The sequence below is a fragment of the Lineus longissimus genome, chromosome 17 (genome assembly GCF_910592395.1).
Source record: "Lineus longissimus chromosome 17, tnLinLong1.2, whole genome shotgun sequence".
NCBI classification, from domain to species: domain Eukaryota; kingdom Metazoa; phylum Nemertea; class Pilidiophora; order Heteronemertea; family Lineidae; genus Lineus; species Lineus longissimus.
In genome coordinates this window covers 2,733,052-2,877,230 of record NC_088324.1, presented here as the reverse complement: position 1 = coordinate 2,877,230, position 144,179 = coordinate 2,733,052, and the positions used below count along the sequence as shown (strand labels likewise).

Genomic DNA, 144,179 nt, shown 5'->3' with positions numbered 1-144,179 from the left:
ATAGATGTATAGATATAGAAAAGAATGAAACTGTGTGAAATCAACTTTCAACATGAACCTAATCAGTCCATATTTATATCGTTCCAGTTCAATCCAAGCAAAAAAATGAACATTCAGTTTGTTCTTGCTACTATTCTCTTGGTTGGCATTTTTGGCCTCTCCGAGGGCCTCTCTTATCTTACCACCTCGCGCCGCACCACTCCCCCTACACCCAGGATTCCGACCACGCCCTGGCGCCGCACCACTCCCCCTCCACCCAGTATTCAGACCACGCACTGGGACCCCGCCACTCCCCCTCCACGCAGGACCGACTGGCCTCACGATCACACCTCTACAGGTAGGAAAGAACAATCGCAACAATATCTTTTCCCGAGAAATCATAACTAAAACATCTCCTTTACACCCCCACCCCCTTCCATTTGCCTTGACGCACTTTCGAGGCGGTGTATAAGAAGAAAATGACCCCTTGAAAAAAGTGTCCAGTCCTAATTTATCATGATGACTGATTACGGTAAATGGTTCTATCGGGGCAATGACTGTCAATAGCTCAGAAATTGAGGCGAATAATATAAAGATTTGTCCCCCGGTCATCCTATTCTGGGATATTTGTTAACTGGAATTTCTGCATGATAAAGGAAGAGTCTACATTTTAAAAAATCGTTACAAGTCATTCGAGACACCATCAAACGGTACCTCTAACGCCTTCTCCATTCTTCCTTCATAGCACTGCTGTTCGAAAAGTCGAAATATGGTGTTGTTGGCGATGGTGGGGATGAGGAAGGGGGTATCAGTAAACTCCTATTATTTGTGTTGGCTGACGGCATTAAATCCTTTTTTCAGAACCTTATTTCTGAGAGTGTACGACCGTATTAAGGTCGTAAACGCCTACGCCGTTCGTTAAAAGTTTTGAATACTAGTATGTAATTGAATGTGAATACTTTCAATTGCGTAAATACAAACTGAAGATAATTTTCAGCATTGCCTTTGTGTAGACAGATATACAAATACTATAAATACCAATTTTCAACAAATTCGTATTCATGATAACTCCACTACGGCATGGAGTACAAGTGGATTTCTATTTAACTGGACCACAAGTAATTACGAACGGTGTACCCCTTTAATGATTGTCGTATTTCATTCTCTTCCAGGACGAAAGTGTACAATGGAGGTATGTTATGAACCAAGAGGCGGCCCGTGTAAACACGTGATTGATGGTATGTAGTTCTAAAGCACCTTGGTTACAATGGTTCATCTTTATAATGGATGGTGTATTATCCCTCGTTTTTACCACAAATGTCTTTGTGCGTCAAATTTTGTTGGTATCAAATGTGCAGAAGGCACACACTCGGTTCATTATTCCTTAAATCTATGAAGTAAGGGGCGTTTTAGAAAAAGAAATTGATACTCCTTGTGCTTTCTGTTGATAAGTCAGAGGTTTTGGAAGAGGGAGTAATTGCTTTGGGAGGGCTCAACAAGATGGTCAACAAATTGGCAAATGAAAATTTCAGTCAAAGAATTCATCGGCGAATGGGTAAATGAACGCCAAGTTACGTGGTATAAATGTACGTTGTTTTGCATCACACTTCGCGGTTGAAAGTGCGTGTTTGATTTCTGTCACACCAGGCGACACTAAATCTGTATTATTTCATTTCAGCCTACATTAAGAGATCAAACAAATTTACCGTCGAATGTGGATGTAGAGGCAAGTGTAACTATATTGAATATCCGAATATACTGCCTCCAGGCTGTTCTTAAGTTAAAGGAAAATGTGCTTGAAACATGTTATAAAATCGGGAGTGCAAAATCCTTTAATTTGGATTGCTTTTGAAAAACCTTATAAGTTCTTGTTTTCCAGTAAGATAAAAAAAACTCATCGTTTTTGAGATTCTAAAAAACCACAAAGGGTTTTTTTATTCTGCTGAAGTATCTCTACGGGATGCATATTTGTGTTGGGCGGAGAATCCTTAAAGTATCTTTAAAATCTACAAAACTTTATTTCTGAGAGTGTATGTCACTATTTTAGTAATCACTTCATACCCAAAGTCGCGGATTCGACTGGGCCACTAGAAAGTTCGATTTTTACAAGACTTATCGTAAGCGTGGCTTGATTGGTTTCCCAACCTCGGTGGCAGCCTCTCTAATCAATGACATGTTTCTTCTCATTTCAGATCATTGTAAGACCCATGTCGAGGTTGACTACGTCGAGGAGTGGAAGCTGTACAAGACTAACGATCGGTGGGGCCAAGAGTGTCGATGCAACTCGGACGGGTCGGTTACCTGCCACTAAACCTCGGCCAAGTCGCCGGCTGCCTGACATCTATGTCCAAATGAGGAAACCATGTATATGTTTGAAAATACGGACTGTTCCCATGACAGCCAAATTACAATGTAGAGGCCCGAATGAGAAATACATATGTTGGCTTGAGAAGTAGAGTAACTATTGTTTCCTCGTTATCTTCATTGTATCCTAATAACAATCGCATTGTGCTGATAGATGTCACTTGAGCTCGAGGGACATCAGTGTGACGTCATTGTGAAGTCCTCGATTACCCCGATACTATGAGACACTGTTGAATTGAGGTTGAAATTGAAATTTTTCTTTCTGAATAACCACATAAAGTCAACTGATGCCACACTTCGTTTATAGAAATAAGCATTTAGTACGTGTATGGAAACAATACATTAGTTCTATTTCGAATGGCAGCTGTCTAAAATCATCTTTAAATGCTATTCAAGCAGACCACGCCAGCTTTCAATGAAGATGACGTAATCGACGTGTGTTCTCATTTTAACTTCACAACCCGTACACATTTTGGCCCAGTTCCCAGGGCTGCACTAACCCACTGGCCCTTGAGGCCTGTAGAAGCAAATTTATATTATTCTGATCAGATATGTCTTTCTGATATATCATGATCACTTCTTCTGTTTGAATTTGATTACTAATGAAAATTACAGAGCATCATGGAGTAGGAATGGCCTGTCGTATAATGTGTATTCAAGCAAGAAAACACAGGAAACATTCAGGAAAACTGTAAGAGCTGTTCATGTTATTTGCTCGAATTATCTTCAGCATTTCATATAACTATCACTTTAATACCATTTCATTTTTATTATCTGGTCAAGAGTCATACTTAAGTTAGACTGAAGTGGAGTATATATCAGCTATTTTACATAATACACTTGACCACATGGCTCTCACTTGAGATTGTAAACTTAAATAGCTATGATTCATCAAGTGCACTGTCTCAAGTTAGAGCCATGTGGTCCAGTGTAATAAGTCTTAAACGGCGGTCATGTTGAGGCAAGACCCTGGAGGAGTAAATAGTATAAGAATTGTATCACTAGCAATTACCAAAGCTCGGCACGGAGTTTGCGACATAGACTATTCGGTAAGGCTGTCTAATATTTGTGGGGGAGGGGCGTGTCGGATTTGGTGGAAGGATCAGAAGAACCAACCGAGAGAAACATTTGTATTTCATATTGATTATAATTTGGCCTTTATTTGCCCCTTCAAAAGAACAAAATAATACCAGCGCATTCCCCATCAAAAATGGTCGACATTCGACTGTTGCAACCATGTCCAAATACTGTAAAAACGAGACTGTTATAATTTGGACACTCTCGTGCCCAATAAGACTTTTTGCATAGGGCCGAGTTTGCTACGTATAATTGATGCTCTCCGCACAACTGGTAGTCCGCATGCGTATTGCTAAATGGCTGTTAGGGGTTTTGCTGTGGCTTTTGAAAGAAGCCAATATGTATGGCACGCCAAAGCGGAATTATTTCAACCCTGAAAAAATATTAGCAACTACAAATTTCTTGGCAACAGAGAAGAAATACTATTTAAACTTTCAAAAATATACCCGACAATCTTTTAAAAAAGATAAAATTTTGTAGACTCAAGTCAACATTTTGAAAAAACAAGCCAACAATTTTTTTTTCGTGATACTTCGAAAAATTCGTTTACATTTTTTTCTTCTCTTAAAAATATTTCTCCACGCAATTAAAAAAAAATCTTGACAAAATTTTACTGCAACATTTATTTTCGTTCAAGATTTTTTCTTGGCAACATTTTTTTCGTTCAACATTTTTCCGTTCAACAACGAGCGCCACCTATGAACTGCTAATAGAACTCGCGCGCAGGGACGAGGTTAAGCTGGGTTACTTCATACTCATAGCAGGTCGGGAATTCTGATCGTTCGTTCGTTCGTATGTTGTTGTTGCCATCTCAAAACAAGCGCCTTTTATCATACTTCTCACATAGGATCAGATGAATAAGTTCGCGTGTTGGTTGGTGGTGATTGGTGTGCAGCTAGGATTATGGTGACAACCACGTGCGTAAGATATTCGTGTAAAGAAACATGCCAGAAGTACCCCGTAGCTAAACCTCGTCTCGAGGGGATATAGTTCAATTAGTTGTTCACAGGTGGCGCTCGTTGTTGGACGAAAAAATTGTTGACGAAAAAAAATGTTGCAAGAAAAAAATGTTGAACGAAAATAAAAGTTGCCGTAAAATTTTGTCAACATTTAAAAAAAAAATGTTGCGGGAAAATATTTTCAAGAGAAGAAAAAAATTAAATATTTTTTTCACGAAATAATGAATTTGTAAAGTTTTTTTTTGAAGAAAAAAAGTTTAACCCCAAAATATTTTTTTCTAACGAATTTTTCTAAATGTCAAAAAAAATGTTGGCTTGTTTTCTCAAAATGTTGGATCTTTTTTTTAAATAATGCTTATATTTTGTACAGGGTTGAAATAATTCCGCTAATGTTGGCTTGTTTTCTGAAAATGTTGGATCGTTTTTAAAATGTTGCTAATATTTTGTACAGGGTTGAAATAATTCCGCTTTGGCGTGCCAAAAATATGCACTATTTTGATTTAACGCTGTCCGTTGTTGAGAAAGGTTTTTTTCTGGTGATTGTACGTGTCTCATTTCAATTACCACAAGTTACAAACTGGCCACATGTCGGGAGCTTATACTTAGTGACAACGTATTATTACAGCGGTAGGTTGGTCAACAAGGATTTTTTTATTGAATTAAATCTGCTGGTCCATGCTAACAATCCAAATTGTGTGATTTATGACTGAAACAGATAACTCATATGGAAAACAAACTGGTTAGCAATTTTTTTGCGTCGTCAAAACACGAAAACTTATTCCTAGCCGAACATTACGATAATGCCCACGTAACGCCACAACGTGGGGCCTAATGCTATACTAGGCAACGCCACCCACTAAGGCTATGCGCTGATTGGTTCGTTTGACCGGTTTTTCTAAAATATGAGACGAAATTCCGCCGGAATAGCGAACGTGTACCGACGAGCAGCTTCCATTTCGTCGCCTGCCGCGAATCATGTATCCTAGCGCAAATAGTGCAGTCAAAAATTATTTGAAAAAGGCATTGGAATTATTATCAGTTTTAAAGCATTTCGACATTTTCAAATGTCATGTTTGGCTGGATAAAGTTTTGCAATATTCTTATTGTAATTAAACAAAATGTGGGCCAGGACAATCGTCATGTTTGATCAGGATGCTACACATCAGATGACATAAACTTTCATTACTAAAAGATTCTATACAGAAAACGCGTGCTTTGGATAGAAATGACTTGCTCAAAAAACAGGCCACTGCTCAAAACAATGATATCATACACGTGGTTACCACTTTCAACCCTACTCTACCCGATCTCAAGACACTAGTAAACAACAACTGGGACAATTTAGAAAGCTCAGAGAAAATGAGACAATCACTTGGTTCCGCTAAACCACTCATTAGCTATAGGAGGTGCAAAAACCTCAAGGATATCCTCACAAGAGCTAAAGTTACGCATAAGGACAATGGACATGATACTAGAAATCGTCAATCCAATCAAATGACACTAACATTCGCACCCCAACCGCAAAGGGGTACAGTTAAGTGCAATTACAATAGATGCAAGAACTGTAAATTCATGAAGATATCTGATCACGTGACAAGCAACATCACCAAACAGAAACATAATATTAAGCAAAGGATAAGTTGCAACTCTGAAGGGGTCATTTACCTCATTGAATGCACCAAATGTGGTATACAATATGTAGGCCAAACATCCAGGAAATTGAAAGCTAGACTCAATGAACACCGATCAGATATCTCCAGGAATAAACAAACTTCGGTTGCTAATCACTTTAACTCCAAAGGACACAATCATGTCGATCACATGAAAGTCTACGGACTAGAAAAACTCCCCATAGCGCAATGCAACGAAAATCGTCTGCTAGAACGCGAGTCTTACTGGATCTATACACTTCGGTCCGCCAGACCTCTTGGTCTAAACATAATGAACCAACTGGTCTCTGTAATTGAACACTGTGCATAATACTTACTTCCCGTAGTCGTCCCGATGGCGTTTAATGCACTATCTCTCCCGTATTCATGATTTTATTATCATTTTTATATGCACTTTCGCATCATTTACTTTGTACTTGATCCGCCATCTTGTCAATCACATCACGTGACTTCGGACTCGGAGATACTCCGGAAACTCCCGAAGCGTAAACTCAACAGTGCCTTCACCTTTGACTCCTGCCCTCCGGCCAATCAATGACTTTGTTTATTTTAGATATCAACAAATAGACACGTGGACAGGGAGTCCTGGTTTTTAATGACGTCCGTCATCATCCTCACGTCTTCTGTTGTACTTATATATAAACATATATTTCCTGTCTGTACATTAGACTTTGAAAAAGGATTCAAAATATCCGAAACGTCGTCTTTACAACGTTGTAGTGTTGTTTTTTTATCAACCAGGACAATCGTCATGACATTGGGTGTTTAAATAATGGCTCGTTAAGATCGTCGGCATGGCAGTCGCCCGTCAGAATCGGATTAACCGAGGTGCTGTGCGAGTTTGGTCTTGCGACGGCGGTATCGGAATTATTTTTTTCCGCGGTTTACATTGAAGCCTAGGAAAAAAAAACGAAAAAAACCACGCTGTTTTTTGTCGGAAGACATGAAAAAGATCTAGGGAACTGCATTGTTTGTTATTCTATGACATAGTCTAACTACTGTAAGTATTCTGGTGGGTATATACATGTATGTAAAATTGTCGATACGGAAAACCAGCCCTGTCCATTATGCTGTCCGTCGCCTTTGCTTTGATTGATGTACGGTACATACAAATACACAACCAGGCTACATTAGGTTAGCCTAGGGGCCTAGGCCTATAGGCTATAGTATAGGCCTACACATTTATGTACGCCCACCTATACGTGGTGCGATACATCATGTCACAATGTAGGCCTACCGTACAACATGCATTGTTGGGGAACGATATGGAAGACCTTCAAAATTCATCCATTTTACACACAAAAAAACACTTCAATCGATGAATGAATAATAAATAGGCCTAGGCCTACCCATCCCTTGCCTTGGCCTTGTTCTTGGGAGTTGCTATAGGAATGTAGGCGTATAAACTAAATCATTCCTACTGTCTATATATTGTTTCCACAAGGATTTACGTCATGGCGTCATCAAAGATGTCGCGATACAATAAAACACAGATGACTTCACGTCATCCAGTCCGCATCGGCATGTACACCAGATTGTGTGACGTCTGGGTGGAAGAGCGATGATGGGTTATTGCAACACGTTTTCCAGTTAAACGGTCTCACGGATTTGTTCAGTTTGACGTGCCCAAATGTGCTGAAAATTGTGGGTTCGAGAGATACAGGGAGACTCAATCGATCTGCTTGCAAGTTCCAGTGAATTTTGGTCTGCTAAAACTATGATGAATTGTGAGTTTTGAGCCATCTGGTGGGAACGATCTATAGTTCATTCATAAATGTTATGTCCGCAATGTTTCGGGCCCTGAAGCGCAAACTACTGGTCGGATTTCTTTGAAACCCAAACAGGATATTTTCATTTTAGTAACCATGGTAATGAAAATAAATGTTTTGTATGCATGTGTGTACATTGAATTCGGACATTTTCTGCTCAGTCAGTACAGTTTATTTCTTGACCAATCTGGCTGAAACATGCAGGTTATTATTCTTATATGTCCATCTGCCCATGTGCAAATAATGATTGAGAAATATCCAGAAACAAAAGATGGCTTATAATCAAGGACCCTCCAAATGATCGAAGCGAACATAACATTTACGAATGTACTGTATTGGTTGCGTTTTTCAACTAGGGCAATTTTGCAACATGTTTTTTTTGTCAGAGTTGCATTGAACAATCTGATAGAAAAACTGGGGCAAGAGTTAGGTCTGCTCTCTAAATTCCTTTTAAGAAAACCATTGCTTTGCATCATTAAATGATTCATGATTCCTCGTTCCTCATTCAACGAATCAAACTGCAATTTAAAAAAAAAATCGTAAATGTTCTTTAGACTTCTTCCTTGATGCAGTGGAAACTTCAGATTGGGTAAAAAGTAACTTTGAAAGCGACTCTTTTTATAAAGCGGGTGGATATATTAAGATAACGACAACAACAACACTACGGTACACATAATACACATATTACACAGAGGACAATTCCCCAGCCGCCGATATCCGAATGTCAAAACCTGTCCTCGCGGCCACCTTCATAACATTCTCCCCTCCTTGATATGACCCATATCAAAGCAGTCCAAAGTACTTTGTAACTTCTAAAATCTTACACTGAACACCAACGATAAAAATTGTTAACTCCCAAATCCCTACTAAAAGATTGACCCATAATAACCCAAAGAAAGGAATTTTACTACGTGCCCGGTGAATTGTAAATACTTGTTCTAAAATAAAGAGTATTTGCTAAATAAAGTCTTTGCTCGTTCAATCATGTATGGATCTCTGTACTGAGACCCTACTGGTAGTCCATTCTTGTCTTCCGTGCTGGTATTCTATACTGAAAAACAGAGTCAAGCCAAAATAGTCCAAAGACAATGTTCTAGTTTGTCTTGAATTCCAACAGATGGCAGCACTGACTGGAGGCACTAAACGTTTCTATAAAACTAACTCAAATGAAGAATCCTTGAATAATACTTTGATAAGAACTCACATTGCATAGAATACAGAACTGGAACTGGCAATTTTAACAGGTTGCTAAACTTTTCAATACTAAACACGCGCGCGGTTTCATGTGCACTTGAAACCTAAGAAACTTGGCAGCCTAAAAGCTGCTGCAAACCTGTCTGTAAATACCAGTACCTCATTTCAAACACAAGCATTTTTACCTGAATTATACTTCCACTGATTCCTTGGAAAGAATCTCTTGAATTATCCATTTGAATGACGAAACACTTCAATAACTACAATTCAATGCAGTTTTTAGGTTGGAACTTTCTGTGGAGTCAGCAAATGACAGAATTACCAAAATTCCAACAATTTTTTTCCTAGCCAGAAACTTCTGGAAGCAAAAACGTGAAATCAACCCCTTTTTTTTCCAAAGGCATACAGACTCACAGAATGTTTCAATTAAAAAAAAACCACACATTTAAATTCTACCATAACTTCCGAATTATAATGCACACATTAAATTAGATTATTACTCCGATATCCAAGCCAGTGTCTGCCCGTAATGATTTTAGGTCCTTTTTTTCGAATTTTTATACTGTTCAACTGCAAGTGTTTCTTGAAAAAAACTGATAGGACGATTTATAGTCTCTCTTTTCGATTTCTCCGCGTTTCTCCAGCAAGAAAAGCCGTACGACTGGTCTCTTCATGAGTTTTCCGCCAACCTTCACCGTGACGACCCGAACAGCCCCATCAGGACCTGGGTGAACTGCCTCTACCCTGCCCAATGGCCAGTGTCCTCTTGGTGTCTCTGTTGAGACGATTAGAACGACGTCTCCGATGTTTAGATTTTCGGTATCCTTTGTCCACTTCTTTCGTGTTTGCAAAGACGGCAGCCACTCGGATATCCACCGCTGCCAGAAGTGTCTGATCAACTCCTGCACACGACGCCATCTTTTGTTCGGGTTGAAACTTGAGTGATCGACTATCTCTGGCGCAAAACGACCACCGACTTGTCCATGTAGGAAGTGATTTGGTGTCAAAGGCACCAAATCTGCTCGATGACTCGACTGGTATGTGAGCGGCCTTGAGTTTAGTAGTCCCTCAGCCCAAACTATTGCACTTTGGAGCTCTTCGTCGTTGATATCGGCATTACCCATGATTGCATACATTGCTTTCTACGCCGCTTTAATCATCGATTCGTGTACCCCACTGAAGTGTGGCGCTCGTGGGGGCTGGAAGTGCCATTTTACACCGTATCCACCAGTTTCCTCCTGTATCTTTTATTGGTCCAGTGCTGCTAGCGCCGCCAATTCACCGTGTCCACCAACGAAGTTTAATCCGTTGTCTGTGATTATGTCATTGGGAATTCCGCACCTAGACGCCATCCGAAAAAAGGCGTTAATGAAACTGTCTGTATCGAGGTGAAAAATCATTTTCAGGTGGACAGCTCTTGTTCCAAGACACGTGAAAAGGCACAGATAGCGTTTCTGCCTGATCTTGCCACGGCCTTGCTTCTTGACAAATGGCCCTCCAAAATCGATCGACGACTTCGAAAATGCTCTCATGGATAGTTTCAGGCGAATCGATGGAAGTGGTGCCAGGACCGTGTTGATTGGAACCGTCTTCCTCTTCGTACATACCTTACAATCGTGTTCTATCTCACTGCCTTATCTTTTTCCTTTTGATTATTCCCCTGTGTGTGCTTAGGATGCTCAATTCATTTGATTGTCTCCGCCGCTGCTATCTGGTCCATTGATTCTTGGTTGATAAACCGTTTGTCAGGCGTCCACGACAATCTCCGTTTTCAAATGCTGACTCTCGCATCGAAAATCTGGTACTTGGGTCGGCTAAAGGTACCCAAACTTTCCATTAGATTTAAGGCTGCCCTATTAGTAAAAGACAGGATAAAAGCACCACCTGAGACGCTGCTTAATGCTTAAATAGGCGTCAATACCAAGTGTTTTGCTTGTTGCGGTAATATAGTTCCATTAGTGCTAATGGCATCGTGATAACGGTCACTTTACGAGCAGGGCATATCAATATGGTACCTTTATGTGTTTTGATTTTTGAGACATTGGTAATAATATCCAAAATACGCTATAAATTGATATAATCCCAAATAAATCAAGCAAAAACCCGGCAGGGCAGAGACATGTATTCATGCACGACCGGAAGTGTGGCAGATTTTAGGCTGCCCTATTAGTAAAAGACAGGATAAAAGCACTACCTGAAACGCTGCTTAATGCTACCATTAACCTAGATAATTTAAAGGTACCTTCTTGATATGCTCTGCTCTTAAAGTGACCGTCATCAAGATGCCATTAGCACTAATGGAACTATATTATGTTTTATGATATAGGCGCCTGAAATTTAAAAAAAGGTTGACAAAGTGTATTGATGTGTTCACGCCTAGAATATTGACCTCAAGAAAAACACGTTTTTTATGTTTTAGTACGCACTACTTTTGAAGCGTATGGAAAATGACAGACAGACAGATTTGTTCGTTCAGATAATGAATTTTTTTCTCCATCAGTTGTATCACTGACATCATCTATTTTTCATTGCAATTACTAGTTAGCACCTAACATTTCAATAGGCGTCAATACCAAGTTTTTTTGCTTGTTGCGGTAATATAGTTCCATTAGTGCTAATGACATCGTGATGACGGTCACTTTACGAGCAGGGACCTGTTTCATAAAGCCTAATAAAGTGCCTTTAGCCCTAATGCTAGGATAAAGTCACTCCTTAAAGGAAGAACACGTTTCATAAACGTGTCTTTAAAATATCTAGGTTAATGTTACCATTAAGAGTGTTTCATGTAGTGGTTTTATCCTGTCTTTATTTTATTTGGTTCATTTAAACCTGAAGGTAGTCTAGAGTTCCTTTAGCCGCGAAGAACATATGTTTCGATTTTTGTCGTCAGCTGTCGGAGGAGTTGGAGCATCCTACTCAGAGAAATGACGCCCTCCCAGTATCATTGCAAGTGTGTATAGCATTACGATATTTCGCAACCGGGCATGAACAATCTAGTATTGGTGATGGTTGCGACAACATCGAGGTGTATTGGCGCTGTGTCATCCGCGTTTGCAGCACGCATTGACCAACACGTTCACTTCGAGAGGGACCTCCGGAAGGTAAAAACCAATTTTTTTGATAACACGGGTTTTCCAAGAGTAATTGGATCGATCGATGGGACCCATTGTCGTATACGCAAGCCTCACATCAACGGAAACGTGTATATAAATCGGAAAGGATACCACAGCATTAATGTCATGCTAGTTTGTGATTGGGATATGATCATAAATAACTGTGTGGCACGTTTTCCAGGAGGGTCTCATGACGCCTTCGTTCTCCACAGTTCAGCTCTTGGCCAGGCATTTGAAAACAATCCACCGAATGGTTGGATGTTGGGAGACTCGGGGTATCCTTGCAAGAGGTGGCTTTTGACACCTCTTGCCAATGCCCAAACCAGACAGGAAGAGGCATTCCAGCGGATGCAAATAAGAGCCAGATGCATCATAGAACGTTGCAACGGTCTCCTAAAGCAACTGATCAGATGCCTCCGCAAGGAGATTCAATACACACCACAAAACGCAAGCATTATTATTCAGTCCTGCTGCCTGCTCCACAACATTGCTGTCCGGGATAGATTGCCCTTAGTGGAGGATTCAGATGACGATGACGATGATGACGATACCTCTGATGATGACGCAGGGGATGATGACTTTCCTCCTCGAGACACAGAGTTAATGCATGGAAAGGAAGTTTCGTATGTCGAAAGGGCATTCATATAGTGTATAGGAACCAAAGACACTGAAATTGACACATTTTGCCACGGCCCGATCATGTATTACGAATCTCAACACAATAAATCACTCTGCGTTCGAGTTTGTTTTTTTTTCACCAATGAGGTACACCATACAATCATTTATTAATGGCCAGCCTGTTAAATTTAATGTATTGGTAGAGTAAAAACGAGTTATGAAACGATTTTAATACGCAGCTTTGAATATACGTTATATCCTTCCTTTATGGTACCTTGAAGGAAGTCTGTTAAAAAGTTTTATGAAACAGGCCCCAGGGCATATCAAGATGGTACCTTTATGTGTTTTGATTTTTGAGACATTGGTAATAATATCCAAAAGACGCAATAAATGGATATAATTCCAAATAAATCAAGCAAAAACCCGGCAGGGCAGAGACATGTATTCATCCACGACCGGAATCAAAATGTCAAGTTGTGGTAAATACATGGCTGGAATGGACCAATGTGGAATTAATTCTCAATCGGTGGTTGATTCTTAATCTACAGAGTCAGGCCATCACAGAAATATGCTTTTTGATAATACATGTATATTTAAGAAAATGTGGTCTCACTGGTCAGTTTAGAACTTGTACTTTGACAGGGCCATGTCAATGCGCCAGTGACGTTTTGATGGATATGGTGTACGGAAATCCCTTTTTCTCAGGCAATCGGTATTGGAATGTTTTTAAACTTTATTATGCTATTGGCAAGGGGTTCTTCTTCACACATATAAAATTTTGTGCAGATTGATTGGTCCAATGTGTACTTTTTTACGAAAACTTATTCACAACAATGTACACGTAATGTACACAGGTTTTAATAGAGGGCTCTGGCCGGCAGGCGTTTCGAGAATTTTTTTTTTCAAATTTCAATAAACCTTTTGAACGAATTCCATATGGCCCGTGGTGGGACCCGAAGACACATTATGGAGGAATATATTCGCAAGCAGGTTTTTTATGCTCACAGATATGAAGAGGGTTCTATGCTCAAGTTTTTTGGTCATCAGTCTCTTGTTCCTCAAGAGTCAAGTGTTTTCCAGTCTGGTGGCCTGCAAAAACCCTTTTCAACCAATGTTTTATGCATTTACCATTCGGCAACATGTTGGTGGAGAAAAACCTGACCCCTGACCCCTTGAATTGATTGCCCAGGTTCAACAACATGCAATTGTCCCAAGGAAGTCACCAGTACCACCTCTTGACAGTCTTGCCAATATCATGCCAGTGAAAAGGAAGGGTAATGATGGTTGAAGGTTGGGATTAGGGTAACATCAAAGGGGTACCCCTACCTCGCATTGGGTTAAACATGTCACAGGACTGTACTACCATGAAGGTTTGGGGGTTCGACTCGAGCGCCCCCTGGTAAGCAGCTCGGAAGAACTTATTGAGAGGCCAATGTTTTTTTTTTGGGGGGGGGCTTCCCCCAATGCACTGGCTTAATCATGTCAGAAGGATGGGGGTGGGGGTGGGGGCTCCCAATGTCGACAGTTGCGTGAGTTCACTAGAGCTTGCACTTTACATATGAATCTGCCAGAGTGATAGTCCGGACACCTTTCAGGGGGGAGGGGGATATTTTCTATTTCTACACCGGCTATTATGATGATGCAGTTGAGTTACTGCTGAAGAGATTCACGGAGAAAACCGTCGATCAAAACAAAAAAAGTGGCTGAAGGAACTATAGCCGGTTCCCAACCAGGGGGTTTGGGGGGTCCCCCCCCCCAAAAACTTAAAGGCGCTGCGCGCTTACTAGGGCACTACACATTTCTTGCAGGGGGAATTTTCAAAGCATCCTGATACTGCTAACCTAATTTGCATTAATTTCTCCAATCCGGCGACTTAACAATGCTTAATTTACAGTTTATTCTGAACACCCAAACGACAATATTTCAAGACCAATTTCTGGACATGCGAGCAACAGAACTATTTCAATAAAGAAAAAATCATCTCATCATACGAGTTAATAATAGTGTATGAATTTGAAACATTATTACGTTACATGTAGAAACATTGGAAAACTTTATATCTTGTGAATATCGAGCATCAAGCGAAGCAGTTATTAAAAACGCGGGAAACCGTTTCACATAGCGTGAGAGAAGTGCTCTTTCAGTTTAGCCTTTTCTTTTCTCAGGGTGCGAACTAGATCATAAGCTGACCATGTACATACCCAAGGTCTAGTGAGCAATGGCGCGTATCTTTAAAAACAAAATTATCAACTTGTCTCAAAACCGGGAAGCACTATTAGAAACTTGTTTGCATAGGGCTCCCAGTACAAAATTCAATCTGCTCTACATTCCACACAAGTGTTCTAATTCAGTTCACATACATTTTTTTGTGATTCAAATGCTAGGATTTTTAACAGACTTTGCAGAGGTTTAGTTCTATATCTTTTCAATAGCATTTGTGAATTTGAAACATTCTAACGATTCTAAATTGTGTTCTGAATTTGAGACAATACGCGGCCGTGTTTACTGCCCGTGGGATCAGAGAATATCTTTCTGACTTGTAAAATCCCTAGAAAAGGAGTTCCTATTTCAAAATCGACTTGAATTATGTTAGTTGATACATGAATATATTATTCATAATCAATAAAGCCCCAATTGATGTTTGCAGACCAAATAACCAACAGTCCAGGCGGTATTCGGGCATCCGATGATAGCACTAAACAGTTAATAGTGCTCTAAGCCCTATATATGACGCAATAGGATAGCAAAAGGAACTAAAGCAAGATAAATAGGAGCAAGTTATGGGATATGTAGCATTGGTTAGGGTGAACTTCTATACTGCATATAATCCGCCTCGAGGAAAACAGACAATCTATTCGCGATAAATCTCAGGTCTGCGCCGGCCTATATATTGATATCATCGCTGCGGACTGGACACCAACTTCTAAGTGCTTTCTTGTGCAAAGCACGGTAATGCATTGCATGATGTACTATGAGATCCTATCCATGTGGTTCTCAAGCATGAAATGGCAAGATGATAGCATCTTGACTATTTATAGGAGGAAAGGAAAACATACACCTCCGCGCACGAACAGGCCACTTATGAACAGAGATGGGGACAAGTAAATAATAAATTAGATCCGACAAGCCGAGAAGCTCGACGCATGTAGCTGGCGGTCTCTCGTTTGCGTGGTTTGTTAGGCGTAGGCGTATGGGACTGCCCTCCTTTGTCCGAAATTACTTACAAGAGTGATCGGTTTTGTATTTTTCATTCAGGAACTTTTATAGAGTGTTTTCACAGTCAGCCATGTTGGAGGGCAGAACCATGATTTGTCATTCCTGACTTAATTGCATCAAATTCTGCCATGGTTTCTTTTGTCTGTCCCTCCAAATTGGCCGATGACGTCATATGCAACCACTCCATACCTACATTAGTGACAAGCCACTGTCTACCGCGCCGTGATTGATGGTAATGCTGAAAAAAAATCACTGAAATGTGTTGACGTCGCCATGACACTGGCAACGCAACAGCCATCGGTCATCGATTAGTCACATGTTTGAGCTCAGGCCGTGTTTCTCATTGATCTATACATTTTTATATCATTAGTGTATGCATTGTACGGCAAGTGTATGGTTTCTTTTAATCGTAATCTTTGACTTCGGCAATGACTACCATGAAGGCCTACCTAACAGGGCTGTTTTTTGGCATCGCGTGGTGGCTCTGAACTGCGAACCACCGGTCGGTATTTTTTTGGTTAACGTGAATTGTTAGGGGCATATTTATCTCACGAAGTATTCATTCTATGATATTCGAATACTATTAGATCAAGTTCTCTCTTCCATCACCGTTGGATATTTCATTTAGACTTAGATTTACGTGTTGAACCGGTGTAAAAATATTTTTTATGCTCTGACTGCAGCTCATTTTGAAGCTATATCACCCACCTGTAGATCAATCACTACGTACTCCGTTATAATCTCAAGTTTCTGAACTCCCGGGCCTGAGCATGTAGGCTGATATTAGGCAAGAGTGCTAACAATTTACGTTGCTTAGAAAGCACTCTATCTATGTGACCCAGTTTAATATCCGTGCCCAAGCAGATCTCAGGCAGGATAAATAATCGATCCTTACAAAAAAACCGTACACTATAGTCCATAGTTATATCGCCGCTGTGTGTAATCCATAGCCATATGAACGATTCCAGTGTCGTGAATGGACTAAGTTCACGAGGCAAATATATCTAGGCCCACACCCGTTTTTGTTTCCTTTTGCTGTTATTTTTTGTACCTTCTCCTGACCCTGGTCACATCTCGAGTTGGTCCTCTGTTACATCTGGATCGGTTGTGATTCTTCCGCCATTCTGCTGGGACCATGGCAGAGACTGAGAGGTGAGTCTTCTTTTAGCAACGAATTCTCCGTGCTCTTGTCATAACTCCTATGTAATAGAACCTTCCATGTTTTTCCTGGTTCCCATGGATACACAGAACGATACACAGGATTTTTATCATCTAATGTCCTTTTTTTCCCAATACGAATTAATGATGAGAACCTCAACTGAATTCCAAGGATTCGGAATACATTTATTTTGATTAACTGGTATGTTACATGTATATCTATCACATTTTTTAAGGGTGGTTAAAACACAAGGGATGCTACTTGATGACTTATCACTTTTCTGATCTTTACCAGCATCACACCCTGCATTTTTTTATCAATTGGAATTGTTCATATAGATTCTGAAATACCTGGATTTCGAACGAACCGCACTTTACAGTGTAACTCCAATCTGCATAAATAAAGTCTCGTTTTGAATTCGACGGTTACGGTTAGACAACCATAACCGCTTGGGTTGGTGCAAGATGTGGAGGCTGTCAAAAAGCATTTTCAAACCACATTTTTCGTGTTTTTTTTAATTTGAGATATCTTAGAATAGACATTGATACCTAAATGTCGGTATTAGTTATCTCACCAAAACCGCTCGGGTGGAGCTGAAATCCTGGCAAAAACCACGGCTCTGCCTTGGTGTTCGTCTGCATTTTAGCTCGACCCGAACGGTTTTGGTGAGATAACCAACAACTCCTGCCTGGATCGATGTCAATTCATTCAATAAAGTTAGTTCACTGTATATATATCGATAAACATTCACAAATTTCAGAAGAGCGACCGACGATGAACAATTCTATATGTCCATTGCGGCAATAGTAGCCAATAAATCGAAACTGACAGAAAAAGTAAGTAAAGATAGATGTAAAGGTAACCGAGATTAATTTGTTAATTTCCTGGACATGGCTAATATTTTGGAAATTGGCAACCACAATTTATTACCCAATGATATCCTCTTTCTCATGGAACCAATACATTCAATTTACTGTCACAGATGACTGAACATGGAACAGTTCAATCAACCAATGCAGAACTGGTCTTCCACCAGATAGACGTTTTGGTCATAAATCTTGTCTATCCAATGGAGGGCTTTTGTTGGGCCTCCAGATTATGCAATCTTTTGTTAAAAGGGTTGCTCATTTTCTCACACTAGCAAAATGCAACTTCCAACTGAGCAGCGTGTGTTTATGGTAAAAGAGTGGTTGAGGACTGGATGTCTCCAGCAAGTAGCATATGCATTTGGTGCGATCAACCGGGAGATTGAATGGCCACCACAACGTCCCGTGACCTCGCCCCTACTTTTTTGTTTGGACAACTTGATAACCAAGTTAATAAGTCGCCCCCACAATACATTTATGACCTACGTGCCAGAATCGTCGCAGCAGTTGAGACCTTAAGAGGACAGAGAGACGTCATCAGGAATGCATTGAGAGTAATGAGAACCAGAGCTGAAGTTTATGTTGAAAGGAATGAGGGGCATTTCGAAGGACACTGGAGTTAGGCTGAAACATGAATCAGCACCATGCCCAGATGTTTAATCATTGAATAAATGTTTTGGCAAAGGACAAACTGGTCTTTCTTTTTTGTCGGAGTTCCGCTGCGGTAAATCTGGTGCAAGACCAGTTCTGACATGGTTGATTGAACTGCTTCGTTCTCAGTCATCTGTGACAGTAAATTGGATTTCATGGTGTCATAAAAAGAGGACATCAATAGATAATAAATGGTGGTTGCCAATTTCCAAAATATTTAGCCATGTCCAGGAAAATAATCTCGGTTTCTTTTTTTTGAAACACCCTGTATAGACCTCAGTTCATAATGTATGCATATACTCCCACCGATTAACCGCCTCCCACCTCCCCCTCCCCGTATAGATTAACGCGTTTGGACTGCCTTATGTGTTCTGCCTTCACTTCTCGCAGCAGATGGTAGGCCAGCGTTCACACACTTTAGAGTGAAGCAGTCCATCATGGCACAATGAAACTGTGAATCGATACATATGGCCGGCTCCCTCCTTGCTAAAATTTAGAGAAAAGGGGGCGGAGAAACGCATAACTTTCACATAGCCTGAACCATATTTGATAGCCGTCTGCACAGTCAAATTTGCTGCCCGTACAACGTATCCCTCTCGGTTTTGCGTACGACGTCATCAGTTTGTGTAGTGTAGAAGACTCAGTGGTACCGCAGAAATATACGGAAAACACCAAAACTGTATTCCATGCGGGAAACAGTATGTATGACAATGAACAATTTAACTAGCATTTGCAGCTACAATGAGACTGACATCATCTCTCCATCGCTATATCATGGTTTGAGAAATATTGAAGATTATGTGATGATGCTTTCGTTTGTGAAGTTTTTGAGAAATTAGAGGCGTCATCACTGACGCGTATCTCTTCAGATGTTCACAGATGTTCTTCTGATGAATTATCGATGCTGAGCCTCATTTTTATGTTCGACCTACATTTCACTTACACGTATGCGTCATATGTTTATTCTTTACTTTCGGCTGTCTATGGTCCCTTCATTAAATACCAATTCATTACGTATGCACTGGCCAAGTTGAAGGCCTTTCAATACGACTGGCTGGTTCTCTGAAAGGTGGGGAATAGTGAAGTTGTTTAACCGATTGTCCGAATGGTACAACTGAGAGCAGTGATCCGAGTCACCGACTGTGATCATTTTGAAACTGATCGGTTTGATGAGCGATAGGCCTACAGACTGATTTCGTTGAAATGAAAGAGCGTTATACAGGGTAGTTCAAAAGATCATCCCAGATTTTTTACCACCAAGTAAAAGACTATTTATTCTATTTCTATTTCATCCCCCTGGATGTTTAAGAATTCGAGTCCTGGTTCGTCCTCCTCATCGTCCAGCTCTTGAATTGGTCCTGCGTCTACCGCTGCTGCTCTGAAAGCCGTTTCAAATCCGTTTTCTACCACTTGTACAGGTACAGATTCCCAGGCTTGACTGATGATGTTGACCACGTTACGTAACCCAATGCGTTCACAGCGTCCTGCATCGTCCGTGTTTTCTTGTTTCCAGGCCTTCCACTTCTTTTTCATGTTGCTTTTGAACGACTTCATAACAGTCAGATCGAGGGGTTGGGCCAAGGATGTGCAGCCGGCTGGAATAAAATCGAGTATCCCTCCCAGTTCCGTAATTCGCTGGCCGAATTCCTCTGTGCGGTGCACACGATATCTATCTACTATCAGAAGGAATCGCTCATCGTTCTCTGGGGTGACGTATGGCTCCAATACTTGGTCTGACCAATGACGGGCTGTCTCCCGTCTCATCCAACCGGTAGCAGAGGACGTCACAATGAGATTTGCTGGCAAGTCGTCATCCTCCTGCAGGTGATCGAGCTGTCGTACGAACCCTCTTCTTGGAAAGGTGACGTGTGCCGGTGCCTTCCATCCCGTCGCACTGATGGTCAGACTAACGGTGCAGGCCAGTTTTGTGTTTGATCTCGATGTACGTACATCCACTGACTTCGCTCCCTTGTCATTGACAGTATACATTGGTCGATACTCAAATAGTGCGAACGTCTGGTCCATGTTTAGCAGCAACCTCATGGCAATCTCCAAATGCTGGATAGTTTGCATCACATTGTCGCGAAATACCTGGACCTGATGGGCGGCATCAGCTGGGTGAGTGGTGGTGTTTGTATTCGCCTTTCGGAGGGCTATCTTCTTTCTTGTCATGAATCCCTCTACCCAGCCAGCGGATGCGTTGAATTGGTGGAGTGTCGGTCTGGCCTGGATAATGGCTTGTCTCAGCTCGTGTGGTAACGCATTCCACCAGTCTTCAAAAATGGTCAGGGCTCGTTCTTGAATGTCTTGGACTGCGACTGGTAGCCTCATCTCCCGTTGCTGCTGTAACCATTGATACAAGTCGTCCTCTACCTCGGGCCAAAGACCAACTTGTCGCTCTTTAGAGGTTCTGTCGTCGCCGCGACCTTCACCTGCCTTTCGCTCCAGGTCTTGAAGGTCCCACTTCTTCAGGGTCGACACTGGGATCTTGTAGTGATGCGCAAACTCGCTCATCCTGTCGACTGTGCCATTGAGGAGAGCTGCCTCTAGATCCCGCAGATAAGCAATTTTCTCACGAACCGAGTAGCTCCTTCGCCGTTTTCGTAGGGGTTCTTGCTGATCGATCTTTGACGGACAAACTGAGATGGAAATGGCCATCGACCTCATTTTTATAGGCCTAGGATGGCCACGAAGACTCGACCAGAGAGAAATTGACAACTTCATGACAAAGTGCCGTGTCGTCATTTTATATCGCATGCCACAAAAGTTGTGAATCACACTTCAGTGTGTTAATTTCACCAATCAGCTCAGACCAATATCCGCAGATAATGCACCGAATATTCATATACAGGGACGGCCGAAAAATTCCGTCCTACAAACCACATAAACTTCCAGGGCCGATTTCATCAAAGTAGACTTAGACGCGTGTGACTTCACTTTAAATGCACTTCCACCGTGCATTCTGCGTGAACTCTACCGGTTGCCAGTCGCGAGACGGATAGAATTTAAAATCCTCCTACTGACTTTCAAATGTTTGCATGGTCTTGCGCCAGGATACCTTGTGGAGCTCCTCACTAGGTGTGTGTCATCCAGATCTCTGCGTTCATCAGGGGAGTTGTTGCTGAGAGAAAGGGGCCTTTCAGTGTGCTGCACCACGAGTGTGGAACAACTTACCACAAAAACTTCGCGCCATCGATAGTGTCCCTGCCTTCAAGAGTACGAAAATGTTGTGAAATGTACCGTACCGAATTGGAGCTACGGTGTCTCTGATCACTGGCAGTGGATATAGGCACCCTAAATCTAAAATGATTGATTGATTGATATACGAAGTTAAACGCGTCTAAGTCTTAAACACCATTTGTGAAATCGGCCCACAGTGTTTTTGTCGAATGATAGCAAGATGCTTTTTTTCTGGTACACCCTGTATAATCCATGCCATTTTACGGCGGTAATTCTTGAATGGTCCACAATGAAATTGACAATGTGGGGCTGTGTGAACTCAGGCCTTCATCGTGAGTACCAGTGCAAACAGATTGCAACACAGCCTATTGGTCAATTTTATTGAATAGAATCTTTCTTTGTGTAGTTATTCCTGGAGGCAAGGCATAAATTCTACCATGAATATCCGGAAGGGACCATAGACAGCCGAAAGTAAAGTAATTCCATACGGATACGCGATACGTTTTGACAGTGGTGAAACTCACTATTGACAATATTCTGCATAAATGCTATCGTAATGGACATGCTGACTAATTAACCGGCGGTGTACGTCAATCCGAAAGTATCCTCATTTCACATATCGACGAGACTAACCGACGGACAATCCTATGTAGATAGTCCCACAACGGACGGTAGATCGGCACGGTCGTGGTAAGGGAAACTCAGTTATGAATTTCGTGTAAAAAAGCGATTAATTTATAGATGATCATTTTTATTGCAGGTTGGCGCAGTGTTGGTAAACGATAAAAGGAAAATCGTTGGCTACGGTTATAACGGATCGCCACTTAACAAGCCCACTCCTGGACCCATTGGTAAATATACCTATAGCAAACACGCACTGTGATTAAAAAAATTTACTGGTTTGGCAAGCTGTGAGGCATGAATTCAGCGATTCTTAAAAGTGTCAAGATTGATATCTAGAGATGATAAAATCATTGGTAATACACTGCACTCACCATGCTCACTGTCGGACTTCCTGTAGGCCGTGGGGCAAATTTTAAAAAAAAACTGATTCATTAGTTTTTTTCACGGGTGAGTCAGTAACAATGCATTTTTGAATGATACCCGGACCTTGCTGTGACGCGTGTTTTGTTCTTCGTAACTGTTGGAAAGTGAAATCACAAACAAAAAGACTGATGAAGATTACTCATCGATTCGAATGTTTCACAGTGTGAAATTATGGCAATGGTCCTTCCACATGACCCTCCTCCCAATCAATACACAGGTGGCATCGTCTGACCATAATCTTGTTGGTTTGTCACAGTTTTGAATTAAACTGCTGGCAATCATTTCATTGTTACTGCTCACCCGTGAAAATCAATACATGTTCAGGGTATAATTTAAAAGAGTAAATCCAGCGATTTCTAATGACATACTACACTTAAAATAAGATGTAGTAGTTTACATATAATCGATGATTCAAAGTGGGTATTATCGTTTTTGAGACACCTGTATATGTGATGTGTTCACCTAATTCGCCATGCGAAACGAAAGACAACTTTCCAACACAAATATGCACTCCGTGGAAGTTTTCAGGGAAGAGAAAACTTAAAGTTTTTTTCAGAACCTCAACCCGGCTGAAAAACCTCTCAGGGGTGCATATTTGTGCTGGCGAAAAACCTGTATCGACCTTTGGCGTTCGTTAAAAGAATAAAAGGGGGCTGACGGCTTAATGATCTATCTCTTGGATTCTGATTATAGTAAAAACTACCAGGGCTATATTTACTAAAACTCGCATGGATGACAACATGGCTCAAAACATAATTATGGACACAATGAATTGAAATTGACTTAACTAATTTCTTTTATCTTGCTTTAAACCCAAAAACGAAGGGTAAATTGTAGGAGCGTTGCATTTTAGACATTCCATAAGAATCGCCATGACAAACTCCTCAAGATAGTGAAGAAAATATTTAAAATTTCCATTGGGAAAGAGCCCAAAAATGTACTGAAAACATAATTGATTTGGCAGTTTTGCCTCAAAATTCTGTCTGGATTTATTCAGCCAAACCAATCATGACATAAGCCACTTGTCAGTTGTTAATCCCTTATTATGAATGATATCGACAAGATTACCAAGTTTATGGGCTCCACCACTTCTTCTTGAGGGGTGCAAGCAGTGAAGTTTATGAATGAACTGAAATGAAATTAAATGACTTGTTTCCCTCAATCTGTTTCATAATGACCACCTGTTCTCTTTGATTGTCCCGAAGTGGTACAGTCCAACAGAAGCTCTCAGGTACCTTTTCAGTGAAATTGAATCCTAAACCTTGCTAATCAGCAGATCAGTTGTAGCAGCAGAGTGATTTTACTCAATAATAAGGTCAGCATTTTTGGCCAAAAATTTAAGAATATAAAGTTTTAATAATTCTTTTTGAGACTGTTTCTTATTGAAATGTTAAATAATTTTTTCACTATCTTGAGTAGTTTATCATGGCAATTCTTGTGGAATGTCTAAAAATGCAAGGTTTCCACTATTTACCCTTCGTTTTTGGGTTTGAAGCAAGACAAAAAAATAATAATTTCAATTTATTGTTTAAACCATAATTAATGTTTTTGACCATGGTGTTATCCATGCGAGTTACAGAAAAATTGCCCAGATAGTTTTGTTACAATCACAATCCAAGGGATGGATCCTTAAGCACCTTGTCGCTGAAATTGAAAATTTCCCATTGTGCAAATAGGCACAAAATATAGCTTTCCTGCAGGACCACCAGTAACTACGAACGGTTTTTCAAAAGCTCAAAAACAACCTTTGTAATTTATAAAAGTGTGTAATTGTTAAGGTATAAACGGTGTCGAATTCAGATCTGGTATTCGAATTGATCTACATTATGATCTAATTTGAACCTCTTTCTCTCTCTTTAGTTCATAATGTACTCAAAAGTACACTTGGTGCACAATAAGACAAACAAAGCATGAACGGAAATAATGAGATATCCGTTGCAAAAAAGACTTCCACACCAAGATGTTATTACACATGTACATCTTTGATGCGACAGGTGAACGTAAAAAACGTACTGAATAATAAAATACACCATTACAATTGTCTATTACTGTCTTTCTTGCACGTGAAATTTGTTTCAATTTTTCTGTTTTGAAGTGGTGGACGCGCACACGAATGCCATTCTTTTCGCGACTGCGCCTCTTGAAGGTACCACTATGTACACGACACAGCTGCCGAACGCAGCGGCTGCTGCGCATATAGTACAAGCTGAGATCAAAGAAATTAAATATCTTCATCATCAAGACAGAGTGGATCAATCGTCTTCTCCAGATATCGGCGAAATACTTCGCGGTCAAGTACATGTTACGTAAGATGCTTTTCCCTTATTTTGATCCGCAGTAGATCTGAATAGATGGCACACCTTTTCGTCAGTGAGCAAATGATTTTTTAGGGCGCCTATTTCAAAAAAGCAAATTACAAATTCTAGCATTCAGATGCCCAGAAAACGTTAGTGGCACTTAAAATTTTAATTTCATTTTGCCGCTGCAGAGGGGCCTTCCTGATCCCCTTGTTTCCAAGATCACATCATCAGTGCTCTCAGATAGGGGCTTTGCCCCCCTTCCCGAATTTCCGCCACTGATTTTCGATTTCATTATTGTCATTGTTTGTAAAGATGGGCTTACAAAAATGTGCATTAGTTTTTAGCTCAGCTGACAAAGTCAGTGAAGCTGGTAATGTTACTAAGGTAATGGTGTCTGTCCTTCCTTCCATCCGTGTCACTTTTGGGCATTTTGTAACCGCAAGGCCTCGGCACTTTGTTGACGCTGCTAAATTAGGCGTAACCCTCAGAAACCAAAAATCAGCGCGATCCAACCTACAGTAAGCAAATGAGGTCATCGGGAAGTTTAAACTTCATTCCTTTATACCTCGGTCCACAGAGGAAATATTGTTTTCACATCTAGCCGAATATTTTTTGATAATTTTTAATTTTGACTTGTAATGGAATTAGTTTAGTTTTCACCGCCAGTTGGCGCTACAGGCACATTTAACTGAATTTTTGACGATTCAAAAGCCCGGGCTATGACGTATGGTTGCGCAGTTGTATTCTGCGCATGGAATTGGCCAAGGCACCAGGCTATATTTCAGCATACCCACTGTGACCAGTCTAAAGATAGAAGATTGATTTTGCAACACGGTAACCAATTTTCTGCTAAAAAGAAGTTAAGTAGGCGATATTATCACTAGTTTCTATCAGTGGGTAGTCATGAGGTATTTAGGGACTACTTTCAGCAATTAGTTCTTGAAAGTTTGGCCTCAATTCTGTGAAAACTATATTAGAAGTACACGCTCTGTTCGCGATGTATTTTGAAGTGGAAAATTCCCACAGTATGTGCAGTGAATCGGCATGATTCTGTTTGCATTTTAGTTTTTAGTACTACGATTCTTACATGAGAAAAAAGTAGACATTCCAAGCAACACAATGATGTTACTCTCATAAAAATTTATTCAAAATTGACGGAGCTACGGCATTCTGTTCGGCAATTGGCATCGCCCATAAAATACATTGCATGCTAATGCATGCCATGCCAAGTGGCACACTTTAAAAAGCGCTCATTGGACAACGTGGGGAATCTCCAAAACTGACGTCATCGCTGGATTAAAAAAAATAGATTGTTCCCGATCGACTGACTAGGGATACACAGTATAGCACAATGTCATGAAAAACGACCCTTTGTAAATTATAATCACCTGCAGGAGAGGTCAATTTCTCTCAATAAGTTAATTTTGTTGACTCCTGTAATCTCTTCCTTATTTTAAAATAAGACAGTGGTGTTAGTCCCAAACTTGTCATTTCTATTGATTAGTCTCCGGCTTTGAGCTGGAGACTTCTATATTAGTAGGGATTCTTCTCCCCAGAAAATTATCCGGCACACTCTCGTCCAAGGTGGACGTGGCGTATGCACGTACATAATGGAATGCACTGTAAATGGTAGCTAGATTCAACCTTGTCCGCGAACTGAACATACAGTCTGGGTTCCAGAATGATGTCCCGTATGAAAATACACAGAGGTATGCATGTGAAACGGCATAAAACAAACCTCATGGAACTCGCCGCTTACAGCAATACCAATAAAGGAAATTATTATGAAATTGTTCTTTCCCTTGCTTCCGATTGTCTCGTATTGTAATACACTGTTGGGCAAAATGGTTGTCACCCCTGCGATGGCAGATATGATTCCATATACATCTTTGATTTTGATTTGATTGTCCAAATTGATAGGAATTGCACAATTGGGTACGTTCTCACTGCTTGCATACCTAATATCGCGTATTGCCCCCACAGGCTGCAATGAGCGCTGCAATTCGTCGGGACATGCTTGTAACGAGGCTTTGTATCCTTCGTTGGGGGGATTTCGCCCCAAATACGGACAATTGCATCACCAAGGTCGGCAAGGTTCTGAGGTTGAGGGTCCAAATTTTCGAGTTCTCTGCGGATATGGTCCCACAGGTGCTCTATGGGGTTCATATCCGGGCTGTAAGGAGGCCAGTCCAGACGGTTGACGTCTTGTTCGTGCAAGAAATTGTTCACTATTGCTGCTCTGTGGGGTCTGGCGTTGTCGTCTGCTTGTGTCCAGTTGTTGCCGAAGTGGGCCCTTGCTTCTGGCAGCACGTGATCACGGAGGATCTCCAAGTAGAGGAGACCGTTTACATTTTGCTCTAGGACGCGGACTGCAGTTTTTCCATGACAATGAATGGCGCCCCAGATATGGACTGAACCACCTCCAAATGGAACACGCAGACATACATAGTCTTCCCGAAGCTGCTCGCCTGGTAATCGACGAACTCTGACCCTGCCATCAACACGGAACAGCAAGAAACGGGACTCGTCACCAAAGACGATGTGGCGCCACATTTCGTCCGGCACGTCAGCATGCGCTCTCGCCCACAGAAGCCATCGACGTTTTGCCGCATCTGTCAATTTTGGACAGACTACCTGCCTTCTTGCATGATACCCGGCAGCAATCAGCCTTCGGTTTACCGTTCGTCAGCATTATCCAGGTTGTGCCAGTCATTGCGCAGCTGTGTTGTCGTTTTCTTACGATCTGCACGGCAACGACGCAAGAGATGACGGTCGTCTCTTTCATTAGAGATGCGAGGACGACCAGTAGATCTCCCAACGTTAACATTACCGTCCTGTCGCCACTTCGAAATCCACCTTTGCACCGTCCTTTTCAAAAGTCCCATCACTTCGGCGATGACGCCAGGACCTTGCCCGCTGCGCCACCTTCCAATGGCCTCAAATCGCTGAATTTGGCTGTATGGGCGGGCATGACAAGTTCTGCATTGGCTGGTCAAGAAAATCGAATAGGATTGCGTTGGTTAACCAGGAGAATGCACGAACACCTAGTCGGCTGTGGAATAGGCATAGGACCGAAAGGACATGGTCAGCAGAAACACTCCTTTTATAGTGTCTTATTACATCACACGACTGCCATACCCTTTGACGAAATTGAATTAGGTCACTCACGTCAATTTCAATCTAAGAATGAAAAAAACCTGACCATGATTGTGGAGAAATATGGATATAAACCTAAAACTCAGAATTTTCTATAGCGGTGACAACCATTTTGCCCAACAGTGTGTTTCTGCGCCAAGGATTGAAATTCGATCATACCTTATTTTGATACCGCTATTTGATCAGTTGTTTCGCCACAAAACATAGCTGAAAATCATAGCCTGGTACCGCTGGCCACCGTCAGATGGCAGGGTCTTGATACCCCGGGAATTCCTTGATCAACATCGTCCCGGTGGAAGATGCTTATGGAAATACACTGAGCAATACATGTAAATAATTGAACGGCACGAGGATACCGCGTGTTTCATACATGGCATTCACGTCGTTCATGTAATTCTTCTTCGCTATCTTCCAAGTTTCATGCAAATTTCTCGCGTTCCTAATAATGGCACCGGAGAAGTCACATTCTCTCTGACACTTCTCGTCTGTAAAGCTTCCCATACAACATGCTGAACTTGGGATATTTTCCGTTGCCTCTCGTAACATTTACATACCATGGATGATTAGTTCAGCCATATTTCTTCCAGCTGGCAGCTCTGTATTGGAAATATTAGTGGTATGACGTGTTCTCTTGACCTTAAAACAGTAGTATAAAGCCGATATTTACTACTTTACACCCTCAGTCCTATGTTATTACGTCATCCACCTGAGCGCCAGGCCTTTGGGCCTCTTGTTTTTGGGTGTTTTTAATATACATTGTATTTCATTTGACAATTTGTATTCTTTCCAGTAAGCTTGGTCTACAGAATCAGCAGATTACCATTAATTTTGCTGACTTCGGGCGTGTCGAGCCGGATGAAGTGAGGGCACAACCGCAGGAATAGGATAGAAAGTAGGCTGCGGCAAAACAAAGAAATTAATGAAATAGATAAATGCGGCTATTAAAAACAGAATATATAAACATAAGTGGTGCGTGAATGTTACATGTAGGCAATAATTGATAAAGACTAGTCTTTAATTAATTCTTGATGTAGGTAAATTATTTAGCTGTGCAGATTTCATCTAGGATATAATAGTGGTCCATTTCACGAAAAAAATGGCACTCTGTGTTTTGGTTGTTTCGTACAGAAAATGAAATATCTGATAAAAATGTATAGTTTCATCTGAAAATCAGATATTAAGGCATTTTCTCTACGTTTATCTCATAATTACAATAAACAGTCCTCAAATCGACACTTACAGAAAAGTCATGTGTGTAAAACCAAATACTCTATTCTTCAAATTTATCTGTCCCACTACCGAACATGGCAAAATAATGACAAAGTCCGAAGTAGGCCTATTTTGATGGGGAGAGCTCAAGTCATAGAAGGGCCTAAGTGACATCAACAAATGTAATACAAGTTGGACGTTGTGGTGTAGTAGGCTTAGACCGCGAGTGTCTAGGTTGTGGTTTGAGGTCAGATTTGTCAAGGCGAGGTTACTTTGGATTAACTTTTTGCTTTGCATTTTGGATTTTTGTGGTGATTTCGATGGACAATGATGACGATGGGGCGGCGGATGAGCAGGCAGGATAAGAAAGGAGGCATCTGTATGGTTACAGCTTAAATCAGCAGCTGGGCTTCGTTGACACATTCAGGCTGCACCATGCGATCGGCATCGACCATGCCCGGTCTACATGCGTTTATTTGCGAACCGTTTTCGTATCCACTCACGAACTTTCTCTAGATGGGTAGATGAATACGAGGAAATGGCAGAAAGGCGTTATCGATGCGCACACGATGAGAGAATACGACGCAGAATTTGGCAGCATGGCTATAATGAACAAGGTACCTCAGTTTTTTGTCAGGAATTTGCAGAAAGCGTTTACCCTCAAGTGGAGTAAAATATCATTGTGAGCTGTTTTAAGTCGGTGACATTTTCGAGATTTTTGTTTGAATAATTTTGACCCAGGTACCTGTAGTTAATTCTTAAAGTTGTTAACTGCATGCACAAAACTAGAGAATCCCATGCGGCAATAGTAGTGAGTTTCCGCATCACTTACGATTACGATTACGATTACGATTTCAAAGTCGTAATCGTAATACTCTCAAAACCGGTGTAGAAGTTTAAAATGTCCTAGGATAAAATGTCCGGGAACAAAGGATTCTATTATGCGCTTCAATCTCTGAGCTATTGTTGGTCAGGGTCTCTATAGAACCATATTGCAGAATACAATAGGGCCGGACACTTTTTCCAGGGGGGACACTTTTTACTTTTACACCGGCATGAACCAGAAATTTTGTTTCCGCATTCACACCAACGACTTGGTGTACTGTAGTATAGGCACTATACTCAGCTCTCATGCTCTGGGTGCACTTTTCTCGGCGCTAAAACATGATCAAAATCGCCGTTGATCAAATTAAATGCAGTTCCTACGTTTGACAGATATGTTCTAAAGTGTTCTTCAATGAATATTTCACCTTGAATTTGATATGTAGCGTGGAAAATAGGCTTTTCGCTAATCCACGTAATCGTTTTTCGACTTACGAAGATCAGCCGGAATCCTCGTGAGAACGAGACGAAAGTACCATCGACGATTTCGCTGGGGATGACGTAGCACCAAAAATCGATGACGTCAAACACAAATCGTAATCGTAATCGTAATCGTAAGCGATGCGGAAACTCGCTAGTAAGAAATTCAAACGATCGAAAGGTCCTTCTGAATACGACCTGACACATGATAGACCTCCAATGCTTCGATACGCTTGATTTCACAAACCAGCAAGCCACAGGACAATGGCTGAGGTCAGAACTCCGTGTATGTTATGTGTTACGTGTTAGTGTTACAGATCTGTCACAGATCTGTAACACTAACCACCAATTCTGACCTCGAGATAAACACCGGTGTGACACTGCTGTTAGTGTTACAGATCTGTTAAAAATCATACATTCTAACAGCTCCTGTAACATGCGGTGTTACACCTAACAGATCTGTAACAGGACATGTTAACTTAATCATAGCAAACTGAAATCTGTTAAGCTTGTTTTTTGAATAACTATTTTGTTTCCAGACAAATCAGCTAGGGGTTTTCACTAAATTTGTTCGAAATAACTATTCTCACTGTCAAACATCTTGTCAGTAATGTATTCTAATTGTGGTAGATTTTAGAAACTTTAACCACTAGGTGGTTAAGGATCTGTTAAACGTTCTGGAGGTCAGAATACTGCCTGTTAGTGTTAGTGTTAACAGCCATCTTTGATTGGTTTGTTAAATCCTGAAAGATGATTTTCGAGCCAGATTTGCAAGTTGTTGCTGTTCAGAGAGCTGAAAACTTTGTTCGCACACCTGCTAGTAGCACAGAACCTACAGAGAGGCACATACGACTCACAGAAGAGCAGCTTAATGGGTTAGTGGACGAATTACATGCCTGGAGAAATCAAGGCAGAGCCCTTCTTACCACCTCAAAGGAAATGATGGAAACTTTTCTCATGTATATCGCATCTGGTGGATATTACAGACAGGTTGGGTATGCTGTGGGCAAGGCAAAGCCAACAGTTATCGCAAATCTTCATCTTGTAGCCAGATTTTTCATGGACATAGCGCCTCAGCATGTGTTTTTTCCCCAGCCTGCTGAATTCGATGAACTCTGTCGTGATTTAATTGATATCAATGGGGATATTCGCCGAGTTCTGCTATACATCGATGGTGTGATTATTAGGATTCAGAGGCCAGATCACGCTGGAAATGCGTACTTCTGTGGTAGAAATGGAAAAGGCTGGGATTCCTTGAATTTGCAGTATTTAGTTGATAAGCTTGCTCGTATTCGCCATGTGATTAGCGGAATAAGTGGTGCCACTCATGATAAAACTGCTGCCGAGTGAACACTGCTAACACCATGTTAACAGGCTGCTAACAGCCTGTTAACATAATGTTAACAGGCTGTTAGCCAGAACTGCATGTTTGGTGGTTCAGGTTAACAGGGATGTTAACAGATCTGTAACACTAACACGTAACACATAACATACACGGAGTTCTGACCTCACCCAATGCGGACAGTCTCGGAGAATTATGGAAGAGAAAAAAATCAAAATCGTCTCTAGTGATTCGAACCCGGGAACTCGGGCTCAGAATACGAACGCTCTAACCGTCTGAGCTAGGGAGGCTTTCTTGTGAACTGCTGCCAGCAAATATATCTTATATATGATTTGCGATTATGCTTTATTTTTGAATGATGAACCAGAAATTTTCTCAAGTACATGTAATAGAAGAAGATACCAAGACAAAAGTGAACATTTCCAAGAGAAAACGTGGACTCCGCATACATAATCATCCACAGCAAAGAAAAAATGAATTTCCTCCTGCAGTTGCCCACTGGAAGCCGCTCAAAGATGTTGAACAAAGATTACACACAAATGTTTGCACATTCTATAAAGGCATATAAAACGGCATGCATTTCAAGCAGCCCAGTGGCATTGAGGATAAGAGTGTTGGCAAATAAAACCAGAGGTCTCGAGATCGAGGCCCGATGAGAGGACCCTTTTATTTTTTTCTTCCAGAATTCTCTGCCTAAGGTCCGCATCATCCCACGGCTTGCAGGTTTGTGAAATCAAGCGCATCGAAGCATTGGAGGTCTATCATGTTTAAGGCCGTATTCAGAAGGACCTTTCGGTCGTTTGAATTGCTTACTATTGCCGCATAGGGTGCTCTGGTTTTGTGCATGCAGTTCAGCTTTAAGAACGCACCGGAGAAAAAGCAACGTCACTTTGCTTTAGACAGCCGAAGCGATCACGTCATACCAGGAGGTGAGGCGTAAGTAAGCACACAAAGGATTTTTTTATTTTGTGTCAGAATACGGCTGCACCAAAATGCAGAAATGAGATACCCAGAAACGTCTCACCCGCATTACTCTGTATGCGCCTCGCTTAAGAGAACCACTCATCTGATGCGATTTTATAGTCAATCACCAAAAACAATGTTTCATTTTCTTTCTGCCTGTTTTCAGTATATTTTCAGTTGTTTTTTTTCTGTCCAGAAATGGAAAACCAACTTCCCCCTCATCGTAGACCAATCAATACCCGGCCCGTCAGCAACACCTGTCCCGTCAAGAAATCTCACGAGCGAATAGACAGGACTCCCTCCTCCCTTCTCCAGCATGGGAAATTGGGCATGCTCTTGAGGAAGGACACTGTGATCCAATTTCCCTTCAGGAAGAAGTCCGTATGATCAGTCTTGGTTGGGAAAGATTGGCCGAACGAGTGATCGACAGTAGATGGTGGCTGAGCGGGCTTCTTCTTGACGGAAATGAGGGCGCAGTGATCCCGCCTCCAATAAATGACGAACTGATACAGGATGATGATGATAATGAGTTGATGTTTGAAACGGATGTAGATGATGATGATGATGAATGATTCAACAATTAACCTTTTTTAGTAACGTTCATTAGTTTAATCCATTCCTTTGTTCAGATCCTGCCCCTTACCCACAGGCCAACTTAACAATTTATCATTTGGCTAGACAATTCGATTGGATAACCCTGTATTATTGTCCCTGTTCAAACTGTGAAAGCTAAAATCCCGGTGTCCCGTCTTGTGCTCTAACACTTGAGAGAATGGGGGAGCTGTTGTCGCACTTTTGCCCGGACATACCGATTACGTCATCGAGTTTACATCTCAGTGCACGGACACCGACTATATAATCTATTCAACTAGGACATTACTATTTTGACCATACCCCAGCCCATTTTCCTGAACATTGGGCTCAGATACAATACTTATGGGTTCGGTAGTGGGGTAGGTAAATTGAAGAAAAGAGTATATCGTCTGGTTGGCCCACTTCGTTAGTGGGGTCGTACAGTGGTGCTCATAGTGACATCAGATTTATGACAGCAAATGTGAATTCAGTTATGCTTACATGTCGAATTTGTTATGGGGTGCTTAAACATGTATCGACGTATATAAATATGTCTTCATCCAACATCAATCGATCAATCAATCAATATAAATTCCCCTTGCTGTTTAGTTTAATATGAGATTAATTTCATTGAAAAATGTCCTGATTTTCCCATATTTATGTCATAAATATCTTATGGCTGTCATTTTATTACCTTCACCATTAACAAAAATAAACAGCCATGAAGCAGGTTTTTCATCATCTTTACCCTCAATGTATTGACATTACTAAGCTTTCAGACAAGGCGCGTCAATGGGCGGAGGCTACGGGGACAATTCTGCTGGAAGTTCAGTATGTTTTTCATTGGCCACTCAAATTCTTAAAAATTATTAGTGAAACAACTAATCTGGTAGTTCCTATGTACGAACTGTGAGATTAGTACACATAGTAGTGAGACTAACCATTTATTGGTGAAAAATAATCATTAAACTGTTAAGAATAACTAAATGTCGATAATTAGAGCCACTATTTTCACAGTCCGTGCTATAGGAACTACTAGAGTAGTAAGTAAAAAGTTACTATGAAATAGTAATTTTTATTAATTAATTTCAAGCGTGATGCCTTTATGGACATGTACTATACTTGTGTTTGGAACACAGTTTTTCTATAAGTGTTGTTGTATCATGAATGTTTTAAGGTAAAACCTTTAAGAACCCCGTAACCCGGTTTAAATTTGGTCAGCCATGAGACCGAGGACCACGCACATTGCATGAGGAGGCAAACAATTATGTAATATCGGAAATCGAGAAATAAACTATTGAAAGTGATGTACTCTTAGTTATCATTTAAACCACAATGAGTAACATAACAGTGTGTGTATTTCTTGCAGCAGCCAATGTGCATCACTGCAACTGCATCATTTCTAAATTTCTTCCAACCGCCAAGGAAATACATGTAAAATGTATGGCATATTTTTATTCGTCATGCACGACCAACTGTAATGCACCCCCTGCACTTTGATTGTACCAATGTGTGCGAAAAAACATAGTACTGTGAAGACTCTATTAAGCCGGTTTCGGTCAGATCGAAAAAGGCCTAAGTTAAATCATTAGCATATTCATATGGGGTACCAAATGGGGCAACTGCAATTCATGGCCAGTCCTTCCATTGAAAGCTTTGACTGTGCAGTTATCAAACGTGCTTTTTGTTAATTTCATGCATACGATGTTCATTTCAAACACAATGACCGTCAGCAGAATGATGGTCTTTTGTCAAACATTTCCGTTTGATAAGACACTATTAAAAACGTGGAGGAATCCCCAAAAGAGCCCCATATGAATATGCTGATGAGTCTACTTAGGCCTGTGGCGAACATGGACCTAAACCGGCTAAATAGCGTCTCCACAGTATATACTATTGTACCGTCGGAAGTGAGAGATTCTAACTAAATAAATTAACTCCGAAGCAAAAAGTCGTATTATGCGTTCTCTTTTCTAAATAAGGACATTGAACATATCTTCTGCCCTACTTGCAAGTGTACCTATCAATTACAACGAAGGAAGCTTCCAAGATAACATAACAACTCACACACATAGACGAACATTATACTATCATCACATAGGCCTAGCATCTTGACCTTGAACCATTTCCAATAGTGGAATAGTTTCTCTTTCTGCCTCTCTGTGAATGTCGTCTTAGTCGAACGTAGTATATTGATTGGAATGCGTGAACGTAGGTTGAACGTGGTTTGAACGTGATTTGAACGTGGGTTGAACGATTATACTGCAAAACAACATATGTACCATCAATACAACCATATAGATCCTTAAATTGACCAACACCGACGGTTCTGCCATCTAGACATCATTGGCGTAAACAATCTTGACCTATTTACGAAGCAAATATTCTCTCGACGTAAAACGTGTCATCTATACATTATTCTACCAAATACAACTCACCGATACTGTGTGCTTTCATTGTTGGTACATTTATCTCTTCTTATCTAAAGTTGCGTTACTTCAATTACTACTAAAAGACGAATATTTCTCCGGTAAGGTGGCAGAAATCTTCCACACGCACGTGCCGTTCTGAGCCGTGGCAAAAAGAAGAATCTTCAATGAACGCGGGTAAGACGTGACGTCATCTTTGCGCGAGCGCGCGAACATCCCGGCCCCCTAATTGCGGAGATAGTCCTTGAATCGAAGCAATTACTCATATAAGTGTAGTGGTGGCATCATTCCTACTAGCCCAGGCTAGAGGGAGATTCCCTTTAGCCCAGTCGGTAGAGTGATGGCCTTATAAGCGGAAGGTCCCGGGTTCAATCCCCGGTTGGACCTTGTTTTTCCTCTGTTACATTTGGCGCCCAACGTGGTAAAAGGGTACTAATAATTTGTTTAGATGCTGGTGTGTCTTTGGATAATGAATTAACCCTTTGTATCACGGAAGAACCCGGTTGTGAGGACACAACTTTCCCGAACAGGGGGAGTATGTAGTGGTGGCATCATTCCTACTAGCCCAGGCTAGAGGGAGATTCCCTTTAGCCCAGTCGGTAGAGTGATGGCCTTATAAGCGGAAGGTCCCGGGTTCAATCCCCGGTTGGACCTTGTTTTTCCTCTGTTACATAAGCGACAAATCAATTTAAATCAACAGTCCTAATAGCGATTGCGGACGCAAATCAAAACAACTGCACATGATCCTCTTACTATGCGCAAGAATGTCTACTATAAGAACGCTACTGACAACTAGTTCACCTTGCAGAGTGTCTTTCACTGCCGTACATATAAATCTAAACCGCTTCCAACAGCAGGCACAGCTTGGCTATTGGTCGTCTGAGAGAAGAGTACCTAGTCTTGACTTCAGCATAACGCACTACTCCTTTCCCATCCTTGAAACTCTGTCAAACAGCCCTTCAAGTCCTGTAGGTCGATATTCCAGATCTACCGCTGCATTCACAACATCTTCAGCTCCTTTTCGTACCTCAGGATCATCATTACCAACTCCCTTGGGAATGTCTTGTTTTGGCCATTCGCTCTCCTCTGCATATCCTTTATCTATGATCTTAGCCATGAAACTACCGTAGTCATTGTAGAACCGCTTGTTCCCTAGTAGCTTTCCTCTCAAAGACTGTAGCCTTTTCGGCTTGTTTTCTGTTAACCGGAAGTATTGGGTTATCGTTACGGAAAGGCAATTCAATTTGATAATGACCATTGACAAGCGAGACCGATTCCTCAACCTTTTCAATAAACATCTTATCTTCCACAGAAGGCTGCTTCTTCAAGTCAATCCCTCTTTCTGGAAAGTCCATGTCCATGCTTGCACGAACAAGGCGTTCTAGTCTTTCGTTGCCTTCCAATCCTTCAAGTGCCACAACCTGGGCACGATTCACAGAGTGGGCCTCTTCTCCTTGCGTTCCTTCACGAACCATGTTCCACACGACCCACCCCAATGCTGTCTTGGTAGCATGTGGGCTACCTCTGGGACCCGTTAGAACTTCAGTCGGAGTGTATGCATCAGCTACCCCATTTCCAATAAGAAGGCCCACTTCGCTGTTTATCGATGGCAGTGTCACAGCTTGAAGATGCGGCCATCTTTCGATGTCCTTTTGGGTGGGCACGTGTACTCCTCCTACCGGCATTTTGTCTTTGGTATAGGCGCATGGAATGTCTACAGGCACATTGAGTCCTTGGAGATCCTCTACTTCAAGGCAATCTTTGAGTATGGTGGTTGTAAAGTTGTGGCGATCTCCCATGGTGTCCAAGGTCAACCTTGCACTTTTCCCTGTGGCTTGAAGCTGTCTCGCAAGATTCTCAGAACAAAATGTGACGCTGCTTCCCGGGTCTAGAAACGCGTAGGTTTCCACGGCTATACCACTTGCTCTCGATCTTGCCACTACTGGTATGATTGCCAACGTGCACTCCCGGGTCTGGTTTCCCATAAAGAAAGAACTGCCAGCCTGAGGCGTTTCTTCCCTGCGTAGCGCGGTAGGGTGTCTCTTCTCGCACTTCCGGCAGGTCAACTTAGACCTGTAGTCCCTGCTTCTGTGTCCTCCGCACTTCAGACATCCAAAACAGGCTCCGTGGTCCCCTAACGTCTTCATCCTGTAATCCATCGGCTGACTCATAAATTTATCGCAAAGATCTAAGCAATGCTCGTCACTGTTGCAGCATAGGCAAGGCCTACGAGGAACTGCGCTTGCGGGATTTAGAGGTTTAGAGGCCATCATTACCGTACTGCCACTTGGCTTCGTTTTTGAATTATCATGCTTCTCATTACTCTGGGCTCCATCTATTGTTGCAAATGTCCCTTTGGCCCGGACTGATTTCTTTCCAACAGATTTTTCATCCTTCAGACGGCTCTTGCTTCCTGTCTCCTCCCGTTCAAGCGCTGCTCTACCCTACAATGGGTCTATGATCTTCTTAGCCTCTTTCTTCACAAAGGTAGTCAGATCACCAAATTTAACGGATTTCTTGCTCTCTTTAAGTCTCTGATAAACATTGCGCCATCTATCATGCAGATGATATGGGAGCTTCTTCACCAGCTTAGTCAAGTTGTCTGGATATTCGAGGATCTTGATCGCGTCTATGCCATTTACTGCATTTTCACACTCAACGAGGAAGATGCCGAATTCATCCAAAGCCTTGGGGTTGTCCTTGGCGATGAGCGGCCAATCTAGTGCCCTTCTCACGTACGCATTTGCGATCTTCTCCTGGTCACCATATCGGTCTTGCATCTCTTTTAACGCTGCAGGATAGCCTACATCAGGGTCAAGGCAGCTGAACCCTGTAACAATGCGATGTGCCTCCTCGGTTGTAAATTGCTCGAGGTAGTTCATTCTTTCTTCTGAGGTGCTAGTATATGCTACAACTCTGGAATTGAACTGCCGCATAAACCTGGTGTACTGTAGTGGGTCTCCACTAAACTTCTTAATGTCGGTTGCAGGTTTCTTCATCTGATTGACCATAGTACGAATCGCCTCATCTGGCTGTAGCACAGAGCTAGCCCTACGACTAGGTGACGTCACTTGACTCTGGACAGCTGTTGGTTGGTTACTACTTGAGCCGTGTAGTGTACTGGTCTGGGGTTGAGCCATTTCCTCTTGGAACATTGGGTAGAATTCTGATGCTGCGATGTTTGTTCCTGGCATTATTCTTGACATTGACAGCTGAGGGCTGCGTTCATCACCACTGGATGGGGAAGTTGGTCCTACTTTCTCCACACTTACTGTTTCCATCTGTGGAGCCTCATTTTCCATTATCCCTCCTCCTATGATGACGTCATATTCTTCCGATGGTTTCTCACCACCGTCTGCAATCCCTCCATACTCCATGTAACTGTTCGTCAAATACTCAATATCTTTTATAACATCTGATTTAGTTGACCTATGCCTTGAACTCCCATCTTCTTTATTCTCAGACTCTTTAATGCTTTTTGATGTACCACCACCTACTATACCCCACGACTCAACCTTCTCCTTAGCACTACATGTATCATTAGCTACTCCAAAGGATTTACTAGATTTAGCACGATTTAGCCTCAAAGAAATACTACCAGTCTCGAACTGATCGAGGGCCTTTGCTTGGCACCACTGACAGCCAGTTTAGTTTCAAGTTCCAACTGCTCGGCATCCATTTTTAGTTGTGCTTCTTGCATGGCAAGTTTTAGCTTGGCCTGCTCCAGTGCCTGCTTCTTCCTAAGTGCAGCCACTTCAGCCGCTAGCCCGGCTGATCACGACTCTTTATTGGCCCTTGCTAGTGAAATTGAACTAACTTTAGACGAACCCGAGCTTGCCTTCGAACTGCTGCGCGACCCAGCTTGTGATATACTATCGACTGGCTTAACATCATCTTGCATCTCCTTGAAACTGCGCAGCATATTAGCAGCGTATTTTTTAAAGTCAATTATATCTGCTTCTCTTTCAGCATCTGTTAACAAGAGTTTATTGTAGGAGTTATGCGTTTGTATGCATTCTGTATAAATGTCACCCCATAGCTGAAATTATTCTTCAATGCGCTTTGCAGATGCTGCCGTATACTTAAGTTCAATAATGCGGTTCGCGCATTTGTCAGCCTTTGCTAACAACCTGTTGAGCTTAAGCGTAAACCGATTTTTCTCATATTCTAAGCCGCGCTCGGTTAGTTTTCTAACGCGCTTGGACATAGCTTTGTCGAAATCTGCCATCTTACCGTTTACAATAGTATCGTATAATGAATGTACCGTCCGAAGTGAGAGATTCTATCTAAATAACTTAACTCCGAAGCAAAAAAAGTCGTATTATGCGTTCTCTTTTCTAAATAAGGACATTGAACATATCTTCTGCCGTACTTGCAAGTGTACCTATCAATTACAACGAAGGAAGCTTCCAAGATAACATAACAACTCACACACATAGACGAACATTTATACTATCATCACATAGGCCTAGCATCTTGACCTTGAACCATTTCCAATAGTGGAATAGTTTCTCTTTCTGCCTCTCTGTGAATGTCGTCTTAGTCGAACGTAGTATGTTGATTGGAATGCGTGAACGTAGGTTGAACGTGGTTTGAACGTGATTTGAACGTGGGTTGAACGATTATACTGCAAAACAACATATGTACCATCAATACAACCATATAGATCCTTAAATTGACCAACACCGACGGTTCTGCCATCTGGACATCATTGGCGTAAACAATCTTGACCTATTTACGAAGGAAATATTCTCTCGACGTAAAACGTGTCATCTATACATTATTCTACCAAATACAACTCACCGATACTGTGTGCTTTCATTGTTGGTACATTTATCTCTTCTTATCTAAAGTTGCGTGACTTCAATTACTACTAAAAGACGAATATTTCTACGGTAAGGTGGCAGAAATCTTCCACACGCACGTGCCGTTCTGAGCCGTGGCAAAAAGAAGAATCTTCAATGAACGCGGGTAAGACGTGACGTCATCTTTGCGCGAGCGCGCGAACAACTCTGTTTCCTCACGTATATCGACTTCCTATAACGCTAATACAAAATAGCAGTGTCCATACATTGGGTGTAAGCAATATTATGGTTCACCACATGCGGGGCGGTTTTTCTTTGCCCACGTGATGAATGGGCATTGTCCATTTGCTCCGCCTCGGTCACGCCATGAATAAAGCCCAAACACGATTGTCTGGTAATACAACCCATCCAATTCATTTAAAATCCCATCGACCAATGGTAGTGGACTGCAAGTAGTGGGTGTCTCTGGTCATGGTCTGTGTCACGAACTGAGCCTCATAAGTCCTATCCACTACGCGTAACCTTTGTATTAGGTATGCAAGGTATTCATCCCTTCGGGCCTCTTAAATATATAATATGGCGTCCAAAGACGTATACGGTTAGGGCCTGCTTGAGATCCCAGGGTGATCCGCCTGAAGCGAAACCTGACATTGCGCCTTCAGGAAAAGAAGAAAAGTGGCAAGTTTGAAAGACACCAAACTGATGTCACACGCTGTGACATCTAGGCAGATAAGTTACCATCTATAGCCATGCTTTCGAATGCTTTGTCGTGAATCAATTCGACAGGATTCCACCGTAAATATGTTCACTGTTCGCCAGGACTTCACCAGATGAACACCATCACGGTACACTGGCATTCGACTCGAATTCGTCGTGTTATTTATTGTTATTCCACAGGAATTAGACGTAGCAAAAACAAATTCCAACTCAGGATTCGACGCGAATTCGACGTCGAATTGGCGTCGAAATCTGACCGGGGAGGGGGGGGGGCACAGGGTTCTGATTGACTGCTGCATAATAAGTAATGGCTTGATTGGTGTAAAAAGCGATGTAAATCCTTTAGTTTTATGAGTCAGTCCTACGCCGTTTGACGTCATCTCTCTGTACAGCAGGCGCATCATTCGCGTAGCTTAGTCGCCGACTTACTCCCCGCAGTGCATTGCGGGTATAGTTCGCACAAAATGTGATGAAGTAATAATTTGAGGAGTGTCTCTCTTGTGTCAGAATTGATATGTAGTAAACATATTTAAAAAACATAAACAATTTCGATATCAAATATTAGGGACAATAGCCTTTTAGACTATTTGCTTCATCTTAACATGAAGAACTAACGTGCAAAATCCTTGGTGGTCAAGATGTAAGATGCAGAAATCTTGGTGATCAAAATGTCCTCTTCGGTGAGCAGATTACTTTGCCTTCCATCCCACAATATTTTGACAAGATGGCAGCAAAGCGATTTGCGAGGGACGGTTTGCTAAGTGTGGTTGATAAATCTGATACTACTAAAATATCAGGGTGAGATGTCGTGTTAGTTTTTACCCCTCATCCCAAATGGGCTAGAGGGGTATTGTCGTCACGTGCGCGTCCGTCGGGCGGGCGGGCGGGCGTCTGCTACTTGGTTTCCGTCGATTTCTTGGAGAGCGGCTTTGACAATCAATTCAATTTTTGGTATGTACATTGGGGGTGACTAGAGGAAGGTTCCTTTCGAAAAAGGGCTTGTTCCGATTATCAATGTGGCCACCAGGGTGGCGTGTTTGAAATTGGTTTTCGTCAATTTCGAGGAGAACCGTTCGTCCGATTAAATTCATTTTTGGTATAGACGTTGAGGATGACTAGAGCAAGGTTCCTTTCGAAAACGGGCTCGTTCCGATTGTCAATATGGCCACTAGGGCGGCGTGCTTGAAATCGGTTTCCATCAATTTCGAGGAGAACCGTTTAAGTTTAATGAAATTTTATTCAGAATCACAAGAATATACAAAGTTACAAAAGGTATAAATTTCCAGGGCTGAGGCACAATGTGCATTAATAGCCCTGGGGCACAAACAATATATTTACAAATGATAATGGACCACATAAGGAAGTATAAAGTAATAACAAGCAAAGAGGTAGGAAGAATAAAATTTTGTAATTTTGAGATGCAGCGCTGCAAGCCCTTTCAATGGTCGGCAAAGTAATTTACCACATCAAAAATAAATTTGGCAACTATTTCAACCACTTTCTTGTTAGTAGCTGTTGAAAGGGAACTGTGACCATACAAAAGGGCTTGCAGGCGCTCATCTATGCGGTGAAAATTGACAAAAGAAAAGTTGGTCAGCCAACCCAGGTCATTGAAAAGTGAGACACGAAGATCTAGAAGTGGAGGGCAGTCGAGAAATATATGTTTTGTGGATTGATTCTTAAAACCACAGGTGCAGGATGGGCTTTGTACATTAGTAAAATTATGACTAAACAGGTGTGATTTAAAAGGAGAACCGTTCGTCCGATCAAATTCATTTTTGATATGTACGTTGGGGGTGATTGGAGGTAGGTTCCTTTCAAAAACTGGCTCGTTCTGATTCTCAATATGGTCACCAGGGCAACGTGCTTGAAATCGGTTTCCGTCAATTTCGAGGAGAACGGCTTGGAGGATGGAATCAATTTTTAGTGTGTGTAGGCCTAATGCAGTTTTGTAAGGGGAAGGTTCCTTTCAAAAAATCAGCGCAATTCGAAATTCAATTCAATTTCCCCTTGCACAATAGTATCATATTGTGTATCCATTGTGTGAGGGAAAATAATTCTGGGCCACCCTGTAGTAGTTGCCCATACAAAACTTTGACAAAAAATCCTCCTACATTCTGCTTCTGGATGAATCATAATTTGTAACCTCTGCTACAGTGAATGTAGTTTACACATGTCAGGCGCAACATCGTTTGTATAGTCGTCTCTTTTGTCCATGGACGAGTGACTGGGGATACGCGACACGAGTAATCAAACACGCCATAGATGTCAATTTTTTCTCAAATAACACTTGCGGCGGCCATTTTATGCCGAAGTAACCCACTCCGAGTTTTCTCTCACTTCGGCCTGGCGGGAGATGAGACGCCAGTACCAAAAAGAATGCACGCGCGGTTACTCGCGCAAGCGCCGCGCTAGTAATTCACCACGTTTCATAGTGACAGGTGTATACCAACTCATCCATTGCGAACGAAGTATGGATTTCGGAGCAATTCAAAATACGTCTGAGATGACTGAGTCTGTCCCTGCGGTCTATCCTGACTTGGAAGTTGCCTATTTTATCGTCACCCGCATCGGAACACTGTTCATCGTTGCTGTGGGCTTGCCGGGGAATCTGATAGCCTTCCTTGTCGCCAGCAAGAAGAGTAACAGTCACCTCTCTACGTGTGTGTATATGACAGGTCTTGCCTTAGTTGATAGCGCTGTTTTGGTTAATCTTCTTTTTTTAAATATCTTGAATTTTTGGAAGGTTGGAAGGGATGTTATTCGGGATCGTTCTTCGACAAGGTAAGTGAGCATGAAACGTTTACATTTCCTTTGCTTTAAGACGTCGGCGAAGAAAGAAAATAATAGACATTTCAACATGCCGTTTCTGCGTGCGCTGGTGAAAATTCCATTATAATCCTTAAACCTCTACCTTCGGAAACTACTCAATAGTCATTCAAATTGGCCTACCGTTACTGCAATTCTCCATAGGATCGCGCAATGACACCTTGGTAAACGAGGTCGATGATTCTGGAATTAGTTGGCTGGCTAGACGTCGCTAAAGCAGCAACTAGACTGGCTAGTTTCTCAGCTACAACCGCGGGTACAATCGCCCCTCGTCTTGGAAATGACAGCAATGACAATGCGCATTGCCATTCGTTTCATTGCAATCGATTGACTGCTGCTTATTATAAACCTCGAGATCAGAAATCGCGAAATCGCGAGATGAGTAATTATCATTTTCTGCCCCAATATTTTCTACTTCACTGGACCATGACAATCACCATTTCCGATGCTGCCATGAACTGCTCCATTCAATGACAATAGGGCCGAAGACAAAACAAAGGCTACATACCACATATGATACTGCAGGTTGCCACTGAGAAGATGCCACATTTAGGATCAACTTCTTTCCCTCTCAAGAATTTGATAACATACTTTTTTGGGCATGACTCAGTGGGGTTATTTTTTACTTTTCACTACATTGGCTGATTGGCCGTTTGTAAAGCCACACTCCAATGTTTTGTCAATCAATGTGTTCAACCTTTTCTGATGATACGACATGTAGTAATGCCAAAATCATAACACATCTCGGAAACTGATGTGTTATGCTTCGCGGCAAGTATGGAATCTGAAATCAACTAAAAGCAATCGGCGGGAACGGAATTGGTTTGTGACACTTACCAAGAATGAAAAAAAAATCCCGCAACGAAGTGCAAATCAAAATAAGGATAGCTCCCTTGGTCTCATGAATGTTCTATATTCTGTGGCGGATGGTGGTCTTACTGAGGTTGGCATCTCGCGATTTCGCATTCCGCATCTCGCGGTTAATAAGCCATTGAACGCAACTAGTTGAAGCGAGTCATGCCATGCGTGAGCATGCCTATCTACCGTCATGGTGCGTATACGGCGGTGAAGGATAGATATTTACATCCTTCACCGCAAAATACCCCCTGATCGGCCGTCAGAACGGCTGTTACTACATTAATGAATGTCTTCGTGCATTCCCTTCCTTTCTAACACGTCCATATCGCGACAACACAGACATTACACTCGTGGATGTCGCACAAGACACGTCCTGAAAGCAATCGTCGGTGGTAGACGGCCCAGGTGTTCAGTGATGAGCAATATAATAACGGTTGCTTGGGTGGTTGCAGGCATGCTGACCTGACACAAATGTACTGTGCTTTTTTATATAAAAAAATGGTAACATGATCATAAAGCGAGGTTGGCAATATCAATCCAGGCCATTATTCAATTACTTTGTGTCGAGCAATTTCATTGGTCGGCCGACTATGAGTGTGCATCTGACGAATGAGGAGACTTTAATATTGTCATTCACTGCCAGCAAGTCGGCATGATGCAAATTAAAGTCACTTTGCGAGAGATTGTCAACCAGCACTGGCCTAAGAGTTTATGCGGCAGGTTATTCTGAAGGGTATATAGTTATATAAAAACTGGTGATGACCGTACATACGAAAGGTAACTGTTCTCTGCACTCCCTTGATCAGAATTGAGTGCTGTAGCTTAAATGTCATTGATTCCATTACATTTAGTCGAATTTAAAAAAGAAGTGTAATGACGTTATCGAGGGAAACTGATCTGAGAAAATACTTTTCGTTCGATAATTTGAGTGCCCGCTTTGTGAAGTTCGTTTACATTTTCATAAAGGTTTTAGGAAGGGTAACCTCTTTAATATAACGCTATATTTTTGTCATGACAGGGCTTTCTGGTATGTTGCAAATGCTGCTGGCATCACATCAGGGTTATTCCTAGCGGAGATGTCAGTGGACAGGCTCATTGTGGTGTGGGCTCCGATGAGGGCAACAACACTCTGCACAAGGTCTAAGGCAACTAAGATAGTGGTTGTGACAGCAGTGATAATTTTTGGTACAAGCTTGAATCTGTTTTGGACCTTCGATTATACAACTGAACCGAATACAGGTAAACCATTCTCAAGTTCTTTTTTGACCCATTCAGGAGAAAGTCTCACTAGGCCAGCGCAATGACCCGATCTGATGTCCGATGAACTCTGACCTCCATATGTGATGATGGTGCTAGGCATTACACAACGGAATGGAATGGAAATTGAGGGATTGTTTGTGGGCTTAAATGTGTACTAAATGTGATCTATCAAATATGTGTGTTGGTATCCCTCTCCTCAAAGGATGATACTTTAGGATTGACGCACACCGCCGGTAAAACAGCATGGCTCTGTGAATAAAATGTACTTATAATATCAGACAAAAGTTGAGTATCCACCATGTCCAACATGATTGCCATTTAGCTGCGATGTCATTGCTAGATCGACGTCTACTAACGAACAGATTTCACATACGAACATCACAATTAATGTGTGTTAAAGGACGTGCAGTTGTATCTGAGTGTTGAGTGAAATCACCAATCAGATAACATGTCCGTTTCATTTTTTTACAGAAATAGAGAACGTCGTACCGGTCACTTTTGATGATCCCACCGTGAGTGCCTTGGCACCAACCTACATTCTCCTCTTTGGCACCGTTATTCCATTTACATTGATATTCTTATGTAACGTTGGTATTATTACTGGAGTACAACGCGCAACTGCGAAGAGACACAGACTCTCTACCACGACGACAACGGCGACGAAAGAGAATGTAAAAGCCATTGCTCGAGCCACTGAGAATAAGTATATGATACGGATGCTGATCTTGGTCAGCTTGGCATACATTTTCTGTTCCTTGCCGCTGAGGTTTTATATAACATCTATGGACATGCCAATTATGAGAGAAAGGTACAATCTTAGCAAGCCTTATTGGTTTCTGCGTTATAATGTTGAGCAATGGGTCTGTAGTTTCATTTGGCATGTTAATTATGCCATCAATTTTTACATGTATTTCCTTGGCGGTGGGAAGAAATTTAGAAATGATGCAGTTGCAGTGATGCACATTGGCTTCTGCAAGAAATACACACACTGTTGTGTTACTCATTGTGGTTTAAATGGTAACTAAGACTACATCCCTTTCAATAGTTTATTCGATTTCCGAAATCACATATTATAATAGCATTCCGCGAAGATGACGTCACTGCAGCTGCTGCCCTCTATTTCCCCATCGCTCTATGGTATCATTAATGTTAAAAACAATGCAGGGTCAAAGATAATTGACTTTGAAATAAGCTCAAATGCGTATAAATAAGTGTAGATGTCCGACTGTCACGTGACTAAAACGTCATCAATATCTTATGCAAATGACCTTGTGAGCTATAAATAGTAACTTCGCGGAATGCTGTTGGTTGTCTCCTCATGCGATGCCCGTGGTTCTCCAGCGTTGACCAGACACGAGTCTACAGGGTGCACAAGTCCTCGCGCGAAAGACCTTTCCTGCCAAGTGAGTGCACGCCGAGATTCGAGTTAACGTCACCCCGCTATTAAGACGCAACGTCATTTCCATCAAGCGTCATCAGCGTGACGTCGGAAAAATCGATATCAGCACCAAGACATCACAGGGTAGATCCATGACTCCAGGACACACCTGAATAGTGCATAGTTCCACGTGGTAAGAGTCGACGCATGGAGAGCTAACTTGGGTCAACATCGGAAAAGCGTCATATTTCATTCTGATTTTGAATTTTTCCTTTGTTTGTTTGTTGATGGAAACTACTTAAGTAGAATAGGAGGTGACTGGGCAGCCGACAGCTGGGTATTATTACCCTTAATAATGCCAATGCTCCTTCAAGGTAACACAATGACTGTTTTCCTACTAATGTATCTCAAGAGTGCCAATAATGCCAGGCGTATTAATTGCGTTGATAACTAAAGAAATCCGGATTTCAAACCGACATTTGCTAAAGCATTCGTATGTGTATAGGTTGTTTGACGAATTGTAAGAATCTCACATTTCTAGCAATGGTTTTGTATGAAAAAATAGAAAATTCTGACGATTTGTCGTTTTGATCGATCAGAGACCGGGGACCGAAACTTTCGGGCATGTTAAGGCAAGTGGCTGCTACATTGGTTTTAGGATACATGTGCATTGTAGTTGTAAGACATCGTTGTTGATCATTTTTAACACTTAAAGATATACACATCTTGACCGCCTAGGCAGTGTTAGGTTTCGCCAATTTCCAATTTCACAAGTTTTCCATTTCGCCATATTCTATTATAATCCTCTTAAAAAATTGACTCTTCCTTTTCAGCAATTACATACCAGCTCATTTTCACCAATGCTTAAAACCCACTTTGTGTTCGACCATGAAACCAACAACATGTATGCGTTAAATTTCTAATTCGAATGATCGTTGGGATAATTAAAACAATTTCAATATCCGTTTAGAATCACAATTCTGGAAAATTTGAACCAGCCTGGTAACACACGCGCCTCCCTGCGAGTGAAGGAAGTTAATGTGCCCAGAAGGGCCCCCTGTTTAAGAAACCGTGAAACCATTGACTCCAAAACAAAAGGGGGAAGAAACTGGAAAAGCATGAAACCATTTTTTACAATCCTTTATTCAAACATTTCCAAAAACACAAAGGAAAACCATCAATTCAAGAAGATGGGCAAAATCAGGATCAGTGAAAAAATAATGGAATGATCCATTTCGTTGAAGCCAAAAGTAATATGGGCGAAATGGGAACTGGCGAAATGGGAAATAGCGAAGTGAGAATCTGGCCAAATGGGAAATGGGAAGACACCGCAGTAACAGCAACCCTTGGTACATTGAGATGCACTGCGTATTTGATTGGATATCAGGTACATTGGGTATTAAGAGTAAAAAAGACTCTGTTATTAGATGTCGCCAAAATCAGCTGTATCAGAGTCAGCAAATGACGTACATGCTGTGTATTATTGTGAAAACTGTTGCTTCAGCCTTCCACCCGTATTCATAAACGTTTTAAATCGGTCCTAAATTTTGAGCTATTTGCCGAGTGCAAGAAGAAATTTACGGCGTTGTTTGTAATTCCTAGTTCGAATACTATTTCGAAAGTGACACCTCGTAGATTTGGTTGGGAGATCGTCACATGCTCCAGGCAACATCGCCAGAGTATGAAGTAGACTGTTAAAGGTAAAGCAAGACTAAAAGAGAGGTTGCTACGACAACCAACATGACTGTCATTGACTTTTCCTGCCTTTGACGCACTTTGGAATATCCGCGTGCCTTGTCCTTTAATTCTGAACTGAGTTTCTTAAGACTCATAATAATTATAAAAATCAGAAGAAATAGCAACCCTTGGCCGTAAGACAGTCTTCCAGTCTTCATGTATACAAGAAGTCAGTCAATACCATACTTTTTAAAAGCTATTACAATGTTTTATTTGACAAGCTTTTATAATCCAGAGGTTTGTTGTTTTGAAGTCATATTTTTGTCAAGTTCTTATTTCAATATTTGTGTGCAATGAATGTTTTATCTTTGTTAAGTGCCCTAGAGCGGATTTTCTGATTAGGGCGCTTTGTAAATTCTGTAGAATAATAATACTAATAATAAGTGGAGGGAAAACGTCAAATGTTGCGTTCATTGGGTTAAATACTTTGTCATACCAGGCAAAGTAATCGCTGAGTATACGCACAAGGAAAAACAAAACCGTCGCCATCCGTGTTGCACCGACCGGGAGGAACTAGGCAGATATATAAATCAGTACGTGCGAAATGAAATTTACAGCAAATAGGATTCGAGCTTTTCTCATCGTGCAGCACTGCGCCGCTTTCAGGGGAAATTTGTTAACGTTGAATATATCGATTGCAATGATAAGAATTTGCCAAACGGACGTGTTGTAAATCATGTGCGGAATGAAAAGAAAAATGCTTGACATCTTGCTTCTCCAATTAGGCGATATTGTAGGAGATTTGGCCATACGTTAATTACCCTCATTGGCAGTAGACCTACAACTAGTGAACACGTGTTGGATACCGCCAACACTTTCAAATAGATGCATGAAGTGGTATCTGCACCGCACCGATCTCGGTTGCCTCCGTTGCTGCTTTCTTCTATTTTAAAAGAAACCAGCATGGCTACAATTAGTGAGAATGTTATATTTCATCATGACTTTTACTACTGTCGGAGACTACCATAAAGATATATAAATTATGAGTATATACACTCCACCAGCTGTTTTTCGCACAGAGGCGACACAAAAAAAGATAATGCACTTTGATTCATAATAATGTCTCCCCTAACATCACTTATAGAGTTGTCCAAGGAGGATACCGCGGTGACGTCACATCACGTGATCCCGACCCATATTACTGATCGCTATGGCCAATCAGATTCAGTCTACTGACAGCAGCAGCACTGAACACATCTCCACGTCTCACTGTCTGGTGCGCTCATGTACACAAAAACACCAATAGACATGAAATATTGCAATACCTAGTACGGATTCTTCCTGTGTAAAATAATATTTACAGAGCAGATTAACTTTCACGAATAAAAAAGACGTTTGGCGTGGCCAAAGTGCGGAAATAATGTCTCCGCTAAAATACACTACGAAATACACTAGGCAATGCACTACGCAATATACAGTAGAGATGCAGTTGAGTTTGTTATTGTTTTGACTTAGAAGCCCGCCAATATCTTAATATATTCATGTATTCATGAAGTATGAACTCATTTCTGTCCCATACAACTCTAAGAACAGTCAATTTCTCCTTAAATCATCACCGAAACCGCGATATCCGCAGGAAGATTTCGTTCTAGTGTCCGAAAATGCATGATCTTACAGGGGCGCTAACTCGACAAATAGAGGGGATCTATGGGGATCTATGGGAGTTTTAGGTCCTACAGGTCTCGAACTTGTAAAATCTGTAAACATGCCTCCAAATCCCATTATGATAATGAAGATATTGCCCCATATCTGGGAGACTGTTTTAAACCATCGATAATTTTGGAAGATCGGTGCCCGGCTATTTGGTTTAAAAAACCCTATTTTTCCCCATCAAAACAGCACTTTTCATTATTCAAATGATAGCTTATTGTCTGAAGACTTATTTCATAGCAGAAAAGTACTAATAACTCTGATTTGATGCGAAAAATCTATTTTTTTTGATGACTTGATTTTCCCTTGGCCGTGGATCGAGTTTGTTTACAATATGCAGCGCCATCTTGGAAAAGCCGTGACGTCACCGCGGTATCCTCCTTGAGAGTTGTCAAACTTCGGCCACATCTCGAAACCTTTTGTTTTCAGTTTGTTTGACCTCATTACCTGCATTAGTTATTGCGCAATAGCCATTTACATTATTCGGACACTCCTGCAACCGATCACGAGCAGGTTAATTTGGTTATCGTTGATCAACTTACATACATGGTATAAATTGTTTTGATGTTCTGAGGGTGCTTAATATGGATGTTTTCTCCCTTACAGGGCCGTATTTAGCGCGGGGATGGCAGGGCGGCAACTGCCTCCCGCAGAGATAGCCGAAAAACGTGTTTTTTTTCTCATATGCAGATATGGGCCCTTTTGAAATGAAAAGTGATATTCCCCCCCCCCCCCCATATGCCATAATCCATCAGCATCAGAACACAATAGGGTCTGGCACCTTTTCGACATTTTCTACTTCTACATCGACTCACGATTGTCAAACGTGGCGTCAACAACTGACTGAGAAAGCTCTCAAGAGAGAATGAAAGCTTTCTGGCAAATATGCTTTCAAAATTCAAAATTACAGCGATAACCGAAAATAAAACCAAGCAATCTTTATAAAAAAAATTTTTCATGCGACCTGCATTTTGTGACTTTATGTGTAACTTTTACACATAATATGATAACATTATAGCGGGTGGAATGACCCATTGTTATGATACCAGAACGTGCCATTGTTTCAGTCGACACTTTATTGTGCGTTTGTTTATCGTCCATTTCGAAAAGAAAAATCCACAAAAAATGCAGAGACCAACATATCCAAACATGCCTACTTTGTGGGCCAGAATCGTACAAAAGTAAAGCACGATCAAGAAAGAGCCATATGAAGTTAATACTTAGTTAGCCGAGTGTCAACTAGCTCTATAAACTATATTGGGGATTGTAGAGTAAGTAGAAGGAAACTAGTGTATGAAAAGGCTCAGACTGGGTTCCCGAGACGGGGGAAACAAAGAGTGAATAATATTATACAAGTGAGTGAAAAAAGGCATATAAATACTTACATAACATTTTCCACTTTGTCCTCTATAAACACTACGATATGATTTAAGGATTTTGCGTATTGTGCATAAGAAAGGCGGGAAAAGACACGGAAACGGAAACGGAACGGGAGCGCGCATCCGTTCGGAAACAACAACTATCATCACCGGAGAACCCCGTGACGTCACCCAACACTCCCCGTGGCGTTGCAACGTAGCCGAGGAGGGTGACGTCACAGGAAACGTGAATAAGAAAAAAACCCGCGAAAAACCCACATGGCGAAGCGCCGACATTCTCCCCCCCCCCCCCCCCCCCCCCCCCCCCACCTACCGATACCGATTGAGGCGCGGACAGGGCATCGTATCGCTCGTACGAAATTCGGTTTAACACCTTGTGCCTAGCTGCAGATAAGATTGAATGTCGGTGAAGTTGCTGTTCCCGTTGTGCTATTTTTAAAGAAGGCGCACTCTCTGGTTTGACTGGCGTAGTTGAATCCGACACAGCTGTCTGTCTGAATACACATCCCAGCGCAGACCGTCCTACTAGGGGTAGTCAGGACCTGGTACTGTTGCACTATTCCAACCGGTACACTTGCAGCAAACCGTCCAGAAGCAGCTGGAAAAAAAATACTGGAAAAAATTAACATGTCGAATATATCAAAATTGAATAAGATTAAGTCATCAACATGTATGAAAAAAAGTGAGTTGTTGCAAGTACATGTATGTCGCGTAATTTGCCATAAAATTGAGTAGCTACAATTATTGTGCCTTAAAGGGCCAAGTTGGTTATAAGATATGTTGGTTTCTCATACGAAATAGCTTCCAGCAGGACCGTTACTTCTCCGAATAGGACATTGAAACTAAAAATTATTGAACTGCAACCTGAAATGCACACACCATGTCAAAAACAGTCTCACATGCGCATTACTGGCGAAAAAACGTTATCAGGGATTAGAGTCAGTGTGGTGATATAGGTGGCGGCGCATGGCATTAAGCATAGGTATTATCCTCCTGGCTAGGTAAACCCGATGCCCATGAAATAGTTTTAATCAGGTTGAACAAAGGCTGGATGGTTGACGAAGGTATGACAGGGGAACTATATGCATGACATAAGAGTCTTTATTTGGTTATCATTCCAGAGACATAGCTGGGGGATAGGGGCGGGAAAGTGTTCTTGACAATTGTTTTTCTCCATCAACTTACATGCAGCGTCCCCGTAGACTTCCACTTCACAAAGCGATAAGGCATCTGTCATCTGGGTTTGGACCACGACGTAACGTCCAATGCCTTGGCACGGGGCCACTAGTACCTCTGCCGACTGGGCAGATGCATCTTGGTGAAAGCAAACCTCGGATCCAAAAAAGCCGCTAGGTGGCGCTGTATTGGATAGTTTGACATCAAAATTAGCCAGTCGGTAGCCTGGAAGTGTATTTCGAAACGTACAACCTCTCTATCAAGGACATACAGCGACTTATTCGTAGGACAAAATTCTACAGAAACAGATCATCTGTTAATTAGGAACCTGCACAGCAAAACCTGCCAATGGGGGCCCTGCCGGTAAGTGGACCATGGTTGTAATGAGAAAGCCATTTCCCGGGTCAATGATTATCGAATATTTTATCCCTTAATAACTCTTCATGGGGAAATAGCACCAAAAATGCTGTTTTATTGGTCCTTAATTATATTTTCATGAGTTTTAAGGAGAAAATCGACAAAACTTAATTTTAAATGAAAATGCACTGGAAGTGTACCTTATAGTACTGGTACTGCCATCTGGAGTTTTAGTTCTACAGGTTCCTCATTAGTCAGTCGTTCATCTGGAAGAATGTTTAAGTACAGAACAACTTCTCTATTAAAGATGCCCTCGGAACAGACGAACGATGTTCGGATTAAAGAAGTGAGTTGTAGTGTACACCGGGTAGATTGCATAAAAAATTAAGTATTTTGGATCAAATTCCTTGCTGCTAAAGTAAAGAGGGTTTCCCGAATTTCCTGTCCCTACAGTGAGTCCTGTCCTACGGCAGTTCTATAAGACTTTGCTAGGGAAAACGGTATCTGCTGACTTAATTACTCCCAAGGGCACATTTCCGAGTTCACAAAATAGTGTGTAGACGCTCTTAGCTGGTTCTTGCACCATTGTCTATTACACGTAATATTGGCCGTTCGTTCGAAGTGCGCTGAAGTGCGCTGAAGTGCGCTGAAGCATTCCAAAATCGCTCCTGCTTTGTCAATGCTTCTTGGAGGTTTTCAGTGATTTGTTTGGACTCAGTTTGTGTGCAATGAGTTACGAACTATGTTTCATCGTTCTCGTTCATCGTTCACCATGTGTGTTATACAGTACACAAGGGATCAGCTCTTGGAATTCCAGCACTTCAATGGGCCACTCAACGCCGGATTACAATCCTTGGAACTGGCTATAACTGAATGCGGATCAAAGGGCCGCAGAAGAACGTCAGCAGGCGTGAGGAAACGAAGGCAGGTCAGTTACCAATTACGGACAATACCAATGCAAACCAATATCAACAATCAAATTCCTGTGATGACCACAGACACCCATGCTCACCAAGCTAAAACGTTGACTTAGGATACCGGGTCAACTGGAGTGAACTGGACTAACCTGAAACAGATAAATTTGGACAATGCCAGGAAATCCTTACGCTGTGTTCTCTTAAACGCGCGTTCAGTGAAAAGCAAAGTAACCACCATTCTTGAGCATGCGGATGACTCGGCAACGGACTCACTGCTACTCACCGAAACGTGGCTGCAGTCAACGAACACTGTCAAGGTTAACGAGCTACAGGCGACTGGTAAAGTGTTCAAAGGAATCGGCAGGATCGATCGCATGGGTAGCGGCGTTGGGGGTCTCTTGTCACCCGACATCATGTGTGATGCCAAGGCCAATACTACCAATTTCTCCACATTCGAGCATGTCGAGCTTGTTTTGAAAACGCCTCTGAGGATGAAAGTGTTTGTTGTCTATCGCCCGCCAGTGAAGTCAGTTGTGACTCCGTTCCTCGAGGAATTTGCTGATTTCCTTGACAGCTTTGTTTCGTATCCTGGAAAACTCCTTATCGGCGGTGATTTCAACTTTCACATGGACAATCTGGAGGATTCGTCCACCATCCGTTTCAATGACTTACTTCGCTCATTCGATCTCGTGCAACGCGTCACTGGGCCCACGCATAAAAAGGGACATACATTAGACCTACTTATCACTCGATCAGCGGACTCTTTTGTCAGTAACGTGGAAGTCGTGAACCATCTTATTTCCGACCATTACAGTATCAACTTGGATGTCCGTCTGGATAAGCCCGAAACAGGCCGTAAAGCGGAACACACAACTAGGGACTACCGCTCAATGGACCGAACAACTTTCTTTACTCAGCTTGATGAGAAACTGCAGTCTGTCGATACTGCAAGTGACACAGACTCAATGTTCTGTCAGTATAATGGTGCTGTAAGGACTCTTCTAAACGAGCACGCACTGATAATTTCCCGACAACGTAAACCTAGGACCCGCGCACCGTGGTACACGGCTGAAGTTCATCAACTTCGGCGGGAACGCCGTCGTACTGAACGAGCATGGAGGAAGTCAGGCCTAGTTGTGCACAAGGAAATCTTCATTCAGGCGAGAGACTGTGTAAATCGCTGTGTCGAGAAAGCCAAGGCCACGTACTATAAAGATCGCCTGCAGAGTGGAGACAAGAACGTGATATTCAGGGTACTCAAGCACCTGCTCAACACGTCTGGGTGCTCGCTACCCGACCACGACAGTGAGAAGCAGATCTGCAATGACTTTGTTAACTTCTTCACTTACACCATTTTGTCTAAAACTTGAATTTTATACTCCAACCAGATCACTATGGTCTTCAGACTCCCTGAAGCTGGCAGTACCACGCACTAGGCATACCATTGGAGATCGTTCCTTCTCAGTTGCAGCCCCAAGGCTCTGGAACGATCTCTCTCTGGCAATAAAATCTGCCAGCTCGCTGCCAGCTTTCAGGAAGAGTCTGAAGACCCACCTTTTCAAATCATTTTATAATATGTATTAATAACTTTTACGTAACGTTTTTAAGTAATGTATCTAGGCCTATTTATTTTTATCTCTGTGAGGCGCCGCGATATATACATGAGCGGCGCCATACAAATATCGTTTTATTATTATTATTATTATTCAACCGGCACAGTATTTAAGAATCGCTACTGAAATTAGTAGGAGGTTTTTTCCGAATTCTTATTAACGGTTTCTCTAACTTTTTCCTGATTTATCCGACCAAATCCGACATAGTCCGACTTTCCCCTGAAAGTCAGATTTAGGAATGACGTGTGTCCAAAAATAGGGCGTTTATGATCAAAATCCATTGATGAATACGTTAATGATGTACGAGCTAAACATTCACATAGTCCCTAAATCAGTCAGCTAATTCGAATTCTCATTATGGGTCACTCAGAGTGTTTGATTCACACCTCATTAACCCCATTCAACATAGGCCTTTGATCTTTATTGTCCTATTTTGGGAAGCCCTGGTATTTTTCATTTTTTTTTAAATCCGACCTTTCAGGGAAAGGTCGGACAATGTTGGACTTTTGTCGGATAATTCAGGAAAAGTTACAGAAACCATTAAGAATTCGGTAAAGACTTCCTACTAGTCTGCGTAAGTATGGATTTCTCTCTCATTTATTCTTGGTGTGAGATATTACAGTCTTCAATTGCAGTGCAGATGTTATGAACATTCACTCACTAATTGTCAATCGGTTGACGATTATGACTGTCCTGACTGACACCTCCGTGCCCAGGTCAACAGACCACCAGGGGTTCACGTTATTGTCCGTGTGGCTGCATGACCCTAAGTAGTGGCTTGGATTTCTATTCCCATCTACAGCACGATTTGGCCCGGCACCGCACCAAATTGAACTCTGCGTGGCAGGCCCACCGCGCGCCAAGTTAGCACCTGAAAAGAATAATACAATACAAGTTTTGTTCGACGTGTGACTGTGGAAAATAAAACATATGTTCTGCCCCACGGTGAATATTTCCAGATTAATTCTAAAATAACTCATATGAAAGCAAGTTTTTTTGCGTCCTTTCGAATATCTTATCACTTTATTCAGAGGCGAAGATTGCACCACGACAGAATCCCGTCGCAGATAAAAAAAAATCGTTTAAAATCAGGTCCACCAGCAGTGGCCGATCAGCGCAACCCGTGGGTCTAATGGTATCAGTGTTAGGATTCGGACAATCAGCAAGGCACTCTCCACTATGGTCAAAATGCAGCGCTAGCAGACGAGAACAACAAATCCGATAACACAGGCAGATTCAACTGCGAATATGTCCTGTTCTATGACACTCGACGTGGATATGTGCAATATGTGCTGTGTTGTGTAGCATTCAGATGTGTTGTTGTCGTCTGCTAGCGCTATGGTAACTATAGTGGACAGTGCCTTGCTGACACCGTCCGAATCCCACGTTGGGTAGTAGGCTACGACTTGGTGAAGATTGTCGATTCCCTTGATGCAAATACATTATTTATCATACGGTTGAATAGAGTGTAATTGTCTTTTGTGTGGTTTGATTTCTTTAAGCTTTCGTTATGTTTGTGCATTATGTATGTGCGTTTGACAATAGTAGGTAATGCCATGCTTAATGTTCGTTTCTTTCTATATAAATACATGTATTGGGTAAGTACTGCATACAAACATAATGATACTTCTTTTTTTCTTCTTCTCCGAACTCGTGTTGTTGTTCATTATAGTAACATCAATCTGTTTACTTTATCTATAGAGTGGTTTCACGTGACGTCATCCCCTGCCAAAAGAAAGCTAGCCCAAAATGACCAAAACAGCATTTGATTCAATTCAGTCATGCACGTCAAATCATTGTTCTGCCCTCCCACATGACTGACCGTTAAAACACTCTATTATGCATGTAAATAAAAAAGCCATGTATAACCATAGTCTTTCAAACAAACAGTCGGGTCTCGGTAAGTTTCCTTCGATCCCACAGCTCTCTCGGGAAATTAACTGGAAACCATCATGAAGTAATTCTTAATTCGGCTACAAACTGAGCTGAGGTGCAAAACAAGGATGGCACGACCAAAATTCAACGAAAAATATTTACTCCGACATGAGGTACACATATGATTTATCTGGTTACAAATACACACAATATTGTATTATATTGATGAGAACGATCTAAGAATTTATATTAGGAAAATGCGATTGCCAAATACTGTATAACAATAATCAAACCACAATCAAGCTGCATGCACTCTCATCTGTTTACAATTTTTTATAAAAAATCGATAATCAGGTTGTAATTAATCGCAAAATACACTGCAAATTGTTTCTCATGAGGTGGCTCAAATATTGACGTACACATCATAAATGTTTGTAAGGTTTCAGCCAAATTGCGTGTTCAACGATATCGGAACGGAATACCTCACACCAATTTGCACTTATGTGTGCCAAAACAAACTCATCGATTGGAAAATGAGCCGTTTTCTAACATATTTGATGTTCAACATATTTGATGTTGAAACATATGAAACCATATGTTCCCTTGGTCAGACCAAAAGCGATACGGGGCCGAGGTTTTGGCCAACATTTTAGCTCCACCGGATAAGTTTTGGTAAGACATTCAACACCGACAGGGAGGTATCAATTTGAAATGCTTTCTGTAGCAACCATTGGACTCACAAACCTTTCTACAGTTTCAACCCCTGCTCATCATTTTTTCGTGCATGCTATCTAGCTGACCCCAAGTACCACATAATGTAAACAAGAGCTATCCCTTTTCTTGGAGACAAGCACACAAAGTAATACCTATTTTTTCCTACAATTTGTATCAATCGAAATCTAAGGCATCATGTGAAATTCTAGAGGCAAAACATGTCTTTTACTGTAAGCGCATCATGTCGTACTTTTAACTCGAGACGAAAATATTCTTTATATGATATACTGATGTTTATTAACACCGTAAAAGACTGAAAATATACAAGATGAAAGTATCCTCAGTACAATTATATCTAAGACTACTTCTTAGTTGAAACAGAAATAAACAGATATATGTATATGAACTATTGAAAACACAAGTGGTGTCAGTATAAGAAACATGATGACTCAGTTGAAGAAGCTGAACAAGCAGTCAAAACTGCCCGAAGAGAAGCAGATGAGAAGGCCAGGCGGCTGGAAATAGATGCTGAAATTGCACGAAAACGTCGTGAAATAGAGCAACAGAAAACAGCGAAGAAACTAAGAATTGAAGAAGCCAAACTTAGGGTCTTTGAAGAGGAAGAGAGAGAATATAGAGGGAGCAAAGCCAGAAGCAGACAGAGTCTGAAGATAAATAACACAGTAAATTTCAGGAAAGAACAGAGTGAGAGAAGAGCAGACACAAGCTTGTCAAAGAATGGTAAGTATGTAGGCGTACCATCAGTGTCACAGTCCAAAATAGAGACTGCATTTCAGTTTCAGGAGCAAAAGGTTCCCGAAATTCCCACACCACAGAATGAAGACAGAAAGTATTCCAAGAGTTAACGACAGGCTGACGACGTCTTCTTCCATGAACCCCACCGCTCCTGTATAGCACCCGCCAGCAACTGGGAATGACATAATGATGTTTGCTGAAGCCCTTGCAGCCTCTGTTACGTTAAGTCGCTTACCAGTCCCGGAGCCACAAGTCTTCAACGGGGATGCCTTATTATACCCAGATAGGAAAGCTTTATTTTCAGCTTTGATAGAGAGTAGAGGTATTCCAGGTCAGGAAAGAATACATTACTTAAAGAAGTATGTCGGTGGCCCTGCCAAGGAAGCTGTAAACGGGTATTTTCTCCTTAATACAGAAAATGCATTTGAGAAAGCCAAGAGACACTTGAACATCGATGTGGCAACCCGTTTATGATCACTGAAGCGTTTCGAGGCAATCTGTCTTCACTTTTCCAGCGTAACGAAGGTGGGCGCCTTACCAGGTCATCCTGTTCAAAGTGTCTCCTTGTACCTCGCTCAAAATCAAAGTACGGGGATCGCAGTTTCTCCGTGGCTACCCCTTATCTCTGGAATCGACTCCCCAAAGCAATTACATCTGCTGAGACCCTCACCCAATTCAAATCCCTTCTTTAAAACACACTTGTTCAATCTTCACTTCAAAAAATAGAGGAGGTAGGGCTTTGAGCAGGGTGACCTGGAAAGACGCTTTACAAATTCTATCTTTATTTTATTTAGTTATTTATAAATTAGATGCCTGGCCAAAGATTGGTCCTAAGGACAGCAAGGGTCTCAGACAGTTTGCTGATTTTCTTCAACAATGTCAAACATCTATGGCAGACATAAGAGGACTTGAGGTTCTAAATGATTGTCGAGAAAACAGAAGACTCCTGCAAAAACTTCCCGACTGGCTTGCTGGGAGATGGGGCCGTGTAGTTGCAAGATTGAAGGGCCCGACCGACTCGTTCCCACGCTTTAGTGAATTTGTGAAGTTTGTCAAGGATGAGGCAACCATTGCTTGTGACCCTATCACCTCTCTCACTTCCCTGCGAGGCAACTCCGAGAAAGAACGAGACAAGCCGACCAGAAGCGCTGGGGCGATAACTTTCACAACAGGTGGGCGAGAGGAAGGCCCTGGGAAGGCAAAGTGTGCCTTTTGCAGAAGAGATAATCATCAGGTTCAAGAATGCAAGACACTGGCAGGAAAACCCCTCATGGAGAGGCAAGAATTTGTCAAGAGCAAGGAACTCTGTTTTGGTTGCCTAGGCCACGGCCACCAGGCAAAATTTTGCAAGCAGAGGAGTGTGTGCAAAGCATGCAAGGGCAAACACCCTACCAGCCTCCATGAAGAAAGAAACTTTAAAAAGCCGAGTTCAACTCCAACCAAAGAAGGTACAACTAAGAAATCTCCTAACCCATGTACAACTGAGGCGACAGGAGCAAGAAATGTTTGTGGACTTTCAAGTAACAACATAGATTCCATGTCATCCATGGTAGATCCAGTGTGTATTGCCGACCGGTCTTCCCCAGATGAGGAGCATCTGGTTTATGCTCTTTTGGATTCACAATCTGACACGACGTTTGTCCTTGGTGACACAGCAGACTCCCTTTACAAAAGCCAAGAAGTGGTTCGCTGACACTCTACCCCAGTGGAGTTAAAGCTGACCACGATGACGTCAAAGGACAAAACAATTCCCTGCAGAAAGTGTCGGGGTCTTGTTGTAAGGGGATATGAATCCAGCATTAGGATAAACCTACCTCCTACGTATTCCCAGGACTTCATCCCAATGGAAAGATCCCACATTCCGACCAGAGAAACCGCCTGACGGTGGTCTCACATGGGAGAGATTCAGGAGAGAATCCCGCCACTGTTCGACTGCGAGGTTGGTCTATTGATCGGCTACAACTGCCTACAGGCGTTAGCGCCAAGGCGAGCCATCACAGGTAAGGGATTCGAACCCTTCGCAATTCAGACTGATTTGGGATGGAGCATTGTGGGTGGTGTCACCCCGAGAGAGGATTCAGGAGATGCCATAGGTCTGACCTGCCTCACTGTTTCAAGAAAAGTTCCAACAAACCTTCAAACACCCATTGGCTTACTCTCAGAAGCACATTTTGTTCTCAGGACAAATGTCAAAGAAGGAAAATTGAAAGCCGAAGAAATAAGAGACATTTTGGAGTCAGACTTCCATGAGAAGAAGGTTGATGGGAAGAAAGTTTCACAAGAAGATATTCGATTCTTAGACATCCTAAACTCAGCGACGCACCAATCAGAGGATGGTTACGTAACGATGTCCCTGCCATTCAAGAAGGACAAGCCAAATCTTCCTGACAACAAGTCGTTGGCCAAAATCCGTCTTGAACACATCCGCAGGAAGTTTATGAAGGATTCCAAATATTTCAAGGATTACCAAACATTCATGGAAGACATCATTTTGAAGGTGGAGGTCGAAAAAGTTCCAAATATTCAAGACAATGACGTTTTACTTAAAAGTGGTATATCCCACACCATGGGGTGTACCACCCAAAGAAGCCAGAGAAGATACGAATTGTCTTCGACTGTGCAGCAAAATTCCGTGGCACGAGTCTCAATGATTATCTGCTCCAAGGCCCTGACCAAATGAACACTCTCCTTGGGGTTTTGTACCGCTTCCGGAAAGGACGCATCGCTGCCATGTGCGATATTGAGCGGATGATTCATTCCTTCAAAGTTCGCCAAGAGGATAGAAATTATCTCCATTTCTTGTGGTGGGAAGGAGGAAACCTCAACACAGAACCGTCAGAGTATCGGATGAATGTACACCTATTTGATGCTGCATCATCACCAGGCTGCGCCATATATGGCATAAAGTACATCGCCAATATTTACCAAGACATCGGACTTGAGGCTTCCAAGTTCATATCGCAAGATTTCTATATGGACGATGGCCTGGCAAGCTTTGAAGAGACAACAGCTGCCATCAAATTGGTTGATCAGGCAAGACAGATCTGCGCCAAGGGTAAGCTCAGGCTGCACAAGTTCACGTCTAACAGCCGGGAAGTGCTGGATTCCATCCCTGTTTGGGAACGAGCAAAATACCTGATGAAACTTGACCTAACATTATATCCATTGCCCATTGAGTGAGCCCTAGGAATCCAGTGGAGTGCTGAATCCGATGCCTTTCAGTTCAGAATCGCAATTCAAGATCAACCCCTTACACGTCGTGGGATCTTGTCAATGGTTTCATCTGTATTCGACCCCCTGGGATTTCTGGCGCCACTCATTCTGCGAGGAAAAATGATCCTCCAGCAACTTTGCAGAAACAACACCGACTGGCACCAGCCACTACCCGATGAACTAAGACCACAGTGGGAGGACTGGAGGCAGGACCTTCACAACCTCAGCAACCTCAATATCCAAAGATGCTACAAGCCCCCTGAATTTGGTACTGTCAAGTTTGCTGAGCTACATCACTTTTCAGACGCATCCCTCTCAGGATACGGACAGTGCTCATATTTGAGGCAAGTAGACATGCAGGGCCAGGTTTACTGCTCCTTTGTGATGGCGAAAGCTCGTGTAGCCCCACTTAAAACGGTTACAATAACTAGGTTAGAGCTGCAGGCTGCAGTGGTGTCAGTGAACCATGAACTGGCCAACTCTGGGCTGAAGAACATTTTTTGGACATACTCCAAGGTTGTCCTCAGATATATAAAAAATGAAGCCCGTAGGTTTCACATCTTTGTGGCAAATAGAATCCAGCGGATCCATGAATCATCAAGCCCAGACCAATGGAGGTATGTGTCGACAAACGAGAATCCGGCAGATTTTGCTTCCAGAGGCTTAAAAGCCAATGAGCTGACGACCTCCAATTGGTTCCAAGGACCACCATTTCTGTGGAAAGAAGATATCCCTGGTGAAAGTACCAGTTCACTGCTCATCACATCAGACGACCCGAAAGTCAAAAGGGTCCAGGTCTTGGCCACTGGAGCGATAGAGAAAACTGCCCTCCAAGATAAATTCACCAATTACTCTGATTGGTCTAGACTGCAGACCGCGGTCTCTGTACTCCTAAAGTGCTGTGCAAGGAAATCTCTGGAAGCTGAGATTAAACCCCCACACGCTCGCGACGGAGCGACAAGAACAATCATATGCATGGTCTAAAGAGACTCTTTTAGAGACGACATTGAAGACATTGAGTAAGACGGAAGGCTTAAGAAAGGCAGCAAATTATCCAACTTGGACCCCTTCTTAGATAAAGAGGGCCTCCTGCGAGTAGGCGGCAGAATGAGACGATCATCCTGCCCTCAAGAGATAAAGCATCCCCTGATCCTGCCAAAGAGAAGTCATGTCACACTACTGATCATCAGAGATAGCCATGACAAGATAGCACACCAAGGGCGTGGGATGACAATGAATCAGCTCAAATCACAAGGAATCTGGATTATTGGCTGCAGCGCAGCAGTTTCCTACTACCTTTTCAAATGTGTGACTTGCAAACGGAGGAAGAGCTCAATCTCAGAAAATGGCTGATCTACCAGAAGACGGACTAGAACCTTCACCGCCATTCACCCATTGTGGTGTCGATTGCTTCGGGCCATTTCTCGTTAAGGAGCGCACTAAGGAAATAAAGTGATATGGTCTTTTGTACACATGTTTATTATCATGTGCCGTACATCTCGAACTCTTAGATGACATGACCACCGATGCTTTCATCAATGCTTTGCGCTGCTTGATAGCCATCAGAGGGAAAGTCAGCACGATAAGATGTGATCAAGGCACTAACTTTGTTGGTGCAAGCCAAGAGTTGAAGAAGGCCCTGCAGGAAATTGACAGTGAGAAGGTGAAATTGATGCTACGTGATCAATGTGAGTTTACCATGAACCCCCCAGAAGCAAGTCACATGGGAGGCGTGTGGGAGCGACAGATACGGACAGTAAGAAATGTCCTGAATACTGTGCTAGCAAGAGCACATTCTCGTATTGATACTTCATCACTGCGTACCTTTTTCTACGAAGTCATGGCCAGAGTCAGCAGCAGACCGCTTTCTACACTCACTATTGGAGATCCAACAGAACCATGTCCAATCACACCTAATCATCTCCTGACGATGAAGTCCAGTGTAGTGTTGCCGCCACCTGGCAACTTTGAGCCTGAGGACCTCTCTGCTCGCAAACCATGGCGCAGAGTTCAAACCCTAGCAAATGAGTTATGGACTCGTTGGAAGAACGAATATCTGAGAAATATACAACAACGCCAAAAGTGGCAGAAAACTCAACGATCTGTTCAGATCGGAGACATCGTCATTCTCCACGACAGTGACCAACCCCGTTGTCACTGGAGCCTGGCAATGGTAGAAGAGAGAACGACAGACAAGGATGGCCTGGTCAGAAAGGTAAAGCTTCGCATCGGAACGACTGAGATCACAAAGGATGGCAGACGTCTGCGAAAAGCTAAATTCCTTGATCGACCAATCCACAAACTGACTGTGCTGGTATAGTTGCACAGCTATAGTGACGCACGGAAGCGATTCAGTACAAAATTATTTCGCTTAATAATTAACTTACCTATTTCTTCTTAATCAGAAGATTTGCTGCGATCACATGATTATATCATATCTATCCATGTATATATGAAGTCCAGTTTTTCATAGTTTAATCATTAGCAAGTAGCGTTAGAGATATTTCTCCCACCACTTTTCTTAGTCAAGTCGTTGGGGTTAATAGTCGGATTTTATTTTCATGGGTCAAATCATGGGTGATTTTGGGCGGGAGTGTAGCAACCATCGGACTCAACAACCTTTCTACCGTTTCAACCCCTGCTCTAGCATAGCTAGAATCATTTTCGTGCATGCTATATAGCTGACCCCAAGTACCACAGAATGTAAACAAGAGCTAGGCCTTTTCTTGGAGACAAGCACACTGATAAATACTGTACCTATTTTCCTACAATTTGTATGTATCAAAATCTAAGGCATCATGTGAAATTCTAGAGGCAAAACATGGTATGTACAATTATCAATATTTATAAATTCTATAGATTATATTATTTCCAATAGATGATGGTTAACATCATAGTTTTCTCTTAACCATGCTGGGTTTCCTTTGTCTCTGTTAGATTTGTGAACTTATCATATGATACACATATACATATCCATATATATTTCCTGCAGCTACATGCTGTTCTGTATTAACAGTTTCCTCAACTAGTGAGGTTACAACACATGCATGGTATATATTCCAATGTTTATGTTTGATAAGGATTTAGATGTACATTTGTGCCTTTGTGATGCCTGTGTAGCTACTGTTGCATGCATTCATGTGTGCATTATATGTGTGTGCTTGGTACTCCTAAAATCACAACCAGGCTGAGTCATCATGTTTCTTATACTGACACCACTTGTGTTTTCAATTCATATACATGTATCTGTTTATTTCTGTTTCAACAAAGAAGTAGTCTTAGATATAATTGTACTGAGGATACTTTCATCTTGTATATTTTCAGTCTTTTACGGTGTTAATAAACATCAGTATATAATATAAAGAATATTTTCGTCTCGAGTTAAAAGTACGACATGATGCGCTTACACTTTCTGACTACTTCCACATTTTGCAACAACCCAAGCGGTTTTGGTTGCCAACCATAACCGCTGCTACGAAGGCGCACAGTGCATTTACACTGTAAAGTGCTGTGTATTCTAAATCGAGGTGTTTTAGAATATCATATCATGCTTACCGAGACATGCTTCTTTAGTCTCACTGAGAATGGTGGTAAAAATGGAGATCTTGAATAATATAACGGCTCCGAATTTTCCTAGTAACCACAGAACCGGCATGGCTGCTGCCGTATAGCTTTTCTTATTCTGCCGCCGACCAGCTGTTGCCTGCTCTGCCGTGGTCAAAATCGATGGGATGAAATGGCCTGGAGCCATGTCTCGCCTGTGATTGATAGCGATTATATTGCTACCGCTGTAATTACATAAATATTGATCCATGTCACGTTTGAAATATTAAGGTTAAGGTCAAAATGTATCAACCATTTTGTGATGCTTGCAGATTAATCAATGACACTCATTCGAAGACTAGACAGTGATTTTGTTTTCTAGAGCTATGACCTTGACTTACTTTTGCAATAAAAGTAGGTCACATTGACCTAAATCTTGGTCACCACATAGGCCTAGAGATGCTTAATCGGTGTCAACATATCAAATTTGAACAGCCTGGGACAAGTATATTTGGGAAAATTTATAGTTTGACCTCTGTGACCTTGGCAATCTTGTTCAGGTGAAAAGGGCACGTTGTAAGATTTGTTTTGATAAGTCATTGACATTAATTTAACAGATCACACGGTGAAAGTTTCTTCAGATATGACCCACATAGAATTTTTTACGACCTTGACCTATTTACTCCAGAAAAGTCGGTCACATTGATCTAAGTTTTCGTCATCATGTACACATGGTAAATATGCCTAAGAGGTGTAACAGTGGAACATCTCTTATAGCGGAAACCTCTCTACTAGGGCAATCTATCTAATAAGGACACTTACGGGAAAATCCCACTCACCCCTGCCTCAACCCGTTCGACATTTTCTAAGTTTTATAGACCGGTACCAGGGACATAGTGATTTCAATGGAATAGCCATTGTCAATAGTCTTACATGAACGCAGGGTTAAATGGGCCTTTCTCTAGCACAGGGTATTCTTTCCACGGCGTTTCCCATTAACGATCATTACCACATCGCATCGAGAGGCCTTACGCATAATTTTGTCGCATTCATGCATTGACTGAGCTTCCGAAAGTTGCGTGCAACGGTTTGAAGACTAAAATTAAAAATGCAAGGCGAGATTCTATTTTCCTTTTTATTCGTCACCTGGCACTGCACATGTACGTGCATGGCGATGGATGTGGATACTGCGCCTCCAAGGCGCCGACTCCAGGCCTATTCGTTGGAGCAAAATATCCTGTGTATGGACGAGTACTGGCTGACTCATCTTGAAGTACACGACCGAGGGCGTACTCCCGCTGACTTTGCCAGGTTTCGTAACATTCGAGTTAATACATTCCGCCACTGGATTCGTAACGAGGATGACATTAGGGGTGCGCATGAAGAATGTCAACGGCGAAGACGGATGAGACGGTACCGTCAATTGGGGAACGGTGAGCGTCGAACGCCTTTTTTATTGAATCTAACCCTCTAGAATTACAGGGATGTCACTGTCCACTGCATGTAGGCCTACCGAGTTCGGCATCAACTCAGTTTGCAGTGGAACCATACTTTGGAGCCGAAGCTCTGGGTTCGAACGTATGCGCTCGTAATAGACCACTTGCGAAAGTCAGCCGACAGTTAATTCAATGAAATGGCCCCAAGTTATTAGTGAGGTTTCGCACCGTTACGAAATACGAAAACGAAGCACGAGAATAGAGTTCTTATTTGTACTTCGTACTTCATGCAATTTTGAGTTTCGCATAAAACACGAAATATGAAGGACGAATCTATCTGGCATGCGCTGTAGCCGTTGTAGGTGGCGCTTTTTATAAAGATGGCGGTCGCCGAAGAGGTTGAAAATGTTTTGTTAGCCGGCGAGGATGACGATGACGTGCTTCTCTTCCTTTTGCCAGGTCTGAAGGAGAGTACGTATGACCCAGCGACACCAAAATTCAACATAGCAGACGTTTCAAATGCACAATGCTGGGCATTCTTCAGATTTGAGAAGCAGGACCTATTCCGGCTTGCTGATGCCCTTCGACTTCCTGAGAGATTCGTCCAACGTAATAGATCAGTTATGGATAGGGCATCTGCACTATGCATCTTTCTGGCAAGACTTGCCTATCCCAATCGATTCGTGACTCTTGATAACTTTTTCAATTACCCTAAATTTGTAAACATCAATACTAATACACCAGATTCCTGTTTGAGCCCACAGGGACAAACGCAAGAGGAACTACGTGCTTCTTGTGACTCCACATGCGAAGTGATCTTTATTTCAACATTATTATAAGGGCGAACATATAAACCACGTGAATCCATAAATTCATGTCATATTTCACTACAGTGAATTTGTCTACGGTGGCCTATAAACCTAGTTTACACATCCTCCGCCCCGGCCAACTGCGCTGCAATTTTGCTTCTCGTCGCTGCCACCGAAGGGCGCTTGCTACATCTTAGCTCAGGTTCCCCGGGATTATCACATGACTTTAATTCACTTAACACAGTTTGTCTAACAGATTCTGATCTGACTTCTAACGGATACAACTTCGAAATTGCTCTGCTAGTAAAACAATTCCCACTTTTTACTTTGGCTGCTCTGACTCTACTGTCAGAGCCGAACAATAGCTCAGTTACAAGGCCTAGTTTCCAACGTGTACGGGGTATATTGTCCTCATGAATCTGTACTACGTCACCTACACTAATGATATCATCACTTGGACAATGTTTACGCACTTGGTAAGCGTGTCTCTCACGTAAGCAGCTTAGGTATTCATTCTTGAACCTTGTCACAAAATGAGTGTGCAATTGAGCGCGCCTACGTTCTGCCCTCGTAATGAAGTCAGCAGTCCCAACGTGTGACCAATCAGGGTCAGTTTCATCAAACAACTCATGTGGCAACTCATCAGTCTCGTAGCCAAACAATAGCATTGACGGTGTCAGAGGTTTGGGATCTTCTATTGATCCACTTGCATACGTCAATGGCCTATTGTTTAGGACGGACTGAACCTCTTTGATCAATGTGTACATTTCTTCAAAACTAATCAATGCCCGGCCTAACACTTTCCTTAGTACTGACTTCATTACGCCTATGAGACGTTCCCAATAACCTCCCCACCAGGGGGACTGTACCGGTATGAAATCAAATCTAATGCGCTTTGCAATAAAATGCTCTTGCACTTCTGAACTCGCCACACGCCTTAGTAACTTTTCGATTTCACTACTTCCCGACTTGAAATTAGTTGCGTTGTCGGAGAAACACCTATCTGGAACAACATAAGTGCCACAATGCCTTATGAATGCTTTGATGAACGAATCGGCGCTCAAATCATTGACCAGTTCAAGGTTTACACCTCTAGTGCCTAAACATGTAAATAAACACACGTAAACTTTGAACACATGTCCATCGCGATCTTTCACTAGAAGATGTCCCGTGAAGTCCATACCAATGTTACTAAACGCTTTGGTCGTATCAATACGGTATTCGGGTAGATCAGGGCTCTGTGGTAACCGGTACGCAGTGCCGGTAACACGTTTACAGATTACACATGATTTCAACACTGACCTAACCTCTGCCCGCGTTGCAGTAATCCAATATCGTTTTCGCACAGCAACTACGGTTGAACCTAATCCAGCATGAAGAACGCGCGCATGCGCTCTTTTGATCACAAGTCTAGTAAAGTGGCATTTCCGAGGTAACAACACAGGTTTACGCGCATTACTGTCTAGTGACACAGCATTACCTAATCTCCCCGCGCCACGAAGAACACCTTTTGTGTCTAACACAACATTCAACTGTTGCACAATACACGGAATACGTCCGCTTGGTTTGTCCTGATTTAAGTAATCCAAGGCCTCAGAAAAATATGAAGATTGAACTGCTTTCACCCAAAGAGTTTCGGCCTGTTCCATTTCTCCTACGGTTATGTGTTGTGTCTCCCGGCTAATGCGTGCGAATCTCAGAACGTAGACAGTAACATGTAATAGTTGCTCGAGATTATTGAATCTACTGATGTCGATCACTTTACTTATATCCATTGTGATGTGAGGTGGGTCAGACGTGTCAATTTCAATAGCAGCGGCAAGCAATTTTTCTGAATTAATTCCAGACTTCCACAGGTCCCATTGTTCCTGGTCACGGCACCATTTGTAAACATCAATACTAAAACACCAGATTCCTGTTAGAGCCCACAGGGACAAACGCAAGAGGAACTACGTGCTTCTTGTGACTCCACATGCGAAGTGATCTTTATTACAACATTATTATAAGGGTGAACATATAAACCACGTGAATCCATAAATGCATGTCATATTTCACTACAGTGAATTTGTCTACGGTGGCCTATAAACCTAGTTTACACACTAAATCTACCCTCTCTGTGACCGTTTCGTCTGTACTCAACTTCATATACTACAGTTTCTCTGGTAAACTCACCGATCTTAATCAACCCTAGCTTGTCAACAGATTTCAGGAATTCGCCGATGCGATACACGATAAAGGAGCTCTACGCAACTGCATTGGCTTCGAATTCATAGATGGGACAGTCAGACCGATCTGCAGGCCGACGCACCTCCAGCGCATATGCTAAAACGGCCACAAGAGGATTCATGCGATAAAATTTCAGTCCATAATGTCACCAGATGGGATCATCGCCAACCTCTTTGGCCCAATTGAAGGTCGAAGACACGAATGCTTCTTGCTGACACAGAGTGGTGTTCTGCAACAGCTTGAACAAGGGCAATGGGAGGACAGAAACCACGACCCATTCTGCTTATATGGGGACCCAGCCTATCCTACTAGGGACTTTCTCATACCTCCATACAGGAACGCGCATGATCAGAACCAGCTCGAGTTCAACAAAGCCATGTCATCAGTGCGCGAGGCAGTTGAATGGCAATTTGGTAAACTGATTCAGCAATTTGCCTTCCTGGACTTAAAAAAAAACCTCAAAGTTTTCTTACAGCCAGTCGCTAACTTTACCTTGTCGGCGGTTTACTCGTTAACTGCCATACATGTCTGTATGGCTCAGTCACTTCCTGCTACTTCAACGTTCAACCACCCGAACTCGAAATTTATATTGGGTGAATTGTTCAAGCGAAGGATACAGGGTGACCTAGCAAACCTTTCCCGCCCAATTATTGCTTAGTATTTGAGCAATCAGTTTTTTTAGGAAAACGTTTTCTCGGTCACTCGTACCAGAACAGAAACAAAATGGACTGTTGTGTGAATTACATGTAATGACATTTATTGATAATTAACAAAGATAGATATCATCATCAACATGGGACTTCATGGCGCTCTGTAATTTCATTACATTTTATAAGTGAAGCAACAGTACAAAGCAGCCACAATCAGGAACGTTATACATGTATTTCCTGTATTGGAAAATTGTTTCTATCAGAAATATTTGTCAATTTTAAGGGTTGATCAGGGCTGATTTGTTTTAACTTCTAATGTAAAACAAGTAGAACTCTTTCAAAATGAAGTGAATGCACATTTCAAGGATGTTGTTTATATGTCAGAAAACAGACTCCCATTCTTTAAATGTGCCTTCACTTCTATTTAAAGGAATTGCACTTAGTTTAAAATTTGAAATACTAGCAAAATGGCCGCCCCCTTCGGTGAAACCTTAAGAAGTTCTAAGAGTGAAATTTATGCAACATTCACTTGTTTTAAAGAAGCAGTTAGTATTCATTCCATGGGTGTCCAAGGAAATGTTTCACTTGCCAATTTTTCAAACGAGCGAGATTGGTACTGCACCTTATGTTAAGTACTGAATGATGTTTCATGTGCATCGTGGACATTCGAAACATTTGAAAGTTTATTTTAAAAACTACCTATAAAAAGAACCAGTAGAAGCATAGTTGAAAAATTAGCCAATGAAACCTTACCTGGGTAACCCTGTAACTGCCCAAACATATGCTGAACAGGATTACCAGCACTTCAGTTGCGGTACATGATGCTATAGAAGAAAGCATTAGTTTTTGGCAGGGTTCTTAAGTATGACCATCATAAGCTTGGTCATTTCCATCTGCTGCTCACGCTGCAAGTCCAACTGAGCTTTTTTTAAACTTAGCTCCTCTTCATGCAACTTACTGTCCTTTTCAAGTCGTTCTCATTGGAGTTTGAGTTCTTTCTCACGCAATTCTGCCTCCTTATCGAACTTCCTTTCCTTGAATCGAATTTCCTCTAAGCGCAAACGGTCATCCTTTTCGTTCTTTTCGGATAGGTACTCGATTACATCTGACCGCATTTTTCTCTTGCGTGTGGTAGGTGTTTGCTGTGGTCCTGCACTATCTTCTGGATCAGTCGCGATCTCGTCTTCTTCGGGGGCATCTCCTTCAAAAGGGTTGTCGTCGGTGTTCTCAAAAGGGCGCAACCTGTATTGACCTTTTTTCAAAGCCCTCATAGCAGCTTCCCTAATGAGAAGCCCCTTGGCCTCCAGTTTTTTGCCATCAGCATCCTTTTTCTTGGTCCTGGGTTTCTCGTCAACCCCTTGTTCGATTCGAAACATCCAATCGGTCAGTAGCTTTTTAACTTCGTCCTCTTCTTCCTCTTCGACACCACTCCTGCATTTGAAAAAAATAACAACGTCATCGGCGGTCCCATAGAGTGCGAACCACAAAGTCAAGAGGATGTCGATAGACGTAACATATCGTTCATCAGAAATAGTTCATCGATCCTTATAAAAAACATCGATTTGAATAATTTATTTGTACCAGTCAATTTCATTGTGTTTGAAAAGAGGTACATGTACATGCCAAGTGCGTAGGCTGGTTTGGGCATGGGAAGGTGCACATCTTGGGATGCTGGAACTAAAATTTAGAAAATCAGCATAGATTCCACACCAGAAGCAGTCTTCAGCTGGTCTAGTTAAGATCTTATGCGTTCTCATGTCCTATGTCCCGAAGCTGTAGTTCGAAAGAAGAAAAAGGGGTGCAATTTATTTGCTTGCCAGGGGCGGAACTACTCTCATGGCTCATCGGGGTGGGGGTGCACGTGCATCCAGTGCAGCCCCCCCCCCCCGCCTACGCCCTTGCATGCACATATGTTTTAAGTTCAAACTAATTGAAAACTAAGTGAACTCACGCTTTCTCGGACTTGTTCTCAGCCTGCCGGTGTTGCTTTAAGAGATGTTTGGCCCGGTCTTTTGTTTGTCTGAGGGTCACCTTCTTTCGTTCCTTTCGAAGGTGGAGGTTTACAGCGTCTGTCACCCCTTGCCACTCAGCCGTTGCTGACATCCCTTTTGCTATGTTGACTTTCCTGGCGACGACTTCGCGGAGCATCACTTCATCTAACGATCTGTTGAATTGCGTTCCGATTAGCGCCATGTTTTTTTTTGGCAAGAAGGCTCCCTGAAACCCGGAAATTGCAGAAAATTCAAAGAAAGATACACATGTATAAAGGCGAGAGGGAAAGAAACCACAGGCGGGCTTGGTCAGTTCAGAACCTTATTGTGTTTTATACACCTTCACAAAAATAGAAAGGCCACCCTGTCTGGCCAGGAGTGCACAGCCTATACCACATATGCATCTGCTGTCGTGTTTTACCTCAAAGCCGGTGTTGCTTGAAGAGAATTTAGAAATGTGACAAAACTAATTCGTACTTACCACTTCTACGCAAAGGGCACGACAAATTTGAAAAATCCTCGTGCCTCTTTTATACCAAAGACGGACTGCGACTTCTATTCACACATGCATTGATTATGTCAAACACGTTTGGTAATTCGCACTGCGCTGTTCAGCCGACCCGTAATCTCCGATCCATTTTGCCACTGGGAATTACCCTTAAATAACTGCGGTAGCGAACTGCGTAATACTATTTACGAATTGAAGTCAGCAAAAATTGGTGACGTGGTACGCATTTCGTGCTTCGTTTTCGTATTTCGTAAGGGTGCGAAACCACACTATTGTTTACCTACGATGTATTGTACACGCCAGGGCAAAGGCCTAATTTTGCTAGCCATGTGGCTTCTGTCGATGCGTACACAGTATACAGCATGAATTGAACTCTGAATTTTGTTGGGTTTTTTTTTTGGGGGGGGGGGGTCGGGTAAGGTGAATGTGAACTGTTTGATAAAATGTGTTGTCCTACTGCATTCATGGTACAGAAGCTTTTATCATTTCAGGTATTTGGCCAGAAATCGAAAATTCCACAGTTGGATGGTATCGTAGAAGGAGAGACTTTGGGTTGCCAGTCTCTGTACAAGACTTAAAGGACCAAGCCGGTAGGGATTTCCGACGATGGGTGGACAATATCCCTGGAGATGAGAGGGCGCAGTTGGAAATGTCTCGACCTCGGTGTTTGGATTTCAGAGCCTCTCCGCACTGGCTTGAACGTTTTATGAAAAGGTGAGGGGAAATGTCAAGAAAATGAACATTAAGTACACCACTGATTGAAATGTGAATAAACAGTGCAATGTTACATTTTACTTCTACTTATTGGTGTAATTGAAAACAACAACCTCACTGATTCATGATATTCTACCGCGTAGCCAAATGTTAACCATCAGTATGACTAGTGATGGACAAATCGATAATCAATGGTATTCATGTTTTTAGGATACCATTATGCGGCTTCTCCTAGAGCACTTAAAACTTCTCCCACATCCGCATTTCCTTTTTTCTTTGAAACTGGTCATTTCATATTTCAGACATCGCATCAGCTATAGAAGATGCACAAGGGATTCTAAGAAAATTCCTGAAAACGCTGCTCAGCTGGTAGCTGACTTTCGGGATGTAATTCAACGAAGAGTGGAAGAGAGGAACCATTCTGAACGACGCCTATTTAACATGAACCAGACTTTTGTGCGATATGATTTCCCCCCTAATCATTCGTTGGATAACACAGGTAACCGCGACGTCGACATAGAAACATCGAGAGGAAACCTGAAGGAAGGATGCACAGTCACCCTTTTAATTGCGGCTGATGGGAACAAAGGCCTAGCTGAAGTGAACTTCCCTCGACTGGTTAAACATGGGGCAGTCGTAGCTGAACTTAGGGAACATGCACCGGAGAATGTACCGGTGAGTGTGGCTTGTACTACCATGGCAAATGACGAATGCCGTGTGATTAATATCGTATTCATTACATGATGTCCAACGAATATCGTGTAAACAATAGCTGACGCATTATTTTTCACAATTGTATCGACCTATACCCGCGCTGAGCACACAAACTTGTTTTACTTTCTCCCATTCTTCATCACAAGCGTTGGGTTATAAAAAGTTTCAATTTCATTCCTGGTAACTTCAAATCCAAATGGGCATGAATTGATTCATTGATTCAATGGACAGAAACTGTACTGGTTGAATTTGTTAATGATGAGGAAGAATTCCTCCTTATTGTGGATAGATACCCGGCCTACCTAAATGAACACTTCCAGGAGGCTGTTGGGGACCTTGGTGGACGTATGGACTATGTGCCAGGGGGTTGTACATCGCTCGTGCAACCCATTGACCTGACAATCATGTATGCAGTTAAATGCAGGTAAAGGGCAATATGGAAAGCCTGCAAAGTGGGCAATACAGTAGAGGATGGGACATGCGCATGCCCACCAATTTCCCGTCGAGAGGTCCTCCGTATGATAGGCCATGCTTGGGGTCGAATTACCAAGGAAGCAGTTCGCCTTTCCTGGCAAGCGAGCAGATTAGTACAAAATAATAATGTAGAAATAGACATCAATGATCTAGTTGTTGAAGAGGAAGAAGAGGGCGAGGGTCTCGAGTTTATGCCCCTCTCTGATGTTGATGACTATTGTAAAGTATTAAATATTCTTTTCTTGCGAACTTGCGTCTTTTTCTGTGTTTTGTCAACGGTACTTGTGTCACAATAAGAATTGATAATTGTCCTAAGTCTGTTGATGTTGGCGATTTCAACACAATTCCGTGACATTTGACTGGTGCCATGGGACGTGTGCCCTTAACACATGTCTAATTCTAACGACGAATATTTATAGTACACCCTATTCCCTGCCAGCCACATTCATACAGCCAAGCCGACAAAAAGGCCTGCATGAAATGACACGGTTAGACCGCCTCAGCCAGTGTAAAGAAACATTGAAACTGATGAGTCGGTCGACTGACAATAGCAAACATCCAATACAGTGTCGTCACAGTAAAGCACGCCAATTGCATGACACAATAGGCCTACACCGGGTGCGACGGCGATCTTCCAAAGACACCGAACCGCAATACTCGTATGTAATACCTCGAGCTGTTCCATTGAAATCACATACTCATTGTACTGGTCTATAAAACTTGGGAATTATCGATCAGGTTGAGGCCGAGGTAAGCGGGATTTTCCCGTATGTTTTAACTCCTGGTCTTCAATACAGTCTAAACTAAAGTACTCTATTAAATGAATGAAATTGTACATCCTTTCAATAATATTCATTTACTTAATTTGTTATTATTAAAGTGAATAAGGTGGCGCTGAGGCTTCAACATATGAGGCATCAAAATATGAAGGCAATGTTTGTTGTAAATTAAAATAATAATAATATTGATGATGTATTACTTGCTTTTTAATTTCTGTAGCATCTCTGCCTGTGCTAGTTTTTTCCCTTCCTCTAAAAAAGTATTATTGAGGGTTTCTACGTCAAAACTGGTATCAGAACTAGCCTTCTTTTGTTTCTTTCCAATGGCATTCTTCAAGGAAATGTACTTCTCCTTCTCCTTGAGGATTAAACTGAATTCCTCTGTAGAGATAAACGAATCCGTTAATGCTTTACTGACCAAATCATTGATTGTGTTAAGTTTGGAAATGGCCAATTGTGATATCTTCTCATGTTTTTCAATTTTCCTAAGTATGACCTTCTTCTGAAAACTTAGTAGTGATGATGTAATGGCACTTGCTATTGTCACGCCACCCAAAGCAAAACCTATTGGAGCAGTGATGACTCCTGCTACTGCTGAAATACCAGCAGAGCCAGTAGCCACACTTGTTAAATGTAGGGCAAGGTTAAACCCAGTAATAACGTCAAAAGCTTTCTTGTATTTCATAAATGTTTTTCGTCTGCATTCAATCTCAGCTTCAAATAATTTTTTAACTTCACTGATTTGATTAAGTCTGAAACCCTGAGGATTCAAATCATGAGGATTCAAACCATGAGAGTTTAAGTCGGACTTCGTCACTTCTGTTCATCGATCATATATTGATGATTTAAATCTGGATAAAGCCTACTTCTGTCTTCCATTTAATTAATGCGAAAAACTAGAGTCAACAGCAGCATTGATATATATGTCTGTAGCATTAGTATATCCTGACTTTGTCATGAGAGCTTCGCTCGATCCAAGCACTGCTTTGTGACTGAAGGTCGATCTAACTGATCTGGAACCAGGCCGTTTAATCACAATAGGTGGTTGGATCACAAGGGGTTTGATATCAACAATAGGTGCTATTACTGGTTCATTATTTGATGCCTCATCTTATGATGGTTTTTCTTCATATTTTGACGACTCCTCTTTCTTTTCTAGCTCCTCTATCTCTTTATAAAACTGTTCTAGCCTTTCTTTCCAATTCTTTGGTCTTTTAGTGTATCCCCAGGTTCTATTAATTTATTTAGATAAATAATACTTACACATGAAGGTTCTTTCTAGGTCTTCTGGTGTAATTAATAGATATGTAGAATAAAAACTAGTAAAACGTTCAATTGTTTCATAACATAACTTTGAAAGTTCATTGATTAAGCCATTCTTAATACAGTATTCATTTCTAAGTTTAAAATCATGAATCATAAAGCTAAGCTAAAAATCAGGGTAATCCCCAAAATACTGGTAAATGATTCTTTTCCAATCTGATACGGCATTTTGGTCACGAGAGCTTTGCTCGAACCATTTTTCATTCATCATGTTGTTCATAAAATTAATTGATCTGTCTAATTGCTCCTCAAATAGCTACCAGTCTATTTTAGCACCCTTCTGTCTGTTTTCTGTCTTATCCATGGGTCTCATGTTAAACCAAGAGAAACACAGTTCAGTGTAATATTTCAATTCCTTGATTGGTAATACATGATCCAACTCTTCTTCAATTATTTGATTAATAGATCTTTGATAATCTAACCATTGTCTGACGAATTGGTCCGAGCAACCTAGATTAAATGATGATTTCAAGTCTGATGATTTCATGTCTGAGTTACCAGTACACTCACCTTTAGAAATACGGTTAAGACCAATTCTCACTTTATACCTGTCTGTATTACCACTCTTATTAAGGTAAACTTTGTAGCCAGCGTTCCAACATGATCTACAGCTACCTCTATTTCCATCTTTAGCGAACTCACCATTACTTAGTATTTAACTTCATTACATTTATTGCATTTCTTGGTTAACGTACCACATGCTTTGCAATGACAATATACAATTGACTGATGATGACGTCACTGGATATGGCGGCTGGTTCGAAATTTCGCTCCGGCTAATAGTGTTTAAAATCATCTCATATTTCAATGGAATACGCCGTGTGTCGAAATAAGAGACTATAAGGTAAAAGTGCATTCGTAAGGAAAGTTTTCGGGGCCATCGTCAGACTGCCCTAAAATTGCGGTGTCTTTTTGGACATTGGGAAAAAAGACTCTGTATAGGTCCAATAGCACTCTATACGCATGTGCATGTACATACGTACATTGGCTTGCATATACATTCAGCCGTAGTATTAGTATACTAACTACATCGCCAAGCAATCGTTCCGCAACATGTCCCTAAGTGAGAAGTCGCACACGCCGAGGCTATCAGGCTATCAGCGCTCACCGCAGGACGGATTGGGCAGTCCAGCGTCGAAACTGACCCGCCAGGACGGCGAACAATCAGAAAACAGCTTTATCGGGGAAAACGAAATGCGAAGTGCGACCAGTGGTGAACTGAATGAGTGTGAAACGCAACAGAACAGCTGGTACACGTATGACGATGAAAAATATATCGAGGACCCGGTTCTTACATTATGTCATTTTTGGAATGCAGACTGGCACGATACAAAATGTAAAAAATGCCGCAGTGGGCTTCTTTACAAATGATAAAATCAAAATCGCTAGAAAGAAACTATGGAACAAGGATTTGCAGATCGGTGATATAATCGGCAACTGGCAGAGTCGAAAAACCTCTTCGATAAGATCAGAAGAAGAAGCTAATGTCGTTGATGTTATCACTGCTCTGAGAAAGCTGGAAAAATGTGGCAAGACTCCCAAAATCATGATTTCGACTCTGAGGTTGTCGGAAATCCCGAGACCCCCCCCCCCCCCCCGAAGACCTAAATAATATTACGTTGGCAGACAGGCTTTACGAATTAGAGACGAAATTTACTAACATAAAGGAAGTGCTAGAAAAAGACGTGAGTGCCGGCAAGCTCCTCACGGTCCCAGCGGTTCATAATCTCAGACGGACGAATAGTAAGGAATCGATCCGGAGCAGTGGCTCAAACCAGTCGGCTGTGACCGACGACGGATTTTCATTATCACGCTACGAACAGAAGAAGTCGATACGTGTAGAGAAAAAAATACAAAGCTTCATATAAACTGGTAGCGGGAAAGCAGGATCGAAAGTAAAAGGTGGTCCTGAACCAGATAGAGACCTCTTCGTATACAGACTTAATAAGGATACAACAGATGTCGATATGAGGGAATTTGTAGAAGGGCTCAAATGTGAGATTCGGGAGCTGAAGTGTGTTTCATATGTAAACGCTGTACTCAAATCGTTCAGGCTTACGGTAGCGAAGAGCGAGTTTAGTAAGCTATTCGATGAACAGATATGGCCGGAGGGCGTAAGAGTTAGAAAATACAATATGCCGATGAAGCAAAAGAAAAAAACCGATAATGAATAAAAAAATGGCCAGGGCCATTGTGCTCACCTCATGTGGAGGAAAGATGGATAAAGAGCATGGTATTGTGTCATGTAGAGTTAGGTTTGATGTAGGTCCAAGCAATTACAATTTCCCCAAAATGGCCAATTTACAGTACATTCGACCTCTGTGACCTTGAAAAGTAGGTCAAATCAAAGAAGACCCGGGTGACACATTGAATGGTTGTTGGAATTAGATGTACCTATGATATAAAATTGGTGCCAATCGGGCAAGTCATTACTAGGTATAATGGCATTTTGAAGAATTTAGGATTTGGCCCCCTCCCTGGAGGCCAAACGGCAAATCAGATCGCACCAAACTTCGGTACCTGAGATCACCTGACCAAGGGGTACATGTGTACTTAATTTGTGATCAATAGTCATTGCAGTTAAGAAACGTGCCATAGTTACTGCCTGACGGCGAATTTATGCCTTATGACCTCTGTGACCTTGACAAGAAGGTCAAATTAAAAACCTGTGTGACATATACTGTATGGTGGTTAGATGTACCTATGATATCAAATTGGTGGCAATCGGGCAAGAAGTTAAGGAAAAATCAAATTTTTAAGGTTTTGGGATTTTGCCCCCTGGTGGTCAAGTGGTGAATCATATTGGACCAAACTTTGGTCCCTGAGATCACCTGACTAAGGGGTAAATGTGTACCAAATTTGGTATCAATAGTCATTGCAGTTTAGAAACGTGCCATCGTTACATCCTAACGGCCAATTTACACCATTTGACCTATGTGACCTTGAAAAGGAGGTCAAATCAAAAACCCGGAGGATATATGATGCACCTTTGCTAGAAGTACCTACCATATATTTTTCAAAATTTCCTGACTACTATTAAGGGAGATATTGCATATTTTCACTTTTAATGTTTGGCCCCCTGGTGGCCAAACCATGAAACGAATCGGATTGAAACTTAGTCTCCAAGGTGTCATTACATAAGGGTACATGTGTACCAAGTTTCAACTCAATAGCTCTAACAGTTACGAAACGTGCCCTGCTAACGGACGACGGACGACGACGGACGACGACGACGACGACGACGACGACGGACGACGGACGCCACGGTATGGGATAAGCTCACCTCTGCTAAGAGGTGAGCTAACAATACATGTATATTTTTGATTTGTAAGCTTGTTATGAACCTGATAGTGACAACCTACAACTCTCAAGGCCTTGGGCCGGCAGGATGAATTACATCCAAAAGTTACTACACGAGTCAGACTTTGTTTTAATATAGGAGCATTGGCAGTTCAGCGACGGGCTTCTTAGCTTTGAGAGGGAATTAGATAAATGTTGTTGTTATGGGGTGAGCGGCATGAACCAAACGGAATTACTCATTGGGATACCATACGGGGGCGCTGCTATACTTTTGAAAAATAGTATTTAGGTTAAGGTAATACCAGTAAAAATGGACTGAACGCGAATATGTGCGGTCATCGCTGCACATGCCAATCACAGATGTCTGATAATGAATGCGTACATGCCTGGCGAAGATAAAGTTGATAAATACATTGAAGCAATACAAAGTATGAGCGTACGATGTGCTGTAATCGTATTGTATTTCAATGTATTCACCTTGCATCATTCCTGTTAACGGACAGGTAGGCTCTATGCAGGACCCAAATAGGTACAGGTGAGGGGATTTGAGCTGACTGCGGCATTGCCCGGCGCATTGCGGTACGCTGCTGGCCTTATGATTGGTGGCGTATTTTGCGCATTGACTCGGCGCATTGCAGTACGCTGCTGGCCTCCTGATTGGTGGCGTATTCTAAAAGGCCTTAGTCACAGTATATCATTGTCTCTAATACAAAATACATTACGCCTCGTTTTGATCGGAGCGGTCTTGGTATCGTAACCAGTGACCGCCTGGGTAGGTATAAAATTCTGAATTTTAGCAGACGAATTATTTTCACCAAGAAGCAACGACTCAGCCCCACAAAACAATGTCAAGAACACGAGATTTTGAAGTATTCCCCGATATTGAGATTTGTGAAGTAGGGAGGATACCCCAGGACTCTCCCTTGCTGCGTGACGTCATCTTCACAAGCAACAATATGGCGGAGTTCCGGACACCAGGCTGGATCATTCTTTGACGAAAACGGAACATATATACCTTTCAAATCGTATTTAATTTGTTTAATTTTGAAACCTTTTAGAATAGAAATTAATACCTCGCTGTCAATGGTTGTATAATCAAGACCGCTCGGGTAGACCTCAAATTACGTCCAAAACCCTCGGCGAAGCGCCTCGGGTTTTGGACTGCATTTTCGGTCTACCCGAGCGGTCTTGATTATACAACCAATGACCGCCAGCTCGGTATTAATTCCTTAATTCGTGGTGCAGTGGCGCAGTGACGTATTCGTGGTGCGGTGGCGCAGTGGTGCATTACGGTTCATTCCCTGTCTCCTGGTTGGTTGGGTCCTGGGTATAAAACTGCCTCTCCCTTAGCAGCGGGAGTTCCATCTTAAGTTCGCTCTTGGATGACTAAAAGAGTACGTATAACACCTTAATCTCGTGTGGATGTTCTTCCCTGTTTGATCCCGGAGTTAGTCCCCAAGACTGAAACCCCCAGAATATATCAGTAATGGAGCCCCCCCCCCCCCCCCCCCCGATAACAGTGCTACAGAAAATGTTAACAGCATTATTCTCGGTGGTGACTTTAATGTGGACAGACTTCGTATAATCAGTAGAAATACCCAAATATTGGAAGGGTTCATAGGCAACGAGTCGCTTATCTCTACAAGTAGCGGGCCAAATGTAGACTACACGTTTGAAAGCAAGGCCAACTTTGCCCGGTCCAAAATCGATCATTTTTTCGTGTCTACGGGTATGGTCCCGAACGTTTTAACATGCGAAGTACGTCACGAGATTGACAACCTGTCAGACCACTCCCCAATGCTGCTGACAACGGATATAAGTATTGAATATGAGGCGGACAATGGAGCAGAAGTGAGAAATGAACCGGTCGTGAACTGGAATAGGGCATTAGCTGCCGATTTTCAAGCGTATAAGACATGTCTAGATAATAAGTTAGATGAAATAAACCTCCCTATCGGGATGTCAAGTTGCCGGAACTTCATGTGTAAAGACCCCAAAGCCGAAATCGACTATGTTCATGACATTATTGTTAAAGCATGCGTCTACGTGGGTTTAGAATGTATATCTGTTCAAGGTCAACCTAAGGACACCCAAAACAGAGGCATTCCAGGGTGGAACGATCAAGTTAAAGACGTGCGTGAACGTGCCATATTCTGGCACTCCATGTGGAAGGATGCCGGGAGTCCGCGAAACGGAGCGGTTGCTGATATCAGGAGAACGACCCGAGTAAGATATCACTTAGCTATAAAAGAACTAAAACAACATAATGTCGCGCAGAGACAAATGCATATGGCCGAGGCACATTTACACGATGATAAAGATTTCTGGAAAATGGTTAACAAAGTATAAGGGAGGCAGGAAACCAACTCCAAACAAAATAGACGACGCCAATTACGAACATTCAATTGCTGATAGGTTCGCAGACAAATACGAGCAGCTTTATTCGTCGGTTGGGTACGATCAGGCAGAGATGAATGATTTGATAAATACGATGGACAGAGACGTCATCAATGGCTGTATGCAGAACAAGTGTGCTTGCAGAAATCACGTGATCACTCCCACATAAGTCCGTGGTGCGGTTAAGCTTTTAAACAAAGGAAAGCATGAAGGACATAAAGTTCTTTCTCGGGTCATTTTATACATGGTACTGCAGACCTAGATGAACTCCTGGCTGCATTATTCACCGGTATGCTGACGCACGCATATGTCCCGGAAGCTTTCAAAAACTCAGTTATTGTTCCTATTCCTAAAAACACTAGAAAGTCTTTCAGCGACTCAAAAAGCTATAGGGTTATAACGTTGAGTAACATTCTTGGGAAAGTGTTCGACCACATTGTGATTAAGAAGTGCCCCAACACGTTTAAGTCATCAGATTTACAGTTCGGTTTTAAAACCAAATGTTCTACGACGCAATGCACCTTCACCATGCAACAAACTATTGACTATTTCAGAGCAAAATGGTCCAATGTGTACGCTATGTTCTTAGACGCTAGTAAAGCGTTCGATAGGGTCCAATATATCAAACTGTTTAACCTACTTAAAAAGAAAGGGTGTTGCCAGATTTCTTGCTGGACTTTACGCGACTCAACAGTGTGGAAAGTGGAAACCACACTGAGCAGGCCAATTAACGTTAAAAATGGGATTAAACGGGGGGGGGGAGTTTTATCTCCAATTCTTTTTTGTATCTATATGGATGTACTTCTTCAACGATTGGAATGTTCCAAACTAGGATGTCATATTGGTCACGTGTTCATGGGGGCGTTTGGATACGCCGATGACATTGTTATTCTTTCTCAAATGAAATGTGGGTTGATGGAAATGTTGAAGATATGCGATATTTTCTCAATGGAGTATCATGTCGCATTTAACGCCACAAAGAGTATTTTGCTTTTCTTCGGTATAAAAGAGCCGAACGAGGAGATTTTCATTATATGGAATGGCAGAATAATGGCCGAAGATCATACGAAAACACCTAGTTCACTTGGTTGGCGTTGACGTTAAGGATAACGTCATTAACGGCGTCATCGCGGAAATGTACAAGCGAAAAAACTGTATGATATCATTTTTTCGGTTTCTGTGATTTCGAAGTAAAGTACAGGCTGTTTAAATCTTATGTCATGTCATTGTACGGTAGCGCACTGTGGGACTATTCTCACCGATCTTTTATCAGATTCACAACCGCTTGGAGAAATTGCATTCGAAAGTTATTCAGGTTACACTTCAGAACCCATCGTATATTGCTGCCGTCTATTTGCAGAGACGAACAGTCCGATGTCCAGGTTTTTAGGAGATTTGTGAGATTTTTAAAAAGCTGTATGGACAGTGAAAGCAAGAGAATATCAATAAGTGTTGAACTGACTCTTCTGGGAGGAACGAGTGCGTCACGAAATCTGACGAAAGTATGTGACTTTTTCGGCTGTACTATTGATAATTTACCTGTAAAGAAAGTGACATTTGAGGAAAGGGAGCCTAACGGACCAGTAATCAGGGACTTATTGAGAATTTGCGACCGCAGGGATTTTGCTATTCTACAAAGAGTAGAGGTAGAGCAGTTGATAAATGTATTATGCACAGAGTGACTCGTTTTTTAACTGTAACTATACAATAATCATGTTCTTGTTATAAAGCCTGTGACTTCACACATGCACATGTTCATGCACGCTATTAACTCATTGTCTATTGTACTTCGTACGAAATGAATAAATAAATCAATCAAATAATCCAGGAAATTATTACGTTTGTTCTTTTCAAAATCACTTTCAGGGCCCGGTTTCTCAAATAATCTTAAGTCTGTTTTGGTGACTTAAGTATGAGAATTTCTTAAGTTTTGTCTTAAGTTGATTCACAAAGAATCTTAACTCGCCTAGCCGACTTAAGTACCACAAAAACTTAAGCACGGTAGCTACCGTACTTAAGTCGGAATGAAGGACACAAAATGGCGGAAATTCGCCGGCACAACCGGCCTGTCCTTCGATATTTGATGGCCCGAGGCCCAGAAAGACGACTCGTAGACCATCAAAACCCCTTGGAGAAGTACTCCGCCAAGGGGGTGAAAGACAGATATCGTTTCCTGCCCGACACAATAATGGTCTTCGTTGAGGTATTCGGCCCAAAGTTGACGCGTCCGACCGACCGTGGCCATGCACTGCCTGTCATACTACAAATTTGCGTGTGTCTCCGTTTCCTTGCTTGCGGGTCCTTCCAAATAATGGTCGGGGATGGAGATGGACTGTCAAAAAGTTGCGTGTGCCGTATCGTGAAGGCCACCATGAATGAAATAATCAAATATATGAGCGAAATCATAAAATTTCCGAGGGGCGACGAAGCCACAGAAACTAAGAAGCGCTTCTTTGCAGTTGCAGGTATGTATCAGTTCCCATCTCATGTGCTCCTCGCCCACTACTATTTATAGTGCTCCAATCAGCAAAATGAATGACAAAAATCGATAGGTGAACATGCATATTAAGCAGGTCAAACCTCTCCAATCAGCAAACGGTGAATGAAGAAATCGCTGTTGGTAACCGTGAATATTTTAACAGGTCAAGGACAGGTCAAACTTCATCAGCTGTTTTTTTTTCATCACACACATGCATGACATGTGTCGTGTGTCATCATGGAAGCGAAACTGCGTGGTTCAATGCTGTTGTTTGTTAATTGAAAACCGGCTGTTAGATTGCTGGAAACTTTATAATTATAATCATGTGAAGGTATCTATGCAGCCATCTATTCTAATGAATACTCGCATCCGCGCCAGTGCAGTTGAGTTGATCGAGTGCAGACTGTTGTTGACTGTGACTGTACGTAGTGTTGCATGTTGTTGTTGTGTGCTTGTGTGTCCACCAATGACCATCATCCATGGCATGTACAGCCTACACTACTGCTGTATGGATTGTTGGTCAGTCAGGTCTGGCCTATACTCGATCATGAGTATGCAGTATGTTCTATACTTTTCTTGTACCAATATCATCCCTCCATGCATTGCATACTGCATCCATAAAAATGCCCTCAACTCACTGAGTGAGGTGGATGTCGACCAGGGCGGGGCGCAGTCGGGGAATGATATAGTTAGTTAATACAGGTCAGTTTGTGTGTTGCCTAATGGTTCTTCCACTTTGATTTTAGGTTTCCCTAACGTAATCGGTGCTTTGGACTGCACACAGATAAAGATTCAAGCCCCATCTCAATTTGAGGATGTTTATGTCTGTCGCAAATCCATTCACAGCATCAATGTTCAGGTAAGCATGTGTGAATAGAACACTTTCAAAAGTCAGTTGGTAGCCCTGCCTAGTAACGAAATGTGCACATAATGTCTGTAGGCCTACACCAAAGTACAATAAACATGCATTGCATTTATTACCAGATGACCGGCTGGCTGGCTTTTTCATTTAGTCATCTTGGAACGAGATCAGGTTCACTTTCAAAGCCTGGCTCATTGGAGGCCTGATCTAGTTTAAGAGATTGCATGTCCATCTGAAATATGAATATCCTGATTCCTGGCATAGTATGAATTAAAATCATTGCTAAGTATGAAAAATTTTGAAAGTACAGTGTTTCTGCCAGAAAAAAATTCAAGAGGGGGAACCAAAGCCCAAATTCCTGGTCGAAAGAGCAAATTTTGGTTGTTTTTCGGACAATCTTGGCAGTTGCCCCCCCCGGCAGAAACCCAGAAATAAGATTTCAATGTCCACTTTTTGGTATTGCAGATGATATGTGATGCTGATCGCCTTGCCACAAACCTTGTAGCCAAATGGCCGGGAAGTGTTCACGACAGTCGAATATTCAAGGTGTCGTCCATTGGCCGAGAACTTGCTAACCAAGGTAATTCAGACATGTGTGATACCCACTAAAAACAAGTAATTTAATAGATAGATAAATAATTTAATTGGAACTTTATCAACATTTATAACTAACATACATGTAGTAGAAAAGAAATTATCACATAGGCATACTACTGGATCAACAGTATCATGCTTATTTGAAAAATATATAATATATAAACGAGAAACCCCATGTTATGTATGAAATGACAAAAAAACATTGATATTCTCATATTCAATAAATTAGTATAAAATTCATTCATTTTGAAAAAAATTATTACATTTACAATATTGTATTTAAAATTTCAGCTCCACATGATGGATTCCTTTTGGGAGACAAAGGTTATGCACTTGAACCGTACCTGATGACACCTTATCGGAATCCAACACCTGAAGAAGCCAGATATAATGCCGCCCAAGCACGAACCAGGACACGAGTTGAGCAGGCCTTTGGCATTTTAAAGAGGCGGTTCCATTGCTTGCACGATGAAATTCGGCTGGTCCCAGAACAGGCCTGTAAAGTGATAGTCTGCTGTGTAATCCTCAACAACATTGATAAGGATTCTATTATTGTCAAAATGTTTTCATGTGGTATTGATAGTTAGCATGGTTAGTAGGCCTTCACTTTTACCTTTCTCTTTACTGGTATTGGAACAGGGCCTTATCTGACTTTTTGCAAAATGTTGGTGCTTTCTACTGAAGTCTTAACCCTACAGCTGCGTGAACTGAACTCTTGACTTCTGATACATAATCATTTTTTGTGAGAATGGTAAAATGACTTACCTCCATGCTTTATATTCTTGTACTTTTTTTCACATTCTGCACTTGTGCGCACCACTACTCCTGCAGCGCTGTACGTAAAATGATATTTCGAAACAGTTCAAGTTCAAATTTGAACTAAGATGTAAGAATGATGCTAAAAGTAACATCACACAACAAAAAGTGCATTGCCATTGACATTTTAAAAATATCAATATTGCAGTACTAAATTGCAATACCTGGGCCATGATGCCTTATTTGATGATTATAACCGTAGTAGGCCTACTTAGCAAAACTTCAGTTCCTATATCACTTTGAAATTATCTTGTATCAGCCACTGGACTGTTCTTCTTGTGTTCATATTTTCATTTTAAAGGGACTCTGTAGACAGCAAGGTGGGCAAGATGAAGTTTAAATTAGTCGGGTCTCTCACATCTCGAAGTACATCGAAATCTTCGATCATGCTTGTACGCCGAATATATTCATATATATTAAACATGACCCAGTTTGAACTACAGTGGACACCTCCCTTAGTGGACACCTCTCTATTGAGGATAACCTCTCCATCAAGGACACTAGTTTTGTTCACAAAGTGGTTGTTTCCATTACATTTGACCTTTTTAATCAGGCACCTCTCAAGTAAGGACAGCACTTGCCAGTCCTAAGGGTGCCCTGAATAATAGAGAGGTACTGTACTTAAGATCAAGATGACCAATTTAAACTTTTTGGCACTTTGCTACTGCCTAAATAGTCCCCATTTCTAAAATGTTGATAAACAGATATGATGATGGCATTGTCATTGATCTTGTCAACTCTAGTCTAAAGCATTGATGCACTTGTCATAAATCTTTAACTGTATTAATATTGACACTTTACAGTGAGAGAAATATTATTTTATCATTATATTGATTGATTGTTATCAAAACTCATGTTTTTATTGTTCTTATTTCATATCTGAAATCTTCTCTACGGCTGTGACCAATTAGTAGGTAAACACATAGGGGGATTCCCCAAACGCTGAGTCATACAGCAGCTGCGCTTATCTACATAATACATGCTAATGGTGACCTGATTTCCTTTTATTGGCTGAAATCGTCACACCTCCCAACCACACCTCCAAACGATCTCAAAATTAAGGTTTGTTTTCTTTCGGAAATGATGTGCGATTCTGTTCGATTTCACAGCAAAAATAGGCAGTATCGTGTCTGTTTAAGGCGTGGCGAAATTTGAACTTGGGGACACACAAATTTCGGGGTAAGGCGAGTGCATTTAGGGAAGTTTTTCAGTCGGATTGTGAGTGTCTACCATGCATCGCATCGCATGCATGCATGGTGAAGCAGACGACACAACAACATTGAGTCCGTGCACCACGGGCACAAATTTTTAGCACAAAGTTTGCCCGGGGAACATCACCCCCAGTCAAGTTGTAATATTTGTACTATGCCAGGCATGAATAACTTATTGATTTATTGGTCAACCAGCCGTGTGTCGACGAGAAGACTAAAGCAGACAACAGGGAACGATTGAACTTGAAGAACACACCTCACATCCTCGGCAACGGCCTCCCAGGCGGCCCTCTTGGAAGCCTTTGACACGCAGCCCGTCCCAATGTCCCCTATCCCACTGATGCAGCGGTCAATTGTAACTCTGACCCCCCCCCCCCCTTCAGACATTCGACACTTATGCGACACCTGGAAGATATAAGGACGTCCAGGAATCGACACTTGTTCACCCAGAACTTTTAACTTCTACTCCAGGATTTCACTCTTTCTTCCTGTGGTCAAGTTCAGAACGTCACCTTTTTTCCACCTGACAGAATCCTGAAGTTCAGAACGTCTTATTTTTTCACCTGACAGAATCCTGAACGCCAGGAATTCAACACCAACTCACAGGTATAGCATCGCTTTCGAGCATGCATATGCATAAATTAAACTTTCAGCAGTTATTCAACAATGTGATGAAGCTATCTTTAGTTCAGTAACCACCTCTGAAATGGCATTAATCGGCCAAATTGACGATCTCTCAACTGCTTCCGGTCGGAGACATGGAGGCCGCCATCTTGGAATATTGTCAATTTTGACGGCTCAATTTCACACAAAAACCACCTCCGAACTCCGTGAATCACCAACGTCTTCGCCAAAAAAAGGAACCATAACAATCTACAGATATCCCGACGCATGACACTGCTGGAGAGATCAATCAATCTTTTCACTACAGCTGGATATACTAGAAAACATTCTAAGCACTCCACTCACCTGCTGTCCATGATGCTGCCCAGCTCCAAAAACGTGTCTGGGCATGTCTGGGATGGGCCGTGGCAGTTCGTCAGGAATGCGACGCTTGTTCGACATGCCTGTCGCAACTTCGTCGACAGGAATTCACCAAAGACAATTGCTTTTAATATCAGACCTACGACGGAAATTCGATGCTACTCTTTTCCCAATACGCCAGAGGTTCGACTGTCTGATTTTTTCTTAACCCTCAGGAAGCGACACTAATCCGGCGTCGCATTAGCGTCGACCCCTGAGGTGGGGGGGGGGGGGGGGGGGGGGTCAGAGTTAGAATTGACCGCTGCATGAAACGTCCAATGCAGTGCCTCTCACATAGGCGAACAGCCTCCATTAGCATGGCCTCCTCCTGGGATGACCAATTTGTTGCTCTAACCCGCTTGACTTCATGCACTTCCATGTTTACCTCCATTTTTCTCGGGCGTAATGTTGCTTGGCCTAGCCTACATACACAACAGTAATGATATGGTACCAATTCCGTTCTAACCGTCGGTAGTCGCCGCCCGTATTTCCGTACATCCTTAATCTTCATCTTCGTCCTTATAATGTGATGGGCTCCTTTCGGAACGTAATTGATATACTTGGGCCGCTTGGGCCCAGGGGATTTTGACAGCAAAGGAGTAAATACTAATAGCGCTTGATTGTAAGAGGGGGTGTGGGTGTGGCGCATTTATTGTCTTATCGGCTATATACATGTACATTCGGTGGTAAGTTTCAATAATGAGAGCACCATAGTTACAAAATACTAGTAATTCCTTGGAAAATTTCATCATTATGGGTCATTATCATCCGCACCGCCGAGCATCAGAAACGAAGATCAATGTGCCTCTCCCGCCATGCCCATTTCCCACGTGGTTGCGATGTGGCATTCACAATCCGACCTCCTTCATTGCCGACCAGCTGAAGAGTTCCTTGGAAACGTACTCGGGAATATTCGTAATCTCACGGAAACTCCCGAAGTCTTAGTGGAACTATCGGAGGCTGGCTGAAACGGCCGGCTCGGCACGTTTCACCTGACTTAAGTCATTTTGGGAAAACTTAGCTAAGTTCGTCTTAAGATGCTTTGAGATTCGTACTTAAGTTTTTGACTTGGCTTAGTCAAAATATTATGACTTAAGACAAATACTTAAGATTCTTTGAGAAACCGGGCCCAGGTTTTGTTACAAAGCATTTAACACATTTTAATGTAGGTCCTGAACTACTGGTTGATACTGATTAACAGGATACTGATTAACAGGGTACTGATAAACAGGATATTGATAAACAAGATATTGATAAACATTGACCGTACCATAATTATTGTTAAATATTTGTCCTTCCATTTCTAGCTTAATTTAATAGAAAAAGGTTTTATTAACTTATTACTTTAGAGATTTAATTTCTGAAACAGGTAACTATTCATTGAATTTATCACTGTAACCCTCTCACTTCACTAATCCGTATTTCTTGCCTTTACTGGTATTGTACCTTAATATCTTCTCGATCCTGTACTCTAGTTGGTCAGGATTAGGAATGTAGCTCAATTCCTCTTCATAGAAATATCCTTGAATTTCCTCCTTGAGGTAATCTTCAAGCAAGTAGACAATAGGATGGATGAAGATGATCTGTCTTATTTGGAATACTTCCTCAGTGAAGTTTGGTAGGTAGCCTTTATCAAAAATGGACTTGTACTTTGAAATTCTCACACTGTCACCTACTTTATACTTTGTATCACCAAATGTCTCTTTGAGGTGAAGACCGTAAAGGTTGTACCATACTGCTCTTTCGTTTTCCATCTTTCTGGCATCTATTGGTTTCATGCCTATTGATGAGTGAAAAGTGTTGTTGTAGCCACTGACCAAGTCATGCAGCACGTCAGTCCACTTGTCAGTCTCCTTAGCAATGAAATACCTCCACATCTTCTCCTTCAAAGTCCTGTTGAAACGTTCTACGACTGCTGCGTTCTTGTCAGATTTTGAGGAGAACCATTCTATGTCATTTTCTGTTAAAAGTTGCTTTAAGTGTTTGTTGTAGAATTATGTACCGTCATCGAATTGAATCTTTTCCGCTTTTGCCGCAACCGGCACTGCCTCTCTTAAAATGACTTTAAATGCATTTCTGATTTCTTCTCCCCTCTTACTCTTCAATGCCACAGCCCAAGAGCAACGACTGAATAGATCTATGACTGTTAAAATGAATCTGAATCCTTTATTCTTACTCTCAAGTTTCTGCATGTCAACCAAGTCAGCTTGCCACTGTTGATCGATGTAAGATACCATCGTCTTTTTGAAGGTGAATGGCTGGTTTATTGAGTTGGTGTGTCGGTAGTGTGTCTGGGAATTCTTTCACCTCTCTGTGCTTAATACGTTTCTCGTTTTTCTGGACCTGTTTCCACATTTTACTCAAAGAACTGTAACCAACTTAGATATTGTTCTTAAGTATCCCTTTAGATACTGTGCTTTAGGATCATCTTTTTCAATGCTTTGATTTTCATTGCTTTGATTTGCATCCATTTAAATGAGTGAAGTAAAGAATCTGTTTATTCACGAGCCACGGGGTGCGCTGCGGTGAGACGACAGCAGATAGTTGATGCTCACTTCCGATAAATGTAAGTAAATGAAAAACACAGAGCTAATTAAATTGTAATAATCTTTATTCATGTATTCGCAATATAGTCACAACTATTTATCTATCCATTCATCTGAACCCGTCCAATCAACAGAAAATGATTCAACCATGTAAGGAAATGTGATCATTATACCCTAGCAACATTGGGAATGACTTAGGAGCTAGGCCTAACTTATGTGTAAGACTTATCAATGTGTTACACTTAGGATCATTTTTTTTCATGAATAGTGACATAAGTCTTACACTAAACATAGTGTAACGCTTAAGGATTTAAGTGACTTAACTTAGGAACGTTTATGAATACGGACCCAGCACCCTGGTGACCCCATGTGTGTGGATGTGTGCGACGTCATAGGCCTACCAGTGAAAGCTAGGGTAACCGATCCAGCCAATGTAGAATTGGTCCTTCGTCTTACATACCGAAATACAACGGCCAAGGGCCTTTCTGCTCACCGTCTAGATATTTGGTGGTTGGGAATTCATCCTGGTTAAGAAACATGCTACATGTATAGTATATAGGTCAAACCAAAGTCGGTATGACATGTAATGATCCGTTGCTTGGAGTACCTACCATAAAAATATCATCGAAAACAAGTCACTGATAAGCGAGATATTGCACTTTTTACTTTTTTAGCTTTGGCCTCCTGGTGGCCAAGTCGAGAATCAGATCGGATCGAAATTCGCTGTCCAAAGTTACATGATGTAGGGAGTCAAATGTACCAAATTTCAAGTTCGTAGCTTTTTCGGTTAGGAAACGTGCCATAGTAACACTGAAACGGCCAATTTACGCCATTCGACCTATGTGACCTTGACAATTTTGTCAAATCATTAATCTGTACGATATGTGATGTAGTCTTGCTAGGAGAACCTACCATAAAAATTTTATCGAAACGAGTGACTCATAAGAGAGATATCACACATTTTAGGTTCCACTTCTTGGACCCCTGGTGGCCAAGTCACGAATCAGATCGGACCGAAGTTTAGTGTCAGCGGTTACATGACGTAGGGAGTCACGTGCACCAAAGTTCAACTTCATAGCTTTAGCAGTTAGGAAACGTGCCAAAGTTACACTCAAACGGCCAATTTACGCCATTTGACCTCTTTGGTCTTGAAAATTAGGTAAAATCAAAAACCCGTATGATATGCGATATATCCTTCTTAGGAGAACCTACCATAGAAATTTTATCGAAAACGAGTCACTCATAAGAGAGATATCACACTTTTTAGGTTTCCACATCTGGCTCCCTGGTGGCCAAGTCAAGAATCAGATCGGATCGAAATTCATTGCCAGAGATCACCTGACCTAAGGGGTCCTGTGTATGAGATGACGAATTATTTATTCTACAATGGTGACTGGAGACCACACGAACTAATGGATTTTCCATCCATATCTGGATTCGTTCCAAAAAACAACGAAGAGGTTATGTGTACAACATTTCAAGTTCATAGCCCTAGCGGTTAAGAAACGTGCCACTGTTTTTTAGACAGGATACAGACGACGATGACAGACGACGACGACGGACGACGGACAATGCGGTGTTTTATAGACTCCCCTACGGTGAGCCAAAAATGGATACAACTATCTCAGCCTGTTGAACTCAATTCGACGCGGTATCGACAAGTAAGCTAATACAGCAAGTCACCAGAAGAGACTATTGACGATAACTTGTTTTAGGCCTTATGTTCTCTCTAGATCACACAACATCGTTTACCCATGGGTCATTGCGCGCTCCTATGGTCACTTGCATTACCCCTGGTATCATGTTGAGCTAAAACATATTTGATTGGTCAACGAATAACGTTTGACATGCAAATAAGATGTAAATAATGTTTTGACACTTGCCATATTCATGGCATATTGAATCGGCGAAAAGGGGGACTTATCAGCCTACGTAATCATTTACCCTATTGCGATCACAGATCAATTGACCGCATAATAGAACTTCATGGACACGGATAATGTACGAAACAAATGCTGATGTAAAAAATTAATTGTCTCTACAAGAAAATTGCGTAAATCAAGTTTTTGGGAAGTTTCAGGAAAACGGAAACCGAAAACCTCTAAAGGAAGCATATTTGTGTTGGCCGAAAAACCCTTATTTTTCAGAGCATATTATTATATAGTCCTAGATAACCATAATTAAGTTGTTACACCCAGAAACATCGTTCCACGGAAGCAACAGATTAAAAAGTGGAGGAAGTAAGATGAAGTCCTCGGCCAGTGGGAGCCAATGCGAGCGAAAAAAAGAAAGTGAAGCGGCACCAATCTCATCCATCGAACAGGCAATATTCAAAAGATCCATACGACATTGAGAGGTAAGAAAAACTCTTCTTTAACAGGGTCATACTCCAAGTATGATTATGATGGGAGCTTTTGCATAAATGTACGTGTTTATTGTTACAAAACAAAAAAACCTGTTAATTACTCGTCGAGAAGTTTTTTTTCGTAAATATCACTTGGCACTTGCCTGGACCAAGAGGTTTTCCTCGATGATGTCATCATCGTTCGAAGCTATTTATTAATTTCCCGGGAATATGGCCTGGACCTGATTGCCTAGTCTCTTTCGCTTGGCAATACAGACCCCATGACCTGTATTGTTATGGGCTTAGGTTGAAATAGCAAATAAGAAACTTGGGCGAAAACAAATTCATCACTTTGATTTGAAAGAATATTTTGTTGAAGATTTAATCTGATTCGGTTTTGATATGAGGGTTTTTGTACCTTATTTTTGAAGATGAGGGCAAATTTGTCCAGCAAAGTTGTTACAGACCCGTTGTCAAACTCTTACACGATTACTTTTATCGATTAATTGCCAGTCGCAATGCAAAGGTGAAATATGGTCTTTAGAGGCTTGGAAAATATGGTCTTTAGAAGCTTGGAAAATGTTTGTTAAAGTTAAGCATTTTACACAAAATATTACCCAAATGACCCCCAAACCCTGAAATCGTCACCGTCAACCCATAACGAAACGGTTATGCTTTGAAGATCTAGCCCAGGGCTCCCCGCTTAACTCTTATGGCTGACATCAGGGTCTTCGTTTTATAGTTCGGTGCTCTTCGTTTTATAGTTTACATTCGGATCTTCGTTTTATAGTTCGGGGGCTCTTCGTTTTATAGGTGACATCAGGGTCTTCGTTTTATAGTTCGGGAGGTCTTCGTTTTATAGTTGAAATCAGGGTCTTCGTTTTATAGCTTTGGGGGGGGGGGTCTTCGGTCTTCGGTTTATAGACACCCCTTAAGCTATGTTATTTTGCCTAAGTATGACATGTATGACATTTATGCCTACCGGTATACAGTACTTCCGAAAGACCATCAAAATGAATTGACCAATAGAGTTCTCAATTGTCCCCTGGCCTCACACGTTAGAGTAAAGAGTATCTCATCGGCATTTTCCTTTTGACAACTTGATTTCTCATTGGCTTAGAGCCATCTTTCTAGTTGTTGATGTTGCTGTTGTTGTCGGTAATTTTTCAGAGGCGAAATGGCAGTTCAGCTATATCCACGATGGGTAGGTACACTGACCTTTCTGCCAAACTGTGTAGACTTTTCTAAAACATACCAAACAGTTGTTCATTTTCCGAAACGGTTCAACTACCTGAAATGGTATTTCACCAAGGCATTCCTTGATGATCCAGAACATGGTCGACTGGCAAACAGCAAAATTGACAAGGACTAGAAAGTCTGCGCCAGCAATGGCGGCCATGTATAGACACGCGGCACTCGTCCTGTTCGACTTTTGTAGAGATATCACCAAAGCAAGGATATTGCCAGGGATGCCAAATATGATTAAAAAAATCCAGACGTATTTCGTGCAAGCCTCGATTATGAACATAAATAATGTGTCAGTTTCCCATGCTGGAGTTACGGCAGTTTTGCTGAGAGAGGTCGATGCAGATTGTTCCATTACTCCTTGGCTGTACGCTGTATCATGGAATTGACAAGTCCCATAACCCGGCCACATCACAGATCGACACAAGAAAACGTGTCAGTAAACTGGCCAATCCTTGATGACCTGTCGAAGCCTTTCTCGTGGCTTTTGCAATGGTCAATGAAAGTCACGGGCAATTCAAGATAACACCAGTTTTGGTTTCCGTCTGACAGTGAACGCGGGACAAATGTGAGCACAGTATATCGTAATGGACTAAATGCAGCTGCTAGATTCATCAACTACCGAAGCTGCAGAACACATTTCACAACACGAAGCTAGAATCCCGCCAGAATGCGAGTACTCGAATGTATTCGCCATGGTCTCGAAAGATCAATGACTTTCAAGAAACTGGCGATTATTTAACATGACTCGCCTGCTGACATTGTATCCAACATTGTTTCGTGCGCGAAATATGAACGATGTCCATGAAATGGCGTTTTTCTTTTGGCATCTTATAAACAAAGTGTAACAGAAATAGTATTTCAAAGTAGGCCTACATTTCTCAAACAGCAAATGTGCTTTGGTTTTAAGCAAGCTGTTTGATTTGGACTAGTATGCTTACCGATATACAGTACGTCGAAATCTGTTTAAGAATACCATATTAATTTTAGAGGGGGGTTACTGAAAGGTAAATTAAGTAGTGCCAAGTCCGTATAAAGATATAAAATACTGGCAATACTCGTAGAGCTATACAATACAGGCACGTCAGTCTATACTATTGCATAGTTCGATGGCATTGACTTGTATAATACATGTTATTGTATTTTCCTAAGCAACAAGACTTTACGAAATATTCTCCTCACGTCATTTCTGTACTTCGCCCCTCCCGCCACACAGTAGAGGTAAAAGTTGATGGCGTAGTTCAAGTGCCACATATTCGAAGTGATCCATCCCAAGGCAGTGTAACGGACATTCCAGTACAGCAAACTCAAATCATAAAGTTCGCGAAGTGCGGGAATGCCGTCAATTACAACGAAAGTTAGCCTGTATGGCATTGACGTAATCACGTATGCAACGCAGACTATTATCAACATCCGGGTTATATATCTGGTGTCTTTCTCGCGAGATTTATGTCCACCATTTTGATCCGCCATTTTGATGTTGGCGCTGTTCAGCGTAATGATTATCCAGATATTGCAGGTGACAATGATACTCAGTGGAAGCAGCGTCCCGATGAAAAGATGAAACGCAACGACCAGCGTTTCTAGATAAGAGCTGACAAGCCTGAGCACACGAAGCACCAGGGGACCTAAATTGAATTAGCAAAACATTGTTTTATTATAGATTTAGTTCATTAGCACTCCTAATGTCTATCTACAACGGTATGGTGCAGACAACTAGAACAAATAAGTGAAAGGTGAACAAAATCGGAAAAACGTCACACGATAAACAAGACTCAACACACCAGTAGTTCTTACCATCCTTTTTGTAAACAACAAATATATGGAGGTTAACGGTCATGATGGCGGTGTATGAGATGACCACAGCCCTCTTGGCACGACCTGTGGTACACAACCTGGCAGCTCGTAGTGGAAAACGAACTGCGATCACACGATCTATGGACATCAAGGCCAGACACAGACCTGAGATTGGCCCGAACGTGTAGGCGCTGTACCAACAAATTCTGGAGAGAGAAAGCATTACTTTATGTAAAAGGGATTATGTCAGGATCGTGAACCACAAGACTTTACTTTGTGACAGATAATATGTTATGAATATGGTTAAGGGAATTGAGTTTGTGAAGAAAACGCTCGCTTAGAGATCAAGTAGGAGTTCTCAATTGTCCCTTGGCCTCTCGTGTTAGAGTAAAGTGTATCGCATCGTCATTCCTCATCGGCATTCTTCCTTTCGACAACTGATTTCTTATTGGCTTAGAGCCATCTTTCTTGTTGTTGATGTTGTTGTTGCTGTCGGTAGGTTTTCAGGCGAAAGAGCAGTTATTCAGCTATATCCACGATGGGTAGGAAAGCTGACGTTTCTGCCAAACCGTGTAGACCTTTCTGATACAAACCAAACAGTTGTTCATTTTCCGAAACGGTTCAACTTACTGAAGCGGTATTTCACCAAGGCTTTCCTTGACGATCCAGAACATGGTCGACTGGCAAACAGCAAAATTGACAAGGACTAGAAAATCTGCACCAGCAATGGCCGCCATGTAAAGACATGCAACATTCGTACTGTTCGACTTCTGTAGAGATATCGCCAAAGCAAGGATATTGCCAGGGATGCCGAATATGATAAAAAAAATCCAGACGTATTTCGTGCAAGCCTCGATTATGAACATAAATATTGTGTCAGTTTCCCATGCTGCCGTTACGGCAGTGTCGCTGCGAGAGGTCGATGCAGATTGTTCCATTACTCCTTGACTGTACGCTGTATGATGTTCAATAAATTTACATTTTTCCAATGTTGGCTGACATTCACACAGGAAGCTGAAACCACGTTAAAGTATGCAAACTCAGTGAATGCTATTCGCTGCATTGACAAGTCCTATAACTCGGCCAGCCCAGAGATGGCTTTCGGGCGACACAAGATAATGTGTCTGCCAAATCCTTGAAGATTCGTTGAAGCCTCTGTCCAGGCGTTTGCAAAGGTAAATGAAAGTCACCAACACAAGCTTCGGTCTCCGTCTAACATTGAACGTAAGACAAATGTGAAAGCAGTCACTTTATATTGTGATGGACTGCTTGCAGCTGCTAGACTCATCGACTACCGAAGTTGCAGAACATATTTCATAACACGAAGCTAGAATGCCGCCAGAATGCGAGTACTTGAATGTAATCGCCATGGTCTCGACAGATCAATGAGTTTGAAGAAACTTGATTCGCCTGCTGACATTGGATCCCACCTTATTTCGTACATGACATATGAGAAGCTGCAGTAGCTATCGTATCAAAGCACTATGATACTTTTTTTGATGATCGATGTCTATGAAATGGCACTTTTCTTTTGACATTTTATAAACAAAGTGCAGCACAACTGGTTTATATCATGTACATTTCGCTTCCGGCAAATGTTCTTTGGCGTGTACGAAGCTGTATGCTTTGGAATACGTTTACCGATATACAGTACTTCGAAATCCTGTTGACAATACATTGTACTATATCAAGAGTTTGGCATCTTTTAGGGAAATGTCGGACTTTTGTCGGATTAATCAGAGAAAACGTTAAGAAATAAAAAAACTCTCCTGTTAATTGCAAATCTAGTATAATGTACATTACTCTTTGGCGACAACTAAGCAGTATGGCTTGGCCTCAAAAAAACTAGTAGACCTACTGGTATACAGTACTTCGAAATTCTTTCTAAAGGGTCACATATCAAGGCTAGGATTTGAATGCACGCCACAACGTCATCAAACTTTGCAACGGTATTCATTGATGAGCCAATCAAGTATATCTGCGTCTTGCCTTTAAATTAGATCTGTGAAAATAATTTTAGCTCGACTTCCTTGACCACTCCAGCCTACTTCAAATACGGTATTGGTTGGGTTGAGGGTTGATAAGCCAAAGGATACGAGGTTGGCACATGACGACATCAAAGGAAAGCTCGTGAATTCAAATACATTTGATTTAGTCGGAACTGCCTGTACAGTCCTTGGACTGGCCTTCAAAGAGCCATAAGCCGTCAGCATGGACGTAAGAGAAGGATTGTGGCCCGCCCAAGACGGTGTCTCCAGATCCCACCCAGGAGGAAGACTACCTGTAAACAAGGCCCTTGTACGGACCGGAATTCAACTTTCAGCTTCCTCACTGTGGTTCTGCCAGGACTCCCAAGGTGTCATGTGTCAGCTTTGATTACTAATTGCTTGTAAATAATTTCATGATAGATATCCTCAAGTCTTGAACCACTGCACTTCTTCTTCTCTTTATATGGTCTGAATAAAGGTTCAGCATGCTTCAGTACCTTCTAACCTGTCTTATTTTCACATTGCACCCGTTTATTGAAACTACTGCTGATATTAAATGTAACCTTTACAAGGCAACAATAAACTTATTTGAATTTGAATTTGAATTAGAATTTTGTGTAGTTTTCAAACCGACGTTTCAGATCAGGGTTCAGCGTTTGAAATAAAGCAGTTGTGATATGTTTCGATCTCTCCCGTACGAGCTACTGGTTCAGTTTAAACCCTGCAACCTGATATAAAAATATGCAAATTAGGTCTGCCATTACTAAAATTCCATTAATTGGCTATAACTCGATAAATATTCATAATAAGGAAACAAAATCGGTGTTTAAACTTAGGTTATCAGGGTCTACGAACATTATAAGCCCATTGTCGTTTATCTAAATATTTGCCAATTATGCAAATGACCTCCATCAATAAAATTTGGTTTTTGGCAATATCTCAGGAAATCTGTGAGCTATTGTCATCGAATAAGTGCTAATTCCAAGGTTATCATGGTCTAGCTTTTAGATAAGCTCAAGGCTGATGTGAGTGTACGTATTACATAAAATCGGAATATGCAAATAAAATGCCGCCATTACCGAACGTCCGTTTTTCGGTAATATAATCTCGTTAACTATCTAGGATGATATCATAAAAGAAGTGTCCTGGCCTACTTTATCCTGGACTAATAAAATTCAGTTAATATAACTACATATATTGTTTTTGTATATGAAATGCTGAGGTCATATAGCTTGTTGATAACGATAGTACTCTCGAGCAACCTATCGGGTTACATGCACAATGTATTCCGAGCCATGATTGGCCACTTGCATTTCATGAAATTGCGAGTGTTTTGCTTCTGCATTCACATCGGATCATCTCTAGTATGTATTATAGGGGCAGGTTTGGCACCATCTCCAATAATGGCCGCACGGTGTCAGTGACCTGTTCCTACGTTTTTCTGGGTTTCGTACTAGCAATAGAATTTGTGTCAAGAGTTCGTCACATGATTGCTTGACGGTGAACCCCCTTCAGATTTTCTGCTTTACTTGTAGATGAATTAACATGAACGGTGAGGAATTATACCGATTATCATCCTCTTTTCTCCCTATTCCTATAGCCTGGCTTCTGACATACCATTTGCATCTTTCACGTTATGTCAGGCAGACATGAAGGGAGAATTCGGTAGCTTTGTACATAATGACATTGAAGTTAACGTTACGCCCTTAGTGATTTGACAACAGAAAGTAATATGTTCCAATACAACATTCCACTGTAACAGGACTAGACTCCCGGGGAAGTCCATTGCGTCATTCTAATTATATCTCCTTATGGACTGCCATAAATAGCGGGAATTCGTGGGGCTGGATGATTAGCAAATGTGCGTTGAGGTTTCCAAACTCTCAGGCGAGTTTTTGTCACTGAATCAAAATCCTTAAAATGGTGAGTGTCAACAAATCATGGCTAATAATAGCATAATGCGCGACATTGAATTCAAAAAACATGATCAGAAGTGAAGAAAATCTCCATATCGTATATTATAAAGAGGCCCGCTAACTCAGTATGTAAAGCTGAGAACTTCAGACGGAATTACATAGAAAAAGGTCACTGACACCATGCAGCCATCATTCCAGATGGTGTCAAATCCCTAAAATACATACTGGAGATGATCTGATGTGGATGCAAAAGCAAAAGCACTCGCTTAAAAGTGATGCAAGTGAGTGCCCAATCAAGGCTCGGAATGCACTGTGCATGTTACCCGATAGGATGCTCGTGACTGAATACCTTCCTGGATTCATCATTATCAACAGACTATAATAACCTCGGCATTTCACATAAAAACACATTAGCTATGATATTAGCTGAATGATAGCATAGGTCAGGACACTTCTGTGATGATATCATCATGGATAGCTAATGTGATATTACCGAAAAACCGACTTTCGGTAATGGCGGCATCAAATTTGCATATTTCAATGTTATGTGCATATTTCAATGTTATGAAACGCATAAAATCGCAACAGCAATGGTATTATGTGAATGATGGACCATGATAACCTCGGTATAGACACTGAGTTTGTGAATTTATCATTAATACTATAGGAGATGTAATTATTTTGCACAAAAACGGAATTTCGGTAATGGCCGCATCTAATTTGCATACCCCAGTCTATGCAATGCATACAATCACTAGCTATCGGTTTATCTGAAAGCCAGGCCATTATAACCTGGGAACTATACTTTATTATTTACGCATACATGTAGTTACAATTACACCACCTAGGTGAAGACATCAATTTTGTTTTGTTAAGGTACATGTTTATCGAGTTGTAGCCAATTAATGGAAATTCAGTAATTGCGCGCCCAAATTTGCATATTTTGATAAATGTTCAAGGATATCAGCGGGCACCCTCTTGGATCTTGATGAGCACTCCACAGTCTATAGAAAACAGCAAAGAAAAACTTCATCCGGCATTTCCAGGTTCAAGGAAATACCCTAGAATCGGTCTTAAGACATCACTGCATAATTTTCTATCAGTGACGCCTACTCCACCACGTTGAAGTCACATGTTAGTTATACATGTAATTGGCATTTGCGACAGGCATGTGTATTGGGCCTTAAAAATGAGTTTTGACGAAGGGTAGATCGATTCTTTGGGTATTCAAAAGCACGCCGACTTGGTTTTCATAGATTAGAGGTATACAGGGTGTTCCGTAAGACACTGAACCAGTTGATCGGGACGTACATTGATGGGAAAGGCGATAGCAAGTGCCTCAGTGTCTGACGGAAGATGCGCTATGCGAACCCGTTGACCACCAACATCCGACAGCTACGTCCCTGACTGTACAAAATCATGATTTCCGGATTAAAGCAAGTTTTTTTGCTATCACTGCATGAGTAGAGTTGCACTTTGTTTTACCAAAACCGGTATACGTAAACAAAAGGGCAATGGCAGCCAGCGACAATGAATCTACAATCAGTCTGTCAAATAGGACATCTTTAATTCTATACGGAAAGGACAAGGAAACAGTCCAACTTCATTGGTGAAGTCCTCAGAATTGGGAGACTGAACTCTTACAGTTCAGGCAACTCAAAAACATCATAAAACCGTATGTCATCGACGTCTACACCCTCTCCAATTGGCTCTGGTCCACCGCCAATCTGTTGCGGTCGCAGCACTTTCTCGAAGCCATGGTTAATAACCTGCTCACTGACCCCATTCCATGCCAACGAAATGATCTGTATGATCTGGTGCAAAGTAATCTTCTCACACTGACGATCGTCGTTCGTATTTGCATCTTTCCACGTCTTCCATTCCTCTCGTGTGTGGCATTTGAAGCTCTTTATTACTACAGAATGTTTCAACAACAGAGTCGCAACAAAGTCTATAACGTCACAACGTCATTGAGAAACCACCCCTGAGTCATGATGTCATTCAAACTGTGAACTTCGAACAAGATAGATGCAAGTCAACCCCAGCCACCCTGATGAAGCCTAGAGGGGCAGAAACGCGCGTCGGTGGAGCAACACAAAAGCCCAACAATAGGGACCGATGGACATTGTTGTAAACTACAGTGACGGTATCCAGTTTTACTTCTACTATTCTGGCCTGGCGTCATGCCATCGCAATGACATGTCGGGGCCAACACGCAAAATCGTGATTGTTTGAGTCACGCTAAAATGTGGAATCGGGAATGATTACATCCTCGCTTTGCAAGTTGGCAGATTCAACATTTTAGCAGTCTCCCATTGTCTAAACGTACCGTGACGGTCACAACTTCCGGGACAACTTTTTAAGTATTGTATGCCTTGCTAGACATCCCAAAAGGACTCTTTTTAACGAACACGCTTTTAAACTTTCGGTTAAATGTTCAGGGATAAGTTGTTTCTGTTAAAAGAATCTATTAATCAGCATATTTGTAAATAGCCAGTATGCATTATTTTGTTCTTTTGAAGGGGCAAATAAAGGCCAAATTATAAGAAGTAAATGGGCAAATAAAGGCCAAATTATAAGAAGTGATCATGATATATTAGAAATACATATCAGATCAGAATAATATAAACTTGCTTCTACAGGCCTCAAGGGCCAATGGGTTAGTGCAGCCCTGGGAACTGGGCCAAAATGTGTGCGGGTTGTGAAGTTAAAATGAGAACACACGTCGATTACTCCATCTCCATTGAAAGCTGGCGTGGTCTGCTTGAAGAGCATTTAAAGATGATTTTAGACAGCTGCCATTCGAAATAGAACTAATGTATTGTTTCCATACACGTACGGAATTCTTATTTCTATAAACTAAGTGTGGCATCAGTAGAACAATATATGGTTATTCAGAAAGAACAATTTCAATTTCAACCTCAATTCGACAGTGGGTGAGGTCAGAACTCCGTGTATGTTATGTGTTACGTGTTAGTGTTACAGATCTGTTAACATCCCTGTTAACCTGAACCACCAAACATGCAGTTCTGGCTAACAGCCTGTTAACATTATGTTAACAGGCTGTTAGCAGCCTGTTAACATGGTGTTAGCAGCCTGTAAACATTTCAAGGAATCATTACACCATATGGATTCCAAGAATCACCCTTGTCATACACTGCTATAAAGCCTACATGCGTTTGTACATGCATTCATTTCCAGATAAGTTTCAGGTCATACACTCACGAAATATCATCTAAACGATTCAGGTGGACTGTGAATAACATCACAAAACTAATTAATGAACTTTTAAGAACGTATGGAGATTTCAAAGCAGCCAGGAAGAATGGAAAAGTAAAGGATTTCTACGAGAGTGTTGGCCAGGCCAGGTTAGTGGGCAAATTGACGACAGAGTTCACGACAGAGTTCATCAAATTCAGCAGGCTGGGGAAAAAACACATGCTGAGGCGCTATGTCCATGAAAAATCTGGCTACAAGATGAAGATTTGCGATAACTGTTGGCTTTGCCTTGCCCACAGCATACCCAACCTGTCTGTAATATCCACCAGATGCGATATACATGAGAAAAGTTTCCATCATTTCCTTTGAGGTGGTAAGAAGGGCTCTGCCTTGATTTCTCCGGGCATGGAATTCGTCCACTAACCCATTAAGCTGCTCTTCTGTGAGTCGTATGTGCCTCTCTGTAGGTTCTGTGCTACTAGCAGGTGTGCGAACAAAGTTTTCAGCTCTCTGAACAGCAACAACTTGCAAATCTGGCTCGAAAATCATCTTTCAGGATTCAACAAACCAATCAAAGGTGGCTGCTAACACTAACACTAACAGGCAGTATTCTGACCTCAAGAACGTTTAACAGATCCTTAACCACCTTGTGGTTAAAGTTTCTAAAATCTACCACAATCAGAATACATTACTGACAAGATGTTTGACAGTAAGAATAGTTATTTCGAACAAATTTAGTGAAAACCCCTAGCTGATTCGTCTGGAAACAAAAAAGTTATTCAAAAAGCAAGCTTAACAGATTTCAGTTTGCTATGATTAAGTTAACATTTCCTGTTACAGATCTGTTAGGTGTAACACCGCATGTTACAGGAGCTGTTAGAATGTATGATTTTTTTTACAGATCTGTTACACTAACAGCAGTGTCACACCGGTGTTTATCTCGAGGTCAGAATTGGTGGTTAGTGTTACAGATCTGTGACAGATCTGTAACACTAACACGTAACACATAACATACACGGAGTTCTGACCTCACCCAGTGTCTCATAGTATCGGGGTAATCAAGGCCTTCACGATGACGTTACACTTGATGTCCGTCGAGCTCCAAGTGACATCTATCAGCACAAAGGCGATTGTTATGGGGATACGGTAAAGATAACGAGGAAACAATAGTTACTCTACTTCTCAAGCCAACATATTTATGTCAGGCAGCTGGCGACTTGGCCGAGGTTTAGCGGCAGCTGACCGACCGTCCGAGTTGCATCGACACTCTTGGCCCCACCGATCGTTAGTCTTGTACAGCGTCCACGCCTCGACGTAGTCAACCTCGACATGGGTCTTACAATGATCTGAAATGAGAAACAACATGTCATTGATTAGAGAGGCTGCCACCGAGGTTAGGAAACCAATCAAGCCACGCTTACGATAAGTCTTGTAAAAATCTAACTTTCTAGTGGCCCAGTCAAATCCGCAACTTTGGGTATGAAGTGATTACTAAAATAGTGACATACACTCTTAGAAATAAAGTTTTGTAGATTTTAAAGAGACTTTAAGGAGTCTCCGCCCAATACAAATATGCACCCCGTAGAGGTACTTCAGCAGAATAAAAAACCCTTTGTGGCATTTTAGAATCTCAATTCACCAAAAACGATGATTTTTTTTCATTTTACCGAAAAACAACACCCTGTAAGGTTTTTCAAAAGCAATCAAAATTAAAGGTTTTTGCACCACTGATTTTATAACATGTTTCAAGCACATTTTCCTTTAACTTAAGAACAGCCTGGAGGCAGTATATTCGGATATGTAATATATAATTACACTTGCCTCTACATCCACATTCGACGGTAAATATGTTTGATTTCTTAATGTCGGCTGAAATGAAATAATACGGATAAAGTGTGGATAAAGTGCAAAACAACGTACATTTATACCTCGTAACTTGGCGTTCATTTACCCATTCGCTGATGAATTCTTTGACTGGGATTTTAATTTGCCAATTTGTTGACCATCTTGTTGAGCCCTCCCAAAGCAACAACTCCCTCTTCCAAAACCTCTGACTTATCAACAGAAAGCACAATGAGTATCAATTTCTTTTCTTAAACGCCCCTTACTTCATAGATTTAAGGAATACCAACATAATTTGACATACAAAGACATTTGTGGTAAAACGAGGCTAGTACACCATCCATTATAAAGATGTACCATTATTGTAACCAATGCGCTTTAGAACTTCATACCATCATTCACGTCTTTACACGGCCATTTTCTTCTACACATCGCTCCATTGTACACTTCGTCGCCCTGGAAGAGAATGAAATACGGCAAGTATTAAAGGCGTACACCGTTCGTAATGGTAGTTCATAAAGCTTGGAATTAGTGAAACCTTGGAAACAGTGATACACCTTGGAATAGTCAGTACTAAACCGTGGAGTCACTGTGCAAGTACCGCGTGAAATCGGGCGCGTTCCTTCCACGATTTATACCCTTCCAACTGCCAATCTCGTCCCAGCTGACTTTATTGATAGCAATTTGCCGGTAGTTCCAGAAACCACCTTTTTGTGGAGGATGACGTCATCCCCCATGAAATGCATTTGAAATGCGTTGTTGTCGTTAAAAAATAAACTTATATTCATGACGGGCCGCAATTGCAAATATCTAATGATTTCTTTTTAATGAAAGCAAAAGAAAGGTTTTGTGATTGTTTTGTATTCCATATACATGTACTAAAATAAAACGTTTTTATTAGAAGAATCATTTTGTATATATAATGCTCTGATTAAGCTTGGTAGATAGGACAAACATGCACTCGGGAATCACTAAAAGATGTGTCCGCTTAGAACTGGTGACATCACGAAAAGATATCTACATCCCTCGATGTGTACATGAAGATGTACGAAATCGCTCACAGCGAAGGAATTTGTTCACATTTTTCATCTCCAAACCCGGCTAAAACATTTGGTAATAAACCTTCATCTACGTTTCTTGTCATGTTTAAGATGATGTACGGATAAGTGCCAGCCGGTACTGCATGATGTAGTCAATCTTCTCTGTATCACCCTGTATGATCACACCGCTCCGTAGCTCAAATAGGCCCCGTGTGGTGGCGTAGTAAGCGGAGCGCTGATTGGTCCATATTATGGATGTGTGGTGGGCGTGTCGTGACGTGCATGCCCATATTTGGGAGATCAGTAATGTACACTGTAGGCGAGGTATGACTGGGTTGATCTAAAATATAGATTGTTGACTCGGATATGCAACTGATTTCTAAACTACCGTCAAATTCCGATCTGATCATGTAAAAATAATCTCCAAATATTGATTCGTAACCACCTTAGGTTCCAATTGCATTATTTCATGTTTTTATGCATTTTTAGGACTGATTTTTTTTAAGGTTTCACTGATTCCAAGGTTTATCAACTACCATTCGTAATTACTTGTGGCCCAGTTAAATAGAAAACCACTTATACTCCATGCCGTAGTGGAGTTATCATGAATACAAATTTGTTGAAATTGGTAGTTATATCATTTGTATATCTGTCTACACAAAGGTAATGCTGAAAATGATATTCAGTATGTATTTAAGCAATTGAAAGTATTCACATTCAATTACATACAAGTGTAATCGTATTGTATTTCAAAGTATTCACCTTGCACTATTCCTGTTAACGGACAGGTAGGCTCTATGCAGGATCCATATAGGTACAGGTGAGAGGGTTTGAACTGACTGCGGCATTGCCCGGCGCAGTGGCGCATTGCGGTTGATTCCCTGTATCCTGGTTGGTTTGTTCCTGAATATAAACTGCCTCTCCCTTATCAGCGGGAGTTCCATCTTAAGTTCGCTCTTGGATAATTAAAAGAGTACGTATAACAACTTAATCTCGTGTGGATGTTCTTCCCTGTTTGATCCCGGAGTTAGTCCCCAAGACTGAAACCCCCAGGAGATCAGTAATGGAGCCCCCCCCCCCCCCCCCCCGATAACACATGGTCGTAAACACTATGAACGTATTTTTCAGTTTCTTTTCAAATACAAATTTTGTGCTACCTGTGTCATCTAAAGTGGCCTTTAAAAATTGCCCTTGTACAATAATGGCAAAGTGAATTCATGATACATAATCAGGAGATAAACATGACACACTGTGCTGATTAAGGAAGCACGCAGTTATGTTTCGAGATTTAAAGATGCAAAACAATTTCTCGCTTTGCTAGTACGTAAACCATGGGTATATTGAGGAACTATATGATTAGGTGGCATTCGAATTCAAACAGTGAACGTGCCTGGTCGCAATGGCCACTTATAGAATAATATGAACTGATATCTACGCTCCACATCCAGTGTTCTGTTTGTAAATACGGTAGCGCCACTGCGGCCTGCTGGTAGTTTGTCTTATCTCAGAACTTTTGAAACTTGGCTGACCATGGCCAGTCCTTCAAAGCATGGCGAACGAGCATTAAAATTGCGATGTATGCCCAAGCCTAAAAACACGAAATTTTAAAGAATTCTTTAGAATGGGGTGAGAATAAACGTGACTTCATCTCAATTCGTTTTTATTTTCATTATTTGAAACAAAATCATTGTTGGTTATTTTATGCTGTTGTCATTTCTATCGTTAAGTAGTCCCTCACAGTGTGGTACCATCACATTGAGAGGTAGCTCTTTCAGCCACATGCACTTCTAGTCATGGATAATCTCTTACTATACTTATATTATACTTTGTATTCAAACAGTAATGCAATCATGTATCATGTAATGATCAGGACTCTTCATACCGATCTCAGTACTTGTCCCTAGTCACACTCTTAATGTGGCATAAGGCTTTGACACAAATGTGCATTTTCATGCTTTTGCATAAGCATGGGCAGTTAGTGTGCTCAAGTTTCAGACTAACCCATCTCAGTACAGGCTAACAAATATGCATAAGCACATAGATGCTTGTGCATAAGCATTACTGTGCGCAGGATATGGGCTCTTACTGACTCGGTGCTTGTCCTTCACAATTCTAATGGCTTGGACACGAATGTGCAGAAGGATGGAGGGTGTCTACAAAACCAAAACCCAAGACCCAAGACCCAATACCAACAAAACCAAGGCCCCCCATCTACAAAACCAAGACCTACAAAACCAAGACCCCCACCTACAAAACCAAGACATACAAAACCAAGACCCCCATCTACAAAACCAAGACCTACAAAACCAAGACCCCCATCTACATCTCTCCTTTTTTCAGCAGGAAGTTGCAATTTATCAATAAAACAGAAGCTCCTATATAAACAAGCTCTTTGATGCTTTGTACTCAGATTCTGTTCAGAACATTTAACACTGGTCAAGCTTTCCAAGAAAATAAGGATCTCGGAGTAAGGATATATAAAATACCTCAAATAGTCCTCTCGAGGGTATTCGTGATAATATAGCCTAGCTTTCTAAAGGGTTAGGGTGAATGAAAAAAAAGAACGATGTGATTACTTCTTGGGCAGGTACTATGGTACTAGGTACTAGTTTGGAGTAGGTTTGTTGATGGGTCTTGGTTTTGTAGGTCTTGGGTCTTGGGTCTTGGGTCTTGGTTTTGTAGACACCCACACGGGTGTCTACAAAACCAAGACCTACAAAACCAAGACCCCCACCTACAAAACCAAGATCTACAAAACCAAGACCCATCAACAAACCTACTCCAAACTAGTACCTAGTACCATAGTACCTGCCCAAGAAGTAATTACATTGTTCTTTTTTTTCATTCACCCTAACCCTTTAGAAAGCTAGGCTATATTATCACGAATACCCTCGAGAGGACTATTTAAGGTATTTTAGCTTTTGTATTATATCCTTACCCCGAGATCCTTATTTTCTTGGAAAAGCTTAACCAGTGTTAAATGTTCTGAACAGAATCTGAGTACAAAGCATCAAAGAGCTTGTTTATATAGGAGCTTCTGTTTTATTGATAAATTGCAACTTCCTGCTGAAAAAAGGAGAGATGTAAATGGTGTCTTGGTTTTGTAGGTCTTGGTTTTGTAGATGGGGGTCTTGGTTTTGTAGGTCTTGGTTTTGTAGGTTGGGGTCTTGGTTTTGTAGGCCTTGGTTTTGTAGATGGGGGTCTTGGTTTTGTAGGTCTTGGGTCTTGGGTCTTGGGTCTTGGTTTTGTAGACACCCGAAGGATGGGCATGCTATTTGTGGCAGTCAATTTGAAAATCAAATTAGGATGACGTAATGGACTGCCCCGGGAGTCCTATTTAAACATATATAAAGCTATAAACATAAGGCTAATGATTGCTCTATACAATCACGGTCATTCTGATCACCAGGCTTGGCACTGTGCATAGTTACAGCGTAGTCAATTCGGAAAAGGTCCTGCATGCTGGTTTTGCCAAGATTTGAACAAGATTTGAACAGATTTTGAATTGGTTCTCTGAAAGTAGTGACTTCTAGCATTTTCATGAGCTAACTTATATTTGCCTGGGGAGGGCATGGTTAGTCAATGCCTATGATTTACCTTTCAGTTGAACAATATATGTAACCTAAATCTCTGGTCATCACGCTCACATTTGGTGCATCATTTTCATCGAGAATGGCATACATCGTATATCTCAAATCCTCTTCAAACTACTTCAAACGGAACGCGTCAGTTGGTTGATGACGAGACGAGTTTAACAGCTTTCGATGAAGTGGTGGCTGCATGTTCTGATATAGAAAGCCTCTTCCTCTTCAGCGCTAACGCATAAGCATGCCCCCCCCCCCCCCCCATGAACACAGACTCACATACTGGAACTCCATACAATTCGCACTTTAAAGGCCTACCAAGCCGTTCGTGGTCATCTCCTTTTCTTGTGGCTTGACTGATTAGAAATAAACAGTGTAATAAGTGCAGTTTACAAGCACGCAAATTTGCTAAAATTACTTTTTCACTCAAACATTTGTATCTACGTATCAGAACGTATTTACGCCATAGAAAAATATTGTCAAATTCAAGTTCAGTTTTCAAATTTTTGAACGAACAAAGGAGTCCTTTAAGAGAGAATGAACCAAGCATTATTGGGTTTGTTCTCCGTATTCGTGAGTGTTGCTAGATATATCAGGTGGATTAAAGGGTTTGTGGAAGGCATCTTGTCAGATTTACAACCTTGTTCACATTTGAGTCACGCGAAAGGAGACAGAAATATATATCTAATCAATCAAATACTTCTATGAAAACAGCAATACATATGAAAAGTCAAAAGAAAAGCACGATGGTAAATAATCTTCGTTAGACTGAAGTTGGACGGATTCTGGAAGAATACACCTTCTTTATCCGGGAACGTTTCTGTGTAGGTCGTTTGTATTATATACCGTAACATTGGCAACTGATCAGCAGTTCGCGGCAGCTGGCTGGCAAATTCTCAAAAAAACAGAAGTGCATGATGAAATCGATGATTATACTTGATGAATCGCAGTCACTCGACCATCCCTAGAACTTGGACAAGGGTGATCTTCATCTTCATAACATCAGGGGTTCTGACTGACTAATCATTCGTCTCGCCAAGCTCGATCAGACAACATCGCATTTCGCGGCACATTAAATCGTCTCCGCCCAGCTGAGGTAGGTTATTAAAAACTTGGCTGCATTTTTCTTCCTTCTGCCATAATGGAAGTCAGTCTTGTCTGCTTCCTCCCGTATTTCGAGCAGTTACGGCAGTCTTCCCCCAATGTCATGACATGGTGCTGTTTCACTTCCTTCGTGCCGCTGCGACATTAACCTTTCCCCAATGTGGATTCCTAAAAACTTGGCTGTTTCCTCCTTTTGTGCAGCTCCGACAGAAGCCAGTCTTCACCAATGTGGATTTCTGAAATCTCGGCTGTTCCTCCCTTTGTGTAGCTAGGACAAGCCAGTCTCCCCCATGTTGTTTTTGAAAACTTGGCTGTTTCCTCCCTTTGTGTAGCTATGACGGGAACCAGTCTTTCTAAATTATATTATAGATGTATAGATATAGAAAAGAATGAAACTGTGTGAAATCAACTTTCAACATGAACCTAATCAGTCCATATTTATATCGTTCCAGTTCAATCCAAGCAAAAAAATGAACATTCAGTTTGTTCTTGCTACTATTCTCTTGGTTGGCATTTTTGGCCTCTCCGAGGGCCTCTCTTATCTTACCACCTCGCGCCGCACCACTCCCCCTACACCCAGGATTCCGACCACGCCCTGGCGCCGCACCACTCCCCCTCCACCCAGTATTCAGACCACGCACTGGGACCCCGCCACTCCCCCTCCACGCAGGACCGACTGGCCTCACGATCACACCTCTACAGGTAGGAAAGAACAATCGCAACAATATCTTTTCCCGAGAAATCATAACTAAAACATCTCCTTTACACCCCCACCCCCTTCCATTTGCCTTGACGCACTTTCGAGGCGGTGTATAAGAAGAAAATGACCCCTTGAAAAAAGTGTCCAGTCCTAATTTATCATGATGACTGATTACGGTAAATGGTTCTATCGGGGCAATGACTGTCAATAGCTCAGAAATTGAAGCGAATAATATAAAGATTTGTCCCCCGGTCATCCTATTCTGGGATATTTGTTAACTGGAATTTCTGCATGATAAAGGAAGAGTCTACATTTTAAAAAATCGTTACAAGTCATTCGAGACACCATCAAACGGTACCTCTAACGCCTTCTCCATTCTTCCTTCATAGCACTGCTGTTCGAAAAGTCGAAATATGGTGTTGTTGGCGATGGTGGGGATGAGGAAGGGGGTATCAGTAAACTCCTATTATTTGTGTTGGCTGACGGCATTAAATCCTTTTTTCAGAACCTTATTTCTGAGAGTGTACGACCGTATTAAGGTCGTAAACGCCTACGCCGTTCGTTAAAAGTTTTGAATACTAGTATGTAATTGAATGTGAATACTTTCAATTGCGTAAATACAAACTGAAGATAATTTTCAGCATTGCCTTTGTGTAGACAGATATACAAATACTATAAATACCAATTTTCAACAAATTCGTATTCATGATAACTCCACTACGGCATGGAGTACAAGTGGATTTCTATTTAACTGGACCACAAGTAATTACGAACGGTGTACCCCTTTAATGATTGTCGTATTTCATTCTCTTCCAGGACGAAAGTGTACAATGGAGGTATGTTATGAACCAAGAGGCGGCCCGTGTAAACACGTGATTGATGGTATGTAGTTCTAAAGCACCTTGGTTACAATGGTTCATCTTTATAATGGATGGTGTATTATCCCTCGTTTTTACCACAAATGTCTTTGTGCGTCAAATTTTGTTGGTATCAAATGTGCAGAAGGCACACACTCGGTTCATTATTCCTTAAATCTATGAAGTAAGGGGCGTTTTAGAAAAAGAAATTGATACTCCTTGTGCTTTCTGTTGATAAGTCAGAGGTTTTGGAAGAGGGAGTAATTGCTTTGGGAGGGCTCAACAAGATGGTCAACAAATTGGCAAATGAAAATTTCAGTCAAAGAATTCATCGGCGAATGGGTAAATGAACGCCAAGTTACGTGGTATAAATGTACGTTGTTTTGCATCACACCTCGCGGTTGAAAGTGCGTGTTTGATTTCTGTCACACCAGGCGACACTAAATCTGTATTATTTCATTTCAGCCTACATTAAGAGATCAAACAAATTTACCGTCGAATGTGGATGTAGAGGCAAGTGTAACTATATTGAATATCCGAATATACTGCCTCCAGGCTGTTCTTAAGTTAAAGGAAAATGTGCTTGAAACATGTTATAAAATCGGGAGTGCAAAATCCTTTAATTTGGATTGCTTTTGAAAAACCTTATAAGTTCTTGTTTTCCAGTAAGATAAAAAAAACTCATCGTTTTTGAGATTCTAAAAAACCACAAAGGGTTTTTTTATTCTGCTGAAGTATCTCTACGGGATGCATATTTGTGTTGGGCGGAGAATCCTTAAAGTATCTTTAAAATCTACAAAACTTTATTTCTGAGAGTGTATGTCACTATTTTAGTAATCACTTCATACCCAAAGTCGCGGATTCGACTGGGCCACTAGAAAGTTCGATTTTTACAAGACTTATCGTAAGCGTGGCTTGATTGGTTTCCCAACCTCGGTGGCAGCCTCTCTAATCAATGACATGTTTCTTCTCATTTCAGATCATTGTAAGACCCATGTCGAGGTTGACTACGTCGAGGAGTGGAAGCTGTACAAGACTAACGATCGGTGGGGCCAAGAGTGTCGATGCAACTCGGACGGGTCGGTTACCTGCCACTAAACCTCGGCCAAGTCGCCGGCTGCCTGACATCTATGTCCAAATGAGGAAACCATGTATATGTTTGAAAATACGGACTGTTCCCATGACAGCCAAATTACAATGTAGAGGCCCGAATGAGAAATACATATGTTGGCTTGAGAAGTAGAGTAACTATTGTTTCCTCGTTATCTTCATTGTATCCTAATAACAATCGCATTGTGCTGATAGATGTCACTTGAGCTCGAGGGACATCAGTGTGACGTCATTGTGAAGTCCTCGATTACCCCGATACTATGAGACACTGTTGAATTGAGGTTGAAATTGAAATTTTTCTTTCTGAATAACCACATAAAGTCAACTGATGCCACACTTCGTTTATAGAAATAAGCATTTAGTACGTGTATGGAAACAATACATTAGTTCTATTTCGAATGGCAGCTGTCTAAAATCATCTTTAAATGCTATTCAAGCAGACCACGTCAGCTTTCAATGAAGATGACGTAATCGACGTGTGTTCTCATTTTAACTTCACAACCCGTACACATTTTGGCCCAGTTCCCAGGGCTGCACTAACCCACTGGCCCTTGAGGCCTGTAGAAGCAAATTTATATTATTCTGATCAGATATGTCTTTCTGATATATCATGATCACTTCTTCTGTTTGAATTTGATTACTAATGAAAATTACAGAGCATCATGGAGTAGGAATGGCCTGTCGTATAATGTGTATTCAAGCAAGAAAACACAGGAAACATTCAGGAAAACTGTAAGAGCTGTTCATGTTATTTGCTCGAATTATCTTCAGCATTTCATATAACTATCACTTTAATACCATTTCATTTTTATTATCTGGTCAAGAGTCATACTTAAGTTAGACTGAAGTGGAGTATATATCAGCTATTTTACATAATACACTTGACCACATGGCTCTCACTTGAGATTGTAAACTTAAATAGCTATGATTCATCAAGTGCACTGTCTCAAGTTAGAGCCATGTGGTCCAGTGTAATAAGTCTTAAACGGCGGTCATGTTGAGGCAAGACCCTGGAGGAGTAAATAGTATAAGAATTGTATCACTAGCAATTACCAAAGCTCGGCACGGAGTTTGCGACATAGACTATTCGGTAAGGCTGTCTAATATTTGTGGGGGAGGGGCGTGTCGGATTTGGTGGAAGGATCAGAAGAACCAACCGAGAGAAACATTTGTATTTCATATTGATTATAATTTGGCCTTTATTTGCCCCTTCAAAAGAACAAAATAATACCAGCGCATTCCCCATCAAAAATGGTCGACATTCGACTGTTGCAACCATGTCCAAATACTGTAAAAACGAGACTGTTATAATTTGGACACTCTCGTGCCCAATAAGACTTTTTGCATAGGGCCGAGTTTGCTACGTATAATTGATGCTCTCCGCACAACTGGTAGTCCGCATGCGTATTGCTAAATGGCTGTTAGGGGTTTTGCTGTGGCTTTTGAAAGAAGCCAATATGTATGGCACGCCAAAGCGGAATTATTTCAACCCTGAAAAAATATTAGCAACTACAAATTTCTTGGCAACAGAGAAGAAATACTATTTAAACTTTCAAAAATATACCCGACAATCTTTTAAAAAAGATAAAATTTTGTAGACTCAAGTCAACATTTTGAAAAAACAAGCCAACAATTTTTTTTTCGTGATACTTCGAAAAATTCGTTTACATTTTTTTCTTCTCTTAAAAATATTTCTCCACGCAATTAAAAAAAAAATCTTGACAAAATTTTACTGCAACATTTATTTTCGTTCAAGATTTTTTCTTGGCAACATTTTTTTCGTTCAACATTTTTCCGTTCAACAACGAGCGCCACCTATGAACTGCTAATAGAACTCGCGCGCAGGGACGAGGTTAAGCTGGGTTACTTCATACTCATAGCAGGTCGGGAATTCTGATCGTTCGTTCGTTCGTATGTTGTTGTTGCCATCTCAAAACAAGCGCCTTTTATCATACTTCTCACATAGGATCAGATGAATAAGTTCGCGTGTTGGTTGGTGGTGATTGGTGTGCAGCTAGGATTATGGTGACAACCACGTGCGTAAGATATTCGTGTAAAGAAACATGCCAGAAGTACCCCGTAGCTAAACCTCGTCTCGAGGGGATATAGTTCAATTAGTTGTTCACAGGTGGCGCTCGTTGTTGGACGAAAAAATTGTTGACGAAAAAAAATGTTGCAAGAAAAAAATGTTGAACGAAAATAAAAGTTGCCGTAAAATTTTGTCAACATTTAAAAAAAAAATGTTGCGGGAAAATATTTTCAAGAGAAGAAAAAAATTAAATATTTTTTTCACGAAATAATGAATTTGTAAAGTTTTTTTTTGAAGAAAAAAAGTTTAACCCCAAAATATTTTTTTCTAACGAATTTTTCTAAATGTCAAAAAAAATGTTGGCTTGTTTTCTCAAAATGTTGGATCTTTTTTTTAAATAATGCTTATATTTTGTACAGGGTTGAAATAATTCCGCTAATGTTGGCTTGTTTTCTGAAAATGTTGGATCGTTTTTAAAATGTTGCTAATATTTTGTACAGGGTTGAAATAATTCCGCTTTGGCGTGCCATAAATATGCACTATTTTGATTTAACGCTGTCCGTTGTTGAGAAAGGTTTTTTTCTGGTGATTGTACGTGTCTCATTTCAATTACCACAAGTTACAAACTGGCCACATGTCAGGAGCTTATACTTAGTGACAACGTATTATTACAGCGGTAGGTTGGTCAACAAGGATTTTTTTATTGAATTAAATCTGCTGGTCCATGCTAACAATCCAAATTGTGTGATTTATGACTGAAACAGATAACTCATATGGAAAACAAACTGGTTAGCAATTTTTTTGCGTCGTCAAAACACGAAAACTTATTCCTAGCCGAACATTACGATAATGCCCACGTAACGCCACAACGTGGGGCCTAATGCTATACTAGGCAACGCCACCCACTAAGGCTATGCGCTGATTGGTTCGTTTGACCGGTTTTTCTAAAATATGAGACGAAATTCCGCCGGAATAGCGAACGTGTACCGACGAGCAGCTTCCATTTCGTCGCCTGCCGCGAATCATGTATCCTAGCGCAAATAGTGCAGTCAAAAATTATTTGAAAAAGGCATTGGAATTATTGTCAGTTTTAAAGCATTTCGACATTTTCAAATGTCATGTTTGGCTGGATAAAGTTTTGCAATATTCTTATTGTAATTAAACAAAATGTGGGCCAGGACAATCGTCATGTTTGATCAGGATGCTACACATCAGATGACATAAACTTTCATTACTAAAAGATTCTATACAGAAAACGCGTGCTTTGGATAGAAATGACTTGCTCAAAAAACAGGCCACTGCTCAAAACAATGATATCATACACGTGGTTACCACTTTCAACCCTACTCTACCCGATCTCAAGACACTAGTAAACAACAACTGGGACAATTTAGAAAGCTCAGAGAAAATGAGACAATCACTTGGTTCCGCTAAACCACTCATTAGCTATAGGAGGTGCAAAAACCTCAAGGATATCCTCACAAGAGCTAAAGTTACGCATAAGGACAATGGACATGATACTAGAAATCGTCAATCCAATCAAATGACACTAACATTCGCACCCCAACCGCAAAGGGGTACAGTTAAGTGCAATTACAATAGATGCAAGAACTGTAAATTCATGAAGATATCTGATCACGTGACAAGCAACATCACCAAACAGAAACATAATATTAAGCAAAGGATAAGTTGCAACTCTGAAGGGGTCATTTACCTCATTGAATGCACCAAATGTGGTATACAATATGTAGGCCAAACATCCAGGAAATTGAAAGCTAGACTCAATGAACACCGATCAGATATCTCCAGGAATAAACAAACTTCGGTTGCTAATCACTTTAACTCCAAAGGACACAATCATGTCGATCACATGAAAGTCTACGGACTAGAAAAACTCCCCATAGCGCAATGCAACGAAAATCGTCTGCTAGAACGCGAGTCCTACTGGATCTATACACTTCGGTCCGCCAGACCTCTTGGTCTAAACATAATGAACCAACTGGTCTCTGTAATTGAACACTGTGCATAATACTTACTTCCCGTAGTCGTCCCGATGGCGTTTAATGCACTATCTCTCCCGTATTCATGATTTTATTATCATTTTTATATGCACTTTCGCATCATTTACTTTGTACTTGATCCGCCATCTTGTCAATCACATCACGTGACTTCGGACTCGGAGATACTCCGGAAACTCCCGAAGCGTAAACTCAACAGTGCCTTCACCTTTGACTCCTGCCCTCCGGCCAATCAATGACTTTGTTTATTTTAGATATCAACAAATAGACACGTGGACAGGGAGTCCTGGTTTTTAATGACGTCCGTCATCATCCTCACGTCTTCTGTTGTACTTATATATAAACATATATTTCCTGTCTGTACATTAGACTTTGAAAAAGGATTCAAAATATCCGAAACGTCGTCTTTACAACGTTGTAGTGTTGTTTTTTTATCAACCAGGACAATCGTCATGACATTGGGTGTTTAAATAATGGCTCGTTAAGATCGTCGGCATGGCAGTCGCCCGTCAGAATCGGATTAACCGAGGTGCTGTGCGAGTTTGGTCTTGCGACGGCGGTATCGGAATTATTTTTTTCCGCGGTTTACATTGAAGCCTAGGAAAAAAAAACGAAAAAAACCACGCTGTTTTTTGTCGGAAGACATGAAAAAGATCTAGGGAACTGCATTGTTTGTTATTCTATGACATAGTCTAACTACTGTAAGTATTCTGGTGGGTATATACATGTATGTAAAATTGTCGATACGGAAAACCAGCCCTGTCCATTATGCTGTCCGTCGCCTTTGCTTTGATTGATGTACGGTACATACAAATACACAACCAGGCTACATTAGGTTAGCCTAGGGGCCTAGGCCTATAGGCTATAGTATAGGCCTACACATTTATGTACGCCCACCTATACGTGGTGCGATACATCATGTCACAATGTAGGCCTACCGTACAACATGCATTGTTGGGGAACGATATGGAAGACCTTCAAAATTCATCCATTTTACACACAAAAAAACACTTCAATCGATGAATGAATAATAAATAGGCCTAGGCCTACCCATCCCTTGCCTTGGCCTTGTTCTTGGGAGTTGCTATAGGAATGTAGGCGTATAAACTAAATCATTCCTACTGTCTATATATTGTTTCCACAAGGATTTACGTCATGGCGTCATCAAAGATGTCGCGATACAATAAAACACAGATGACTTCACGTCATCCAGTCCGCATCGGCATGTACACCAGATTGTGTGACGTCTGGGTGGAAGAGCGATGATGGGTTATTGCAACACGTTTTCCAGTTAAACGGTCTCACGGATTTGTTCAGTTTGACGTGCCCAAATGTGCTGAAAATTGTGGGTTCGAGAGATACAGGGAGACTCAATCGATCTGCTTGCAAGTTCCAGTGAATTTTGGTCTGCTAAAACTATGATGAATTGTGAGTTTTGAGCCATCTGGTGGGAACGATCTATAGTTCATTCATAAATGTTATGTCCGCAATGTTTCGGGCCCTGAAGGGCAAACTACTGGTCGGATTTCTTTGGTAACCATGGTAATGAAAATAAATGTTTTGTATGCATGTGTGTACATTGAATTCGGACATTTTCTGCTCAGTCAGTACAGTTTATTTCTTGACCAATCTGGCTGAAACATGCAGGTTATTATTCTTATATGTCCATCTGCCCATGTGCAAATAATGATTGAGAAATATCCAGAAACAAAAGATGGCTTATAATCAAGGACCCTCCAAATGATCGAAGCGAACATAACATTTACGAATGGACTGTATTGGTTGCGTTTTTCAACTAGGGCAATTTTGCAACATGTTTTTTTTGTCAGAGTTGCATTGAACAATCTGATAGAAAAACTGGGGCAAGAGTTAGGTCTGCTCTCTAAATTCCTTTTAAGAAAACCATTGCTTTGCATCATTAAATGATTCATGATTCCTCGTTCCTCATTCAACGAATCAAACTGCAATTTAAAAAAAAAATCGTAAATGTTCTTTAGACTTCTTCCTTGATGCAGTGGAAACTTCAGATTGGGTAAAAAGTAACTTTGAAAGCGACTCTTTTTATAAAGCGGGTGGATATATTAAGATAACGACAACAACAACACTACGGTACACATAATACACATATTACACAGAGGACAATTCCCCAGCCGCCGATATCCGAATGTCACAACCTGTCCTCGCGGCCACCTTCATAACATTCTCCCCTCCTTGATATGACCCATATCAAAGCAGTCCAAAGTACTTTGTAACTTCTAAAATCTTACACTGAACACCAACGATAAAAATTGTTAACTCCCAAATCCCTACTAAAAGATTGACCCATAATAACCCAAAGAAAGGAATTTTACTACGTGCCCGGTGAATTGTAAATACTTGTTCTAAAATAAAGAGTATTTGCTAAATAAAGTCTTTGCTCGTTCAATCATGTATGGATCTCTGTACTGAGACCCTACTGGTAATCCATTCTTGTATTCCATGCTGGTATTCTATACTGAAAAACAGAGTCAAGCCCAAATAGTCCAAAGACAATGTTCTAGTTTGTCTTGAATTCCAACAGATGGCAGCACTGACTGGAGGCACTAAACGTTTCTATAAAACCAACTCCAATGAAGAATCCTTGAATAATACTTTGATAAGAACTCACATTGCATAGAATACAGAACTGGAACTGGCAATTTTAACAGGTTGCTAAACTTTTCAATACTAAACACGCGGTTTCATGTGCACTTGAAACCTAAGAAACTTGGCAGCCTAAAAGCTGCTGCAAACCTGTCTGTAAATACCAGTACCTCATTCCAAACACAAGCATTTTTACCTGAATTATACTTCCACTGATTCCTTGGAAAGAATCTCTTGAATTATCCATTTGAATGACGATACACTTCAATAACTACAATTCAATGCAGTTTTTAGGTTGGAACTTTCTGTGGAGTCAGCAAATGACAGAATTACCAAAATTCCAACAATTTTTCCTAGCCAGAAACTTCTGGAAGCAAAAACGTGAAATCAACCCCTTTTTTTCCAAATGCATACAGACTCACAGAATGTTTCAATTAAAAAAAAACACACATTTAAATTCTACCATAACTTCCGAATTATAATGCACACATTAAATTAGATTATTACTCCGATATCCAAGCCAGTGTCTGCCCGTAATGATTTTAGGGTTTTTTTTCGAATTTTCATACTGTTCAACTGCAAGTGTTTCTTGAAAAAAAACTGATAGGACGATTTATAGTCTCTCTTTTCGATTTCTCCGCGTCTCTCCAGCAAGAAAAGCCGTACGACTGGTCTATTCATGAGTTTTCCGCCAACCTTCACCGTGACGACCCGAACAGCCCCATCAGGACCTGGGTGAACTGCCTCTACCCTGCCCAATGGCCAGTGTCCTCTTGGTGTCTCTGTTGAGACGATTAGAGCGACGTCTCCGATGTTTAGAATTTCGGTATCCTTTGTCCACTTATTTCGTGTTTGCAAAGACGGCAGCCACTCGGATATCCACCGCTGCCAGAAGTGTCTCATCAACTCCTGCACACGACGCCATCTTTTGTTCGGGTTGAAACTTGAGTGATCGACTATCTCTGGCGCAAAACGACCACCGACTTGTCCATGTAGGAAGTGATTTGGTGTCAAAGGCACCAAATCTGCTGGATGACTCGACTGGTATGTGAGCGGCCTTGAGTTTAGTAGTCCCTCAGCCCAAACTATTGCACTTTGGAGCTCTTCGTCGTTGATATCGGCATTACCCATGATTGCATACATTGCTTTCTTCGCCGCTTTAATCATCGATTCGTGTACCCCACTGAAGTGTGGCGCTCGTGGGGGCTGGAAGTGCCATTTTACACCGTATCCACCAGTTTCCTCCTGTATCTTTTATTGGTCCAGTGCTGCTAGCGCCGCCAATTCACCGTGTCCACCAACGAAGTTTAATCCGTTGTCTGTGATTATGTCATTGGGAATTCCGCACCTAGACGCCATCCGAAAAAAGGCGTTAATGAAACTGTCTGTATCGAGGTGAAAAGTCATTTCCAGGTGGACAGCTCTTGTTCCAAGACACGTGAAAAGGCACAGATAGCGTTTCTGCCTGACCTTGCCACGGCCTTGCTTCTTGACAAATGGCCCTCCAAAATCGATCGACGACTTCGAAAATGCTCTCATGGATAGTTTCAGGCGAATCGATGGAAGTGGTGCCATGACCGTGTTGATTGGAACCGCCTTCCTCTTCGTACATACCTTACAATCGTGTTCTATCTCACTGCCTTATCTTTTTCCTTTAGATTATTCCCCTGTGTGTGCTTAGGATGCTCAATTCATTTGATTGTCTCCGCCGCTGCTATCTGGTCCATTGATTCTTGGTTGATAAACCGTTTGTCAGGCGTCCACGACAATCTCCGTTTTCAAATGCTGACTCTCGCATCGAAAATCTGGTACTTGGGTCTGCTAAAGGTACCCAAACTTTTCATTAGATTTAAGGCTGCCCTATTAGTAAAAGACAGGATAAAAGCACCACCTGAGACGCTGCTTGATGCTTAAATAGGCGTTAATACCAAGTTTTTTGCTTGTTGCGGTAATATAGTTCCATTAGTGCTAATGGCATCGTGATGACGGTCACTTTACGAGCAGGGCATATCAATATGGTACCTTTATGTGTTTTGATTTTTGAGACATTGGTAATAATATCCAAAAGACGCTATAAATGGATATAATCCCAAATAAATCAAGCAAAAACCCGGCAGGGCAGAGACATGTATTCATGCACGACCGGAAGTGTGGCAGATTTAAGGATGCCCTATTAGTAAAAGACAGGATTAAAGCACTACCTGAAACGCTGATTAATGCTACCATTAACCTAGATAATTTAAAGGTACCTTCTTGATATGCTCTGCTCTTAAAGTGACCGTCATCAAGATGCCATTAGCACTAATGGAACTATATTATGTTTTATGATATAGGCGCCTGAAATTTAAAAAAAAAGGTTGTCAAAGTGTATTGATGTGTTCACGCCTAGAATATTGACCTCAAGAAAAACACGTTTTTTTATGTTTTAGTACGCACTACTTTTGAAGCGTATGGAAAATGACAGACAGACAGATTTGTTCGTTCAGATAATGAATTTTTTTCTCCATCAGTTGTATCACTGACATCATCTATTTTTCATTGCAATTACTAGTCAGCACCTAACATTTCAATAGGCGTCAATACCAAGTGTTTTGCTTGTTGCGGTAATATAGTTCCATTAGTGCTAATGACATCGTGATGACGGTCACTTTACGAGCAGGGACCTGTTTCATAAAGCCTAATAAAGTGCCTTTAGCCCTAATGCTAGGATAAAGTCACTCCTTAAAGGAAGAACACGTTTCATAAACGTGTCTTTAAAATATCTAGGTTAATGTTACCATTAAGAGTGTTTCAGGTAGTGGTTTTATCCTGTCTTTATTTTATTTGGTTCATTTAAACCTGAAGGTAGTCTAGAGTTCCTTAAGCCGCGAAGAACATATGTTTCGATTTTTGTCGTCTGCTGTCGGAGGAGTTGGAGCATTCTACTCAGAGAAATGACGCCCTCCCAGTATCATTGCAAGTGTGTATAGCATTACGATATTTCGCAACCGGGCATGAACAATCTAGTATTGGTGATATTAACCATGTGAGCATTGCGACAACATCGAGGTGTATTGGCGCTGTGTCATCCGCGTTTGCAGCACGCATTGACCAACACGTTCACTTCAAAAGGGACCTCCGGAAGGTCAAAACCAAATTTTTTGATAACACGGGTTTTCCAAGAGTAATTGGATCGATCGATGGGACCCATTGTCGTATACGCAAGCCTCACATCAACGAAAACGTGTATATAAATCGGAAAGGATACCACTGGCTTTTGACACCTCTTGCCAATGCCCAAACCAGACAGGAAGGGGCATTCCAGCGGATACAAATAAGAGCCAGATGCATCATAGAACGTTGCAACGGTCTCCTAAAGCAACGGTTCAGATGCCTCCGCAAGGAGATTCAATACACACCACAAAACGCAAGCATTATTATTCAGTCCTGGTGCCTGCTCCACAACATTGCTGTCCGGGATAGATTGCCCTTAGTGGAGGATTCAGATGACGATGACGATGATGACGAGACCTCTGATGATGACGCAGGGGATGATGACTTTCCTCCTCGAGACACAGAGTTAATGCATGGAAAGGAAGTTTCGTATGTCGAAAGGGCATTCATATAGTGTATGGGAACCAAAGACACTGAAATTGACACATTTTGCCACAGCCCGATCATGTATTACGAATCTCAACACATTAAATCACTCTGCGTTCGAGTATTTTTTTTTCACCAATGAGGTACACCATACAATCATTTATTAATGGCAGGCCTGTTAAATTTAATGTAATGGCAGAGTAAAAACGAGTTATGAAATGCTTTTAATACGCAGCTTTAAATAGACGTTATATCCTTCCTTTATGGTACCTTGAAGGAAGTCTGTTAAACAGTGTTATGAAACAGGCCCCAGGGCATATCAAGATGGTACCTTTATGTGTTTTGATTTTTGAGACATTGGTAATAATATCCAAAAGACGCAATAAATGGATATAATTCCAAATAAATCAAGCAAAAACCCGGCAGGGCAGAGACATGTATTCATCCACGACCGAAATCAAAATGTCAAGTTGTGGTAAATACATGGCTGGAATTGACCAATGTGGAATTAATTCTCAATCTGTGGTTGATTCTTAATCTACAGAGTCAGGCCATCACAGAAATATGCTTTTTGATAATACATGTATATTTAAGAAAATGTGGTCTCACTGGTCAGTTTAGAACTTGTACTTTGACAGGGCCATGTCAATGCGCCAGTGACGTTTTGATGGATATGGTGTACGGAAATCTCTTTTTCTCAGGCAATCGGTATTGGAATGTTTTTAAACTTTATTATGCTATTGGCAAGGGGTTCTTCTTCACACATATAAAATTTTGTGCAGATTGATTGGTCCAATGTGTACTTTTTTACCAAAACTAATTCACAACAATGTACACGTAATGTACACAGGTTTTAATAGAGGGCTCTGGCCGGCAGGCGTTTCGAGAATTTTTTTTTCAGATTTCAATAAACCTTTTGAACGAATTCCATATGGCCCGTGGTGGGACCCGAAGACACATTATGGAGGAATGTATGTTTTTATGGGGTACCATTTGTTTTTCATGGGGTACCATTGGTTTTGCAGATATTCTGTTTTTTCCTAAAGAATATTCAATATTCGCAAGCAGGTTTTTTATGCTCACAGATATGAAGAGGGTTCTATGCTCAAGTTTTTTGGTCATCAGTCTCTTGTTCCTCAAGAGTCAAGTGTTTTCCAGTCTGGTGGCCTGCAAAAACCCTTTTCAACCAATGTTTTATGCATTTACCATTCGGCAACATGTTGGTGGGGGAAAAACCTGACCCCTGACCCCTTGAATTGATTGCCCAGGTTCAACAACATGCAATTGTCCCAAGGAAGTCACCAGTACCACCTCTTGACAGTCTTGCCAATATCATGCCAGTGAAAAGGAAGGGTAATGATGGTTGAAGGTTGGGATTAGGGTAACATCAAAGGGGTACCCCTACCTCGCATTGGGTTAAACATGTCACAGGACTGTACTACCATGAAGGTTTGGGGGTTCGACTCGAGCGCCCCCGGGTAAGCAGCTCGGAAGAACTTATTGAGAGGCCAATGTTTTTTTTCGGGGGGGGGGGGCTTCCCGCAATGCACTGGCTTAATCATGTCAGAAGGATGGGGGTTGGGGGGGGGGGGGGCTCCCAATGTCGACAGTTGCGTGAGTTCACTAGAGCTTGCACTTTACATATGAATCTGCCAGAGTGATAGTCCGGACACCTTTCAGGGGGAGGGGGATATTTTCTATTTCTACACCGGCTATTATCATGATGCAGTTGAGTTACTGCTAAAGAGATTCACGGAGAAAACCGTCGATCAAAACAAAAAAAATGGCTGAAGGAACTATAGCCGGTTCCCAACCAGGGGGTTTGGGGGTCCCCCCCCCAAACTTAAAGACGCTGCGCGCTTACTAGGGCACTGCACATTTCTTGCAGGGGGAATTTTCAAAGCATCCTGATACTGCTAACCTAATTTGCATTAATTTCTCCAATCCGGCGACTTAACAATGGTTAATTTACAGTTTATTCTGAACACCCAAACGACAATATTTCAAGACCAATTTCTGGACATGGGAGCAACAGAACTATTTTAATAAAGAAAAAATCATCTCATCATACGAGTTAATAATAGTGTATGAATTTGAAACATTATTACGTTACATGTAGAAACATTGGAAAACTTTATATCTTGTGAATATCGAGCATCAAGCGAAGCAGTTATTAAAAACGCGGGAAACCGTTTCACATAGCGTGAGAGAAGTGCTCTTTCAGTTTAGCCTTTTCTTTTCTCAGGGTGCGAACTAGATCATAAGCTGACCATGTACATACCTAAGGTCTAGTGAGCAATGGCGCGTATCTTTAAAAACAAAATTATCCACTTGTCTCAAAACCTTGAAGCACTATTTGTGGACCAGAGAGGGGAAAGGACGAACTGTACTCCGGATTTAACTTCAACGTCTTAGACCAAGCCTTTATTCTTACGATGTAAGGGGTGATATGGTTTTCTGCAAATACACAAATACAGGACTCATAACTAACATAACTAAAATATGTCAGATCTGAAAACAAATACAACTACAAAAGCTGTAAACTCACCAACACTACGCAGTCGCCCTCTGGCGTTATAAGATGGAACTACATGTGACAAATTTTGGCATGACCTGTAGCCCAATTCAGCCTCAATTTCTAGGCCAAAAACAGTGTGTACACGGACCACACTCTCAGAAACTCATAAAAAGATCATCAAGAACCTATTGAATTACATGATTAACAACAGACTGCTATAAACTGGAGCAGAGAGCTATTCAGCCAGTGCGGGTGTCCGAAGTGAACAGGCATCCCCCAATGAGATTACATGCACAACTTTGTGCCCAAATAAAAACATCTTTTACATATTATTTAACCTTGTCAGTACTCACAGAACGTTGAGAGGACCCTCTCCACCACAGTGTGCGGGTTTGGAGAAATTGAATTCATTTGCTTGTGGCAAAAATGGTAAACTTTCGCGAAAAAATCACCAAAACACTTCCATTGGGCGGAAGTTGGCAAGAGCGAAAACCCCACGTGGTAGAAAAAACCTCAAGAACGTAATGTAGACTACTGTATACAGAGTGTCCCAAAAATAGGGCAATACTAAAACTTAGCTCAATACGCAACACTATTAGAAACTTGTTTGCATAGGCCTCCCAGTACAAAATTCAATCTGCTCTACATTCTACACGAGTGTTCTAATTCAGTTCACATACATTTTTTTGTGATTCAAATGCTAGGATTTTTAACAGACTTTGCAGAGGTTTAGTTCTATATCTTTTCAATAGCATTTGTGAATTTGAAACATTCTAACGATTCTAAATTGTGTTCTGAATTTGAGACAATACGCGGCCGTGTTTACTGCCCGTGGGATCAGAGAATATCTTTCTGCCTTGTAAAATCTCTAGAAAAGGAGTTCCTATTTCAAAATCGACTTGAATTATGTTAGTTGATACATGAATATATTATTCATAATCAATAAAGCCCCAATTGATGTTTGCAGACCAAATAACCAACAGTCCAGGCGGTATTCGGGCATCCGATGATAGCACCAAACAGTTAATAGTGCTCTCAGCCCTATATATGACGCAATAGGATAGCAAAAGGAACTAAAACAAAATAAATAGGGGCAATTTATGGGATATGTAGCATTGGTGAGGGTGAACTTCTATACTGCATATAATCCGCCTCGAGGAAAACATACAATCTATTCGCGATAAATCTCAGGTCTGCGCCGGCCTATATATTGATATCATCGCTGCGGACTGGACACCAACTTCTAAGTGCTTTCTTGTGCAAAGCACGGTAATGCATTGCATGATGTACTATGATATCCTATCCATGTGGTTCTCAAGCATGAAATGGCAAGATGATAGCATCTTGACTATTTATAGGAGGAAAGGAAAACATACACCTCCGCACACGAACAGGCCACTTATGAACAGAGATGGGGACAAGTAGATAATAAATTAGATCCGACAAGCCGAGAAGCCCGTGGCGACGCATGTAGCTGGCGGTCTCCCATTTGCGTGGCTTGCATGCCAGAGGCAGTTAGGCGTAGGTGAAGGGGACTGCCCTCCTTTTTCCGAAATTACTTACAAGAGTGATCGGTTTTGTATTTTTCATTTTATTTCTATTTTTAATGAACAGGAACTTGTATAGAGTGTTTTCACAGTAGCCATGGAGGGCAGAACAATGATTTGTCATGCCCGACTTAATTGCATCAAATGCTGCCATGGTTTCTTTTGTCTGTCCCTCCAAATTGGCCGATGACGTCATATGCAACCACTCCATACCTACATTAGTGACAAGCCACTGTCTACCGCGCCGTGATTGATGTTAATGCTGAAAAAACATGACTGAAATGACTGTGTTGACGTCGCCATGACACTGGCAACGCAACAGCCATCGGTCATCGATTAGTCACATGTTTGAGCTCAGGCCGTGTTTCTCATTGATCTATACATTTTTATATCATTAGTGTATGCATTGTACGGCAAGTGTATGGTTTCTTTTAATCGTAATCTTTGACTTCGGCAATGACTACCATGAAGGCCTACCTAACAGGGCTGTTTTTTGGCATCGCGTGGTGGCTCTGAACCGCGAACCACCGGTCGGTATTTTTTTGGTTAACGTGAATTGTTAGGGGCATATTTATCTCACGAAGTATTCATTCTATGATATTCGAATACTATTAGATCAAGTTCTCTCTTCCATCAACGTTGGATATTTCATTTAGACTTAGATTTACGTGTTGAACCGGTGTAAAAATATTTTTTATGCTCTGACTGCAGCTCATTTTGAAGCTATATCACCCACCTGTAGATCAATCACTACGTACTCCGTTATAATCTCAAGTTTCTGAACTCCCGGGCCTGAGCATGGAGGCTGATATTAGGCAAGAGTGCTAACAATTTACGTTGCTTAGAAAGCACTCTATCTATGTGACCCAGTTTAATATCCGTGCCCAAGCAGATCTCAGGCAGGATAAATAATCGATCCTTACAAAAAAAACCGTACACTATAGTCCATAGTTATATCGCCGCTGTGTGTAATCCATAGCCATATGAACGATTCCAGTGTCGTGAATGGACTAAGTTCACGAGGCAAATATATCTAGGCCCACACCCGTTTTTGTTTCCTTTTGCTGTTATTTTTTGTACCTTCTCCTGACCCTGGTCACATCTCGAGTTGGTCCTCTGTTACATCTGGATCGGTTGTGATTCTTCCGCCATTCTGCTGGGACCATGGCAGAGCGTGATAGGTGAGTCTTCTTTTTGCAACGAATTCTCCGTGCTCTTGTCATAACTCCTATGTAATAGAACCTTCCATGTTTTTCCTGGTTCCCATGAATACACAGAACGATACACAGGATTTTTATCATCTAATGTCCTTTTTTTCCCAATACGAATTAATGATGAGAACCTCAACTGAATTCCAAGGATTCGGAATACATTTATTTTGATTAACTGGTATGTTACATGTATATCTATCACATTTTTTAAGGGTGGTTAAAACACAAGGGATGCTACTTGATGACTTATCACTTTTCTGATCTTTACCAGCATCACACCCTGCATTTTTTTATCAATTGGAATTGTTCGTATAGATTCTGAAATACCTGGATTTGGAACGAACCGCACTTTACAGTGTAACTCCACTCTGCATAAATGAAGCCTCGTTTTGAATTCGACTGTTACGGTTAGACAACCATAACTGCTTGGGTTGGTGCAAGATGTGGAGGCTGTCAAAAAGCATTTCAAACCACATTTTTCGTTTTTTTTTTAATTTGAGATATCTTAGAATAGACATTGATACCTAAATGTCGGTATTAGTTATCTCACCAAAACCGCTCGCGTGGAGCTGAAATCCTGGCAAAAACCACGGCTCTGCCTTGGTGTTGGTCTGCATTTTAGCTCGACCCGAACGGTTTTGGTGAGATAACCAACAACTCCTGCCTGGTTCGATATCAATTCATTCAATAAAGTTAGTTCACTGTATATATATCGATAAACATTCACAAATTTCAGTACCGACGATGAACAATTCTATATGTCCATTGCGGCAATAGTAGCCAATAAATCGAAAATGACAGAAAAAGTAAGTAAAGATAGATGTAAAGGTAACCGAGATTAATTTGTTAATTTCCTGGACATGGCTAATATTTTGGAAATTGGCAACCACCATTTATTACCCAATGATATCCTCTTTCTCATGGCACCAATACATTCAATTTACTGTCACAGATGACTGAACATGGAACAGTTCAATCAACCAATGCAGAACTGGTCTTCCACCAGATAGACGTTTTGGTCATAAATCTTGTCTATCCAATGGAGGGCTTTTGTTGGGCCTCCAGATTATGCAATCTTTTGTTTAAAGGGTTGCTCATTTTCTCACACTAGCAAAATGCAACTTACAACTGAGCAGCGTGTGTTTATGGTAAAAGAGTGGTTGAGGACTGGATGTCTCCAGCAAGTAGCAGATGCATTTGGTGCGATCAACCGGGAGATTGAATGGCCACCACAAGATCCCCTGACCTCGCCCCTACTTTTTTGTTTGGACAACTTGATAACCAAGTTAATAAGTCGCCCCCACAAGACATTTGTGACCTACGTGCCAGAATCGTCGCAGCAGTTGAGACCTTAAGAGGACAGAGAGACGTAATCAGGAATGCATTGAGAGTAATGAGAACAAGAGCTGAAGTTTATGTTGAAAGGAATGAGGGGCATTTCGAAGGACACTGGAGTTAGGCTGAAACAGGAATCAGCACCATGGCAAGATGTTTTATCATTGAATAAATTTTTTTGCAAAGGACAAACTGGTCTTTCTTTTTTGTCGGAGTTCCGCTGCGGTAAATCTGGTGCAAGACCAGTTCTGACATGGTTGATTGAACTGCTTCGTTCTCAGTCATCTGTGACAGTAAATTGGATTTCATGGTGTCATAAAAAGAGGACATCAATAGATAATAAATGGTGGTTGCCAATTTCCAAAATATTTAGCCATGTCCAGGAAAATAATCTCGGTTTCTTTTTTTTGAAACACCCTGTATAGACCTCAGTTCATAATGTATGCATATATTCCCACCGATTAACTGCCTCCCACCTCCCCCTCCCCGTATAGATTAACGCGTTTGGACTGCCTTATGTGTTCTGCCTTCACTTCTCGCAGCAGATGGTAGGCCAGCGTTCACACACTTTAGAGTGAAGCAGTCCATCATGGCACAATGAAACTGTGAATCGATACATATGGCCCGCTCCCTCCTTGCTAAAATTTAGAGAAAAGGGGGCGGAGAAACGCATAACTTTCACATAGCCTGAACCATATTTGATAGCCGTCTGCACAGTCGAATTTGCTGCCCGTACAACGTATCCCTCTCGGTTTTGCGTACGACGTCATCAGTTTGTGTAGTTTAGAAGACTCAGTGGTACCGCAGAAATATACGGAAAACACCAAAACTGTATTCCATGCGGGAAACAGTATGTATGACAATGAACAATTTAACTAGCATTTGCAGCTACAATGAGACTTACATCATCTCTCCATCGCTATATCATGGTTTGAGAAATATTGAAGATTATGTGATGATGCTTTCGTTTGTGAAGTTTTTGAGAAATTAGAGGCGTCATCACTGACGCGTATCTCTTCAGATGTTCACAGATGTTCTTCTGATGAATTATCGATGCTGAGCCTCATTTTTATGTTCGACCTACATTTCACTTTCACGTATGCGTCATATGTTTATAATTCCATACGGATACGCGATACGTTTTGACAGTGGTGAAACTCACTATTGACAATATTCTGCATAAATGCTATCGTAATGGACATGCTGACTAATTAACCGGCGGTGTACGTCAATCCGAAAGTATCCTCCTTTCACATATCGACGAGATTAACCGACGGACAATCCTATGTAGATAGTCCCACAACGGACGGTAGATCGGCACGGTCGTGGTAAGGGAAACTCAGTTATGAATTTCGTGTAAAAAAGCGATTAATTTATAGATGATCATTTTTATTGCAGGTTGGCGCAGTGTTGGTAAACGATAAAAGGAAAATCGTTGGCTACGGTTATAACGGATCACCACTTAACAAGCCCACTCCTGGACCCATTGGTAAATATACCTATAGCAAACACGCACTGTGATGAAATTTACTGGTTTGGCAAGCTGTGAGGCATGAATTCAGCGATTCTTAAAAGATATCTAGAGATGATAAAATCATTGGTAATACACTGCACTCACCATGCTCACTGTCGGACTTCCTGTAGGCCGTGGGGCAAATTAAAAAAAAACTGATTCATTAGTTTTTTTCACGGGTGAGTCAGTAACAATGCATTTTTGAATGATACCCGGATCCTTGCTGTGACGCGTGTTTTGTTCTTCGTAACTGTTGGAAAGTGAAATCACAAACAAAAAGACTGATGAAGATTACTCATCGATTCGAATGTTTCACAGTGTGAAATTATGGCAATGGTCCTTCCACATGACCCTCCTCCCAATCAATACACAGGTGGCATCGTCTGACCATATCTCTTGTTGATTTGTCACAATTTTGAATTAAACTGCTGGCAATCATTTCATTGTTACTGACTCACCCGTGAAAATCAATACATGTTCAGGGTATAATTTAAAAGAGTAAATCCAGCGATTTCTAATGACATACTACACTTAAAATAAGATGTAGTAGTTTACATATAATCGATCATTCAAAGTGGGTATTATCGTTTTTGAGACACCTGTATATGTGATGTGTTCACCTAATTCGCCATGCGAAACGAAAGACAACTTTCCAACACAAATATGCACTCCGTGGAAGTTTTCAGGGAAGAGAAAACTTAAAGTTTTTTTCAGAACCTCAACCCGGCTGAAAAACCTCTCAGGGGTGCATATTTGTGCTGGCGAAAAACCTGTATCGACCTTTGGCGTTCGTTAAAAGAATAAAAGGGGGCTGACGGCTTAATGATCCATCCCTTGGATTGTGATTATAGTAAAAACTACCAGGGCGATATTTACTAAAACTCGCATGGATGACAACATGGCTCAAAACATTAATTATTGACACAATGAATTGAAATTGACTTAACCAATTTCTTTTATCTTGCTTTAAACCCAAAACGAAGAGTAAATTGTAGGAGCGTTGCATTTTAGACATTCCATAAGAATCGCCATGACAAACTCCTCAAGATAGTGAGGAAAATATTTAAAATTTCCATTGGGAAAGAGCCCAAAAATGTACTGAAAACATAATTGATTTGGCAGTTTTGCCTCAAAATTCTGTCCTGGATTTATTCAGCCAAACCAATCATGACATAAGCCACTTGTCAGTTGTTAATCCCTTATTATGAATGATATCGACAAGATTACCTAGTTTATGGGCTCCACCACTTCTTCTTGAGGGGTGCAAGCAGTGAAGTTTATGAATGAACTGAAATGAAATTAAATGACTTGTTTCCCTCAATCTGTTTCATAATGACCACCTGTTCTCTTTGATTGTCCCGAAGTGGTACAGTCCAACAGAAGGTCTCAGGTACCTTTTCAGTGAAATTGAATCCTAAACCTTGCTAATCAGCAGATCAGTTGTAGCAGCAGAGTGATTTTACTCAATAATAAAGTCAGCATTTTTGGCCAAAAATTTAAGAATATAAAGTTATAATAATGCTTTTTGAGACTGTTTCTTATTGAAATGTTAAATAATTTTTTCACTATCTTGAGTAGTTTATCATGGCAATTCTTGTGGAATGTCTAAAAATGCAAGGTTTCCACTATTTACCCTTCGTTTTTGGGTTTGAAGCAAGACAAAAAAATAATAATTTCAATTTATTGTTTAAACCATAATTAATGTTTTTGACCATGGTGTTATCCATGCGAGTTACAGAAAAATTGCCCAGATAGTTTTGTTACAATCACAATCGAAGGGATGGATCCTTAAGCACCTTGTCGCTGAAATTGAAAATTTCCCATTGTGCAAATAGGCACAAAATATAGCTTTCCTGCAGGACCACCAGTAACTACGAACGGTTTTTCAAAAGCTCAAAAACAACCTTTGTAATTTATAAAAGTGTGTAATTGTCAAGGTATAAACGGTGTCGAATTCAGATCTGGTATTCGAATTGATCTACATTATGATCTAATTTGAACCTCTTTCTCTCTCTTTAGTTCATAATGTACTCAAAAGTACATTTGGTGCACAATAAGACAAACAAAGCATGAACGGAAATAATGCGATATCCGAGATATCCGTTGCAAAAAAAAATCCACACCAAGATGTTATTACACATGTACATCTTTGATGCGACAGGTGAACGTAAAAAACGTACTGAATAATAAAATACACCATTACAATTGTCTATTACTGTCTTTCTTGCACGTGAAATTTGTTTCAATTTTTCTGTTTTGAAGTGGTGGACGCGCACACGAATGCCATTCTTTTCGCGACTGCGCCTCTTGAAGGTACCACTATGTACACGACACAGCTGCCGAACGCAGCGGCTGCTGCGCATATAGTACAAGCTGAGATCAAAGAAATTAAATATCTTCATCATCAAGACAGAGTAGATCAATCGTCTTCTCCAGATATCGGCGAAATACTTCGCGGTCAAGTAGATGTTACGTAAGATGCTTTTTCCTTATTTTGATCCGCAGTAGATCTGAATAGATGGCACACCTTTTCGTCAGTGAGCAAATGATTTTTTGGGGCGCCTATTTCAAAAAAGCAAATTACAAATTCTAGCATTCAGATGCCCAGAAAACGTTAGTGGCACTTAAAATTTTAATTTCATTTTGCCGCTGCAGAGGGGCCTTCCTGATCCCCTTGTTTCCAAAATCACATCATCAGTGGTCTCAGATAGGGGCTTTGCCCCCCTTCCCGAATTTCCGCCACTGATTTTCGATTTCATTATTGTCATTGTTTGTAAAGATGGGCTTACAAAAATGTGCATTAGTTTTTAGCTCAGCTGACAAAGTCAGTGAAGCTGGTAATGTTACTAAGGGAATGGTGTCTGTCCTTCCTACCATCCGTGTCACTTTTGGGCATTTTGTAACCGCAAGGCCTCGGCACTTTGTTGACGCTGCTAAATTAGGCGTAACCCAAGATGAACTCAGAAACCAAAAATCAGCGCGATCCAACCTACAGTAAGCGAATGAGGACATCGGGAAGTTTAAACTTCATTCCTTTATACCACAGAGGAAATATTGTTTTCACATCCAGCCGAATATTTTTTGATAATTTTCCATTTTGACTTGTAATGGAATTAGTTTAGTTTTCACCGCCAGTTGGCGCTACAGGCACATTTAACTGAATTTTTGAGGATTCAAAAGCCCGGGCTATGACGTTTGGTTGCGCAGTTGTATTCTGCGCATGAAATTGGCCAAGGCACCAGGCTATATTTCAGCATACCCACTGTGACCAGTCTAAAGATAGAAGATTGATTTTGCAACACGGTAACCAATTTTCTGCTAAAAAGAAGTTAAGTAGGAGATATTATCACTAGTTTCTTTCAGTGGGTAGTCATGAGGTATTTAGGGACTACTTTCAGCAATTAGTTCTTGAAAATTTGGCCTCAATTCTGTGAAAACGGTATTAGAAGTACACGCTCTGTTCGCTATGTATTTTGAAGTGGAAAATTCCCACAGTATGTGCAGTGAATCGGCATGATTCTGTATGCATTTTAGTTTTTAGTACTACGATTATTACATGAGTAAAAAGTAGACATTCCAAGCAACACAATGATGTTACTCCCATAAAAATTTATTCAAAATTGACGGAGCTACGGCATTCTGTTCGGCAATTGGCAGCGCCCATAAAATACATTGCATGCTAATGCATGCCAAGTGGCACACTTTAAAAAGCGCTCATTGGACAACGTGGGGAATCTCCAAAAATGACGTCATCGCTGGATTAAAAAAAATAGATTGGTTCCCGATCGACTCACTAGGGATACACAGTATAGCACAATGTTATGAAAAACGACCCTTTGTAAATTATAATCACATGCAGGAGAGATCAATTTCTCTCAATAAGTTAATTTTGTTGACTCCTGTTATCTCTTCCTTATTTTAAAATAAGACAGTGGTGTTAGTCCCAAACTTGTCATTTCTATTGATTAGTCTCCGGCTTTGAGCTGGAGACTTCTATATTAGTAGGGATTCTTCTCCCCAGAAAATTATCCGGCACACTCTCGTCCAAGGTGGACGTGGCGTATGCACGTACATAATGGAATGCACTGTAAATGGTAGCTAGATTCAACCTTGTCCGCGAACTGAAAATACAGTCTGGGTTCCAGAGTGATGTCCCGTATGAAAATACACAGAGGTATGCATGTGAAACGGCATAATACAAACCTCATGGAACTCGCCGCTTACAGCAATACCAATAAAGAAAATTATTCTGAAATTGTTCTTTACCTTGCTTCCGATTGTTTCGTATTGTAATACCCTGTTGGGCAAAATGGTTGTCACCCCTGCGATGGCAGATATGATTCCATATACATTTTTGATTTTGATTTGATTGTCCAAATTGATAGGAATTGCACAATTGGGTACGTTCTCACTGCTTGCATACCTAATATCGCGTATTGCCCCCACAGGCTGCAATGAGCGCTGCAATTCGTCGGGACATGCTTGTAACGAGTCTTTGTATCCTTCGTTGGGGGATTTCGCCCCAAATACGGACAATTGCATCACCAATGTCGGCAAGGTTCTGAGGTTGAGGGTCCAAATTTTCGAGTTCTCTGCGGATATGGTCCCACAGGTGCTCTATGGGGTTCATATCCGTGCTGTAAGAAGGCCAGTCCAGACGGTTGACGTCTTGTTCGTGCAAGAAATTGTTCACTATTGCTGCTCTGTGGGGTCTGGCGTTGTCGTCTGCTAGTGTCCAGTTGTTGCCGACGTGGGCCCTTGCTTCTGGCAGCACGTGATCACGGAGGATCTCCAAGTAGAGGAGACCGTTTACATTTTGCTCTTGGACGCGGACTGCAGTTTTTCCATGACAATGAATAGCGCCCCAGATATGGACTGAACCACCTCCAAATGGAACACGCAGACATACACAGTCTTCCCGAAGCTGCTCGCCTGGTAATCGACGAGCTCTGACCCTGCCATCAACACGGAACATCAAGAAACGGGACTCGTCACCAAAGACGATGTGGCGCCACATTTCGTCCTGCACGTCAGCATGCGCTCTCGCCCACAGAAGCCGTCGACGTTTTGCCGCATCTGTCAATTTTGGACAGACTACCTGCCTTCTTGCATGATACCCGGCAGCAATCAGCCTTCGGTTTACCGTTCGTCAGCATTATCCAGGTTGTGCCAGTCATTGCGCAGCTGTGTCGTCGTTTTCTTACGATCTGCACGACAACGACGCAAGACATGACGGTCGTCTCTTTCATTAGAGATGCGAGGACGAGTAGATCTCCCAACGTTAACATTACCGTCCTGTCGCCACTTCGAAATCCACCTTTGCACCGTCCTTTTCAAAAGTCCCATCACTTCGGCGATGACGCCAGGACCTTGCCCGCTGCGCCACCTTCCAATGGCCTCAAATCGCTGAATTTGGCTGTATGGGCGGGCATGACAAGTTCTGCATTGGCTGGTCAAGAAAATCCAATAGGATTGCGTTGGTTAACCAGGAGAATGCACGAACACCTAGTCGGCTGTGGAATAGGCACAGGACCGAAAGGACATGGTCAGCAGAAACACTCCTTTTATAGTGTCTTATTACATCACACGACTGCCATACCCTGTGACGAACTTGAATTAGGTCACTCACGTCAATTTCAATCTAAGAATGAAAGAAACCTGACCATGATTGTGGAGAAATATGGATATAAACCTAAAACTCAGAATTTTCTATAGCGGTGACAACCATTTTGCCCAACAGTGTGTTTCTGCGCCAAGGATTGAAATTCGATCATACCTTATTTTGATACCGCTATTTGATCAGTTGTTTCGCCACAAAACATAGCTGAAAATCATAGCCTGGTACCGCTGGCCACCGTCAGATGGCAGGGTCTTGATACCCCGGGAATTCCTTGATCAACATCGTCCCGGTGGAAGATGCTTATGGAAATACACTGAGCAATACATGTAAAGAATTGAACGGCACGAGGATACCGCGTGTTTCATACATGGCATTCACGTCGTTCATGTAATTCTTCTTCGCTATCTTCCAAGTTTCATTCAAATTTCTCGCGTTCCTAATAATGGCACCGGAGAAGTCACATTCTCTCTGACACTTCTTGTCTGTAAAGCTTCCGATACAACATGCTGAACTAGGGATATTTTCCGTTGCCTCTCGTTACATTTACATACCATGGATGATTAGTTCAGCCATATTTCTTCCAGCTGGCAGCTCTGTATTGGAAATATTAGTGGTATAACGTGTTCTCTTGACCTTCAAACAGTAGTATAAAGCCGATATTTACTTCTTTACACCCTCAGTCCTATGTTATTAGGTCATCCAGCTGAGCGCCAGGCCTTTGGGCCTCTTGTTTTTGGGTGTTTTTAATATACATTGTATTTCATTTGACAATTTGTATTCTTTCCAGTAAGCTTCGTCTACAGAATCAGCATATTACCATTAATTTTGCTGACTTCGGGCGTGTCGAGCCGGATGAAGTGAGGGCACAACCGCAGGAATAGGATAGAAAGTAGGCTGCGGCAAAACAAAGAAATTAATGAAATAGATAAATGCGGCTATTAAAAACAGAATATATAAACATAAGTGGTGCGTGAATGTTACATGTAGGCAATAATTGATAAAGACTAGTCTTTAATTAATTCTTGATGTAGGTAAATTATTTAGATGTGCAGATTTCATCTAGGATATAATAGTGGTCCATTTCACGAAAAAAAATGGCACTCTGTGTTTTGGTTGTTTCGTACAGAAAATGAAATATCTGATAAAAATGTATAGTTTCATCTGAAAATCAGATATTAAGGCATTTTCTCTACGTTTATCTCATAATTACAATAAACAGTCCTCAAATCGACACTAACAGAAAAGCCATGTTTGTAAACCCAAATACTCTATTCTTCAAATTTACCTGTCCCACTACCGAACATGGCAAAATAATGACAAAGTCCGAAGTAGGCCTATTTTGATGGGGAGAGCTCAAGTCATAGAAGGGCCTAAGTGACATCAACAAATGTAATACAAGTTGGACGTTGTGGTGTAGTAGGCTCAGACCGCGAGTGTCTAGGTTGTGGTTTGAGGTTAGATTTTTCAAGGCGAGGTTACTTTGGATTAACTTTTTGCTTTGCATTTTGGATTTTTGTGGTGATTTCGATGGACAATGATGACGATGGGGCGGCGGATGAGCAGGCAGGATAAGAAAGGAGGCATCTGTATGGTTACAGCTTAAATCAGCAAGTGGGCTTCGTTGACACGTTCAGGCTGCACCATGCGATCGGCATCGACCATGCCCGGTCTATATGCGTTTATTTGCGAACCGTTTTCGTATCCACTCACGAACTTTCTCTAGATGGGTAGATGAATACGAGGAAATGGCAGAAAGGCGTTATCGATGCGCACACGATGAGAGAATACGACGCAGAATTCGGCAGCATGGCTATAATGAACAAGGTACCTCAATTCTTTGTCAGGAATTTACAGAAAGCGTTTACCCTCAAGTGGGGTAAAAGATCATTGTGAACTGTTTTAAGTCAGTGGCATTTTCGAGATTTTTGTTTGAATAATTTCGACCCAGGTACCTGTAGTTAATTCTTAAAGCTGAACTGCATGCACAAAACCAGAGCGTCCCATGCGCCAATAGTAAGACATTCAAACGATCGAAAGGTCCTTCTGAATACAGCCTGACACATGATAGACCTCCAATGCTTCGATGCGCTTGATTTCACAAACCAGCAAGCCACAGGACAATGCGGACAGTCTCGGAGAATTATGGAAGAGAAAAAAATCTCCGAGAAAAAAATCAAAATCGTCTCCAGGGATTCGAACCCGGGAACTCGGGCTCAGAATTCGAAAGCTCTAACCGTCTGAGCTAGGGAGGCTTTCTTGTGAACTGCTGCCAGCAAATATATCTTATATGATTTGCGATTATGCTTTATTTTTGAATGATGAACCAGAAATTTTTGTTTGAACATTTCCCTTCACCATAAGAAAAATATACAGCCAAGAAGCAGTGTTTTCTGGTATTCACTGATAAATGATACGTATAATTGCATTGTAAGGATAAAATCCATTGCTTTATCTGGTATAATTTTTGCGGCAAAACAAAGAAATTAATGAAATAGATAAATGCGGCTATTAAAAACAGAATATATAAACATAAGTGGTGCGTGAATGTGCTTATTTTCAACTATATTTAATGATAATGGCGTGAGGTTTTTCATCATCCTAACCCTCAATGTATTGCCATTACTAAGCTTTCAGACAAGGCGCGTCAATGGGCGGAGGCTACGGGGACAATTCTGCTGGAAGTTCAGTATGTTTTTCATTGGCCACTCAAATTCTTAAAAATTATTAGTGAAACAACTAATCTGGTAGTTCCTATGTACGAACTGTGAGATTAGTACAAATAGTAGTGAGACTAACCATCAATTGGTGAAAAATAATCATTAAACTGTTAAGAGTAACTAAATGTCGATAATTAGAGCCACTAATTTCACAGTCCGTGCTATAGGAACTACCAGAGTAGTAAGTAAAAAGTTACTATGAAATAGTAATTCTTATTAATTAATTTCAAGAGTGATGCCTTTATGGACATGTACTATACTTGTGTTTGGAACACAGTTTTTCTATAAGTGTTGTTGTATCATGAATGTTTTAAGGTAAAACCTTTAAGGACCCCGTAACCCGGTTTAAATTTGGTCAGCGATGAAACTGAGGACCACGCACATTGCATGAGGAGACAAACAATTATTTAATATCGGAAATCGAGAAATAAACTATTGAAAATGATGTACTTTTAGTTATCATTTAAACCACAATGAGTAACACAACAGTGTGTGCATTTCTTGCAGCAGCCAATGTGCATTACTTTAACTGCATCATTTCTAAATTTCTTCAAACCGCCAAGGAAATACATGTAAAATGTATGGCATATTTTTATTCGTCATGCACGACCAACTGTAATGCACCCCCTGCACTTTGATTGTACCAATGTGTACGAAAAACATATATACTCTGTTTCCTCACGTATACCGACTTCCTATACCGCTAATACAAAATTACAGTGTCCATACATTGCGTGTGTGTGTGTGGGGGGGGGGGGGGGGGGGTAAGCAATTATGGTTCACCACATGCGGGGCGCTTTTTCTTTGCCCACGTGATGAATGGGCATTGTCCATTTGATCCGCCTCGGTCTCGCCATGAATAAAGCCCAAACACGATTGTCTGGTAATACAACCCATCCAATTCATTTAAAATCCCATCGACCAATGGTAGTGGACTGCAAGTAGTGGTCTTCTCT

At 41.4% G+C, this 144,179-nt stretch overlaps 8 protein-coding genes across 8 annotated transcripts in view; 6 read left to right on the top strand and 2 right to left on the bottom strand.

Moving 5' to 3' along the window:
• LOC135501718 (uncharacterized) overlaps nt 1-2,440 on the top strand; it is a 2,900-nt gene extending 460 nt beyond the window's left edge. Inside the window, exons 2-5 of the mRNA XM_064793969.1 lie at nt 88-337; nt 1,152-1,217; nt 1,658-1,705; nt 2,172-2,440. Coding sequence (XP_064650039.1) covers nt 106-337; nt 1,152-1,217; nt 1,658-1,705; nt 2,172-2,290 — 465 coding nt within the window. The 5' untranslated portion in view covers nt 88-105 and the 3' untranslated portion in view covers nt 2,291-2,440. The remainder of the gene's footprint in view (nt 1-87; nt 338-1,151; nt 1,218-1,657; nt 1,706-2,171) is intronic.
• A 14,446-nt stretch (nt 2,441-16,886) lies between these two features.
• LOC135501430 (deoxycytidylate deaminase-like) lies at nt 16,887-30,972 on the top strand. The gene is made up of 5 exons (XM_064793546.1): nt 16,887-17,111; nt 17,879-17,954; nt 22,576-22,666; nt 24,958-25,168; nt 29,109-30,972. Exons 1-5 carry the CDS (start codon nt 17,095-17,097, stop codon nt 29,200-29,202), a joined length of 489 nt encoding a protein of 162 aa, XP_064649616.1. The 5' UTR covers nt 16,887-17,094; the 3' UTR covers nt 29,203-30,972.
• Nucleotides 30,973-38,580: 7,608 nt separating this feature from the next.
• On the bottom strand, nt 38,581-39,513 carry LOC135501717 (uncharacterized). Its single transcript, XM_064793968.1, has one exon. It carries the CDS (start codon nt 39,511-39,513, stop codon nt 38,581-38,583), a length of 933 nt encoding a protein of 310 aa, XP_064650038.1.
• A 15,642-nt stretch (nt 39,514-55,155) lies between these two features.
• On the top strand, nt 55,156-56,569 carry LOC135501716 (uncharacterized). Its single transcript, XM_064793966.1, has 2 exons — nt 55,156-55,210; nt 55,416-56,569. Exons 1-2 carry the CDS (start codon nt 55,156-55,158, stop codon nt 56,567-56,569), a joined length of 1,209 nt encoding a protein of 402 aa, XP_064650036.1.
• Nucleotides 56,570-57,465: 896 nt separating this feature from the next.
• On the bottom strand, nt 57,466-99,891 carry LOC135501714 (uncharacterized). The gene is made up of 3 exons (XM_064793963.1): nt 99,785-99,891; nt 99,155-99,360; nt 57,466-57,683 (listed from the first exon to the last, which is right to left on the bottom strand). The coding sequence occupies exons 1-3, from the start codon at nt 99,889-99,891 to the stop codon at nt 57,466-57,468; spliced, it is 531 nt and encodes a 176-aa protein (XP_064650033.1).
• LOC135501624 (putative nuclease HARBI1) lies at nt 87,037-88,759 on the top strand. Its single transcript, XM_064793838.1, has 4 exons — nt 87,037-87,044; nt 87,460-87,572; nt 88,041-88,155; nt 88,464-88,759. Exons 3-4 carry the CDS (start codon nt 88,041-88,043, stop codon nt 88,757-88,759), a joined length of 411 nt encoding a protein of 136 aa, XP_064649908.1. The 5' UTR covers nt 87,037-87,044; nt 87,460-87,572.
• Nucleotides 99,892-113,752: 13,861 nt separating the features above from the next.
• Nucleotides 113,753-116,652, top strand: LOC135501728 (uncharacterized). Its single transcript, XM_064793979.1, has 5 exons — nt 113,753-113,839; nt 114,300-114,549; nt 115,364-115,429; nt 115,870-115,917; nt 116,384-116,652. The coding sequence occupies exons 2-5, from the start codon at nt 114,318-114,320 to the stop codon at nt 116,500-116,502; spliced, it is 465 nt and encodes a 154-aa protein (XP_064650049.1). The 5' UTR covers nt 113,753-113,839; nt 114,300-114,317; the 3' UTR covers nt 116,503-116,652.
• Nucleotides 116,653-131,779: 15,127 nt separating this feature from the next.
• Nucleotides 131,780-143,668, top strand: LOC135501308 (deoxycytidylate deaminase-like). Its single transcript, XM_064793353.1, has 5 exons — nt 131,780-132,008; nt 132,775-132,844; nt 134,772-134,862; nt 137,149-137,359; nt 141,294-143,668. The coding sequence occupies exons 1-5, from the start codon at nt 131,992-131,994 to the stop codon at nt 141,385-141,387; spliced, it is 483 nt and encodes a 160-aa protein (XP_064649423.1). The 5' UTR covers nt 131,780-131,991; the 3' UTR covers nt 141,388-143,668.
• Nucleotides 143,669-144,179: the final 511 nt, after the last annotated feature.

What these genes read in the sequence shown, in the direction of transcription:
- LOC135501728 (XM_064793979.1), top strand. Translation starts at nt 114,318, where the DNA reads ATGAACATTCAGTTTGTTCTTGCTACTATTCTCTTGGTTGGCATTTTT. An exon ending in TCACGATCACACCTCTACAG is followed by an intron (nt 114,550 to 115,363) that starts GTAGGAAAGAAC and finishes ATTCTCTTCCAG; the next exon opens with GACGAAAGTGTACAATGGAG. An exon ending in GTGTAAACACGTGATTGATG is followed by an intron (nt 115,430 to 115,869) that starts GTATGTAGTTCT and finishes ATTTCATTTCAG; the next exon opens with CCTACATTAAGAGATCAAAC.
- LOC135501717 (XM_064793968.1), bottom strand. Translation starts at nt 39,513, where the DNA reads ATGGAGTATGGAGGGATTGCAGACGGTGGTGAGAAACCATCGGAAGAA.
- LOC135501308 (XM_064793353.1), top strand. An exon ending in GCCCACTCCTGGACCCATTG is followed by an intron (nt 134,863 to 137,148) that starts GTAAATATACCT and finishes TCTGTTTTGAAG; the next exon opens with TGGTGGACGCGCACACGAAT. An exon ending in CGCGGTCAAGTAGATGTTAC is followed by an intron (nt 137,360 to 141,293) that starts GTAAGATGCTTT and finishes TATTCTTTCCAG; the next exon opens with TAAGCTTCGTCTACAGAATC.
- LOC135501716 (XM_064793966.1), top strand. Translation starts at nt 55,156, where the DNA reads ATGCGGATCAAAGGGCCGCAGAAGAACGTCAGCAGGCGTGAGGAAACG. An exon ending in GCGTGAGGAAACGAAGGCAG is followed by an intron (nt 55,211 to 55,415) that starts GTCAGTTACCAA and finishes ACGCGCGTTCAG; the next exon opens with TGAAAAGCAAAGTAACCACC.
- LOC135501430 (XM_064793546.1), top strand. An exon ending in AATCGAAACTGACAGAAAAA is followed by an intron (nt 17,955 to 22,575) that starts GTAAGTAAAGAT and finishes TTTTTATTGCAG; the next exon opens with GTTGGCGCAGTGTTGGTAAA. An exon ending in GCCCACTCCTGGACCCATTG is followed by an intron (nt 22,667 to 24,957) that starts GTAAATATACCT and finishes TCTGTTTTGAAG; the next exon opens with TGGTGGACGCGCACACGAAT.
- LOC135501624 (XM_064793838.1), top strand. Translation starts at nt 88,041, where the DNA reads ATGATATGTGATGCTGATCGCCTTGCCACAAACCTTGTAGCCAAATGG. An exon ending in CCGAGAACTTGCTAACCAAG is followed by an intron (nt 88,156 to 88,463) that starts GTAATTCAGACA and finishes TTAAAATTTCAG; the next exon opens with CTCCACATGATGGATTCCTT.
- LOC135501714 (XM_064793963.1), bottom strand. Translation starts at nt 99,891, where the DNA reads ATGGCGGCCATTGCTGGTGCAGATTTTCTAGTCCTTGTCAATTTTGCT. An exon ending in CTTGGTGAAATACCGCTTCA is followed by an intron (nt 99,361 to 99,784) that starts GTAAGTTGAACC and finishes TTCTCTCTCCAG; the next exon opens with AATTTGTTGGTACAGCGCCT. An exon ending in TGTTGTTTACAAAAAGGATG is followed by an intron (nt 57,684 to 99,154) that starts GTAAGAACTACT and finishes TATTCTTTTCAG; the next exon opens with GTGCTAACTTGGCGCGCGGT.